The following is a 121,896-nucleotide window of genomic DNA, read 5'->3' as shown; positions in this document are numbered from 1 at the left end:
AAAAAAGTAATATTTTATTTATAAAAAGGATAGATATTAATTAAATAACTATTCTAAAAAAGAGCATATTAAATTATATAAATAATATAAAAAGTTAAGGGTAATAAATAGTAAAACTAACCCTCGTTAGTTTAGCTAATTTCTTATTATATATAAGGGTAGATTTAAGAATATAGAACTTAGTAATAATAGTTAAAATAGCGGCTTAGAATATTTATCCCCCCTAAGAAATTTAAAAAATAAAGAAAATCTCGCCCCCTATACTAACGAATTAGATTATAATAAAATTAATAATATTAATTATTTATTTTTCGTACTATTAGCTTCTAGAAAATATACGAGGCTAAATAAATAAAAAGTAATAAAAGCTCTTAATAAGTAGGCTTTTATTTATAAATAGTAAGAAAAGGTCTTTTAGATAATAGATATAGAGGTAAATAAAAAGACGAATTTAATAATATAAAATTCTATTTTTTTAATATTTAATAAGAAAATACTACTTTTATTAATATTAAAAAAAAAAAATACTAAGTAATTCTAAGGGTAATTAGAGGGGTCCTTTTTATATTACTTAAATTATTTAAATATAAAGCTTATATAAGTATTTTATATAAGTAAAAAGTACGGCCTAGATAATTTTTATAAAATTATCCTAAATACTAGGGTATTATAATAGTTAATAAAAAAAAAAGGTAATTCTAAGTATTATAAAAAATTGCGTTAATAATACTTAATATATTAATAATAGGTATTATAAAAATTAGCTTTAGCCTAGGTAAAGAAATCGTTACTCTAAGTATAATAGAAATAGAGATATATTTCGGAACAATAACTTTTTATATTTTACTTATTAATACCCTATTTCTTTTATATTTAAAAAATATATATTAACTAAGTATTATATTTAATAATATAAAAAATAAAATCTTTAGTAATAAGTATTTCGAAATAGTTAAACGATAATAGGGGTATATGTTTATAAAGCTTATTAATAATATAAAGTTAATTAATTACTTAATACAAAATAAGCTTAAATAACTATACTAAAGATTCGGGTACTTATTAGTTACGAGGCTATATAACTTCTTAAAGTAATTAGGTAATAATAATATTAAAATAGGGGTACTAAAGTAGTTAATAAAAGTATATTACTAATATTAAATAAATATATAGAGCCTATATAAATTTAAATTTAAATTACGTAATAAGCTTAACTTTAATTAAGAAATCGTTATTAATATTTTCTATTTAAATAGTCGACTGGTCCTATATATAATTAACGAGGCTATATTATTTTAAGTAAGGTAATTCTTTTAGGATCTATAAATAAAAATAGTATAAGTAACCCTATAAAAAAGCTAGATTAATATATACTAAGGACCGCTAAATAGTATTAAAACCGACGTTAATACGAGTTTTAAATTAATAAAATTTAAAAAAAATACGACGGCCTATAGTATATAGCTAAAAGTTATATTTATAAAAGCGTATTATAATATTAAAAAAGTAAAAAGGGTATATTAATAACTAAAAAGGGCGTTTAGAATTATTAAAGAAGAAAATCCCGATTTTATTAATAACGAATATTTCTAAATAGTACTTAAGTATTATAACGATATTATAGGGCTTAATAGGTTTATATTAATATTATTAATATTTAGAGTATATTTAAAAACGATTTTAGCTTTATTATTATTACTAAATATAAGCTAACGAGCCTAAGTAATTAAAAAAGTAATATAAATATTATATAAAATAAGTATAAAAAGGTAAGTTAACGAGGTAATTACTATATATAATAGGCCCGATATAGGGGCTAATTTAAATATATTCCTAAATTTAGATATACGAGTTTAATATAAAATTATTTAATAATAGGCTAAGCTATATAAATTAATTTTTATTAATAAGCGCTCTTACGTAGTTATAAAAAATTATAATTAGCTATTTAAAATATTAATTACCGTAATTAGATTATATTATATAGATCTAATTAAGGTAATTTATAGTTTATAAAAAAAAGAAAAGCTAGGGGAAACTATATAACTTATAATACAAATATAAGAAATTATCCTTAATAAAATCGTTATAATAGTACTAATAAATAATAAGAAAGAGGAAATTACTAAAAGGGTACTAATATTACTAGCGAAACGTTATAAAAGATTATAATAATAAGCCCTAACGTAGTAATTTATTATTAATAACAAGGTAATTAATACTTTTTATATAATAAAAAAGAAAGACGATTTCGAGCTAGTAGTTAAACTATATAAAAAAGGTATTATTATAATTATTAAAAAGTTATATAAGGGATTAGATCTTATTAAAATAGATACTTTACGTAATTAAGGGGTTTATTAATTTATTTACTATAACCCTAAGAAATATGAAATCTCTATATATTTAAATTATAAATAGTACGTAAAATTAAGGGAAAAGGAATACCCTAACTATATAAAAAATCTAAGTATATAATTTAGGGGTATAGTAACGTTAAAAAGGCGACGCTACTTATTTAATTACTTATAGTATAGTACTATAGTTAATAATTAATAATAGTACTAATAATACTATTATAAAAAAAGGGATATAAGATTTAGAGCTATAATATTACTTAGGCCTATACTTAATTAGTTATAGGGCTTATAAAAAAAATCCTAGCTTATTTATTAAAAGAAATAGTTAGTAAGTACTTAGAGAGGACGATTATTAAAGTGCTTAAACTACTATATAGGTTTATAAAATCGAGTACTTATTAATAGGCTATATACTACGATTTTTTTATTAATTAATTATTAATAATTATATTTACGTACGACCCGTATTTACTAGTTTTTAAATAAAAAAGCGAATAATTTTAAATTATTAAAATATAGACCGATAATATATTAAGCCTATTTAATATTAATTTTATAAAAAAGGAGGATAAAAAGCTTTAAAAAACGGGCTTTATAACGAAGCTAAAAAAGGTCTTTATAATAAATAACTTATTAATATTTAATAATAGGATTTTTATAATTAAAAAGGAAACCGTTATTTTTTAATAAAAGGGGTAGGGTAAGAAAATTACCCTTATTAACCCGAACGTAATTAATATTAAAAAGTAATATAAGGCTAAGTTTATATAAGGGATATATATTATAAGTATTTATTATAGCTAGCTTATTATAATAAGTATATTAATAAAAGTTAAGGCTATAAGTACTAAGTAAATAATATCGTAATTATAAATAGCTTCTTTAAAACTATATTTATAAGTTATAAAATAAGTAAAGCTATAGTAATTAATTATAATCTTATTAAAAAGGGTTTTTAATAAAAATAGTTAAAAATAATTATAAGATCTAATACTAAGTTAATTATTAAAGAAGTTATAAGAAGTCTATTTTTAAGCCCGGCTTAAGTTTATATTATATATAAATCTCGTTTTTAAATATATTTTTTATAATATTCTTATTTATTATTATTTAACTATTTACTAAATAGTTATCTATCCTACTTATTTATAATTATCCGTTTTACTTATTTATAAATATCCGTTTTTTATTTTATTATATAATCGTAGTTATATAACTTATTTATAGTTTTTTTATTTTAAAAAGAATTATTTTAAATCCGTATTTTTATATATATAGTATAGTAGCTATTATAGGTCTTATAAAGCGAGGCCCTAGCCTTATTATATATATTAAGTTATAATATTAGCTTCTTTTTTTAAAAGTTTAGTTTTCTAAACTTATAAATAGGTCGTTTATTTTTAAATTAGGGAATCGTTAAGTATTTTTTTAAAATATACTAATATAATATTAAGTCAAATTAAAAAATCGAAATTTTTAATAGCTACGTCTTATTATAAATTATTACATATTATTCGTTTTTTTAATAAAAGCGTAGAAATAATACTTTATTTAAATTATTATTTACGAGGGGTCCGTTACTTAGTTTTTTTTTTAATTTTAAGGTTTATAGAATATATTATTATTTAAATATTTTATATAATACTTTTACTAACGCTATTTATATTTATAAGTATTATGTTTTTATTTATTAAGTTTTAGCTAATTAAGTATAATTAGTTAGTTAGTAACGGAGTTTAATTATTTTAATTATAAAAAAAAAATAAAAAAGTTACGGTTTTAAAAAAGAGCTATGGAGTTATAAAAAAAAGCTACCCCCCGATAGAGTAATCCGCCAGGGCCGTACTATATATTACGTATTAAAGAAAACTAAGTATATTACGCTCTATACTTAATTATTAATTAAAACTCTTAACCTTCCCCCACTTCTAGCTATTTAAAGAGCGAGCTATACTTATTCTAACGTATATAAAACCTCTTAGTACTAGCTTGCGTAAATAGTTAGATCTCGTATTATATACTCTTTTTTATTAAAAGTTAAGGGGCCTTTTATATATTCCTTTATATCTATAATATAACCCGTATTAGAGGGATTTTTAACTTTATAAAGTATAATTTTTAAGCTAGCGTTAATATACCGAATTTTAACGTTCGTATTAACCTAGCTATTTATAGCGTTCGTACTATTACTTAGTTAAATTCCGTACTGTTAAAAAGTACTTTATTACTTTTTAAGCGTGCTTATATTAGTTATAATAGCTATAGTATTGAGCTAGCCGAGGGCGCCTAGCCCGAGAGGGGTAGACTTATTAATAAGTATTTTTAGAATAAGTTCTTATCGAGGTAGTATTTTAACTAACTAACCTCTTAACTAGTTATTTAACTAGCTATTTAAGTAGTAGTTTATATATTAATAAGTTTGTTTAGTAAATTTGTTTAGTAAATTTGTTTAGTTTAAATAGAGAGTAGCTTTAAGTAATATTAGAAGTAATAAGGATAAAAAGAACTTTTACGAGCTCTAGTATGAGTAATAAATATTAGCTTATTTAGCCCTTTTTTTAGAAACCTCTACGTTATTATTAAAATTTAGAACCTCTATAGTTAAGGAAGGCTATCTCTAATTATTACGGCCGATTATTATAGCTAATTATTATAGCTAACCTCTATTATTAACCTTTTTAATTAGCGCTATTACTAAAGAGGGTAGCTTACCTATCCCGAATTATATAGCGGTTTTTATATTAAAATTACTATATTACGTTAAGCGCGTATTTAGGATATATTATACGTATTATATAGTTAAAAAGTATACTATATCGTATAATTTCTTTTAAAAATATAATCCTATTAAGGTCGATCTTTTGCGCTTATAAAGCCGGAAAAAAACTACTATATAAAAAAAAGCTAAGGTTTATTAATAAGCCTAGGCTAAGTTAAATAAGTTATTATTTAAGTTAAAATATCTTCGTTTTTAAAAGCGAATAGTATTTAAAAAGAGTTAAATTATATTAGAAGAGTTTCCTAAGGGTTCTAAAAATACTTTTTTAATAGCCCGTAAAGTATAGGTTAATAGTACTCTTAGGATTATTAATTAGGATACTATAATAACTAAAAGTTATAATTTTAATTTTAATTTTAATACTTTTTAAAAAATTATTAAAAATTCCGGAGGTTTATAATAAGTTCTTATATATTTTTTTTATATCCGTAGTTTTTTTATTTAATAAAATATTCTTTTTTATTATCTTTTATTTTATAATTAATAATTCGTTTAATTTTATATTTTAATTAGTTTAGTTTAATAATAATATAATTTTTCGTATATAAACCTCTTAGTATAAGCTCGAATAATAAGACGTAAAAGACGGGGTAGTATTATATTATATTTAGTAATTTTAATTTATAATTAATTAATAAGACTTTTTTAATAATTTCGAAAGGTTTAAGTTTTTTATAGTTTAATTTGTTATTTAGTTATTTTATTTTAATATTGCGGTAAAGGAAATAGGCGCTATTCCCCTTTTTTAAAAATAGTTTTTTAATTTTTAATTTATCTACGTTTTTTTTTATATACTATTATACGAACTCGAGGTTTAGTAAGGCTTACTTATAGATCTTTTTAAGTTTATTTACGTTTATTATAGTTTTTACGGCTTATAGTTTTTATTATACTTTTTTATATATTATTAATTAGAATTTATAATTAAAATAGAACGGGGATTCTTTTATACTTTTACTAATTATATTATTATATACGAACTAGGCTATTAATAAAAATACTACTTAATTATCCTAGTTATAGTTTATATAATAACGAAAGTATATTTTAAAAATCTAGTTAATCTTTTTTATTTATTTATCGGTTTGCGGATGAAATAATATTAATAGTTTATAGTTTATACTAAGTTACGAAATTAGAGATTTTTAAAACTTTAAAATAAATAGTTTATTTTTATTAAAAATAATTTTTTTTAGTAAACCGTAGTTTAAAAGTATAACCTTAATAAATATATATACTAGGTCTTTTATAGTACTTAATCTTTTATAAAGAATAAAATGCGCGAACTTAGTAAGTTAGTTAATTATAATTAAAATATTATTATATTATATTTTAATAAATAGTTCTTTAGATTTTAATAGTTTAATAATAAAGTCCTATATAATTAATTACTATATTTTTATTAATAATTATAATAATTATAGCTCGCTATAAAGTTTATATAGGCTATTTTTATTTTTTTTATAAGTTACGTAGTTTTTAATTATTTTTATAATTTTAATACGTATAGTAGATTTATTATAATATTAATAAATCCGTTTTTACGTTTTAATAACTTTTTAATAACCGTATACTAGTATATTATAAATTTTTATAATAAGCTCGGGGGTTATTTTTTTAATTAGGCTAGTATTAATCTTCTTAGTTATTATAAAAAGTTTTATAGTTAATATAAGGCTACTATCCTTTTTTTACTTAAGAATAACTTATATTTTTTTAAGGACTACGATTTTATAATTAGGTCTTTTATTAAGAGCGTTTACTCTACTATTTTTTAAACCTTTTTAATAAATTATTTAGAAATTATATTTAAATAAGAACTTACTCTATTTAACTTATTATTTATTTAAATTCTTATTTATTATAAAGTTTACGAGATTTTTATAGTTTATATAGACTATAACTTCGTACTTAGTTCTAAATAATTATAGTTTTTATTTTCGAAATATTTCGATACTTATTATTAGTTCTTTATTATAGATTTATTAATTTAATTTTACTCCGTAAAATGCTTTAGAATAGAAGTAATATAAGTAAAGTTTTTTTTATTCGTCTTATTATCCTAGGACCGCTTTTATAATAAAATTTAAAGTATTAGTTTCGATTTTAAAGGGTTTTTAGGGATCTAAAATTATAATAACTAGTTTAAAAACGACTATATTTTTAATTTTAATAAATATTCCTTTAACTTAGAATCCTAAATAAATAGGGTATTATTTTATATTAAGTTATTAAGAGGTTTAACTATATTAATATAGTCCTTAAGGAATTATTAATAAAAGTTAACGAATTTTAAAAATCTTTATATATCCTTAACGTTTTATAATATAAGCTAGTCCTTAACTATTTTTATTTTTAATATTTATATATAGATTTATCTTAATATAATAATATATTTAAAAAAGTTTATTTTTTATATATAGAACTCGTATTTAGAAAGTTTAGTATATAATTTAGTATTTTAAGGCTTTTAAAATACTATATAAATATATTTCTTATATATTTTAAAGTTAGGAGAGAAGATAAGAATATTATTAATATAAATAATAATAAAAGTATTAACGTACTCTTAGAGTACGTAGTTAATTATTATTTAAAAAGTTATTAAAGTATTAATAAGTTTAAAGGGTATAATAAGGTATTTAAAAAGTCCTTTATAAGTTCGGAATACCGTTTTTTATTTATTTTTTTTTAATTTAAATCTAATTAAATACTTTTTTAAAATTTATAATAATAAACTAGTTAGCTCCGTAAAATAGATTTCTAAGCTTAGTAATAAGTAATAAGGGATAGTAAGTTTTTTTTATAATTTCGTTAAGTTTTTTATAGTTAATAATAGGTCTTAATTTTCTACTCTTTTTTAATATAAAGAATAAGGGGAATTTAGTATTTTAAAGCTTTTAAAATACTATATAAATATATTTCTTATATATTTTAAAATTAGGGGAGAAGATAAAAATATTATTAATATAAATAATAATAAAAATATCGACGTACTCTTAGAGTACGTAGTTAATTATTATTTAAAAAGTTATTAAAGTATTAATAAGTTTAAAAGGTATAATAAGGTATTTAAAAAGTCCTTTATAAGTTCGGAATACCGTTTTTTATTTATTTATTTTTTTAATTCGAATCTAATTAAATACTTTTTTAAAATTTATAATAATAAACTAGTTAGCTCCGTAAAATAGATTTTTAAGCTTAGTAATAAGTAATAAGGGATAGTAATTTTTTTATATAATTTCGTTAAGTTTTTTATAGTTAATAATAGGTCTTAATTTTCTATTTTTTTTTAATATAAAGAATAAAGGGAATTTTATAAGAGAATTTAATAATTAAATATATCCTTTTTCGAGCTTTTTATTAATATATTTATTAAAGTATTCTTATTTTCTTTAGTTTATTAAGTATATTAAATAGAACCCGGGTTACGCTCTTTTTTTAAGTTCGATTTTTATATCCTAATTACTATGTTTTAATAATCCTATTTCTTTAGGTTTTATAAATAGTTTTATATATATTTAGTACTCTTTAAATATAATTTAAAGTTATTACGATCCTTAATCGTTAGTACTATATACGAACTTTTTAAAGCTTTTTACTATTTTAATAAAAGTTATATATTATATTTATTTTCGTTTTTTAAGAGTTATTAGAAATTTATTTAAACCCTTTTTTTTTTTAAGTCGTTTAGTAATTAGATTTTCTTAGAAAACCTAGCTAGTAATCTAATTTATCCGTAAGTTATGTTTTTATAATTACGAAATTCTTAGGATAATATTAATATTTCTAATCTCTATAATATCGTATTATAGTTATTCTTATTAATTATTAATATATATTAAGAGGTATATAGTCCCCTGATTAATAGATCTATAGTTATAGTTAACTTATTCTCTTTTTACTATTTATAGTTAATATAAAATATTTTTTTATACTTATAGTAAATTAAGTTTATTTATTATCCTTAGTAAAATATAAATTTTTTATATATTATTATTAATAATAGTATTTAGTCCTCGTTTATAAATATTAAAGTTAACTCGTAAATATACGTCGTTACGTTATTTAGTTATACATAAGAACTTTTGTTTTATTTTTACCTCTTGTTATTTTTTTATAATTAGCTTTTTTAGTTTTTTAATATACGCTTTTTTTATTAAACGCCTTACTTATATAGTTTTTATTATTTTTTTTATACCCTAGCTTTTTTAATATAGTAAACTTAATATTAGTTATGTTTATAATCTTTTTATTTTATATACTTATTATTAAGGTATTTTATAAAAAAGCTAGGGTTTAGACTAAATATTACTTTATCGTTATTATCAAAACTTAGTAACGTTTAGCTAAGTAGTTAGTTTTTTATGTAAATATTTTTAATAAGTTTATTATTATATTTTTATAGATAGAAATAGCTATTTTATTTATATACGAAGTATTAAAAGTATTTATTATTTAGGTATTTTATTTAAAACAATTCTTTATAAAAAGGGTCCGTAGGGTTAAGTAGAGAATAGTTTTTATTTATATAAGGGGTTATTATAACTTTTTTACGTTTTTTAGTCCTATAGAATTAAATAGTTTAGTTATTTTTAAATAAATAAATATATTTATACTATAGTTCTGTATTATTTTTTTTAGAGCTAGTATTATTAACGCTAGGTAATACTTTATAATCGATTTTTATTTAAGTATATTATTAAGTAATATTATAAAGTTCGTCCGAATCGTAAAGTAATTTTATTTTATTAAAATAAAAAGAGCTAGGTCCTATTTTAATATCTTCTTTTTTAAAATTAAAGTTAATTTTTCTTTTTTTTATAATTTTAAAATTAAGAATTAGTTTCTTAATTATTTCGATTTTATTTTTATATAAGAGGTTTTTAAACTACTCCTTAACTTTATAAATAAATTTTCTATTACCGTTTATTTTTTATATTATATAAATAGACTTAGTTAGGATTTTATTTAAATCGAGTCTTTTTTTAAACTTAGTAAATTATTTTTAGTTTATATAGTTTCGTCGTACTATATAAACAAAGTTACTTATAATTTCTTTAGTATTAGGTCCTCTTTTTTTAAATTTAAAGAGTTATTTTTTTATATTAACTAGGAGTCTTTATTTAATTCGATTTTTAAAAAAGTAAAGTATATTTTTTATAATAAGGTCTATTCTAGTTTTTTTTTTATATTTTTATAAATCTAAGAGAGCGTAGTAATATACTTAATATTATTTTTTTTAAAAGTATAGGGTTAGTAAGTAAGTATTTTTTTTTATTACTATTATTAAAGTTTTAATAAGAGGTAGTATAATATCGTATTTAAATCGTCATATATTTTTAAGTTACTTTAAATACTATCCTATTTATTTTTTACTATTTTAGTAAACGAGATAGTTATTATTATAATAGGCTATTTATAAGAGTTATTTATAAAGGACTTTTTTATTTATAATATTAGCTCGTTTTTCTAAAATAGGTTAGTATTAGATATGCTTAGTTTATTAGTAGTTTCTAGCTATATATCCTAGTTTATTATAGTTATAATATTTAAAATCTTTTTTTTATTATAGTTTTAGTATTTTTTATTAAAGTTAGCTTAAGGGCGTCGTACCTCTTTTTTTCTTTATATTATTTATATAGTTAAGTATCGATTTTAATAATAAGCTCGACGTACTATAAAAATTTTATTAGTATTTTTATTTTACTAAGTTCGTCTTTAACTTTATTTTTTAGTTTTTAATAAAACGAAAAGATATAGGTTTCCTTAGTAAAATTAAGTTATACTACGAGTTTCCTAAACTTAGTAGCATAGTACGAGGTAGATTTAATTTATTAAAAGTTAGCTAAGTCTTTTTTAACTTATTATTTTTTATTAAGGTCCTAAAATAGGGATTTAAGAGCGTTTTAGAATCCTATTATACTATTAAAAATATTTATAGTTTTTTTTTTATAATATAGTAAATAACCGTTATTATTAAAAAATTCTTTTTAAAAGGGTTTAAACTATTTTAAAGCTCGTTCCCTAAAAAAGGTTATTATATAAATAACTTATTTAATTTTATTATAAAAGTTAGTAATATAGAACGTTTAATAAGTTCTAATCTAAATTAAAAATCCCTTAAAATATTTAGTAATTTTATTAAAAGTAATAAGTATATTAAGTTTAAGTTTTTTTTATTTATCTATAAAAGTTTTAATAATATTAGTAGTAGCTTAAAGAGTTCTAATTTTTTATTTTAAATCGTTTACTTTTTTTTTTTTAATTTTTAAGTTAGTTATAGCTTTATTAATTATATTTTAAAGAGCGGCGATATTTTTATTATTTTTAATTAAAGTTATAGCTATTTAAGCGGAGTTATTATTAAAGAGTTTTACGAGTTTTTTATTTTACTTATTACTTTTTTTAATAGTGCGCTATATTTTTTTATAGTTTACTTTTTTAAGAACTACGTTATTATTAAAGTTATAAATAATATTAAGTATTTTATTATCCTTAACCCTAGTTAGCTTACTAACTAAGTTAATAAGTTATTTAAAGTTAGATAAAGGGGTACTTAAGGTTTTAAAAAATATCGTCGTTCGTTTTACTATTTAATAAGTTTCGTAAGGTTAATTTATTAAATAAGAGTAATTAAAGTATTATAACTAGTTTATTATAATAAGTATATTAATAAAAATTAAGGTTACGAATACTAAGTAAATAATATCGTAGTTATAAATAGCTTTTTTAAAACTATATTTATAAATTATAAAATAAATAAAGCTATAGTAATTAATTATAGTTTTATTAAAAAGGGTTCTTAATAAAAATAGTTAAAAATAATTATAAAATCTAATACTAAGTTAATTATTAAAAAAGTTATAAAAAGTCTATTTTTAAGCCCGGCTTAAGTTTATACTATATATAAGTTTTATTCTTAAATATATTTTTTATAATATTTTTATTTATTTTTATTTAATTATTTACTAAACAATCGTCCGTCTTATTTATTTATAATCGTCCGTTTTATTTATTTATAAGCGTCCGTTTTTTATTTTATTATATAATCGTAGTTACGTAACTTATTTATAGTTTTTCTATTTTAAAAAGAGTTATTCTAAGTTTATACTTTTATATATATAGTATAGTAACTACCGCAGGTCCTATAGGGCAAGGCCCTGGCCTTATTATATATATTAAGTCGTAATAATATTTACTAACCCGAGGCGACTTTTAATTATACTAAAGTAGCGTAGGTTATAAAATTAAATAAATAAAACGTCGAGGTACTTAATAAGTAGCTTAAGTAATAATAAACGAATTTCGATCGAGGCCTTATTTATTACTTAATTAACCTCGCTATTAATAAGCTCTATATCTTTATTAATAAGTTATTTATAAATAATAACGACCTTATTTCGTAATTAGGGTATATTATTATCTTAATTAATAAGAGTATAAATAAGAGCGAATTTATTATATATAGTAATATAGTTTATTATTTATTAACTAAAAATAAGTAAGTAATAAGAAGTATATTAGTATTAAAAGGCTATAATATAGTTAATAATATTAACCTCGTATATATAATTTTAATAAAGCTAAGGAGGATTACTAATTAACTTAACTTTTTACTAATCTTAATAATTATTTATATTAATTCTTATTTATTATATAAATACTTTATTAAATTAAGAATAATAAAAAAAAAGAGGCTTATAATTAATATTATAGCCCTTAGGTAATTATATAAAAAGCGTAAAATCCTCGAGATTTATTAGATTAATAATAACGATAACCTTATTAACGCTTTTATAAAAGTAATACTTAATAAGGGGTTAAAGTAATTCGTAAATAATAAAAAAATTAATATATAAATAGAGGGATAGGTTATATAAAAAAAATAAAAAAAAGGGGGAAAAAGAAACGACTTAGTAAACGAGCCCGAGGTCGAATTATATTTTTAATTATAATAAGTAAATTAATAAAAAAAAAAGAAAGTTAATATTAAATTAGAAATCTAATTTAACTACGGTATATAGCTAACTATATAGGGGCTAATTAAGGGCCCTATTTATAATTATTATAACTAGCTTAACTTATAATTAGAACTTTTTTTTTATACTTATATAAATATTTATATAATTTAATTAATCTCTTTATTAACTTACGGTTCGAACTAACTACCCTGTAATAGGGATACTAACAGTTAGTATGGGCCATGTTTGTGTGAGAATAGCTCGTTTACGGCCTGGAGTGCCTTTTGCTTATCAAATACCCCTTGCCTAATTGCTTAGATAGCTAAGGTAGCTAGTTAATCTCCCCTTTACTAAACCTGCAGCTCGTAATCTCCATTTTCTGTGAAAGCGAGGGAACTTGAGAGCAATCATTACCATGCGAACGGCCTCACTCCCGTTGCAAACACCTTATCGCTCGAGCTGATTATCGATAAGCTCGAACCGAAATGACGTTGACGATAACCCCCCGGGCTTATCCCAAACGGGGCAAAGTCGTAATTACCTTAGTGATTGACCGGGTCACGTTGATCACATGATGGACAGAATTATTACCTAAGCCCAGATTTTTTTCTAAGATTTGGCCCCTTTTTACCCCTGTCACGTCAAACGACCGCCGCCACGGCTACCCGAACGAACCGTTAAGTTTTGCCGCTGACTTTTGCTGCCTTTTGCATGATCCTGCCTCACTCTGCGCCCCTCGCGTCCCGCGTCCCGCGTCCGTCTCGTATGGTCCTGGATAAAGCGTTCGTTCGTTCTCTCATCTGATGGCTGGGGAGGGGGGGGGGAGGCAAAAAAAAGAGGGATTGATTACGGAACACATCTTTGAACGCGTATCCATACTTTCATGACCTTGCTTATCTGAAATTGCCCATTTCTCTTTCTGTAGTTCACAACTTGTTTCATCCTTCTTCCCCGTCTCATCCCCGATTGCCGTTCTGTCTGCTTTTTGTTGCGCATCCTTTAACGGAGTAATTACCTCGTAATCAATTCTTCCCCATTCATTCCCCCCTCGAACCTGAGGTTGCAGCTGGTCTGACCCTCCGTCCATCCCTCCCTTCCGAAGTCCCGTCCCGTGTTCGCGCGTTGGTGTGCGTGGCCCGCAGGCTGCAGCAAGTTCATGCAACTCAACCCACACTCATTCACCCTTTGGGTCGTGTTTCACTGAAGCAGCAATGAGACTCACTGTCTCAGAGTGTCATTCCACACAGCGTGCCTGATACCTGATACGTACCAATCACTTTACCTACCGTCCACCACATTCACCAGTACCTACACCCCTTCCGTACATAGCCTTGTGTACCATGACGGAATCTCACGATACTCAGACTGGCGGCAGCAACAACAACTACAGTGTCGCCGTAATGGACGCCGCCGTCGCGAAACCCTCTCACGGCGCCAGGCGGCACAAGCCCTCCGCCTCCTTGGGCTCCTTGTACGAAGTCCTCGCCGACCTCGACGACACCCAGCTCCAGTACCTCATCCAGGAGATGAACCATACTGGTCACCAAAATGTTCCCGTGTCCCAGGCCGTCTCGACGTTCGAGGCCCTGAAATCATCCTCCTCCCCCGCTGACCCCTTTGCCGTCTCCGAAACGGGTCTCTACGCGCCCGCGCCCGACTCGCCGGCTCGGGAACCTCTGCGTAATCTATCAAAGTCGCGTCGGGGAAGGCTCTCTCTGCAGACGGCCTTTCAGAGGGCCCCGTCATTGAAGCATAGGCAGCAGCAGCAGCAGCAGCAGCAGCAGCAGTCAAATTTGGACAGCCCTAGAGATGGCTACCTCAACCGCAGCAGCACCTTCTCCCAAGGCCCCGAACCAGCTCAGAGTCACCGGCCCGCCAAAGGGTACGGTGAATTGCTCTCAAGTCCCGTCAGCAGCTGCTCTTCGCCAGCCGGCGGCCCCGTTGTCATGAACGGGCTGCCCGAACTGGCAACGGTTACGCGGCCCACGCGGTACCATGAGATCGAGGCACCTCAACCCGCTAGCCAACCACTTCCATCACCACCGCCATCAGCATCATCATTTCTTGAACAGCAACCAACACCGCCACCGCCACCGCAGCCTCAAATTCAACAGCGTCGGCCGTCTACCAACGGAGCCCGAATGGGACCACCCGCTTACCACCGAATCCCTCGGCCAGACTTCAACCTTCCCGAAGGTGTCACGGTCACTGACCTTCTCCACCTACTCGAAATTGAGTACATGTCCTCGAATCGGCAGGCATCCTCTTCCTCGCGCAGGTCTTCCTCTTCCTCCACTTCATCGTCCATCTCCCGGCCTTCCTTTTCTTCGCCCTCGCCGTCGTCGCCGGCATTGGCCACTCGCCTCTTCCCCCCACCATCGAGATCATTCTCACAGACGCCAAATTTGCATGGTCGCTCCCCTCTGCGGAGGTCCTCTTCAAGGCTAGACCTTGCCCTTGGTGCAGAGCGGTCGGCTTCTGGTGCCGCCGAGATCGGAATGGGTATGCTCGAACCCAGACAGCTGAGATCAGTCTCGCTCGGTTTCCCGGGCGGTGGTATGGCCACCACCATGTCCATGGACTCATTGAGCCGGAGTCTGAAGGGCGAGACACGGCCTCCCGCGCCAGCGCCAGTCTTTGAAGGAATCTTTGACGTTTTGGAGAATCAGTAGTCTGCATCTAGGCTACAAATGGAGACAAGAAGGCAACTCAGGTGGCCGTTCGTTTCTTGCCGCGCCCGGATAGCCCGGTTTCAGCAGGTGTCGGCAGCAATGCTGTAGGCAGAGTGAGGGACGATGCAACAGGGCCATCGTGAAGTATTACAGAGGCAGCACAATGAAAGATGAGTCATGGTCCGCATGGCACGAGGTGGCTAGTCCGAGTTGCTTGGTCAACCCATAGCCCGCAAGCCGCTGTTCTCTCCCGGGGCCATTACTATGAGCCACCAGTATTGGTTCGTTTGATTTCATCTGCACGATACCAGCTGATCACGGCCAATGCTTTTTGGAGCACTGCCGAGTGAAGGATTTGAGAACCATGTAATAAGCAAGCGCTACGATACCCAGAATGTACTGAAAGAATAATACATCGGTCGCTAATGCGGACTTTCAAACGAGCCATGTCGAAACCAACTTGACTGTGACAAAACACCCATCGTGATTGTTGTGAGGATAGTGGGAATTCCTCTGGAATCCTTAGCGGAATTCATCCTCATCACCTCGACAACTCAGTCGCTGGCACATGGAGTCCAGACACGCTTGCATGCAGAATGAGCATGGGGCCCATATATAGCTCGCAGAAGTATCAGGCTGGTGTTGCAGGTGGCTAACGAGGAGGGATCGCTGACCAGGATCCATTAGCAGTCAGCCAGCAGACAAGTACGATGCCACATCAGAAGGCTGTGTGTGATCAACTTACTGTCTGCATCATCCCACCGGCGGAATAGTCCAGCGATCTGGTCCCGAATCCGGACTCTGGGGAGCCTTCTTGGTCGGACTGTCAAGACATTGAGCCGGTTCCTGTATTGGAGATTACCGTGTTTGACACTCGACGGAGCCCGCTTCCACCATTCATCGGTAGCGGGTCGCGGGACATGTTTCCCAGCCCGACGGGCAGCCCAGCGGGCTTTCAAGGATGCCCATCGGTAACGAAGCCAGTATTCACGAAGGAGTTGAGGATAATAGGTTCTCATCCACACCTCGTCCACATTCCCGGCATTCCGGTCGTTCTCTCCTTCGTATTGAATACGTAAGATGACTCGGTTATGCTCGCCAATATGGTGCCCCAGGACATTGATGACCTTTGCTGTTGATTTATTCCAAGGAAGGATCTCTTGGCGATCAAAGAGATCAAAGTAACTGGCCCAGGCGTCGGGATCACCAAGCTGAACCATGTATTCGGGTGCCCAAATGTCTCGCAATTCGCCATCTGAACTCTCGGGCTTCTCCTAAAGTGTTCGAAGCTGAAGTCTGGTTGCATCTTTGGGATCGAGTCTGTGGGCAGTGACTCCAAGGTGTTGCCACTTCCGTTGAGTTCCGTGGGACACAAGCTTTACTTCTCCTCCACTATCGAAGAGTGACGGCTTGAAGGCAAGTACCTGTTCGGGGACGTAGTTAATCGGCGGTTGCGTGTAAGTCGGTGGGTCTAGATGATGCATTGTCTCAGCACAACTTGACTATAATGAGAAAGGAGAGAAAGAGCGAATGATGGCATACATGTGAGAATCATTCCAATTTCTGGCTTCTCGAGGTTCATGTGCCACCCGTCCAGCGGTCTGTCACTAGAGTGCGCAAGACGTGTTAGCGAGAGGGGGTAACGTGCGGAAAGCCGGCAAGACTAAAAACAATGAACTCACACAATGCGGGGCACTCCAACAGCAGTGAGCAGACGATCGGTCATGGTGGTGATGAAGTCCATGGCCAATGCTGTAGTCGCCCGAAGACTTAGTTGGCTCGTGGACAAGGTCAGTCGCCAGTGTGAGTAATCGTGACGGGAGCCGTGGCTGTCTGGCCTGCAGTACTCGGACGGGCAACCGAAAATTGGGGAATTGAGCGACTGAAAGTAATGCCTGAAACGCGTTGCTTCTTATCCGGGTTAATCAATTGCTGAAGTGCCAAAAGAGATGCGTGTATTGAAGACATGTAGCTGTTGATGAATGATGCCGAACTGTTCTGCCTTGACGACGGAGGTTGTGGAAGAAGAACCAGGAAAAAGCGCGAGGAAAGGAGAAAAGAGGAACAGCCAGCGAATCGCACGGAAGAGAACCTCCAATCATCGAAACGTCAATCCAACGCACCTTCCCTTGTGCGCTGGAGAGTGGCCATGAGGTGGTTGCCCCAAAACACATGAGAGAAATGTGGTAAGAGCAACCCAGCACCTGCAGGCACATGTACTTTACTCAAGGTAAGTCCAACCTGGGGTGGCTACCGGTGTTCATTCCCACCACGCACCATCTCTTAATTTCGATTTCGTTGCCTGCCTGAGATACCTCACGCCTAACCTCGTCTTCGTCATAATTGTTGTTCTCCTTCTACTAGACTGTGAGGCGACGAAGCGTAGATGTAGCCGCCATCAAGTGAGGCTTCCGGCTTTTGTGTCAAGTATTGACCTCGCATTGCAGGGAAATGAATATCAGATATAGGTAGCTAACCTAGAAGCGTCTGCAAAAAGCAATTTGCGGTAGTCGTTGAAGAAAGTCACAGCGCCTCTTAGTTCATCTGAGCTCAGCGTGTTCCACTCTCCATTCTCCCCCACGTTGAGCCTAGGCAGTCTTTCATTGGGCTCATCTGATCTATCTGTCTCATTTTGCCAGTTTTGGGGCATCTCATGGACCTCTCGAAAATCGCTGGACCTGAGAGTGACACAACCACCACCATCTCATACCGACAGAGAATAGAATTTAGTGCAAATGGTCCATGTACTGACTTTTACCTTTCATGTGCCATTGCGTAGTGTAACACACAATTAGCGAGCTTCAAGCTGGCCAAATGACTGTTCTGCTGGCATGTATCAGCACATAAGGTACTGAGCTAACATCTCTGCCATCCACCATTGCTTGACTGCCCTTCTCCGTTTTCCTCATGATTCTGCGAAGCATAAGACTCTCGTTTTGTCCATTCACAACCTAGAAAGGACCGGAGATCCGACAAAGAGGATGAGCATCCCTGATCCTTGCTTGCGGCGAGGTATACACGGACGTAGTAGCCGTACTGTGTAGATTGGCTGCACCCTACGGTCTACCTCGCCTGCTAGCTTTATCAGGCCCATAACCAAACAGAGGAAACGTGGTACTTAATGTCCATGATGCATCTGAACCAGTAACTTTAAACGAGGTCTCGGAGCTGGCTACGTCTTGATTGAATTGGACAACGTTCTCATGGAAATCAATGGCTGTTCCTTTGAGGGTCGAATAGCCATCAGTAGCTTGGCGTGGCCGGCGTTCGGCCACTGATGTTCCAACACCGACCGCGTGACTTGGACATGTCTTGTTGGTGGCGCCAGCGGCGCAGGCCAAAAGAGGAAGCAAACAATTGAAATTGCCACTAACGAGCGCGATTCCAATCACGACCCAATCGTTGGTCGACGTAGGGGCTGGGCTTATCGAAGCGCCCTGACTTTGCAGAGACTGGCGTAAACTTCGCTCCTCCATCTCCAGACCCACGAAGTCATCGTGGCTGAGGACACGGTAATCTTCATCCATTACAACAACTTTCTTGCTCCTATTCGCAACCCTTTATTTAATACCCGTTAGACCAGCTGGCAATTCTGCGGGCTATTACAATCATTCTGTCGTAAGCGTCGTAAGCGTCAAGCTCTATTGTCCTGCCCTTCGATATCACCGCACCACGGGAAGAAGGAAACTTGCAGAAAACTTGCAATCGAATGTCGGTGTCACTGAAGATGCTCCAAACGCCTTCTTATTCTTTCTGCCCATCGAGAGTCTAATGCGTGATTCTAATCTGTATTTTAAAGGACGTGTCTAATAATTTCGGTGTACGATAAATTACAAATTCATGATGACCGCCGAAACGCCAACGATAGAACCTGTTCCTCTAGCACACATAACGAGTGTCTCCATGATTCCTAGGGAGCGCCAAAGGGAATTTGTCGCAGAAATGGACACAAAAGGCGAAATATTTCGCTCGGAATACCGTCGAGTCAAGCTTCTGATCGAGATGCTGGAGTTCCGAGCGGAAAAGAACAGGTCAATATATCGCGATGTACCAGCCAGACTCCGCGAAGCTCGACAAAAAAAGCGCACCATGAAGAGGATGATGATCGAGGCTCTCCGAAAGCACAAAGAGGATGTACGAACTGGAAAGGCAATTTCTGTAGACAAAGAACCTGTCGTGCCAACAAATTCGGCACCAGGAACTGGACAGACGCGGGAATGACGGTGCTCTCCAGGTTGGTTCGACAAGGTGTTGCATCAAGCTCAGTTCGAAAGTGTTAATATTATTCCATCGATCAACGTGGTCCCGTAGACTGGCTAAGTGTCAAGTCTCCTGTGGTAGCAGGCAAGTCCGACCTCAAAAGCCATATTGCGTATAGGTTGGTACGTTTAACGTACTTGGTTCGAGACAAGTAGAGACCATCAGTCCATACTGGTGTCATAGACAATGAGATCGGGGAAAGAAACATGGGTAAGTATGTGGCTCGTAATTTTACTTCGACCTCGCGAATAAGAGATCCTCTTTCGGAGCCGGAACGGCGGAACCATGATAAGCAATGTACTTATGTACTGATACTTGATAGATAGTTTCTTGTATTGCTTACGGTCTTGGGCCACAATGAAATGACTACATGTGTATGACATGTCAAACAGCACAGTGTAAAAACTCGCTCGTAACCCAGGATTGGAATATATCGGTGAGCGGGCCAGAATTCTTTCTTAGATAGTCTGCTCCTAAGCCTATTAGTTTCTATCACTACCATTGCTTTGACTCTTAAGGTCTCTTAGAGTTGATGTATTCCATACACGACATGCGTTCAAAAGTCCAGAAACCGAATCACATAATGACAATAGTAGTAAGAGGAAAGGTAGTCACTTATCCCGATAAGTAGCAAATCATTGAGTTGCAAACTGGCTTAGGTTCTAGCTTCTATAATGAATAGGGCTCCTTTTCCAAAGCCCTTCTTACAAGCGTGGGGAAACGATAACTTTACTAGGAAATTGACTTGGAGACTCTAGAGGAATGAGACAACTCAAGGACTGATGATGTTGCTGCTGACTCGGGTGACAAGAACATGTACCAACGTGAGTGCCGAAGTCTTGGGTGTCACCCCCGCCTTGTCCATCGTCATGCCTAAACTCAAAATTGGAGTACAGTGGATTTCCTGGGGTCCCCGCGAAACGGAAAATGTCACCCGCATGGGGGTTTCTCGGGGTTTCGGCAGAGTCGGAGAACAAGTGTGCCTCAAGTTCCTACCTAAGGTACGACTGATTGATGAAATCCGGGGCTTGATAAGAGCGAACCCGTCCGACCCAGAACTTCCTCCGAACCGTTCTCTTTCAAGCCCGCGTGTCTATGGAACCCTCAAGCTTCACTTCAACTACCTGAAAAGCTGCCATTAAGTCGTGACTCCAAATCCCTTCGCCTAGACAACATGGCTGAGCCAACGATTCTCATCATAGGTGGTGGGACATTCGGCACTTCCACGGCCTATCACCTCTCTCGAACCTACACAGACCCCAGTCGCGTGACTGTAGTCGACCGGTGGGCACCGTCTGGCTCTGAAGCAAACGAGGCCGCCGCAATAGACGTTAATCGAATTATCCAAACAAATTACGTGAGACCCCTTTATTGCAACCTTGCTAGCGAAGCTATCCATCCGTGGTTTTGGGATCTCAATCTCGGCCACTTCTTTCACAAAACCGGGTGCGTGACAGTCGATGAAGAGAATAATCAATTTTCCGAAGCCGTGCGAAAGACACTCAAGCAAAGAGGATCTGACTATACCACCGATGCCGATGTTGAAGATATCGGAAAGCGATGGAAGCCTCTCAAGGGACTAGAGACAAGTGGGCTGGGAACGGCATTCTTCAATCCAGAAGCTGGATGGTGCGACGCAGCACTGGCAACCCAAAGTTTAATGACCGCGGCGAAACGAAACGGAGTAAGAACGATCACTGGTGAAGTCGAGCGGCTGTTGCTTGATTCGTTTCTTGGACGAGTCCTTGGTGTAAGGATGAAAGACGGCCAGCAATTGAAGGCAGACCGAATCGTCTTGTCAGCGGGTGCTTGGACAAGTAGCTTGCTTGCGCCAATAGAAGCTAAGTTGCGTCTCGCACCTCACGACCGGATCGAGCGGCAGATCACAGCAGTTGGCAGGGTCTCGGCTTATTACAAGCTCTCGGCCGAAGAAACCGAACACATGTGCGAAGCCGGGATGCCTATCATCATCTATAAATCTTGCGGGATTCTCACTCCGCCGTCACGAGAAAACCGAATTATGAAGATCAATGACCTTTAGACCGAGTTTGTCAATCGGGTTACCATATCCGCAGGGCATGTTGTATCTATCCCAGCTGAGAGAGCACAGGACGATGTGCCACAGAAGTTGAAAGATGAAAGTCAGAAGCTCTTGAACACCATGATGCCTGACTTTGCGCAAGAAAAGAGCCCAGATCGATGGCGAATATGCTGGGATGCAAAAACTCCTACAGAAGACTGGTTGCTCTGCCGGCATCCGAATCCAAAGCTTGAAAACCTCTTTCTGGCCGTCGGAGGTAACTTTGACACATATAAGTACGTGTAACGTAAATCTTCATATCAAAGGGCAATGCCTTGGTTTAAAAGCCACAGGGCAGATCTGACTGACAGATCAAATTCAGGTTCCTCCCGGTTGCTGGCAAATACATGTGTCAGATCTTGCAAGGGAAGAACAACGGCGGGGAAAAGGACGCCGCCTGGGGCTGGAAAGACGAAGCCACCTTAATGAACGCCGAGAAGAAGGAACTAGGTCCTAAGTCAAGTACTCTGTCATTACCCGAGTTTCGATCGTTTGAAGAAGGAAACCGGTCATCCAAACTTTAGTCGGGTCCGGATGTGTCAGGTATGTCATAGGCCAGTATGAAGTAACCCATCAAAGGCCTTGTTATCCTGAAGATCTCACACAGAAATAGAATGCGGATGCATGCAAAATATGAGATGTGTTTGGCAAACAAAGCGAGCTAGTATCTGACCTGAAAACTATCTGGATGCTGCAAAAGGGGGGCATCACTAGCCTCGTATGGATATTTTCTTCCTGCCTGCCTGACTAACTCCGCATGCTCCTTACTGCGAGGTATGACTCTCACTTTGAAGGCCGTGGGATATGTCAAGATCCCCGGCTTCGGTCTCACATCGACCTCAATTTCCTCGCCATTTTTATCCAATGCCTTAGCGATCGTGAAAGCGGCGAGTGTTTGGGCCATGTTAATAAAGAGGCTTGAGTCGGCAAAGAAACGTCCAGGACATATCCTGCGGCCGTACCCAAAGACCTCTGTCGTGGGATCAGCTTCATTCCGTGGGGGGAGAAAGCGGTCAGGATCGAATGATTCTGGGTTGATGTAAACATCTGGGTCGTGAAGAAACCACCAAACAGCCGGGAGAACAAAGGCGTCTTTAGGAATTCGATACCCTTCGTACTCAAATTCTTCCGTCGTTGTATGAGGAAAGCTCATGGGAACAATGGGCCACCACCTGGCAGTCTCCTTGACCAAAGCATCCACATACGGCAGTTTGTCGCGGTCTTCGAAGGTCGGTAGGCGGCCAGAGCCAATCACCCGATCAATTTCCGCCTGTGCTTTGCGCTGAACGTCAGGGAACTCTAGCATGGCAAACGCAAAAGTGCTGAGAGTGATGACAGTCGTATCCGCAGCTGCACCGTAAAGACTCGCCGCTGACCAGATGACAGCCTTTTCATCTTCTTTACTCAACTCGCCGTTCTTTTCTTGAGCCAGCTGTTGGGATAGTTTCGAAACATAAGATGGTCTATTTGAGAAACAGGACAGCTGTTGTTGAACGAACTCGTACGGGATATAGGCCGACGCTTGAATTGATTTGCGCCATTCCCTAGCAGTCTTTTTGAAAGAGACACCCGGGAAACTTTCAGGAAGGTGTTGGAGGACAGGAATGATATCTACGAGCCAAGCCATGGGACTTGCGGCGAGAGAGAATTCAGTCATCATCTTTTCAATGAGCTCTATGAGCGCGTCCGATTTATGGGGCTCGATGGTGTAGCCATAAGCCATCTGGAGAACGGTGGCAGCGGCAGTACTGGCATTGAATTGACAATTAGCTATGGACATATTTGCTAGATCTTTGTCCATACTCACGTCTTGTAATGCTCTAGGAGACTCTCGGGTCTCTCCAGGGACCGTATCAATTGTCGGCCTACTTCGCACTCCTGAACGTTACGGAACTGCGACGCAGAGACCTTGGTACCGAGCTCTTGGTGAAGAAACTTGCGATACCGTCGAAACATGGGCGTATAGCCTTGACAAAGAACGATTGATTCGTAGCCGCAAAGCTTGTTGGCCATGACCATCGAGGGTCGACCTGACGTCTTACTTGCATTTTGGTCTAGCAATTCATGCGCCATGTTCTTGTCGTGGACGATGATGAGAGTCATCCCCATAACCGTTACCGAACTGATTGGTCCATACAAATCCTTATGCTTGAGCCAGTGTAGATGCTCCGGTGTGCCCTCAGGAGGGAAATCTCGGATGTTACCCAGCAAAGGGAGTGGCTTTGGCCCCGGAGGAAGTTTTCGTTGGTTCGGTGTCCGCCTGCGGCTGTAAATAACAAAGCTTGCCAAAGCGAGTATGCTCCAAAATAACCACAACATATTAGTCATATTGGCAAACAGTTGAAGGCCTCGGCCGAAACAATGTTAAGCTCTGTCTCGAGTTTATGTGAGGAGAGCTTGGAAAAAAACAGAAGATGTTTGTTTTTATCTGGAAGTATGTACGTATGAAGCAGGTCTAGTCTATTCGCTTACCTGTTAACTTGCTTCCTGCGCAAAGCCAGTGCGAAGGGAAACCTGAACATCATAATCAGAAGACATCTCTACGGATGCCATGGATCCGAGGCCGGGGTGGCTGCGTATTGCTAAACTGGAGGGATCTTGTCAATGATGCAAGGGTGACACTCAACATGTTGTTTCCAACGACGAATTCCGGAAGCCACTGTTGGTTTGGATGAATACAGGGTCCGACATCAATTACCAACATGAGTGCAGACGTGTGGCATCATCTGGGGTACGTTATTGGCTTGGCTGCAGTGTGGTGAGGTCCAGCCCCTTCCTTCACCTGCAGCCGGTGAGCAGCCGATCCAATGATGGAACGCGCATTGCTGAAGATACGGGAGAGCGGGCGTGGCGGAGATTGAGGTTGTCCGTCGTTTGGTGGTCATTTTCTCCAAACGGGGCATACCGCACACGGAGTAACGGGCAAAACAGGGCCAATTCATGAGAAGCAGACCGATCACCGAAATAAGTAGCTGTATAGTATGGAGTGGATCATTTGGACATATCCGGGTGGGGTGAGATGCCAGGGTAGTGCTGTTGGCTACCTATATCACAAGCTTTCAACTGCTTTCCGTGATATGATCTGACCAGACTGCTTTGGCACGCTTGCATTATGGCTCGCCAGATCGCTCCATGTAAGTCAACCCGAGATTATGATACTTACGTGTGGCTGCCCAAGAGGGAATTGACGTTTGGATGAGCACTTGCACATCGTCAGAAGCACTCATCCACATCTTGCGAAAGGCGGTTTTTTTTTGTAATTGTTCTGTAGACTGTAGTTGAGCCCTGGATGAATGCAAGATCAGACACTCTTCAGGTTGCAGAATCGCAGAGTTCGTCCGGTCAGTGCCCTTGCACCATCCCTGCTAGCTCCCCTGCGGCCGCTAAGGGGGAAGCGGGCCGGCCTGTGAAGACGTTGCAATGGGGTCCCGATGTAGCTGCAGAGTATGTGGCAGGCATCGCCCGGTGTGATGTGATAGACTCTGTCATTTGTCCTGCAGGAGTCCTAAACCGTATGGAATAAGACGGAGCGCCACTTGAAGAATCTCGCTGTAGACAAAAGGTCAAAAGCTGGCGCGGCCTGAAACTAGCCAAACTGGATTCCGCCCACATCTCGACCCAAAGAGGCTTTTATCCGCCTTCGCGGCCATTGAGTCGGCTGATTCCTCGGACTTATTTGGCAAGGTCGAATCTTCATGCAGCGTAGCAGCCATTTCTGCCACTTGATTCCTTACGCATGGCGTTCCGAATTGGACTTTGCTTCAAGTTCCTGCCTGTAATTAGCGCCCCGTCTCCTTCACGCTCGGCTACCTGGGTGATGTGGAATCCGAATTTTCAATCTCATTCGTGCCGAAGATGGAACCCTAGATCTTGGGAAGGGAGAGAGAAGCATCATTCTCTTGCGTAGCTCTGTTAAACCCTTCCTCCCTGCCTCCCTGATGAGCTGAATAAATTGTTTTTAGACTTCTTTGCTTTGCCTTACTCTCGACCCATCGTCAGGCTGGTATGAGGGTACCGCTATAGACGAGTAGCCATGGGAAAGCTTCCAACCGAAGAGGACATCGCCTGGATGGTGGCACATATCAACGACTCGACGGTTCCCGACATCGTTGTTTGCTGCATCATCTGCAGTCTCGCCTCTGTCGTGATCCTGGCTCTACGCATCTGGGCGAGATCTCAAGCCGGACTCAAGCCCATTTTCAGTGACTGGCTGATCGTTGGTTCGGTGGTAATGCTATTTTTCCAGCAAGATGCAAGGTCCATCGCGCTTACGATAGCCAATAGTTCTTCTACGTCGTCTTCTGCACAGTTTTTGCTTTATCAACAAGGTATGGAGCTGGCAGACACATCATCCTCATAACGGATCCGGAGACGATGCGCATGTTGGCTATCGTAAGTTGGTCTCTTTTGTACTCCAAGTCCAAGACCTCTGATGACCAATGTCGACGCAAAGCTGATTCTTCGTACTACCTTACAGCTCAATATTTGCAATCCGATTCTATACGGCGTTTCCAGCGTCCTTGTCAAATGGAGCATCCTCGCATTATACCTTGCAATCTTTCCCCAAAGAAAGTTCCACTACTGGGTTCATTTCGTGAGCACCGTCAACTTGCTAAATGGACTCGCCATAGTTCTCGTGAGCTGCCTGCAATGCCGTCCCCTAGAGGCCTTATGGAATACATCAGTGGTGGGCACTTGCATCAACTTCAGTTATTTCAGCATCTTTAACAGTGTCTTCAACTTTTTATTGGACGTGGTCATCCTTCTGACCCCCCTACCGCTCGTCAAACAACTCAACTCGTCGACACGAAAGAAGATCTTACTGTCTATCAACTTTGCTTTAGGCGGAAGGTAGCACCAAGCCGGTTCAAGTTTCGGCGTCGTCTGACAGTGCTAATAATCTAACATAGTGCTTGCATCATCGCAGCTATCCGCGTTCCTTACGCAAGACGAGTGGGAGGCACGGTGAACCCAAGCTGTAAGGGCCGTTCTTATAATACTGTTCTCCAAGCCGCGAACCAGAAATGCTGACCGAACTTATTGCCTCTAGGGGACATGATACCGGGAGGACTACTCTGCGTTGTCGAAGTTGCCGTTGCCCTCTTGACAGCCTCTCTACCTATATACCGTCCACTGTTGAGGTTCTTAGGCATCACCATTACATCGAATTCCGCATCCAACTACAAACGAGGTAATTTACGCAGTTCGAATAACTTCTTGGGTAGCCAAGTGAGCACACACATCACAAGTGGCAGAGACATGTCGTCTCAGCAAGCAGGTATCAGTATCACAGACGATATAACGTTGACGACACATACATATGTAGGAGGAGAGTGGGTTCGTGTGGCAGACGAAGATGATGATGCTGCTGGTTTGGTTGTGCCAAATGGATCAGCGCCGTACGCACGAACCGTCAGCAGCACAATGAGTGATAAGCTTTATTGAAAAGTAGGCGCTTGTGCTCCAAAATAACCGTCCTCGACATAGAATTGAAGTAGTGTATCAACTCAGATACTATGCACAAATACGAGCGCTGCCATACATTGACTGTTTGGCCAGTCGTGACTACTGATAGACAGCTCCGTGAAGCTTGGGGCTCAATATCATAGCAGATTGGATATATTCTCTCAACGCCAGTGAAGCGCAGTTGCGGGTTTCTCTGACCGTTTCAAAGAGAAAACCCGACCCATCTCATCTAGACGCCTCTCATTCTCATGGCCGCTTTGAATATTTTCGCAAAGTCGGCCATATGTTCCTTGTTGAGCATTTTTGCATGAAAGCCCGGGCAATTGTGGAACTCTGCTCCTGTCCGCGTGAAGTCCACCCAGCGTTCAAGCTTGTTTTTCCTCCAGTCTTGTCGGTCATGAGCCGCGTAAGACGGCGGGTCCGCTACAAACACGTCTAGATTATTGACGTTGCCTTCAGGTTCATAGCTTTGTACATTGACACGGAAGTTCTCGGCAATGTCTGAGATCAACGCAAGCCTTTCAATGTCAATGGCGAGAGCACTGGCACGTTCAGCATCGCCGACTCCGAGGACGTGAGACAGCGCTTCGTCGCGGTTGAGTGTGTGCAAGTGGGGAGTGATGTCCTTCATGGTCTCCTCATCAACGAGCTCCAGGAAAAATGCAATGTGTAAAAGAACATCAATCCAATCCAAGCCGCGCACGTAATGCGCAATGTGTGGCGGGTAGTCGATACTAGCCAGGAACCTTACTTCTCGACCCTGCTTTTCGAGCACCTTTGCCACCTCGAAGGCGAGCGTGGAACCAAGTGAGTAGCCTGCAATGGCATAGGGTCCCTGCGGCTGTGCCTTGCAGATCCCTGCTGCGTAACGTTCCGCAGTCTCCTCGATAGAAGAGAAGAAGGATTCCCCAGGATTGTAACCCCGACTTCTGAGGGCATACACGGGACGGGTCGGGAAGTGTGCTGCAAGAGCAATGAACACGAGGATGTCTCCGCTGCCGGGATGGATACAAAACAAGGGTGTGCTAGAACCATTCTGCTGCAATGGCACAATCGGGGTGTAAACGATTGGATGCGATACGAGCCGGTCAATGGCGGATGCGATAGCGACGACGGTTGGCCTGAGCCGAGTCAAGGATTAGCAACTGTGCCTCGGCCAGACAGGAGTATGTAAGATAAGAAGGGTTCATAATAGAGGCTAGAAGAGCGTCACTTACTCTGTCAGCAAGACTGACATGGGGATGTCAACCTGGCCGCCAATCGCCCCCTGTATTCTGGATTTCAGAAGGATGAGATGCATCGAGTCGACGCCGTGGTCGAAGATGGACGTCTCCACGTCAATCTCCACAACAGGCATCTTCAAAAGGTCGGCTAATATGCCCTGCACAACCTTCTCGCTGTCAGTCTCGGCGCCCCGCCTTTTGTGCTGTCTGTCTTGGTCGAGGAGCTGTTGGTCTTCGCACTCAATCGGTCCGAATTGACCACTCTCGAGTGCAGCGCGGATTTTGGAGCGCGAGATCTTGCCTAGTGATGACTTTTCAATCATTGATTGGGGTAAGGGCACTATTCGTGCTGGCTTTTTGCCCGTTGTTAAGGAAATCACCCTTGTGATTGCCCTTACCGTCTCAGAGCGCGCACGGAGATCTTCGTCACGGAATCGCGGGGAGTAGGCGATGGCGATACTCTCAGTCGGTGACCCAGCCTTCCGGGTCGGGAAACAAACCGTGAAAGATGGAGTCATCCCTGGAATCCTCTCATCATCGAGTGCGCTTTCCAGCTCGGTTGCACTCCACTTAACGCCATTGACGATGATGGAGTCCTTGATACGGCCAGCCAAATGAAGATTGCTGGCATCATCAATCCATGCCAGGTCTCCCGTAATGAACCAGCCGTCTGAACTAAAAGAATCTTTCGTCGCTTTTTCGTCGTTGAAGTAGTGGCTAAATACCATTTTTCCAATGACCTGAAGCTGGCCGGTGTGGCCTTTGGGAGCTTCATCCTGGGGATCATGGAGGCTCATGACGCGCATTTTCATCCCTGGTATGCACGAACCCAGACTCGCGAATTCAACAGATCGCTCGATGTCGTATGAGGGGCAATGTATGGAATAGATGGAACCAGCGCATGTTTCCGTCATTCCAAATCCTGGGCGTATTACCTCACCCTTGCAGCCAAGACGGCGTAGTTCTCGCGTAAGCTCATGGCAAGTTGATGTAGGATTTGACTCGCCGCCTGATATCAGAGCCCTCAGATTGTAAAGATTTGCTGTACAAACTGGACTCAGAACCAGAGCGTCCAGAACCATGGCCAAGAAGAAGTTGGGCGCAAAGGTGTAAGTGACATTGTATGTGTCCAGAAGTCGAATAAATTGCATTGGGTCTTGAATGAGAGGCGGCGCAGGAACATGAATTTGACTGGCTCCAAGGCTCACTAGAAAGCTTGATTTAGTTCCTTGGCTGGCCAGACATCGGAAAGATTCAGCTGCAACTGGAGGGGCTCAGAGGTATTACTCACTTGCATGAAGATGGATTTCTACTAGACTTGCGACATGATCTAATCCGACCCAATTGAGAAAGATGTCGGCAGTTGTGGTCCTGTGATGTGCGCTTTTTCCAGTGACGGCATCGAGGACTTGGCCATGGCGGAGTGGAACTGCCTTGACATTGCCTGTGCTCCCGGATGTCAACATTAGCGCCGCGATGCTGCCGGCGTCTGCTTTTTGTCCGGCATCCTGACTCGCAAACTTCTCAACGCAATCAACGTATCGAAGGTCCTCGACAGTTCTAACTTTCAATTCGCACAGATCAAGAAACTCAGCTGCAAGTTTGTTGGTGGTGATTATGGTCGGCTCTTTCAGTAGGCCGTGCAGGTGGTGTAGATGCTTTTTGCGCTGCCCAATGTTATTGACCAGCGGAAGTGACATACATGGCAGAAATCCTGCCAACGTCGCCGCCCAGAACCAGACAATGCTGTCACGCTGTGAATCGAAGTGTGTCAACAAGACCGACTCCGGCGACTGAGCTTGGATGCTGTGGTTGATCAATCTTGCCTTATCGCGTGCCTCGGACAAGAGTTCGCGGTAGGATAGGGTGGAAAGACCGGGTTCCGCAACATTTTCAGAGTAAAAGTAGAGATGACCTTTTGTCTCTGCCGCTCTTTTGAGTAGCTGGGATAAGGTTCGGACAGATCCAGGAGCTTGAACAGAAGCCATCGAAGCTGGAAAGGCTCGGAGTATAGCAAGCGACGGTATCTTTGGCTGGGGACCAACCTCGACGTAGAGGCCTATTTGTATGCGTTGTACTGAATTGAGAAGCGAGGAATGTTGATTAACGGCAATGACAAAAACCAGATTTCAATGCTCCCACAGATACTGTAAGCTAGCACGGAATCATGATTTGGGTGAGATTTCAGGGAACTAGGGTAAGGAGCAAACAGACATGAAATCATGCCTGCATGAGCCAAGCTGCACTTTTCCGCTGCTCAAAGGAACAAACACAATGATTTAACAGTTCACCCCTTCGTGCGCAGGATTTGTTTGCTATCTAGGTTCCATTTTACTCGGCAAATTGACCCTTTTTGGGGGGAAACACTGAGCTGTGTGCAGCGTGGAAAGGGGCGTTCAAATGCATTGGCCGAACTCGCCCCATTTCCAGGTTGAGCCCAGCCAGACAGGCGCGTGGAACACAGCATAGCAAGTTGACTTTTCCGCCGTTTCCGACACTTTCCTAGTATCCAGCGGCAGCCCTGTCTCCGTGGCCCCTCTATCGACTGCAGAACAAAGTGCATGAAGATTGTGGCAGTGTTCCTCGTCTTCTCCACGCTTGCGTACCTGCGCGGTGCGGATGCCTGGCGCTGTGACACTCGCATGCGTCTTTGTGGCTAGATAGAATGTAGATTGGTCGCATCAATTTTAGCGTTCTTCACACCATAGCAGCCGATGGAATCCTTCTGGATATGTCATTTTTTGATCAGCCCAGACGTGTCCAAAGTATAAGTTCATGTGGTGTGAGGGTGGCTTACAATCAACCCGTCCAGGTAGCCGACGAAGCATTATCAGCTGGATCGCAACCCTTGCAATACTCGCGGCCAAAGTAGGTACTAAGTGTATCTTAGAAGAAAAGGATTTCTTACATTCTTATCCTGGGAAGGCACGGAAGTCGAGGCAAGGGTCAGGTCGACAAGAACCGCTATGGTGAGGAAGATATAGTAAATACCGAACAGCGCACTATGTATTGAATTGAGTCAATGACTTAAGCAGGTTTCTGATATTAAATAGCAAGACTGATAGAAAAGTTTTTGCACACGTAAAGCCAGAAGCCTAGTCGAGATACAATGCGTGGCCTTTTGTAGCCGCAAATCTACCAGCAGTGTGTATCTGAACATTTTTAGACCAAGTGGTCCCATATTAGCCTTTTAGGGTCACAGCAGGAAAGACGCCAATCCTCGGTGTAACACTCACTGCAGCTGAACTTATAGCAATAACTCAATAGCCCTGCTCATGTTGTTGGGCGTTCCGTAAGCACAGAGAATTGCTGGATAATTATGAATACCTATGTCATCGTTGAGCCTAGAGCACGATCTTTTGTGCGGAAAGATATTTACACTTGGCTCTTATTTTGTTCAATGAAAACTTTTGTTGACACGAGGTCCGCAGACTCTACACAATCGCGTGAATCTTATATGACAACAAGTAGCGGCTGCTTTATACTCTCATCTACCTAGGCTCATCGTTTACCGACGTCCCTTCTTTCACAACCTGTATCCCAGATACCCAGTCAAACTCGTCAAACGCGATATGATCAAGTTTGTTTCGTTCTAGAAAAGCTGAACGACATGGGTTACATGCCCTTTTATGAGCAGTCGGGTTAATACCATCTTGGCGCGGTTACGATGCCACGTCACTTTGACAGGTGCCAAGAAGCTTCTCAAGATATCGTTTCGCTGAGGGAGCAATATGAAAGGAGTTATGATATGCTTCATGGTACCGACGGCGGTCTTGGTTGGTGGCTTCAAGTCGTTTATGGATGGGCAGCTTGGCGATCTCCTGGATCCAGATAGTAATTAGTAAACATTCAACACGAAGTAGATTTTCATACCCCTCACATACTTCGTATGCCACGTATAATTCACTCTTTCTTTCACACCTTCACGATTGTGGCCCTCTCCTTCTCCACCTCATTGAATCACTAGACCCCGAGTCAAGACCTGTAACCCATGCGTTGAGACACGTCATTGCTAGATACACAACTTCATGGCTTCCCGTCTCATGTGTTCTCTTCCTGCCAGCTCTTCCATAACTCCTAATAGAATCTAGACCTGCGACGTTTGGACGGCCTGGCGATGATATGTTTCCGGTTATGAAAATGGATCATTACCGATATTTTCGCTGTAAGCTGATGAATAGAATGGGTAGAAAGCTAAATGATCGTCGAACTCCTTCTCGTATTGGCTTCCGAGATATCTAATGCTCGAAGCTCTCGTGGCTTGATCCACAGTATTCAATATAATCTTTACTTGAACGTATTGCTACTCTGAATGACCGATGAAGCCGGTAGAGCTTTCGTGCTACAACTTTGAACGTCTGGCTAGATTGACGTGAATCGCCTTAATGTTCGAGTAAGCAGCCAGTCCAGCCTCTCCCAGTTCTCTGCCGATCCCACTCTGTTTGACCCCACCGAATGGAATTCGCCAATCACTATCATTACTCGAGTTAATCCATACCATGCCTGCTTCGATTCTCTTTGCAACAGTATGGGCGCGGGCAAGGTCTGTGGAGAACAGAGCGCTTCCAAGACCGTACTCGGAATCATTGGCCAGGGCGATAGCCTCCTCCTCGGAACGGAAACGACATATGACGACAAAGGGACCAAATACTTCCTCTTTGAAGATCCTCATCTGAGGCGTGACCTCAGTAAAGACCGTGGGCTCGATAAAATAACCAGGGGCGTTAGCTTGGTGAGGCTGGCCTCCAAGCTCGAGCCGTGCGCCCTCCTTCTTGCCGATGTCGACGTAGGAGAGGATTCTATCGTACTGTGCCTTGGTGACTTGTGGTCCCTGAAAGGTGCTCTCTTCAAAAGGATCTCCGACCTTGGAGATCTTCATGACCTGATGTCGGAAAGCTGCCAGGAACTTGTCATAGACAGTGTCCTGCACTAGAATCCTCGAGGTCGCGGTACAGATCTGGCCTTGATTCGACATAATGCCAGCGTGAGCCCAGTGGACAGCCAAGTCCATGTCAGCGTCATCAAACACAATTAGTGGACTCTTGCCACCCGTCTCAAGCGTAATGTTCTTCAAGTTATTACTCGCCATCTTCATGATTCGTTTCGCCGTCTCGGTAGACCCTGTGAATGCAATCTTATCAACATCCATGTGGGATGCAAGAGCTGCGCCTGCGACAGCTCCAGAGCCATTGACGATATTGACCACACCAGGTGGAAATCCTGCCTCTACTACGAGATTTGCGAAATACAAGATGGATAGCGGTGTTTGCTCCGCCGGCTTGAGGACGACAGTGTTACCACAAGCCAAGGCGGGGCCGAGCTTCCAGGCAGCCATTGCCAGGGGATAATTCCAACTGTAGTCGTTGGAATTTGTTATTGAAGTTCTTGGTGTAGAGAAGCAAAAGTAAGAATGAGGGAGTTGGTGCGTCTTACGGGATGATCTGGCCGCAAACTCCCACTGGTTCGCGGGCTGTATAGGCAAATTTTTCAGGCGTAGTCTCGATTACCTGGCCGAATACCTTGTCTGCAAACCCGCTGTAGTACGTCAAGGTCTCAATAGCCTCGGTGAGATCCTCGTTGAGAGATACCGAGTATGGCTTGCCGTTGTCCCATGTCTCGATAGTTGCCAGTGTCTCGCGGTGTGCTTCCATCAATTCGGCAAGGCGCACCATGCATTTCCCGCGGTCCGAGGCAGGCAAGTCCCTCCAACTTGGGTGATGAAGGGCTTTCCGCGCAGCTTGGACTGCTCTATCGACATCATGAGCCGTCGCTGCGTACACTGAGATGATTTCCTTTTCGTTGCTGCGCAAGTTTATTAGCGACATGGCTTTAGGGCACCGTGAGGAGATGTGAGACCATACGTAGGATTGATGCTGACAATCTTACCGCCATCAGACGATTTTATCCACTGGTTGTTGATGAACAGCCCTGTAGGCTGGAGGTATGTTCGCCCATTTGGGGCGGTCAACTTCACAGAAGCCATTCTGTGGGAGTCGGGAAGTTCAATGCTCTTACGAAGTGCAAGAAGAAAGGGAAGTTTGCTAAGCTCTCTAAATGCAGTAAGTTCCGGTTCCCAGAACGATCACGTCTGATTAGGTACAGCTAGCGAGAAATGTTTCGAGAGACATTTAAGCCATCTGGGAAGGGCCAAAAGAGCTATCAATCACTGCCGTTGCTTGCCTTTATCTACTGACTAATGAGGCCATTGCCGAAACCCGTTGCCATTACCCACATTGCGGAGTCTTGTTTGTGAGAAATGCCCCGGCCCGGGACTGCTCTCTCCCACCGGGTGCCTCCAACGCAACGAACAAGCACTGTGCGGGAAACCAGCTACCAGCTTGCAAACTGCGACAAAACGAGGCTTAAAGCTGACCGATATCGCATATCTTTTTCAAGCCTATGGATGTGAGGGGAAACCACGTTTGGGATCACTGCGGAGAGTCTTCCCGACGGCTAGACGCGCTTGGAACGCGGTTGTTGGGTGATAGATATCTAATTCCCTGCCATAACACTACGGTAGGGCGCCATTGCACGCCAAATTAGGAAAGAAATTTGGCCAAGCTGCTTACCCCGGTGACACCACGTGCCAGGTACCAGCTCTAGCTCGCCGAAGGGCCGATGGCAAACCGGAACCAATGTGCCAGGGTGCTCCTTAGTCTCGCCGCACCGCTGGTATCAGATCAAGTTGATCAGATGGCTAAGAGCCAAGCTCAATCGGGAAAGAAACTAGGCCATGATCTAGACATTGACCAACCTCTATCAACGCTCGTAGAGATACAGTACCCCGTAGATGCCTTGTGCCTAAAGCTGACTTCGAACGCGTTCTGAGCGTCGGAATGGTTCAATGATAAGCGGCTAGCGGACCCCGTAGTAAGTTCATGTTTGGGGCTAATTATGATACCCCTTACTCGGGGTACAATGTCTCGACTCAAAGGAAAGCAATAAGCCCAAGTTGCGCGACTCCGCGAGGTGCTCACTTCACGGGTCACGGGTCATGGATATCCTTCGTAAAGAGGACGGAGCACGGATATTTCACTGAAAGAGACTTGATGTACAAGGTGGGGGACCCATCGATTAAGGATTGCTCCATGAATGGCAGACCAAGGGGCCATCTCATCCACTCCTCAAAGCGCACTTTCCGAGCTGCATTAGGTACGCAAATACAGGTACCAGTCGAGGAGCCAGAACTTTTCAAAGGCTATTTTAGGGTTGACCTCGTTTACACGATTGCCCGTGAGCTAGGACACCATACCTACACTGGGCAATCATCACTGACCTGCTGACATCTAGGGAGAGAGTGTTCTTGAATAAATTTGTATGTTGTTCCAGCTTCATAGCTAGAGATGATGAGATGACCGAACTCACAACATAGCAACTCTCATTCCGTTTGTGCCAGAAATCTTTTGTGGCCGAGCCAACAGATCCAACCCCATTCTTCTCTACACCCCTTTCCACCATGTAGCGCTGACCCAAGCTTTCCTGGTGGAGTGATTGCCGACACCCGCAATGACACTACCTATACAACAGATGTCTATGGACCGCGAGCGACATGGCGGATGGACATGTGTAGCAAGCTGCTTCACTTCCTTTCAGGGCAGGAGAAGCTGAAGAGTTCGAGAGACGACACTCTGGTCATGTTACATTTTCCCCGCGGCATCCGGCCACCTACCCAAGAGCCCACTAGGTAGAAATGGGTCTAGGATGGGGGGGTTCTTATCAGCTCGGTAATGCAATTAGCTTGGATTGGTCTTGGTCAACAGGTATTTGACTGGGGCCACCCATGACGTTGTGAACTCTTCTGATGGGGCACTGACTCGATCCACGCATACTGGGAACAACCCGCCGATACCAGCTCTGTGGGGCTCACCCCGCGATTCCAAGGTGTCAACTGTCTGAACTAGTACGTAATTCCTGCAGATAACGCGACCTTGATCTTGTGATAGCGGGAGTAAGTAACTCGTGATGGTTCGGGAACTTGGAGGCGAACAGTTGATGAAGGCATTTACTTCGATGGCCCAACGGCTGTCAAACCTTACCCAAGTACTCGTCGACCGGGCCGTGACTTTGACGGAATACAATGCCGGGCTACTTCGTTGTAATCAGCCTGGCATGGCGGGTGTAGACTGTTCACACCCACAGCCAAAACATACGCAGACACAGGGGCAATGTGTCCATACGCGCACTGCGCTCTTATTCGACCTTGCGGATCTTCATCACACCAATCTTGATACAACGTACTGTATCCGTATCCGAATCGAATATCGGGTGCTGCCAGCATATGAAAGAAGGGCATTAGGGAACGAGCGCGACATTGATCTACCCAGGCTGTTGCAACCTTGCTAGCAATCCGCCTCCTTATCAATTCCAGGGGAATATTTCGGGCGCTGACAGCCCATCCTTGCATCTCATACAAAAAGCACTTCGCACCTCTTGCAAGCGATCACCTCAACTCCGTACTCCCTCTCGAGTCCCATCACAGCCCAGACAACGCACCCGCGCGAAACGAAACCACACAAAATTTCAATAATCGGATTCGCCATTCAGCCAACTCAGATTTTCAGTCTATGTCCCGAGCTATGGAGAATGACCCGGAATCGAATCCACCACTCGACCATCTAAAGACCGCCGACCAGGTCGCTCAAGATGCGCAGGATCTCGCCTATCTCGGCCATGACCAGGCCCTTTCGCGAAAATTCAGCAGGATGAGCATGCTATTCCTCGCCATATCCGTACTGGGAACTTGGTCTACATTTGCGCAAGGACTTTCGAGCGGTATCACCAGCGGCGGACCAGTTGCTATTCTCTGGGGCCTTGTCCTCGTCCTGTTTTGCAATATCTGCGTGGCCGTCTCATTGGGGGAGCTCTGCAGTAGTATGCCAACAGCCTTGGGACAGGCGTACTGGATATTCCGTCTGTGGCCATCTGGCCGCTTTGTGTCCTACCTCTGCGCATGGATCAATACCTTTGGATGGTGGACGCTTTCTGCCTCACAGGTTGCTTTTATGGCCAACTTTATCTTGAGCATGAAGGTTCTCTTTGTGCCGGACTGGTCCGAGGTCAGTGTTGGATGGATCAACTTTCTTCTCTATCTTGCCGTCACCCTGGTGGTTACGGTCGCGAATCTCGTTGCCTGCCGGAAAGATGCTATCCTACCGGCATTCAACAACTTTGTCGGAATTTGCTTTATCGGACTCTTCTTCATCTTCAGCCTGGCCCTTCTCATCTCGGTTGGAGTCAGACCAAACTTGCAGTTCCAGCCAGCCTCATTCGTCTTTGGACAATGGATCAACCAGACTGGCTGGGGAGACGGGGTGACCTGGTTTACAGGCCTTCTTCAAGCTGCATATGGGTTGACGGCTTTTGACTCCGCTGTCCATTTGGCTGAAGAAATCCCGGCACCTCGCAAAAATATCCCGCGCGTTATCTGGCTTTCAGTCACACTGGGAGCTCTTACTGGGTTTATCTTCATGGTGGTGTGTTTGTTCTGTATCCAGAATCTTGACACCATCCTAAACCCTCCTACTGGTCTGCCTTTCATGGATCTAGTTCATGAGGCTGTCGGACTGCAGGGCGCAACTGTCCTGCTCTCCCTATTCATCTTCAATGGTCTTGGTCAAGCTATCAGTATTGTTACCACCGCCTCTCGTCTTACCTGGGGATTTGCGCGAGATGGCGGGATGCCCTGGAGCAGCTACTTCTCCAGGGTGAATGAGGCTTGGCGTGTGCCGGCTCGCGCATTATGGCTTCAGGGAGCCATTGTTGGCGTTGTTGGCGTGCTCTACATGTTTGCTAACACGGTGCTCGAGGCGATTCTCAGTGTCAGCACAATCGCCCTTACGATATCTTATGGGATGCCTATCCTGACTCTCCTACTCGTCGGGCGAGACAAGCTTCCGCCTGGAGAGTTCAGATTGGGACGCCTCGGCCCGGCAATCAACTGGATCTCCGTCATCTACTGCGCTATTACTACGGTGTTTTTCTTCTTTCCATCGGCACCCAATCCAGCACCAGCTGATATGAATTACGCAATCGCAGTCTTTGGAGTCATGATGGTGGTGACTCTGGGTTTCTGGTTCATCAAGGGGCAGTACACGTATCTCAAGACGGATGATGCGGCAGAGCGAATTATTGAGGCTCAGAATGCCGAGGTGACTATTGCTCCGGTTCCTCGTAAGAATTAGGCGCCATCCTCGAGCAGACAAATGCAACGTACACGCTATTATCTTTTACTCTTCAAGTCTTCCTACGCATAGCATTCAGTTCAATATCGTATGTTTCCGTAAACAAGACTTTGAGCCGGGACATGGTTCAGCCTTAATCAACCTTAGTTTTACATAGTACACTCGTTGATCTTGGTATCTTAAGGTGATCTTGAACTTCATGCCTGAATCCTTCAGGCTCAAGAATAGGGTCACTACTGCGTAGACGCAATCAACATAATCAACTAGCGCACGTGACGTGTGTGTGCCACATTCATTACCAGTGGAACCCGTTCCCAAGACAAAGTGGGTTGATGGAGATTTGAGCCCGCCGGCCTTGGCATGCCCGCCCGCCCACCGTTCCGTTGAGCGCGTCTCACCCCGAGATGAGTGCCGATTCAGCCGCCGCCGCCCCCTCGGTCCAGGGGCTGGGGATCCCTGGGGGGCTGCATGGTCGATTTTCCTTCCTAATTCAGTAAGTAACTTGCCCATGGCATCCCTTGGTCTTGACTAGACACCTCATGCACACCTGTCGTTATTCACACTTACTTTCACCTTGACACACTCAGATCTCAGAACCAATCTGAATCGCTCTTCTGTTGCTTCAAACCGCGCTTTTGATTGCAATCCCCTCTGCCTCGAGATCGAATCTGATTACTCAATTACGAAATCGCCCGGCAGCAATGCCGGTCCACTTGTCGCACCCCGGCCCGGTCTCTGCTCTCCCCAAAATCTCCGCCTTCCGCTGTTCCGCTACAGAATGGGGCTAAGCAGCGCCGAAATCGCCAAGCGCGAGTCGCTCGACAGGGACTCCCGGCGACAGGGTCTATGAAGACGCCAGAGTTGCTTGCACTGTGGTCTTGACATGATGGTGCACATTGCAATTTATCTTACGTTTGTCATTAGGAGAGCTCCGCAAGAAGCTGCAGTTGGCCCTCGTACGATTGTCACGTCCACAGACGCCCCAGCATCACTTTTCCAACTAAGGTATAAGAGGTAGACTTGTCCGCATTACGGTTTTGGCTTCTATCTGTTACCAGTCACATCTCTCTACCAGGAACCAAACCGAAGACTACTTCGCATCGTTTTCACACCAGCCCTCCATCCTGTTTGCCAGGTCTCTCACTTCATCACTTATCAACAATCGACCTTGGTCGAATCACAAATACCACCGTATGGAATATTTGCACAGCCCAGACAGCCCTCATCATGATTGCAGACACCTCTTCTATAGCCGGCTACACAATCTTCCGGGAAGAGCCCAGCGATACCGTTCCAAATCTGTCTACTCAGCATCGAGTACATCCTCTGGGTATGAACATCAACTCCCTCGTTTCTGCATCATCACGATATTTGAGCTACTTACTGACTCCTTCTTGAAGATCAGCTATCGATTGAAGAGATTCAGCTTGCTGCGAAACTCATCAAGAACTATGCTAGTCCCAAGGAGCTCAAATTCAACTGCCTGACTTTGCGCGAGCCCAAGAAGAACGAATACGCTGCCTTCAAGTCTGGTCTCGGCCCTCGCCCTGAACGCCGCGCCTTCGCCATTGTCATCACCAAGGGAACTTCCCAGGTGACTGAGGTTGTTGTCAACTTGGAAAGCACTCAGGTGGAACTGTGGAAGGATGTCGCGGATGTTGCCCCGACTCTCACCTTGGAGGATCTAGACATCTGCGAGACCGTCACTCGAGCTGACCCTCGCGTCATTCAAGCTTGCCGCGAAATCGGCATCTATGACATGTCAAAAGTCTTTATCGACGCGTGGGCCATTGGGTTCGATCATCGATGGGGTATCGATCGCCGCCTTCAGCAGGGCATTGTCTACTATCGCAATTCTCCCGACGACAACCAATACGCCCACCCGTTGGACTTCTCGGTCGTCGTCGACACTGAAAAGGCCGAAGTTCTCTCCGTCGACATCCGACTGGTCAACGGCGAGCGCACCAAGGTGTCTCTCCAGGAGCACAACTACTTGCCCGAGTTCATCAGCAATGGCTACCAGGACAGGCTCAAGCCCATCGACATTAGCCAGCCGCAGGGCGTTTCTTTCCGCATGGACGAGAACGAGATCTCATGGGCGGGATTGAAGATGCATATTGGCTTCAACTACCGTGAGGGCATTGTTCTGTCCGACGTCAGGATTGACGATGAGGGCCGTGAGCGAAGCCTCTTCAACCGCATCAGCGTGGTCGAGATGGTGGTACCCTATGGCAATCCGGACCCTCCGCACCAACGTAAGCACGCTTTCGACGTGGGCGAGTATGGCACTGGCTTCATGACCAATTCCCTCAAGCTCGGATGCGACTGCAAGGGAGCGATTCACTACATGGATGCCATCATGGCTGTTGGGAGCGGTGAAGCGGCTATCGTCAAGAATGCCATTTGCATTCACGAGGAAGACAATGGCCTGCTTTACAAACATACCGATTACCGCGACGGTACCGTCATCTCAGCCCGCGACCGCAAACTCATCATCTCGCAGATCATCACAGCTGCGAACTATGAGTACTGCTTCTACCACACATTCCTCCTGGATGGTACCTACAAGCTGGAAGTCAAGTTGACAGGTATGCTCAATACCTACTGTATGCACCCCAGTGAAACGGCGGCCCCATACGGTACAGAAGTCGCCCCGTTCATCAACGCCCACAACCACCAGCACATTTTCTCTCTGCGTGTGGACCCAGAAGTCGATGGGCCCAACAATTCAGTCCTGCAGAATGATGCGGCGCTTTCCGATGATCCTCTCGGGTCCCCTGGCAATCTCTATGGTAACGGCTTCTACTGTAAGAAGACACCCATCCGAAATGCAGGTGGCGCCGACTATTGCCATGAGACAGGCCGCTCTTGGGACATCATCAACCCCAACAGCATCAATCCCGTGGCTAAGAAGCCTGTCGCCTACAAGATTCTCAACAACAACTGCCCTACCATACTCGCTAAGCCTGGAAGCATGGTAGAGAAGAGAGCTGCCTTCACCCGCAAGGCGCTCTGGGTCACCCCGTATAAGGACTATGAACTGTTTCCAGCGGGTGATTATGTATGCCAATCGAGCGGCGATGAGGGCCACCCGCATAACTCAACCATTGTGGACTGGGTCAGCAAGAAGGAGCCGGTTGAGAATACCGACATCGTCTGTTACATCCAGTTCGGCCTGACTCACTTCCCGCGCACCGAGGATTTCCCGGTCATGCCGGCTGAGCCTGTTGGGGTCATGATCAGAGCCTCCAACTTCTTCAAGAAAAACCCAGCTCTGTGGGTGCCGCCTTCCATTGTTGCCGTGGACAAGACATCCAAGAACGCATTTCCCAAATCGGAGCCCGCCGAGTCGTGCTGTGGCACCAGAGACAGCAAATTGTGACGCCCCCAGCCTTTGACGACAGGCTCTGGAACGATAGCTGCGGGGGCAGGTATTGGTAGCAGCATTCAATCCTCCTAGTAGTACCTTATATGTAGTACAGTACAGTCATTCCCGCAAAATAATAAAACCGAACGCTGATCTTCATCACTATCAAGTCTTGTATTCCCTCCGGCCAGGAATTCGCATGTGAAGACCCCGTATTATGTTTACTACAGTTGAGAAAATGGCTCACCTCGAGATGAACTTGTGTATTCAGGACTTCATTGCCACGAATTTGGATCAATTACAAACACCTAAATGAAGTAGGATTGTTTATGGGCCACATGTTCGTTTTGACCGCTTTATGGCGTTGCAGATGTGCATAACACTTCCTTCACCGCTCACAGCCCAACCGCACGCTACCTCAGTTAACAAGTCATAGCACTAGGACGTGTGGGCTGAGATGGCTGAAGATTTCGAGCCAGGTCTTCTCTCCAGATCTGGACGGCCAAATGGTCTTGAAGAAAGATTTGACCGCGTCGATCGAAGCGAATCGCATATCATCGTATATCACGTCAGCCATGTCAAGAACGGCCTTTTGCTCTTCTGCCGATGAAACGTGGGCTCCGGCGATGAACAGCGGGAAGACGATGCAGTTAAGATTGTTTGCCTCCCGAGGAATCTCAAATATGCAAGCGAGGCAGGATCTGACATGCTGCTGCACAAGCGGGTGACGGGTCGGAAATCCACAAATGGCTCTATACAGGTACAGCAAGGCGGTGTGTTGGAAGATGCGGACGAGAGTGAATGCATGTACAGCCTCGGCTTCTGTTGCAGACGTGGAGCAGTCGGATACCTCGGAGGGGCTCTGGCCGTCAGCATCGGCGACAGTCAGTGGCGCATAGACTGGACGAAGGGACGCTTCGAATTCGCGGATGCGCTCGATAGACAGATCCTCAGCCATGCTTGTCGTCGCTTGTAGGTACAGGCCCATCTTGGCAATTTCGCGAAAGACGGACGCCAGGGAGCATCTACCCAACGGGTCACGACCCCACCAAACAGGGCCCTTATCGAGCCGGTGCCACACGTCAGGAGGGAATGCCGGAGGCTTACCCTGAATCATGGATGTTGTGAGATCCGTCGTCGCGAACTCTGAGAGCAGCATGTGCAGCGGCTCGGGGGCTGTCGACACTACGGCCTCGATGCCACCTAAATGCTCGAGGATAGCTAGGATGCCATTGTAATGACTAGAGGTCGAGGCTGACTTGAGGATGCAACCCATGTATCCGTCATCAAAGTACAAGAGGATGACGGCAAATAAGAGCCCGGTCGTGGGTCCATCCCTCTTGGGCTCAACGCAGCAGCGATCTATTTCGGTTCGAACGGCAGCCAGACATTCCAGCCGCTTCTTGCTGAGAGAATCGTGGTCATGCGTACCGTCTTGTAGGAGCCTGTGAGAGTCAGACAGCAAACAAGCAGCGAGCAAAACGACGCGGTGCTCCAGAGCCACCGAACTCGGAGGAGCACACGGTTCCTCTGCCGTGGAGAGAAGTGGCCAGACGCGAAGATGGAAATAGTCAAGAGCGCGCCGCTCGCACACCTCAAGGTAAACGGTCAAGTGCAAGTCGTTTCGTGGGATGCAGTAGGCTGGAGGAACATGAGGAGTTGGCCGTGTGCTCCATCTAATGAGTCGGCTATTGTAGTCGCACTTGGTGCCGGAGGCAGCGCATTGGCGGCAAGTCGGCTTAGAGAGACTGCATTTGATGCGTCGCTTCTTGCAGGACCAACAAGAGCCCTTGACAACTCTGACTCGGTTGGGAGGCATGTTCTCCGGGAGTTTCGAGGGTTGTGGATGCGAGGCTCAAATAGATTCAAGCGATGGACTTGTAAATTGGAATTTTCTCGGTGGGCGTTGACGAAGTAGGAGTCTCTGCAGCATGCCCAGTTTAGCGGCATTCAATCTAGGACTATAGAGAGACACGGAACTTGGAAGGCGACTCACATCCGGCATACTTGAGCTCCTGAGCACTCTTTGCCAATATAGGCAACAATATGTGTTGCCACCAAATTGATTCCGACTTGAACGATCCATGCGGCAGGTAAGGCGGGTTTTTGACGAAAAAGGTGAGGTAGAGAAGGAGGATGTCAAGAGTTGAGAAGCAAGCAGACGCCTGTGATGGGAAGGCCAACACAAGGAGAAAGTAAGACACGGGTTTGATGGGGCCTTACTGTTGACGGCAGCAAAGTGTATGAGTGACGGCGAAGGTGTCTTCCGACGTAAGTATATCCCGTGAATGAATCGAAAGAAAGGTTGCAGTTGGTTCAGCGGACGGGGGCGGGGAGAACTTTGTAGGAATCCAGACTTGTCCGGCCATGGGTTCGGGCAGGGAGCCAAGGAGGAGGGATCTTCCCAGCGAGTGTGTGCCGGGCCCGTGTGACTTGGATGCGTGGCTGCTTGGTTACGCCCATTGGGGGATGCGGTGGGTGGAGATGCGGGGCAGGCAGCCCGACACGCCGGCATTAACATTGGATGTATCAAGGATTACGTACTCTGGACTGCATCCTCCGTATCGGAGAGAGAGAGATAAGCATCACAATGATGATGTAAGCAAAGCATCCGTGCCCTGCCCGGAGATGGATTATGATCTCTTATCTAAGGTTTTGTTAGGTTGCTGAGCGCTCGATAACGCCCTGTTTAAACTTGTCCGAACGCGACCTGGTTATTTTCTGCTGTAATGCCATCGATTGCTCTTGGCATCATCGAGCTGCCGATATATAGATCACCCGCGAACGGTAAATACAACATAACGGCTCAATTGGTGTAGGTTGAAGCCTACGTGCAAAGGAGAATGTAATGAGATTTTGAGTATCGATACAATTCCTCATCCCGCGTGAAATAGGTTCCGTGTAAACACAAGCAAGGCCAGTTCTATGTTGTACTTGTAGGCTTCGGCCTTTCCGTTAACGTCTTCGCGGCTGAATGTCCCTCCTTCTGACCCCCTTTCTGGTCCTTGGCCGTCCCTCCACTGGTTTGCTTGCCTTTGGCTGTCTTTTCATCTCCGGCCGCTTCTTCATGCCAGCCCGGCACAAGCTCATTATCGGCCTCCCCTTCATTATCATCCCACCCTCTCAGAACTCTTCTTGCTGCTTCTCTACCGACAACGGGGAGTCTCTCAACGCCAATATTGCGCCCTGCTTCTGGCACAAGATTCGGGTCTAACAAGCCAACTTGCACCAACACGCTCGCTTGATCCCAATACACATGCTCGTGGTAGAGTTTGCCTCCTCTCAGCCCAACGATGCTAACAACAAGCACCTCGACCCGTTTACTTGTTGCTGGGACGCCTGGCAGAATCCATGGCATCTCTTCCGTGTGTTTGAAACGGACGTGAACCTCATCAACGACACGATCAGTCCCGATAGTGCGGGAAATAAGCGTAAGTTTCATTGACGGGGGGTTGTTGAAGAATTGCTTGTAAAAGGCTTCCAGCTCTTGCGCTCCGACTCCGCCGGTCAATGTCGGAATGTGAGTGACGTGAGGGGTCTTGTGTGTTGTATACGATGAAAGGGTTTGGTTTAGGTTGCGAGTGAAGAACTTGCCTGCAAATAGGTCAGCTTCGAGTCTTGGGCCATGATCCGCTTTGCCGAGATCATTGGGGACATCGCAAGCTCATCTGTCCACGCAGTTGAGAGCAATTGGCCCAGAAAGTAAGGGAAATGCTTACCCTGCACATTTTGCTCCAACACGAGCTCCAAGTCGGCATGATTATTGAACGCCTTCTTCGCCGCACCAAGGCTTCGGCTCCATGCCAATTCAGCCGAAATTGGATGGTACTCGTCCAAATCGTGCTCTGCAAAACCAGGCTCCGCATCGTAGGTGTAACTCGGATACGCTAGCTGCAGCATTCCTCCGATTCCCATGCCGTTTTCCACCCTTTTTCGGGTCGTGCGTCGCTTCCCTTGAATCCCCACCATCTGGCTCTGTTTTGTGACACCAATCTCCTCCCCCGCGGCGAGATGAACAAGAGCGGAAATGCTGCTAGGAAAGTGGCCCTTGGGATCGGGGATCGCCGTTGGGTAGTATGCAATGAGAAGACCCAGCTTGAACTCTGGATTGTTATCCATGACATGATAGTGTTCAAGACAGGCAGCTGCGGCATCTCCGTATGCTTTCGGATGGTTGGGTGAGCTTCCGTATCCTCTCATTGATTTTGTGATGGGACTTTACTAACCCACGATTCCAAATGTCTCACAAGGGCCCATATTGGTTTTGCTCAACGATCGGAGTTTGTCCCGGTACTCTCTCGCGTTACCCCCCATTGGGAGGTACTCTACGTCGAAGTCCTCATCGCGCCACTCGTCTAGTGTGAGTTGGTCAAACTCTTCACTTTCCGCACTGATGTACAGCTTTGGTCGACCTCTGGGGAAGTCCTTGGACAGGAAGTTAGGATCTCTATGGACGGGGCGATTCCAATTGTCCGAGACGACGCGCGCATTTCGTCCTTCGGAGTCCGGCACAGCGGCCTTGACCAGCTTTGGGATGTCGATATTCATGATTTATTGATCTCGCAGTCTCGGTACAAGATATGAAGATAGCGACTGGTCTGCAAAATATGAAGAAGAGTAGAAACGGCTCGCTCAAGTTTATAATACACAGTACATCACTTGAGAACTTGAAATTGCCTGGTTGTGACGTCATGCCTTTCCCCAAAGCTGTCGTCCACAGACCCGTTCGTCTGTGGAGTGAAGTCGCAACCAATCACATCACGCAAGACGTGAACAGACGATGTCTTGTTTATGAGCGTCACGGTTTCGTGTTTCCTTCCATTCGCATTTACCTTGAGGTGCTCCTATTCGCACAAAGATGACAGGTGCGCGTTCCTATGTGCTCATCTCAGATCCGGGATAATCTATGTTGGTGGAGAGTAAAGACTCAATCTTGGCATGCGCTAACATGTCACGGGATATGACGTGCGCTGCGCCAAATTTTAGACAGGTTGAACCACGACACGCTGGTGAAGAGGAGTCAATGTCGTGAGGACACAACTCTCCATATCATAATCCCACCTCAAATCTTCATCTCTCGGGCATCAATCAGTGAACTCAACTGCATGCTCACAAAAGCGTTGTATTATGCTCGAAGCAAAATCTTACTCACACTGTCCTACTCGCTGCCCAAGAGATGTTTGCTTCAACTTGGCAGCACAGCCTACGAGAGAAGACAGCCTGTGTGGCCAGGGTCTTCAAGATTAATTGGCATCTGGGCTTGACGGCGTTTGGAGGACCCCCAGTGCATTTCAAAATCGTAAACAGGATCACACTGTCTCCATGCCATCGATGCCAGCTGCTTACAAGGGGGCTGGTTTAGTTCCATGACCGATTCGTAAGACGACTGCAATGGATTGATGATCAAATGGTGCGGCTCCTACCTTAATTCGCGAACCATCGCTTTCATTTGCTAATACTATATGAACCTTAGTATCAGGAGCTGTTCAGCATCTCACAAGCTCTTTCGGGTCCGGCCAGCACCAAGATGCTTTATTGCATCAATCTCATCCAAAACGGCCTCCTCGGCGCCATACTGGCCTTCATGATTTGGAGGTACGTGCTCATATGATCCCTGAACAATCTTCGACATCGTAAACCCGCTACTCGACTAACAAGCAGATTTCAGCTTACCGGGAGCCTTGGGAATGTACGGCCTCTCTTTGGGCGTTTCTAACATAGGCTCAAGTCTCCCACGCGCAGTCTATGCTCTCCTTTCCGGCCTCAATGCTGCCACTGTCGGCATCATCGCCCATGCAGCCATGGAGCTCTCGGACAAGAGCATCAATGATAAGCTTACAAGGACACTCGTATTTCTCTCTGCCGCAGCGGGCATAATGTACAACGCGATATGGTTCTTCCCAGTGCTCATGTGTGCTGCAGGCTGCGCGGCTATCGTGCATGATTACCGCTGGATTCAGAAGCCAGCCATGCGGGCCAGAGGGATGATACAAGCGTTACTCGGCAAGAGACAAGAAGGGTCCTTTGTCCCAGCCCGCATGGGTGGAGATGTTGGCGGTGAGATTCAACTCCCTTCGAGTAGGCGAACGTCCACGCCGCGAGACGCAAACGCTGGCCACACAGGAATCTCACCTGCCATTCTCCGGCCTTCACCATCCGAGCATCAGGCCGCAAGTACCTCGCGCGCCGAACAGGGTCCGATTGCGCCGCCTATGGAAGCCGATGCACGCCGCTCTCTAGCTGGGTCCGAGCCGCGGATCATTCCAAGGGAATTCCAACTGCAATTTTCCTGGAAAGCCGGCACTGTCATCATAGCAACCTTCTTCGCCACTTTCGTCGCTGTCATGGTCATTCGAGGAATCATCCCAGAACCCCCAGTTCTCTATAAGCTTTTTTCCAATCTATACCTTGCCGGTACCATCATCTTCGGAGGCGGCCCTGTAGTCATTCCGTTACTTCGGGAGTACATTGTGGCCGAGGGCTGGGTATCTCCGAGGGATTTTCTTATCGGTCTTGCTATTGCGCAGTCCTTCCCTGGCCCCAACTTCAACTTTGCTGTTTTTCTCGGCGGCCTGACTGCGGTCAGCGCGGGTCATTCTGCTATCATAGGCGCCGCCATCGCCTTTGCTGGCATCTTCACCCCAGGGCTGGTTCTCGTTCACGGCACAATGGGTGTTTGGGGGGCGTTGCGGAGCAGGCCCTGGGTGAAGGCCATGGTGCGGGGTGTAAACGCCTCTGCTGTCGGGCTGATCTACACTGCAGTCTATCGGATTTGGCAAGTTGGGTTCCTTGACGAGGGCTTTCAGTCAGGGAGAAGCTTAGGTGACGACCCTTGGTGGGTCGTTGTCACCGCTACTGCGTATGTCGGGGGACGGTATTATAAGTTGGCAGCGCCGTTGGCGGTCTTACTCGGGGCGACGATGGGTTTGGTTAGGTATGGCGTTGTGTCTACGTAGATGTTAGCATCAGATCAAGAGGATGAGCTCGAAAAGGGCTTTGGGCTCGCCGCCTGACAGAGGAACTTAGCCCATTCACCACGCCTGTCTTACAGATAAAAGGCGGAGAGAACGCACATAAGCGTCGAATTCTTAATAGCTTCCTTGTTGACTTGAAGTCAAGGCCCGCTGAAATTCTAACTTTGAGCGATGATTTGTAATAATTGCGTAAACAAGCTTGGGATTTGTCTGAAAAGGTTGAATGAGGCCCAAGGTTCCTATCTGTTGCACGACGTATCAAAAGTGTGTTGGTCAGCCCAAGTGGCTTCAGTGTACTGAGTGGACGAGCATGGAAGAAATGCAGATATATTATGAGACCTCTTTGCTCAGTTTATATCAGCGATCTCTCATCGCCGCCCAGGAGATCATCCTACCCCCTTCATCGTTGGCCAATCCCCTACATTCTATCAATTCTTCATCTCACGACATAATGGTCTTGAATGTTCCTGTATTGATCAAAATTCACCGTCCGAGTGACAACACAGTTCCTAGTATCTTTGGCATCTTTATGTACGCTCAATCCATGGCGAACAATTGGGCAGAACTCACAAACGCGTTAAACCGCTCACTGCCCGGAGTAATTGGTAATCTTAATGCTGCTGCCATTGGTGATTGACCTTTTGGAGCACGATGGACTTCCAAGCTGACAGAATACGCCGTTCAATATTCTAGGGATGATGGACATCCGCTCGAGTGCTCATTGTGCATCCCGACTAATGCTCGATCAACTCAGCCGGCACAGCAACCACGGAGGGGAGGGAGAAAGCGAACAACAACATGTGACATGTTTGCATTCCAAATCAATGACTAGGTCATGTGGCGAAATTTGAGGATGATGCGGATGATAGTTCTTCTACCTTATCAACACATTCGGCCAGTTATCGTTGACGTTTCATAGGAAATCATAAAAAAGCTAAGAGCTGGACACCAACATAGTGGAGCAGTCACACGAGGAATCACATTTGCGTGATGAATTCATCTAAACGATGCTCCAGAACGAATGAGACGACATTTGTCTTGCACTATGCGAGGTGCTCGGAATCAGCTTGCGGAAGGGTTGAGACGGCAGTATTCAAACCTGTCTACAGACTTTCTTCGTACCCAACTATTTGCGGCAGCTTATTTCGCTTCAAATTCACAACTTGTCGAGGATTGCAGGCTCTGTACACAACGGTCAACTCGAGGTTGACTTTTTGACTCATAAAGCGTCCCGGCTTCACCCACGTACCTACTGAAAACTCTTGCTTTCTTTTGCACATGGGGAGCTGAACCCGGAACTCAACGAAAGCCGCACTATCACCGGCCATCTACAAGACGTCTTACTAAGCAGTCCCATGGTTTACCGCAGTACACGAGCCGACTTGTGACGTCAAGCGACTGACTCAACTCCTTTGGACACCTCCCCATCGAAGACTCCTTCTTTCAGCAAAGCCACCCCAACATCGATAACCTGAGAGCAAGCTCTCTGCAAACATGTCACGATCCCGTAGCGGGTGCCTGACTTGCAAACGGCGCCATTGCAAGTGCGACGAGACCAAACCCGAGTGTCTGCAATGTCTCGGTCAGGGTATCAAATGTGCAGGCTACAATGTCGTATTGCGTTGGGATGCCGGCATCGCTTCACGGCGCCGGTATACAGGAGCGCTGAAACCGTCAGAGACGCTCCATATCGAGCCTACAGAGACGACAAGGCCGAGGAGGCGCACGTCCAGAAAGCCATCTAGTGGAATAGTTTCGTCATTCGAATTGGCAATCCCACCAGAACGAAATTTCATAGGAAACACAAATGTCCCCTCAAAGCCGTTTCCAGTGGTTCGCTCTCCAGGTCCTGAGATGCCCAGTACATTGAACGAGGCCTTCCAGACGTCCCTGCAATCCCCCATGTCCTCACTAGAGGGATTTTCATGGGCGGGCTGGACAGAGCAGGATCGAGATCTTTACGAAAGATGTACGTCTTCGATCCAAATAATTGTCAACTCAAGGCCGCGGACGAATATTTTCCATGGGCTGAAAGAATTCTGGGCTAACAAAACTTGTCAGTTGATCAAAGCACCATCTTTCTTCTATATTCAACTCATCGAGAAGACTGGTTCCGAACAAGCCTTCGCCGCCTTGCGAGTGATTCGGAAGCCCTTTGCTCTATTCTCATAGCCACCCATCTCTATGTGTCAAGCCCAGACAATCCTTCATCACTGTTCGAGGAGTACTACGTTCGCGGGCTACATTTATTCCGTAAACAGCTTGAGAATCACGACGGCAGCATCAACGTTGGAGTGATGTACGCCGGGCTGTTCATTTGCACGCTTAATGTGAGCACCCCTGAAGGACCTGTATTTGATTGTCGTTCATATTCTAACAATTCCCTTCAACCAACACAGCTTTTCCAAGGCACACCGTGGTCGGTTCATTTGGAACTAATGATGACCGTCTATGGCCTAGGAGGGAGTTTGCACGCGTCTGCAGTCCTAGACAATCCTGAGACCCACTTTCCCCTTGAACTCATGGCAGTGATGGACATACCGACGTTCGTACGTGGCCGTTCCACCACGACACTATGCCTGTGGCAGAGATTGAGACAGGGCAAGAGATCCAACAATACGGAGCAGGATTATGGGATTGAAGGAGTTACTAGTTTGCCTAGGTCACTTCTCGATATCTTCTCGTCTATTCAGACTGAAGCTTCAGAAAGTGCCTTCATTTCATGGCCAGGAGAGGTTGGAGAAATACCTCAAATCCATTTATGGGAAGCTTATCGCTTTGCGGGGATCCTCACTGGTCGGCGACTGAGGAAAGACCCATGTCTTTCATCGCTAGCTCTATCCACGGAGGTCATCGTCGGTCGCCTTGTGGCAGCCATTGATGCCCTCTGCGACACGCGGAACCGACCCGAGTATAGCCACTTGCTCACATCTAACTCGCTCCTTTATCCATATGTCGCGGCACGGCTAGAAGTTGCCATCTTGCGACATCGGCCCTCCTGGATGGAGTCGCTGCGCCGAGCTTGCGGTATTTGTCAACCCTACGGCAAAACCGCGAACGCAGATAACATTGCACGCATGCTGGATGAGGCTTGGGAGGTGGGCGACGATGATTACGACATTGATGAGCAAGCCAAACGGAGAAATGTGGAGATTGCACTTTTTTGAGCGACCGTCTCCTATGCTCAAGGCACGGATTAGTAGATGGGATTTGAAGGTTCGACTACTCCATAGTTACACTGGCACGATCCGGTAATTATCGAAATTCTGTTTAGCTCGCTCCCCAGGGTAAAATGACAAGGGTTCGCCGGGTACGTTAAACCGCTTTGGGTATGTCTAAGAGCCAATGATGTGTCTGCTCTTTATCGCCCTTCTCGGAAGCGGGTCGTCGCTAGCTAATACCCCAGATTCGAGTTGGAGTGGAGTTAGTGCTTATCATTCAGCAGCCAAAAGTGGACGTCCAGTTAAAGCTCTAACGAGGAAAATGGATACTTGGGCTCCGAGTTCTGAGATATTCAAAAGAGTGCATTGCCGTGGACTGTGATTGTCGAACATGGCACATGTTGAGAAGGTTTCATTCTACGGCCCTCTCGTGCATAACCTCGACACAGAATCTCAAGCGGTTAGAAACTCGTCAACAAGCAGCACCATGGATGGGCCCCAAGGAGACACGTACCTTCCTCCTGGCAGTGCCAGACTTTTGTCAGGTCAGTTTTTGACCTTCCGCTGTCTCAACTTGCTGTACTGACATCGTTTGTCATAGAAGAAGAATCCACTCTAGTCCTAATTCCCACCCCAACCTCAGACCCTAATGACCCCTTGGTAAGTCGTTTGCGGCTGTCCTCTGTTAGTTTACGACTTTGTCAACTGACAAACTGACTATGTTCAAGAATTGGAACCTAACCCGAAAATGCGTCAACACTATGTTCGTGCTTGCTGTCACTGTGGCAGTCTTCGCTGCGTGAGACCCCTCTCCCCCATCTATGCCCCAAGAAATGGGGCATTTCAATCGATTGAGCGACTATTCCAATGACACTCGGCCTTTAGAATGACTATGCAGATGATATTCTGGCAGCAAATGACGGTCGAGCTGGATATGACCTACGACGAACTCAACGCAGGTGTTTCTTTCAATGTCGTCGGACTCGCCCTCGGATGCCTTTGCATCATTCCCTTCACAAAGAAGTACGGTCGACGATCCACATATATCTTATCGACCGCTATAATGGCTGCAACATCCTGGTGGAGCAGCCGATTGCGTACGGTTCCCGAGATGTATATCACGAACCTACTCTATGGCTTGGCTGGATCAACAAACGAGACCATAGCCGAGATGACGGTATGACTGACATATGCCCTCACTGACCACCAATGGTTATTGAAGTTCACTAACGCGCTATTTTTCTTGCCAGATTGCAGATCTCTTTTTCGTTCATCAGCGAGGCCTAGCAAACGGCTTTTACATCACCGCCGTCATGATCGGGAATTTTCTCGCCCCCACACTCGCCGGTCTCCAAGCAGCTTCGATGGGTTGGCGATGGGCCTACTACACTGTCGGGATCTTCCTGACGCTTTTGTGTCTCTTGTTTTTGTTTTTCTTCGAAGAGACGAAGTATGTGCCCATCTCTGTTGGATCCTCAACCACTGAAACTCCCGATTTGGAGGAAATAGCGAATAAACTACACGAAACGAAGTGTGGCTCAGCCGCAGCAAACTCTGCCAGCGATATTAAACCTTTCGAGACACATCCCATTCAAGACATCGAACGAGCCGAGCAGTCGACCTCGCTGCCCAATACGTACTGTCAACGTATGCGTTTGTCCACAACAACGGACGAACCACTGGTCTCCAGCTACATTGCGCCTTTCAAGATGGCCCTCTTTCCGCACGTACTCTTCTCAGCAATCCAATGTGCCAATGCGGTGGCATTTCTGGTCGCGCTGACAAGCTTAAACTCCATCGTTTTCGCTGCTCCACCATACAACTTCAACACAGCTGGAGTAGGTCTCATGCTCATCGGCCCATTCGTTGGCAACATGATCGGCAGTCTGTACGGCGGGATATTTGGTGACTACGTTGTTGTCAGGCTCGCGCGTAAGAATCGGGGTATCTTTGAGCCTGAAATGAGACTCTACGTACTCTTGCTACCTGCGTTGGTCATGGGCGCTGGAATGATAATATTTGGTGTTACGGCAGATTTGGTCAGTATGAATCGTATTGCGTGATCAAATAAGGATTGTGAATAAAGTGGCTAATCATAGAGTCTCTCAGGGGATGCACTGGATATATCCGAGTATCGGTGGTGCTTGTTTTGCTTTCGGCATGAGCTCCATGATGGACGTTAGTTTCACGATCATCATTGACACCTATAAAGCCGTGAGTCACTCTAAGTAAAGAAGGATGCCATGGAGCAGGGTTGAATTTATAGAGTAACTGACTGGCATAGGCTACCGCGGACTCCTTTGTGTTTATTACGTTCATCCGCAACGCGGGGACTATTGGAATACCCTTTGCCATAGTACCATGGCTTAGCTCAATGAGTCTCACTAGTATTTGTATCATTTGTGGCTGCATATCTAGTTCTGTTTGCTTGCTCTTCATCCCATTGCTCATCTGGGGACGACGCATTCGGATTGCATCGCACGTAAGATACCAAAAGATTGTGGCTGAAGGCGGGGGTATTCAGGGCTCTGGAAGAGCTTAGGAAAGAGAGTCAATGCCCCTTGTAGACTTGCATTACGCACTATGTTGGAGTTGAGAAGCCCATCTTTAAATACAATAAGTTCTGTAATCCTATTCCAAAGCTCTTTTCACCCTGATTCCGTAGCCTTGCCGACCGCGACTGAATGCGTCTTGCGAGACTGCTAAAGACGACAAAACCTCAAGGCAGAAGACCCGCTAAAAAATCGCTCAAATGACGAAGAGATCGCGAGAAACAGGCGGACGGGGAATTCAGATTGCGAGATGAGCCGTTGGACAGAACCGACGCAGCCGGGTAACGTTTTACGCCCACTTCAGATCAGTGACACATCCAAATTGACAAGCGAAATTTCAATAGGGCGATGGTAGCTACATCTCAGCCTCGAGATATCATTGACTACCGAATCAGGGTCACAAAAAATAACAGTATGGCACGAAGCGAGGAATCTAGCCGCTCAGTAAGTAAGAGAAGTACTTGAGCTGAGACGATAAGAAGGCCGTGTGTGATTGGCTCCTAAACTTGCCTAAAACAGTTTTGTGGCCCACAGTTTTAGTTCAGCGATGAGCAGGGATTCAACTAAGTACCTAGCACATTCGAGTTTCCAACTATGTGTCGCCACCTCGTGTAACCAAGTCACCTTGCTACGAGATCCCGAAGTCGGCGAGTCGGGAATAGAGAATAGAGAAGTTCATTTCAGATTTCGGTTATTGCCTCAGATGGGACAGGGTTTGTACCAGCCCCAACCAGGGCTAATAAATTCCTCACCTTCCCATCACCTCAATGGTCCGTAGAAACACTCACAAACTCCAGATCACGAGACTCGGGCGAAGCTGAAGTGGTAAGACCTTCCGAAGCTAAGCATCCTACTCAGTTACTGACAATGTTGTTTCTCAGTGCACGAGGTACCTCAATATGCGGACTCTCATCCAGAACGCCCGCATGATCACCACAGACGCTAAGGAAGCACGAGAACTGTGCTGTTTGGCAGTCAATGACCACACTATCCAACACATTGGCCACCTTGACGACGCTTCCATCCAGAACTTCTTACGCCATGGAGAAGAAGTTCAGATAGTCGACCTTCAACGGCGCGGTATCATGTCTTCGTTCATCGATGGGCATACCCACCTACTCCAATTCGGGATTTCCCTGTCCAAAATTTCTCTTGGAAATTGTGCCAACCTGGAGGAGATTCGACAGGTCATTCAATCAACTGCACAAGAGGAACCAGATGCACAACGCTTGATGTTTCAGGCCTGGAAGCAATCGGCCACTGGAAGTCTCGTTAATAGCGAAATGCTGAACGATCTCAGCGAACGCCCGATTTATATTGAGTCGCATGACTTACATGCAGTATGGTGTAACGCGGCCGCTGTGAGAGAATTGGAGATCCCCGACGAGGACATACCTGGCGGTCGAGTTCATCGCACTGCTGATCACTTGCCAACCGGCTTGTTCGAAGATGCTGCTGTCCTTGGCATTATTTGGCCGTTTTTGACACAATGCTTGACGCACGAAGAGAAGTTGGACCGACTCCGAGAAGCCATAGAAACATACAATCGCGCTGGTTATACTTCGGCCATTGACATGGCGGTCGATGAAGATTACTGGAATTTACTACGAGAGCTTTATGAGAAGGGAGAGCTCAACCTACGCTTGGCCGTCCACTTTTTGGTCTCACCGACGGGCTCGACAGAGTCTGATGTAGAGCAAGTGAGACGTGTCAGTCAGCTTCACGAAGCGTACAACATCTTGACGTCTCCAGATTTTCGGGTTGCGGGTATCAAGCTCATGTGCGATGGCGTCATTGACTCATGCACAGCTGCCATTTCTGAACCGTACAAGTCGACTGGACAGTCCGTACAGCCCTACTGGACCGCAGAAGCTCTGAGCAAGGTCCTGACTGCGGCAGATGATGGCATGCTGCAAGTCGCAATGCATGCAATTGGAGATGAGGCGGTGACTCTGGCAATCAACGGCTTGGAGGCGCTGGGTACGACGGGGAAACGGCATCGCATCGAACACTTGGAAGTCACCAAGCCCGAAGATGCCAAGCGACTTGGGCGCTTGGGCATCACTGCCTCTATACAGCCCGTTCATTGCGATCCCGTCCAGAACATTGACTGGACACCGCTCATCGGACAAAAACTATGCAGCCGAGCCTTTGCATATCGAGAGTTCGCGGACCACGGGGCTAGGATCGCTATTGGTAGCGATGCGCCTACAGCTCCTCACTCGCCGTGGAATAATCTCTTCAACGCAACAACTCGCAAATCTTATAATAGGCCGTATGGAGAGGAAACGATGAATGTGGAATTCAAGCTCACGCTCGTCCAAGCATTGGCGGCTACCAATATCGGCGCCGCCTACTCTTGTTTTGCGGAGGATATGGTCGGAAGCCTTGAAGTGGGAAAACGAGCTGATTTCATCGTCCTTGATCCGATAGGTGACTGGAAGGGGGAACCATTGTCACTTTTATCATGTAATGTAACGAGCACTTGGCTGGGCGGGCGAAAGGCTTGGTCCAAAGACTAAGATAGGTAGGAGACAGGAAAGGATGAATTCCGCTGCAAGAGAGCCCATTTATCGCGTCGATGCCCCAGCTGGCAGATCTGTAATGGGCACTGTTACCTTCCTTAACAGATCAACATTTACTTGTGCGATGAACAATTGCAGATAGCCTAGTAGTATAGATGGAGTCAACTCTCGTTGCGTGCGATTGCTGTGATTACAGAATCGATGTGGTCATATATACCGCCAGACATGCAGGGATCATTCGTGTCGGTGACCTATGCTGACAACGTGCAGTGCGACCTTCTTGATTTGGAATGATGGATTCTTCATCAACACCCTTATGAAGAATCTAGCTGATATCTGTAGCCAATCGAGTGCCCCAAATGGCATTGCTGCCTAAAGTGGTGTCGTCAAATACTGACTTTTGAGATGCCGAATCTTATGGCCATAGAACTTAAGTATCAATGGACTTCCCAATGCTTTTGTAAATGGGTAAAAAATAGTCAAGCCCATTACCTGCAAAGATGGAGGTCGAAATTTTTGACGTGATCATCGTCGGCGGTGGCACAGCCGGATGCGTGCTTGCCTCCCGACTCTCCGTTCGGCAAGACTTAAAAGTCCTCCTACTGGAGGCTGGAAGCAACAACATCAACGAAGAAAAGGTCACGACACCCTTGCTGAGTCGACGAATGTTTGGAGATCCGAACTATGATTGGTGCTCAGAATCCTCACCGCAGATTGGCATGAACGGACGTGTCTTCCAGCATACAAGAGGCAAGATGCTTGGAGGAAGCAGTGGAATCAACTCCCATAGTCTAGTGTTCCCAAACAAAGCTATGCATGAGGCATGGGCCGAAATATCGGGAGATGAGCGATGGAGCTGGGAGGAGATCAAAGACTACTGCCGCGCATTTCATACAGAGCAGGTTCAAGACATGTCAAATCAGGACCGTCAAAGCCAAGGGCCTATACAAGCATCTTATCCGAAAGAGCTGAATGCCCTACAGAATGCCTGGGAAGAGGTATTCGACGACTTGGGCGCAAGATCTGATCATGATGGCCCATCTGGCGAAGCGCTTGGGGGTTTCACAACCACCAATGCAATCGATAGCCGCCCTGGCCAAGGCGTGAGAAGCTTCGCAGGGAACGCTTACCTCCAACCGACTTTGGACCGGAAGAATCTTGTCGTCATCTCCGGAGCAGAGGTCGAGAAGATCGTATTTGAAGGTGATTCTCACACCGATGAAGGAAAGTTATGTGCGATTGGCGTAATCTATGAGAAGGCGCACAAATCATCGCTAGTCAGAGCAGATAAGGAAGTCATCATCTGCGCAGGCACCCTAGGTAGCCCCAAGATTCTTGAGCAGTCCGGAATCGGTGATCAACAGATTCTGGAGCCTTTGGGTATTCAATGTTTAGTGAACTTGCCTGGTGTTGGAGGTAAGTGCATGCATACATTGACAAGGAGCATTCAATGTTCTGTTGTCTCTCATGCTGACTGCAGCATCTCAGAAAATCTTCAAGACCATCTCAACTTTGGACCAAGTGTCGAGGTGAAGCCCGAAATTGAAACCATCGACGTCAACTTCAGAGACCCCAAAGTTCCTGCAGCTCATCGCGCAGAGTATGACAAGAAAAGAACTGGGCCTCTGGCGGAAGGGGCAGCGTACAGTTTCGCTCATTGGCCTCTGCAGCTCTTCAACTCGCAAAACGAAGAGAAAGAGCTAAGGGAGCTTCTCCAACTTTCACCTCACGTCGGCAATGAAGCTACCAAGATACATCACGAATTCATCAATCGGATGATCCTCGACGACCATGAGGCGAGCGCAACCGTTTTCATGATACGGGTGCAAAGATACACCAGCCGCGCCAACCCAGCCCCAGGTAACTACATGACCATAGTAGCTATGCTGGCTCACCCCTATAGTCGAGGATCTTGTCACGTCGAGACTGCGGATTGGCATGATCAGCCGAAAATAGACTGCGCTTATCTCTCAAATCCCCTCGACATTGAAATCCTCGCGCGTCATGTTCAGCAAATTGATAAATTGTTGGCTAGGGACGCGCTCAGTGGCTTGTTGAGAACGGATGGCAACCGTCTCCCAACAGCATCGGCACCTCAGACTTTGGCAGAGATCAAGGAGAATATTCGAAGTTTTGGTGCTACAAATTACCACCTCTGTGGCACATGCGCAATGATGAAGGAAGACTTTGAAGGCGGTGTTGTAGATGGGGAGCTTCTCTTACGTGGCACAACGAACGTTCGTGTGTGCGATGCTAGTATTTTCCCGATCATACCGCGAGGGAACATACTAAGCACAGTCTATGCAGTGGCAGAGAAAGCGGCGGCATTCCTTTTAGAAACTTATAGCTCTAAAAGCTGATGGCTACATTCTATTAAATTAGTTATAGAGGGATTACTTAGTCTGAATGTAGAAGTCTTCGTGACTGTTACTGGCCCTAGATATTTTCAATCATTTGCCTCTTCTATTTTATTATTTATAATATGAGTTTATTGATAGGTTTTAAGTTCCTTTGGAACAATAACTTCTTGACAGATCAACTGCAATATGCTCTATTATTCACAGATAAATTAATATTATTTCATTATTATTTACTTTAGTTAGAAAGCTATTATAGATAAGAGGATTAAACAAAACTTGATTTACCTTTTTAGCGTCGTAATTTATTCAGTATCTAAGATTTTAGTTTAGAAAGAAGTATCATATGATATAATGAGTACTTGTCCGGGCGGGCGAAAGGTTTAGTCCAAGAACTAACATATAGAAAATTTGGCTTGCCATCCCGTAGCCCTTTTGTTTATTTCTCAAGTGGAACGAAAATATTTGATTTATAAAGCGGCTAACAAGTCAATCACCGACGCCTAAGACCGAGCGGGAATGAGACGCATCCAACATGGCTATTCTCGAGGCGTCATTTATCCGCCTCACTACCAGTGATTTTCTCAGGATAGTTGTAGAGCGAAACTTTCAAGCTAAGCGGTACTTGGGGATGTCATCTGACGTGTTTCTATGGGTAACGCCATACTAAAGATCGTCCATTCCCCTTTGGAGCCTTCAAGTGAATCTCCAACTTCTGACCTACTCTGTTGGACGAAGGAATAGGTAGTCATGGCTCATCTCTGCGACCGAGGTTTGGATATTGCCGATGACGTAGGATTGGTGCTCAGCGATCTAGACTAGCGATGCGTTTCATTAAGGACTTGAAGGTTCCAGAACCTATCGGACAATTTTGACAGTTAATAAGATTCATATTCTAGCCTCTCGAATAGCCAACGCAAATGACCCCGCCGCCCCTGGCCCTAAGACTACAGTCGCCACAGTGAGATAAATCAGTTCCTGAAACTCGTTCGCAGACACCGTCCCTTCCACTTTCATTTTTTCAACATTTTAAACCCCATCCTTTCGCGAGAGAAGTAGATGCGCAAACACAATAGTGGTGAGACATTGAACAATCCAATCCCCCTGCGAGAACAGGTGAAGATTCTCCAGGGGCAGTGTACTCGACAGATGTAACCTCCTTTTTGATCATGGACTCGTATGAGTCTTCAAAGCCTCGCGCCGGAAGGAACAGCCTCAGGATCGATGCGTCGATATCTCGTGTGAGTAGCGAGCCGACCGAGGTATAGAAGTGCACGGCTGAAGCGACGACACCGGCAAGTATGAGGGATGCGACTACCCACTTTCTTGCCTCTTTCACAGATGACTGCGTTGTGCCTGTAAGTTTGCGAGGGAAAATTGACACAAGGCTGAGGGGGAACGCCATGGCAAATACGGGGGCCACCTGGGAGGGTGCAATGCATCCATGGTGCAGGCTACTGCCCCCGTTTCCACTCCACGCGGGTGCAAACACGAGAAGGGGTTGAAGCAAGATGACTAGTGGCGTCAGCGGGAATGCCGCCGCTTCGTGCCAGGGCATCGAGGCATCGCGGACGCGGGCCTTGCTGCTGTAGACTGCGTATCAATACAGCGGTAGGATGATCGCGGCGCCGTTTGCGCTGCAGAGCACCAAGGCCCAAGCCGGATATTTCAAAGGCAGGGAGCGAACGCTTCGACGCCTCGATTCAATGAGAACCCAGAGATTCGCGCATGTAATGGCGTAACTGATGTCGAACAAAAGGAGGCGCGGGCCGGATGTGCGGGCATTTGTGAGCACATCGTAAAAGGCGGCAAGGGTGCTAGTAACTGTTTCAAGGCGTGCAAATATGACGTTGAATAATGCGAAGCCCCAGAGACCCCATACTCGACTATCAATAAACCAAAGGCTGCTAACAACTTGCCTACAAAGCAATGGTAACCCAGTACAATGCCATCGTCATGGCATGGTCTCCCGTACCTGGTGTGGGTTTCTACGACATGGAAGTTACCTCAAGCGACAAGTCCTCTTTCCTGCTCCTGTGCCAGCCGAAGTGGATATAGATCATTGTACACAACAAGTTGCCCGAGGAACAGCACTGCACCTGGCCCACACGTCGGCGATTCACCCAATCTGATACGAAGGCTCTGGTCAGCAAGATCTCTTGGTACTCTGTCACGGAGACCGTTGTCTTTGGAGAGCTGTGAAAGAGGCGCCTCAAGGCACAAGTGATTTCCCTCGAGGAAGGCGTACTGGAGAACTGTTTTTTTGGGAGAATTGTCTTGGCTCGAGATGCTGTCCATAAGGTAAGATTGCCATCTGATGTGCATGATTGTATGTCTTTCGTACTCGGGGCTGATACGTCATGTTGTCATGACAAAGGTTACTTCAAACTCGGCTCTCGGTGGCAATACAGCAATGGAAGACGCCGTTACACTCGCAAATACAATTAATGCCCTTCTCGGCACGCATTCCCATAAAAACCCGAGTGATTTTGAGCTGCGCGATGCGATGCGGGATAAGCATCAAAACGCTCGTGTCGACCGTGCCTGGGTCATTGTGAAGGTCGGGGGTGATCTCATGAGGCAACAGGCTTATGACGGTTGGAAGGCCTACTTTGTGCAGCGATGGCTGAAGCCCATCGTGGGCCTTGACACTATTGTAAAGAATATTGCTGGATTGTGTGTTATGGCGCCAAAGCTTGCTTATGTGGACTTTGATGAGAAGAGGGGGATTCTAGAGTGGCAGGACACACTATCTGCTGTAAAGGAGAGGGAAGCTCGGGAAGAAGATGAAAGACTCAATAGTGGACCTTCGTGGGGTGACTTGAACGGGGGCTTTGCGTCTGTCTTCCCGCAGGGGCTAGCAGTTTTAGTTGCTTTGTAGTTGGCTATTCGTGTCCTTCATATTGTCTTCTCCAGACAGTCGATACCTGGTTTTGGTAGGGAAATATGGCAAATCGTTGGAATGGAGAATGGTACTTCGCAGCTATTTGAATTATCAAAATTTGATGATAGCATGAGTTTGCAACCGTTACATCCATGTTACAACCGAAAGTGACATCACTTGCTTGTATTCCCAGATCCGGTAAATGATGCTGATTTTATGAGTTTACTCAATCTAGGAATCAGTTCTCAAGCAGTGTGTATAGAAGGCTTAGATACTTGGGTTATAGAGCTCACATGTAGGGAGCCCGTTATTGAATGTATGCACGGCGTTAATATAAATGATGATGGTTTACATGTTGCGTTTGCATGTATCTTCATTTTGCATCTTGCACAAAAAGAGATCTTTCTCCAAGAGCTTGGGACCGTGAGCCTTCTGTCAATAAGTGTACGACACAGGGAAGAAGCTCACAGAGGCCAACTGCTGTTAGGGTCTAGAAGATGAATTGCTGAAATCTGCCCTTTCCTCGGGGTGTACTCCCAGCGCTCTATATATGCCTGAGCTGCTCCTTTGTTGCTTGGTCACCCTCCTCATGCCCCCTGAAGCTAACCCTTAACCGGCGAGGCCTGACACCTTCTTACAATCTCAACGTGATGATCCTTGGACCTTCAAAACTTCATCGCCTCTCCTAGGAGGCCAGCATTGTGATATGACTCTCTCCAAGCGCACCGTGATTCTGGCTTCATCCTACGCCGCTACCAGCGCTTCTGACTTCTTGCCACCGCGGAGCTTAGCTTTCTGCCGAATGTGTTAATATATGTTGCGCGATTCCAACTGGGCCATCTCGACTTACGAGCAGCGGAACGGAGCACACCACACTCAGTTGGAGGGGTGAGGGTCGACACTTGGAAAGAGGAGGAAGTAGGCTGGAGCGAATGCAGCGCCGACAGGCAGGTTAACGTAAAATCTCTGAATGTTGGCCAGTAAGCATGATTTACCGTCCCAGCAGGTGATCAAGATAATTTTCTTTCTTACCCAACTCCAAGAGGCACTGCTCGCTGCAAAGGCACCGCCTACCTAGGAAAGACAACAGATGTCAGCATTTGCTTGTGAAGGCAGTAACGGGCTTCACATGCTTACCACAGGACCGAGAACGCTACTGACACCCCAACTGACGGTACTTCCAGCAAGGTATGCAGGCTTCTCCAGTTCGTTGGACAGGACCGAGACGTAGGTCAGAGTACCCGAGTACATACTTGAGCCACCGACATCGGCGATGACACGATCAATGATGAGGGCCTCGCTATTAGGGGCAGCGCCGCAGAGCGCGCTGCCTGCCTCAAACAGAAAGATATTGAAGATGTAGACCTACTTGATGTTGAAGACTCCGTAGACCTTGCCCCAGAGCAGGACGAACATGGTACCCAGGACGAAGCCAGTGCCGATCCATGATAGAGGCTAGAGGTGGCCAAAGTCGTTGATGATGGCTGGCTGGATGTTGGGGACGATTTTGTTGTCGAGAGCAAACAGGAGAGTCGTGGAGAGCATGCCGGCGTAGGCAACGGCCCCCTGGGTGAGTAAAACCCGGACATAGTAGCTTGAGTGCAAGCACAGGATCGGTATCCCAGTTGTGATTGTCGTGGGGGCTTGCTTACCTTCCATCCATGAAGGTTACGAGGACTGGTCTTGTCAATTGAGGTGCCTTCATTGTTGCCGCTGCCAGAGTGTTCGGGGTATCCGTCGGTAAGGTACTCAAATTTGTTGCGCCTGCATCCTTCTCGGCATTTGCCCCGTTTGGAGCCGATAACGCGAGCTCGTTGTTCATATTGGGGAATGTTCGGAGGCCTTGTAACCCTAAGTGTGAAATCTGCGTCGTATTTTTCGATGGGTGTAGAGAAGCGGGCTGGCTTGATTGAATGCAAAGCGCACGAGGCCCAGCAAAATGGAGGGTGTGAATTTGCGGAGTTCGAGAAGAAGGACCCGCCCAATTATACGACACTCCCCCGAGACCTGGTGAACAACACGGAGGACGGACGCGGGACGGAGACGGACGCTTAAGGAGACCCACTTGATGCACTGGCCATAGAAAGGACTCAAGACTCGGGTCCGTTTTGATTGTTGGCGAGTTTTCATTCCCTGACACATTATAGCTCTGCTGCGCTAGTCCGTCTTCGACTGAGGAAGGTATCCGATTGGCTAAGTGGGCTAATCACCGTTTGTTTGTACCTAACGGTGATCATCTTAGTTAAAATTAATTGAGAAAGTACGGCGTAGTGTACTTGACCTCTCATTGACCTTGCCTTAGGAAGTAGACTTGGCATATGATCGATTCCGAAAGTTACTGGGAGGCGTGCACTGATACAAAATCATTGGCTTGGCTACTTTAGAAATATGAATCAAATCCATAACGTGGAAAGCTCTAATTAAGTAGCTGTACTTGACTACGAGAGTATTTATGATCCAAATTGGCATATAGAAAGCCATTATTTTCAATTCTATGTGATATAAGGTATCTTACCTTAGACGTCAAGTCTTAAGCTAATGTCCTTATCAAGCCGCTGTAGAGTGCTCGTTCACCTTTATAGTGCCAGTCGGGAGCCCTTTTGCGACCCCTTTCGCGAATCCATTCGTCTCTTCTCGTTCCACTCTCTCCTACCGAATTTTTCGGTACTCATCTAGGATGGTAGAACAATCTCTTAGCTTATATTTAACAAACTACTCCTCAAAGACACTGCTTTTGCGAAAGGGATTAAGAACCAAGTCCTTCATCACTATGTCGATATACTAAACACTCGATATTAGCCTAAGGTATTTGACAAGCTCTAGAAGAAATTGATAGCATACCGGGATATAGTCGTATATAAAATAAGGGTGTTTCTTGCCCTACTTGAGGTATCTCTTCCTCGCCCACGCATTAAAAGTCGCAGCTACAAACTCCGTTTCATCCCTGGACGGGAGATCTCGATACCCGAACATCCAAGAAACTCCCCAAAACGCTTAGAGTTCGGCCGCCAGTGGTATAAACGCTGAATAAATATACTCAAGAAAGAGTATTAATCGTTCGTCCCGTGCCGCCAACGCAGGTACGACCAGACGGCGAAAACGTCTATTAGACCCTTATTCCGCCATTCCAGTAGCTTTGACGTCGTTATATTATTCCGGGGCAGTTTTAAGATACGGAAGAAGCTCGTCAACGGCCCTTTCAGCCTTTTCGTCTAGCACTATCCACCGTGAGAACACCTTAGCGTCGTACTATAAACCGAGCTCCGTAAGGAGCTCGTGATCAAAAGTATCGTATCCCTTGCTTATCAAATCCGGTGCAATGAATCACAATATCAGTTGCTACAGAGTATCCGTTCTTCAAGTTAACAACGTCTTAATACGATAGACACTCAATTTCCGTCGAATAAATCGTAACATCGCCTCGATGAAAGACTTTCCAAAAATCAGGGGCGGTAGCAATACCAATACCGCCGCTTCCCCAGCATACTCTAAATGACGGGTTCGTCAGCTAAGTCTCAGATTTTAATACTACAATACTCGTCCATCGCTATATAGTCTCGGCCGAAACTTCTCAGCATTCGGCATCTTCCAATATTCTGCATATAATACGGACAGGTAGTTAAAGATTCTCTAATAAATATTTATCAACACACGTCCGAGGGCATTTCGTTAGAAAGAGCTATAAGGCATTCTAGATATTAACATAATACATAGACTAAAGCTTAAGGCGAACCGAGTTAAGATATAGTCGGCAATATTCCATAGCCCCAAGAACGTCGGGGCATAAAGGCTGGACGGGCCGGATAGCCCATTACGCATAACCTAGTTAACCTTCTTAACCTCGCATAGCAAGTAGTAAACAGCGTCGTATAATGACTCAGAACGACCAACGATAGTAGCTCTCTACACACTGCTCGAAATATACTCTTAGTACGATCCAAGCTCAAGCAAGTGGATTACGGGCTTCTAGAAGTTGTCTCTGGGCCATTTAGGACTAATAGGACTAGAATTAGCTCCTATAATAAGTCAAACTACTTACTTTTAGCCCACCCCCCCTTTTAGCCCACCCCAATTTCCTTCCTAGTTACTAATTAAAAACCCTACTTACGATTTTTAATTTAATATAATAATTATAAAAATTATCTAAATAAATTTCTTTTTTATATACTTATTAATCTATAGTTAATAATACTATATATTAAAAATAAGGTTTAATAGGCTCTTAAAGTTATTAAAAACGGTCTCTCTTTTAGGAGAGCCTCGATTATATTCGAGGTTCTTAAGTTAATACTTCGGAATTATAAAAAAGGCTACTAAATAAGAATAAGGGTATTTATAAACTTTTAAAAGCTTTTTTTATAATAAAAAGACTAGCTAGCTTAGTAAGTTCGAATTTAGTATACCCTAAGTATTATACTAACTTATTAATAAGTTAAAAAATTCGCTAAGCGAGTTTTAATATTTTAAAAAAATACTAAACTATTTAAAAAAAAATAGATTAACGCTTTTATTAAAAAGAATTTATTAATAAGGGTTTAGAAAAGTTATTTAATAAATTCGCGCTATATTAATAAAGTTATTACTAATATAATTAAATTATAGTTTAAATTACTTAATATACTAAAAATTAGTAGTATTAAATAGGCTAATAAGTATAATATAAATAAGACTAATATAATAGAGGGTAAAAGAGCTAATAGGCTAGTTTTAAATATAGTAAAAGCTATAATAATATAAAAAAAAGAGCTTAGTTTATATACTTAAATAATAATTATTAAGTATATTTTTATTAATAATAAATTTATTAAATTACTAATTATTTATAAAAAAAAGTTAGTATAATAGTAGTAATTTCCTTTTTAACTTAACCCTTATAATAGTTAGAAGTTTATAATAATAGATAATAACTAAATAACTAACGAGACTACCCTTTATTAGTTAAAAAAAGTATTTTTATTATAAACTAAGATCCCCCTTATTAAGGGGATTAGTAAGCTAAACTAGCCTCGATTATTAATATTAAATAAGTATAAGAGTTATATAATAATAGAATTTATATAAGAGTATTATAAAAATAATATTTATTTATTATTCTTATTATTATATACCTCTTATATCCTCTAGCTATTAAATATAACTATTTTTAAGCTTATTAAATCTTATTATAAAAAGGAGCTTAGTAAAGAGGATATAATAAATAATTCTATTATTATTAAAAAATAGTACTTCTTAAGCTACTACTAGCTTACTTATTTAGCTAGTTTAACGTCGTTAAATATATAAAATAAATAAAAAATAACTAAACTATAGCTACTTAATATAACTAAGCTACTTCTTAACCTAATAATCCTACTTATATAAATTATACTATTTAAAAAGGGTATAAAAGCTAAGTAAATAACTAATAATACTAATAAACTACTTAACTAAGTATTAATAACCTCTATTATTAATTAGTTAATTCCTAAAAAAGCTAGCGAGCTTAGTAACTACTTAAAGCTATTTATAAAGCTTAGTCTAAATAATACTACTTAATAACTACTATTTAAAAAAATAAAAAAGGTATTTAATAAGTAAGCCTACTACTTAGCTATATCTTAATACTAAATTCGATTTCTAAAGGTAAGGGTTAAGTATATAAAGCTTAAAAAAAAAAAGAGTATTTTAATAAACCTAAATACTAAGTTTATAAGTATTTAAAATATATAAAAAGCTTAGGAGGACTTTAATAACTATTTAATTAGTCCTAATTAACTTATAGGGGTTAAATTACCTAACGATAATTTTAATTATATTATTATAATAGTAGAAAGTAGTTAATTAATTAACTATAGTTAATACCGATGTTTTAAGACTATATTATTAGGGTAGGCCAAAAGGGGGGGTAGGCTAAAAGTGGGTGGTTTAACTTATAAATAAGCTTATCGCATATCAGGCATTTTCCACCTTTAATATCGAGGATCCATCCTTCCGAGGCGGCTGGCCGCCTTGCGACCCTAGTCACGCGAGTCCGGAGGCAGAGCCTAGGCAGTAGGTTATGATCTCTAGCGAAACTGTCAAAGTAATTGTATATCGTCTTTCCGGAGACGAAGCCATCAGGCGAGATATCATCTTTGGACATCGGGCAGAAGGAGTATTCGAACAATGGGTGGCTGATCTGAGCAAACAGGCTGGAATAAATTCGCTCCTTAGACCAGACCCCACTTATTGTGCTGCTGTCATCGACAATGGTGAGATTTGTCTCAGAAGCCAGCTCCAAGTATGTACGAGCCGCCATTAAACTATACTAACGTGTGTAAACTATCAGCAAGCTAACGGTAGAGAATAAATATCGGAAACCGTCCACTCACCAGCACCGACGACGATAACATCAAAGACCTCTACGCCTTACCCATTTGTTAGCATGTTGAGAAAGCTACTCCTGCACATATAGCTTAAATGAATTGAATAAAAGTAACTAAGATGTCAGATTGATCGAATACAGGAGATCATTGCCTTGTTTTGAGGCTCCCATTTCTGCCTTACCATTGGGAAGCCAAGTCATGATAGGTCAATAACGCCAAGTTCGATGCTAATGCAGAACCGGTGCTCTTCGGCTTACCCTCCCTCGAGCGAAGGATCCGTCCTCCAAAGGAACAGATCGGCCGTTCCAACGGCGCAGGATAGCCAACGGCGAAGGATTCCTATCATCTCCCGCGGAGACCCCGCTCAAATGTTCGAAAAGTTATGGGAGATGTTGAAGCGGCATCTAGAGCGCTTGCAGGAGTACACCGGTTCAAGCTTCTGCTCGACGCAGGAAACAGACGTAGCAGGATGGATGAAGGGTAGTCGGGCCGCGGACACAGCACTGCACAGCGCATGCGCATTTGGGCATATAAGAAAATAGATGGGTATCCACAGGCTCCAATTACCACGACTCCCCGTTAATAAATATAACATTATCGATGTGATCATGAGCTGCTAATATCTCCCGTAGTAAGTCGACCCACCCCCTTTTAGCCACCCCCCCCCTTTTAGCTACCCCATTTCTCTATCCTAGCTACCGTATTAAAACCCTACTTATAATTTTCAAATTACTATAATAATTATAAAAATTATCTAAATATAATTCTTTTTTATATACTTATTTATTAATATATAATAATTTTATATATTAAAAATAAAATTATTTAGGTTCTTAAAGCTATTAAAAGAGGTCTCTTAGTTAATTAAGCCTTAATTAAGTTCGGAGTTCTAAAGTTAACTTTTTATAACTATAAAAGAAGCTACTAAACGAGGGGAATAATATTTATAAACCTTTAAAAGCTTTTTTTATAATAAAAAGATTAATTAATTTAATAAGTTCGTATTTAATATAATTTAAGTATTATATTAATTTATAAATAGTTTAAAAAATTTACTAAGTAAGTTCTAAGATTTTAAAAGAATATAAATCTTTTTAAAAAGAGATAAATAGACGCTTTTTTAAAAAAGAACTTATTAATTAAAGTTTAGAAAAGTTATATTATTAATTCGAGGTATTTAAATAGAGCTATTATTAATATAATTAAGTTATAATTTAAATTATTTAATATATTAAAGATTAATAATATTAAATAGGTTAATAAATATAATATAAATAATACTAATATTTTAGAAAGTAAGGGATTTAATAGCTTAGTTTTAAATATAATAAAAATTATAATAATATAAAAAAAAGAGCTTAGTTCGTATATTTAGGTATTTATAATTAAATATATTTTTATTAATAATTAAGCTATTAAATTACTAATTATATATAAGAAAAAGTTAGTATAGTAGTAGTAGTTTTTTTTTAAACTTAACCCTTATATTAGTTAAGAGTTTATAATAATAAATAATAATTAGACGACTAATAAAACTACCCTTAAGTAATTAAAAATAGTATTCTTATTATAAACTAAGACCCCCCCCCTTAAGGGGCTTAGTATATTTAATAAGCCTTAATTATTAGTTCTAAATAACTATAAAAGTTATATAATAATAGAATTTATATAAAAATACTATAAAAATAACGTCTATTTACTATTTTTATTATTATATACTTCTTATATTCTCTAGCCGTTAAATATAACTATTTTTAAACTTATTAAATTTAAGTATAAAAAAGAGCTTAGTAAAAAGGATATAGTAAATAATTCTATTATTATTAAAAAATAGTACTTTTTAAACTATTATTAAAAAGCTCGTTTAGCTAGTTTAATATTATTAAATATACGAAGTAAGTAAAAAGTAACTAAACTATATCTCCCTAATATAGTTAGACTATTTATTAATTTAATAATTATATTTAACCTAGTTATACTAATTAAAAGGACTATAAATACTAAGTAAGTAATTAGTAATATTAAAAAAGCTATTAACTAAGTATTAATAATATTTATTATTAACTAATTAACTCCTAAAAAAGCTAGCGAGCTCTATAATTAATTAAAGTTATTTATAGAGCTTAGTTTAGATTATAATACTTAATAACTACTATTTAAAAAAATAAAAAAAGTATTTAATAAGTAGGCTTATTATTTAGTAATATTTTAGTATTATATTCGAGTTTTAAAAACTAAAGTTAACTAATTAAGGCTATAAAAAAAAAGAGTATATTAATAAATCTAAATACTAAGTTTATAAATATTTAAAATATATAAAAAGCTTAGGAAGACTTTAATAACTATTTAATTAGTCCTAGTTAATTTATAGGGGTCGAATTATTTAAAAAGAATAATAATTATATTATTATAGTAATAGAAAATAGTTAATTAATTAAGTATAATTAGTGGTAATGTTTTAATACTATATTTAATAGGGTGGCTAAAAGGGGGTGGGTCGACTTAAGTAGCATTATATGTATTGAGCGCTAGTGACATCTCCAAGCACGCACCTTGGCGCAGCGCGCCAGACCATTTTAGGGCTGTATTTACATTTCCAAAAAGAATTGTTGTGTTCGTATACTCTTCCAGGGTCATGAGTTGCGGAATCCAAAAGGCAAGCAATAAAATCTGTATCGTAACTAACGATTAATCTCATCTTGTAGGCATCATTTCAACCCGAACAGTCCTTTCGCACACCAACACTCACATATGAACACCGCGCATGTGTTGACCACGTGCCGAAAATGAAATTCTGCACTATGTACCTTGGTCTTCCCGACTTTCGGAAAGCATGTTTTAGAAGTTATAGCCAAGATTGAGGCGGCAGTCAAGGACTTTTCGACCAGTGCCTTTCTAGCAGGATATCACTTTGGTGACTAGGTGGAACTGGTGACCCTTAGATTTTAAAAAACTAGACTGTTGATAAGGCTCGAGTATGTCGTTCAGAACCTATTAATCTTTTCAAATCCGTAGGGGCAAAACAGCCAGAAGCCAAACTTTGGCACCGCCTAACAATCCTTTTCAACGGTCCACTATAGAGCGCAACTAAGATATCGGGTTTATTAACCAAGACAAAGACTCGTCAAGAATATCAAGTTGACTGAATCCAGACATTAGTGCTGGGAGGACTCGAATGCAACCAATCCGCCGATGTGGCCTCTCAAACGTGGCTCGGACATGAGCGATATCCACAGAAGTGCCCGCTGCACAGGATACTGGACCTTGTGTCTTGGGCTCCACGCTTTTTGGATGTCTCATGAGAAAATTTGCATTCGACCAGCTCTGTAGTATGGCACCCGAGCGATTCGATATCAATACATCTCAGAGGGGCTACAACTGCGTCTACGACAGTCAGGGTTGGCTATATGGACGGGCAAGCCCTAAAAGTCAGTCAAGAGATCATGACATTATTTGGCGGGGGTCTCATTCAATTCAAGGGGAAGGATTCTAATGAGAGAGTCATTTTTGACAGGGTCATCCTGCGGGCTCGCTATGTCGCTGCTACAATCACGACGTCCTGAGCCCATCTCCAGGGATACCTGAAAAACCACTGCATGTCAGAAATTCACAACAGCATTCTAAAAGCAATGAGGTCGGCATTTTGCGTGAAAATAAAAGAATTATGTAAATAATGCTAAGGAAAAGAATAATTCACCATAGAACTTATCACCTAGGCAGACACGCAGGCACGGCAGCGAAAGACTGCCGTGAGCAGTCATCTCCAAATCCGCTAAGAGATCGGCAACTCAGGGCAGAGGCTAGGTAGGTTATGTGAAATGGTTTTATGGAATAGAAGGCAGATGGAACTGGGATTTATGATACCTCCCACGCCTCATAGTAGATTGATCATCAGTAAGGAGAATGACGTTGTCACTATGTCATTCGGATTTATCGGTAAATAAGTGGGTGCGGCATCGTCTAAGCTCCTAGTTCCGTAAGCCTAGCTCGGCTGGGATCTAGCATTATGTGCCATAATCCACGTATTCGGCACGGGCCGGCGAAATACACGTATTCAATGTAGATCGGGCCGCCCATTACACGTATCCGTATTCAGATATCAAATTTGGACGAAGGAGTTTTGTAAACTTACTGCTATCGTCACCATAAGACCTTAAGTCAACTGGACCCATGTCATTCTACTATAAGTATGGATTCACCCGGATTCGTATTCTCTATTCACCGCGAAAACGAACCCGAGGTCGAGCAATTTTTTCCTGCTATCTAGCCTCATGTCGAGGACTCGCTAGAGTCGGGATAACTATCGAGGCTACTACAAGATCGCCCATTGCTTTATAGAAAAGATTTCAGAAGATCAAGACCCTAAGCTAATTTCATAACTGCCGATAAAACTATCTTGACTCTCGGTCGGGACTAAGAGGCTGTGCTTTCTGCCCGGATGCCGCGTCATCTATTATTTCCATGCTTGCGCATCCCCATCTCCGCGGGCCTTTACTGATGTTGTCGATTTTCTGCCGAAAGCGAAAAGCTGTTTTTAGTGGCAAACCCATCATTTCTGGCTATGAATCCCAAGGCGGGCCGGAGATACGAGCTTTGGAAACGCGCTTTCCGGTCCAGTCTCGTTTAAATGCGACCTCACCGCACCGTACCACTCCAAAGCGCAGGCTTCCTTGGACTTTATAATTAAACTGAAGCACCTTCGGCTTTGCCTTATTTGACTTCCTCTGTTGGTTTTCTCTGGCATTTATTGTCTTTCTTGTAACTTTCATGATGATAGGCAATCAATTCAGTCCGACTATAGCACTTGCTGTGTTGACGTCCTTGCCGTTAGTAGCAAGCTCGACAAACGGAAACACTACGTTAGTCTGCTCGATCCTACAACACAACTATCCGGAACAAATCGTTTTACCAAACAATGCACACTATTCACTCGTCAATGAGGGTAAATTGAAGGTCTTTGTTCATTATTTCGGAGACTGCAAGCATACTGACTGTCGCAGATTACTTTAGCGCCGAAGAGTGGCTGAGACCAGCGTGTATCTTTATGCCAGACACCTCGGAAGCAATGGGACATGCTGTGAAGGAATTATCGAAGCAAAATGTTCCTTTCGCGGTGCGCGGAGGCGGTTGGATGCCAGTTCCAGGTGCCGCAAACATCAATTCCAGCGGAGTACTGTTATCGACCCAAAACCTGACCGGCCTTGAACTCTCCGATAATGGGACTTCCGTTTCGGTCGCATCCGGCCATGATTGGTCAGATGTGTATGAATATCTATCCCCCCACGGGTTGACCGCGGTGGGTAGCCGCATTGGCGTTGTTGGTGTTCCTGGCTTTCTGCTAGGAGGGGGCATGTCCTTCTTGAGCAACGAACATGGCTGGGGTTCAGCAAATGTCATTGGCTATAAGGTAAGAAGTTTTTGGCTGGACACCTGGAAGTCGTTGCTAATGCAATCCTAGGTTGTCTTGGCATGCGGCTCTGTCGTGTATGTTACCGCTACTAACGACTATTCTGATCTCTTCTGGGCACTTCGTGGCGGCGGTAACAGCTTTGCTATTGTCACTAGATTCGACTTAAAGACCGTCGAGGCGGCAGAAGTTGCTGTCGGCAGTGTAGGCTATGGCGCTGGCCAAAGAGACTCCTTCATCAAGAACTTGTTCGATTTCAGTCAGAACGGTGTGCTCGATCAGCGAGCTTTTGTCCTCCCGACAATTTCTTTCGTGCCAGCTGCAAGTTCCAACATCACTTATTCGGCAAAGTTATTCTACAACGGTGCTAATGACACCACCCCTGGATCTCTTGCAGATTTCCTCCCTCCGAAAGCAACCTCTCAGATCTCTAGCACATTCTCTATTCGAACCATGGCCAACTGGACTGCGGAATCTGACGAGGGCTTTGATCGGGTTCACGGCCAGAACTTCCGCTTCCATGGCTTCACCATCCTGGCGAATCTAGACGCCATGTACGAAGCTCACGACACCTTTTTCAACTATGCAAAAGAGCATGGTACTGGAATCACCGGATTCATCGCTACACTCGCAATGAATCCCATTGCGAAGTCTTTTCTCGTCAATAACCGAGGCGAAGATCCTGCCGGGGACCCGATGGGCGTCAATGCCGACGCTGGGCCGTACTTCATGTGTGAACAAACCTTTTCTTGGTCTTTCAAGAACGAGACTGAGCTCATGACCAAGCTAATCGCTGGTGTCAATTCTGAGTTGGACGTCAAGTTGGCAGGTGTCTTGTGGCCTTTTGTGCCTCTTAATAATGCAGGTGATACTCAGGATGTTTTCTCGGGATACGACTCTACAAACGTTGAAAGGCTCAATCGGATAAACAAGAAGTACGATCCTCATGGCACTTATACCAGATTGATGATTGGCGGATTCAAACTCTGAAAACGAGCAGACACGATGATTGAAAATTGTTGATGCGAGCAGCAAGCCCAAGGCACTCATACGAAGGAAGGTGATATATAGTTTACGGTTCCTGCTTTTCAAGCTGGCTATTTAGGTTTCGCCTTATCAGCAGCGATGGTTCTCTTCTTTTGCTCCCACGTGAGGTCCAACATCGGGTGATAGCTGTTGAGTGTGGTCGTGCTTCACGTTTGCTCTACAAAACATGGACATTTCTATACGACTCTTGCAGCAAACCCTATCGTGATGTAGAGTATTAAACCTTCCAGTTTGTCACGTAGCAAGTTGATAGCTGTATTCTTACGGCAGCTGGACATGGAATCAACTTTGAAACCGAACCTGGCTGTGCTGACTTTCTTGGGTAAGCTTGTATGCCCCAGGTCTGTCTCAGACGGCAATCCAGCAGAAGTTGAAAATGTGTCGACGTTCTCGATATTCGTTATGCAAAGAGCCATAAATAGATGAGTCTCATATACAGCGACAATGCGAGCTCGCAGAAAACATGATAGAAGAATTTCTGTAATCGAGCATTTTGCCACTGCACTAATTTCTGCACGACAGGTACAAAAATTGCAACAGCTGGAAGCAACATGGAGTCTCGCTAACGTATTCGGATTCATCGGGTGGTTCCGGTGCCAGAGTCAGGTTTATCACTTGTCTCCAGAGTCTGAAAGTGCCCACGGCCGAGTAATCCGAACAGAAGGGAGCAAACGAAAAGGTGGGGACTCGGATTACTTACACGAATGCGAGCGAGAGCGATGGCGAGGAGCCAGTGAAAAACGAGAAAGACGACAAGCACTTTGCAGAAGCTCGGAAGGAAGACACCACAGGCAACCTCATTTGTGGAGTGTGGATATCTAGGAGACAGACAGGTAGATATATATTGGTTCAAGGTCTCGTTCTTCAAACCTCTTTCTGTACTTCAAGCACAATCTCAATAATAACTCGACAATGGCACACTTTAACCACTCGTTCATTCGTTGTTTCATCATTCTTCTCGGACTTCAAGCTTGCTCAGCGGCTGTTGCGCCATCTGGATGCTCCAAGCTTCCTACTGACGACGACTGGCCCACGGCTGAGGAGTGGCAAGCAAGGCTACCCGGAATCATCAACCAAACTTCAAGCGACGCCAACGGACCCCTTCCTAACTACCGTATCCGCGCCAAGAGCTACTCGGAGGTTCAAAACGCCGTCAAGTTCGCCGCCTCGAAGAACATTCGCCTCACTATCATCACAACCGGGCATGACGAACTCGGCCGCAGCGACGCCGGTTCTGGACTAATCATTGACTTGTCGCTTCTTAGAGGAGCCAGAGTCTTAAAGTCATTCACTGCAACCAAGGAGGGTGTTGAGAGCCCTGCGGCTGATGAGGAATTGAAGACGATCGAACCCGAAAGTGGTTCACAGGCGGCAGTCACGTTCAATCCGGCCATGGGAAGTCTGGCTATGAACTACGGTCTAGAATCCTCTGGCTTATTCATTGTGGGCGGCACAGCTGTATGAACTCCGTACTTTTGACACTTTCCCAAAACTAACTTGCAATAGCAAGGAGTGGCAATCGGGGGTGGATGGGGTCAAAATGGAGGATATGGGCCCCTCACTGCACAGTATGGCCTTGGTGTAGACCAGTGGCTTGAGGCTAAAGTTGTCACGCCGGACGGCGAACTCCGCGTCGCCAATGAAGTATCCAACTCTGATCTTTTCTGGGCTATCAGAGGTGGCGGAGGCGGTACGTTTGGCGTTGTCGTCGAAGCAACATGGAAAGTGTATCCTACTATCCCCATCCTCGGCTTCCATTGGTACATTAACTCCACCCTCGTGATTAACGACACCGATGCAGAGAGCGGCAAAACTCCTACCAGCGAAGCCCTGGCATACCTGTTTTCTGTGCTGCCGGAACTCCAGGAGAAGGGCATCTCCGCGTACTTGTTCGTCCTCAACGACAACATCAGGTGTCACGCCATCCACCCGGGACCATTGGCGAACGCGCAAGATGCGAACGAAGTCTGGGGTCCAATTCTCGAAAAGATGCAGACATATGAAGGCATGACTCCTTTTCAGAGCAAACATTTCCATTTCGATAGCTACAAGGAGTTCTTCCAGGAAACATACGGACAGCTCGAGGCTTTTAATTCTACCGACTTACCTCGCAATCATGGCGTCGTCCCCTTTGACAGTCGTCTCCTTGGCGACGAGCACCTGAAGAGCCCCAATCTTACACATGCGCTTCGAAAGACGGGAGGAAACTTTGGCGTCTTGATGACATCGCCCGGCATGGCGGTTGGAAATGGATCGAACACTGCCGTCAACCCCGGCTGGAGAAAGGCTACCGTCTTGCTAAACGGCTTCAAATCTAATACCACCAACGTTGATGAGCTCCGCGAGCTCGCGCCAGACATGGGCACATATATCTGCGAGGTTTGTTGATCGTGCCCTGAATAAGAGAACTACGCTGACAAGATGACCAGGCCAGCGCTGATGAGCCCGAATGGTCGACTTCTTTTTGGGGCTCAAATTACCGCCGTCTCTCTGCCCTCAAATCTGAGCTGGACCCGAATATGGTCTTCTGGACAACCCCTGGCATCAACGCCGACTACGTGAAAGCCGCTGATGGTCGAGCCTGCCTGGTCGACCCCAAGCCGGAAACGCCCTCGCAGTATCCGCCGCAGAATGAGAGGCGCGTTATTGCTGACCTCGAAAACGACCGCAACTTCCTCTTCAGTGAGCAGGAGATTAACGGCAAACAATTCCCCGCTCCGGGAACTCTTGTGGGCCTGCAGCCCGCATAAAGAGAAGCACAATGTATGCTCAAATGCTCTTGTGAATCAACCAGACGGTTAATCCCTGCTTTGCGCTGCTCTTGGTTATTTGTCTTGTTTCGTATATTGCTTCTGAAGATCAATCTTCGACACCCCAAATTGCTTAGACACGTATCAATCAAGTATTCACGCTTTTTCTTTTTCAGAAAAGTGCAGCCCAGAAGTTACCTGTGAATCTTAATGGTGTGGTAGCTGTGCTAAATGTTCCAATCTTTTCTCAACTTCAGTGCCGATCATTAAAAGTCCTTGGCCAAGGAGGAAGTTATCGACGATGCTATATGTCTTCTTTTGAGATCCCCTATACGGTGCGTATAGTGATGATTAGCAAGCTACTCTACCCGATATTCTGAATAGTTCATTACGTAAGGGGGATTATAGTCTTTTCAATATCTTACCATCTCCCTATAATCTCTTAAAGGTCTGGGGCTAATAGCTTTTATATTAATAGTCTTACGATACTTATAATAACAAAAATAGAGAAAGATTATAGAGACTAGAAAAAAAATGCTTGAGAAACGCCTGTTCTAATACCCGCGGCCATAAGCCCTAGTAAAAGAGAGTTCCTCGTCAAAATAATATTTAAAAATAGGGGGGTAAGTCTGGGTAGGTGTTATAAGAGTAACTATAATAATTGGGGTTTTTAATATAGGTTTACTAGGTTTATTACTAATTATAAACTATCTTCTATAAGAATAGTTCTAGGGAGGGTCATATATTAATATCGGCCTTTGTCACTAATATTTATCTTAGGTTTTCACCTATAATCCTATTTTAAGGTTTCTTTTTATAACTATTACTAGTTAGAAGAAAAAACAATAGTAAAAGGCTATAATATTAGGGGATAGCTATAATAATAGAGAATATTAAAGCCTAATGACCTAATCTTACTAGCCCACGAAAGGGAGTCAGGACGCAGGACTCTGGCAGCCTGGTCACTCCCGGTCAATGAGGAAGAATAAGTAGAGCAACTACAAGTGGCTGGCAGGGTGTTGCAGCAAGGGATGCGAGCTAGAGTCTACAAGTGCACCTTCTGTGTCTCTGCATGGACACTCTATGTTTTAGTGGGCCAAATCACCTTGGAGAGATGACGATAGAACCGATATATCTGCCCGTAATAGAGGAAGATTTGAAGCATAACCGTTCACAGGCATAGGATCTGTAGGAAAAGGTGAATGAGCATTTGCTCAATCAATAGCCCGATTCAATAGTATCTTCCCTCCCCCATCAAACAGGCCACTTTGACCACGATTTAAAATCCCTCTGAGACACATGTTTTGCGTACCACGAGATTGCCCATGCTCAAGATAGGACCGAACTAGTATTTTGGAAGCTAAGGAGTAAATCGGGTTCTGCTCAGTCACCGGAATCGAGCTTCTAACAGGGACAAATCACTAATAGAGCTTAGTAAATAAACTCAATTTCCTCTATTAAGCTTAAGAGGCTCAACAGTAACTCTCGCAAGCAGGTATGCCCATAACAGCAAGTCGTCAACGCTCCTATATATACCTTAATCTTTATTTAATTAGCATATAGAAACGATAAGCACACTTAGGATATAGCAAAATGCGTCATTATACTTCTCACAAGGTACTAGGAGCCTTTCCTCACGGCTTATTAGACTAAGTAGTGCTACGAGAACGGTAGTAAAAGTCACTTATAATTCTATATCCGATATCTAAGGCTTTCTTCCGCACCTATTGCGCATAAATCACGTATTATAAGATCCTACGTCTATTAATATAGCACTCCTATTATAGATAATCGCAAGTATAACAAAATCCACCTCGTTATAGAGCGAGTAGCTATTAGCATAACCATAACCTTACGTTCGGCCTCCCCACGTTACACTACAGTAACGCTAATAGACCTTCCAAAGCTGATAACGGAAACAGAGGATGAACATGACCTATGGACAAGTCGAAACTTCAATTCCTATGGCAAGCTCATAGGAGTCACTTACGTCCTGTACATAGATCTTTCTCTTTTGTCTATTTCCACTTCTATAGGTTAAGCCACTTTACCACACTCCGTATGCCCATTGCTGCGTGCTCTAACTCGTGACAAAATAGCAACCGTGAGTCTTCAACTTAAGACGTGATCCAGGTAGACCCATACACTACTTCTTCTGCATTAACTAATCAAGCTTGAATCCTCGGTTACCCAAAGTTGTTCTATAAACCTCGCGTCCATCAAGGTTAGTAGTAGACACATGGCGGCTCGTATGATCGCTCCAAGTCTTCCGTCCAAGTTTCTCCTGACCAAAGTAAAAAGCACCCAGTGCGTCGTCGTAAGAAGCAATAAGCTCGTCTTGCCTATCATCGTTCCAACGCTCACGATGGAGAACCTCTCCGATAGGTAAACGTGGCTTAATAGCAGGAGGGTTTGAAACAGGGTCAGGCTTTCCGACGGCAAGCCCAAAAACGGGAGCACAGCGCTCAGGGATGCGCAAAAGCTGTGCCAGTTGGGCCGCATTGTTTCGTGCCGCTCCTACGTAACATACGCCAAGCCCGAGAGATTCAGCCGCGATGGTGATGTTTTGAGCCGCGATAGCGGCATCCAGCGTGCCTTGCATGAACAGATCCAGTTTATCAAGTGCCTCGCCTGTCTGGTTGTATTTCTCGCAAAGGTGGCTCATGCGATGTAGATCGGTGCAGAAAATGAGAAAAAGAGGCGCTTGGCGGATGAAGTCCTGATCACCGCAGAGCGTAGCAACCGCATCTTTGTGTGCTAGGTCTTGGATGGCAATAAGACTCCAATTCTGCAGCATAGAAGAGGTTGATGCACTCTGACCAGCTGCGACAAACATTTCTAGTGCATTTGGAGGAAGGGCATCAGAAAGAAACTTGCGGACTGATTGGTGACGCAACAGTAACTCGATGGTTGGCGTGTGGGGGCCATCTTGGGCGTTTGCGGTGTGATTCTGGTAACGGGCCTCGACCAAGGAGGAGAATGTGGCGGGAGTCATGGTAAGCAACTGCTGTCTCGTATCTGCTTGGTAAATAAAGAGATATACGATTCTGAGATGGCTCAAAGGATATGGAAGCAAATGTATATATGGAATTGAGAGTATTTACCTTACTCAATGATCAAAAAACCAATATGTCGGGCAGGATTTATAAGGCCAAGGGACATTGCAGGGGATCTACATCAGCTTACAAATGGCAGTCCAAGAAGCTATCCCAAAAGAGTGAACGTTTCCGAGCTCATTCATTGGCTGGCCCAACAGCGAGAAACAAGGTCCGATATTACGGATATTGTCCGGACGCTTTGTTTAAGACTCGTTGTACCAATCAACAAGAATAGTGGAGATGAGAGACTTTCGGGGCCGAATGGGGTCTAATGACTAATTACCTTGTGCGTCCTAGGTCTTGTAAGTCCATAATGAGGTGTCTAGCATATCAATTTTTCGATACAATCATTAGTTACGTGAAACAGATCTGTAACGAGTTCTCACTGTCCCAGCTGGAATTAATTGCCTATTGCGACCAGCTGGCCCTGATGGGCTATAAATTCCAGCAACGCACCAGAGATAGGGCAATTTTTGGGATCGTAGAGGCCTAGCAGAGAGAAGGTAGCTTTTCATAGTTATGAGAGGTTGTCCAATAGGGTATTATGATCACAGCCTAGTAGGATAACAGCAACAGACGTATTGACACAATTGCATTCACTGCCTTCACAGGGAAATACTGCTTGCTTCAGCTACCTTAAGCAGAGGCAAATGATGTGACGCGTCCTAGAGAAGCATGCGTCCCTATGGAATCCCCACGTCAAAGGTAAAACCAAGAGACGTACCAGCTGGGGCAATCTACCAATAAGGGGATGGTCCCATAATGTGCTTACAAATACTACTCGCGTATTGGAAACAGAGAATCGCGCGACAATAACAACACTCTCTAACTCCAAGTAGCATACTTCGTGAAATCGATGGCAACAATGCAGGGCAAACTAACACTCATAGGTTTGCATACTTGAAGTAAGTTGAAACACTCCGTTTCCTCAACACCTTACCCCACTTAATGACGGGAAGCACCGACGCCGTCTGAAATGCACCTGCGACCGCGGCAAGGATGAAAGCATTCTGGAGCCCCATATTTGTGACCCAGGTCGTTAGCCCGTAGTTGACAGCAAAACTCATCGTGTTGCGAATCAGCATAATGGAAACCATGGCCTGGCCGCTGATTAGGTGGTAGCTTTCGATGCAGTACGTAGTCGAGCCTTGTACTGAAAGCGCGCTCGTGCCGGATACTATGAACATAGCGAAGAGCACGCCGAACCAGTGGACTTTCTGTGCCGCTCCCACGCCCCACAGCACCAACCCCAACGGTAGAAGCATTATCGGTGGCGTCAGGAGCCACAGGCGATGCTCGGCCTCGAGTATGCCGTTGTTCTTGCGTGCTTGATGCAGTGTCCATGGATTGCCGAAATATGCCGTGTACGCGGAGCCAGCAAACACACCAAGGAGGGGAGCCACAAAGGAGGCACCGATGGCAGTCGTCGAGAATCCATACTGGCCCTCCAGTATTAGTGCTGCGGTGCCGTTGAGTACGCTGTACCAGACTAAGCTCGAGCCGTAATAGAAGCCACAGAAAACGATCAAAGGAAGCCGCATGCATTTGAATGGGAGCCAAAGCATAGGTAGGAAGGCTCCGTTAGATCCCATTCGTGCCCGGTCGAAAAGCTTCAACTTGTCCAAGAAAGATCGTTGTTTTAGGTACGTGACCTGTGTCCCTTTCGACTCGATGCCAGGGTTCATATTACTTTGGACGGTACCGGTGTCTGGTTTTCTGTCTCCGGACAAAGTTGCCTCCAGCGAGATCGGGTTGTTGACTCCGCCTAGGACAACGGGTACATTTGACCGCTTGTAGTTTGTCTCCTCCAAGAAAAAGAAAAGCACGACGATTGTGACAGCACACAATATCGCGCACCAGAACTGGAGGCCGTCATCAGTTTCCAAAGTCCAATAACGGAACAGCTATCTCAAATTCCATATTTACAACTTACAAATACCCATTTCCAAGACTGTCCAGCTGCAATCAGACCAGCAAATATTGGCGCAGACATACTGCTCCCGGAGAGGGCAAGGGCATAGAAGGACATGTAGAAGCCACGCTCGTGGACAAAATACTAGACGATGAATCAGTTAAAGACTGCTGTAAAAGCCAGAAATATCAACTACTCACCAGGTCGGCAATAGTTATTTCACAGAGACTCTCCAACGGTGCGCTAAACAACCCCTGCAGAATTTTACTAGCGAACCATTCTCCTTTTGAGGTCGTATACGGTGCCCAAAGCATCATTCCAAGGTTCCCAAGTAAGCTCATCAAATAGACTGGTCGTTTTCCAAACTGAAGCGCGAGTGGCTGGAATGCTAAGCAGCCTATGCCTGCGAACAAGAACATGTAGCCGGTTCCTGCGTTGAGATCGGCCAGGGAAAGATCTGAATTCGCCGAAATATCGCCCAGAACGGAGTATAGAGCCGCCGAGCAAATACCAACCGTCGTACAGTAGGTGATGGAACAAAGAAGCCCAACCCGCTTGCGCACAGGGCTCCAGTTCAATGGATCATCGGGATCACTCTGAGCAGATTGGATGGTGAGCCAGCCATGGACCAAATGACGATCTGAGAATGTTTCTTACTGATGGGGTAGGAACAAGGACGATGTCGCTACGTCGGCTCTCATGACAAGCGTTCAGATGCCCGTCTAGATCAATAAGATAGACGGTCCCAGGCACCTGTGCCTGATCGTAATTGACGGTACCCACGTGAGGAGCGCTGTTTGGCAATGACATGGCTGTATCTCTGTGAGGGTCTTTGTATATCTCACCGAGTCAAGTCAATACAAAGTTTCTGTATGTTCTGAGTCCGCTGAAGCTTTACTTAAAGGTCTTGTGGATGATGAATCTGATCAGAGATGCTGGCTGGAGGTTAATCAATGCACGCTGGCGAATCGAGAGCCCTATCAAGTGTCCATCTAGCGCCGGAACATATGATACAGCTGGCTCTGTTCGCTTCTTCTGGGTTTAGAACACAGCCGGAAGATACTCATCAGTACCGGGGCAAGAGCCGTCATGTATCTCTAGCAGCGACTTATCTTAGATAAGAGAAGCATTGGTCAGTCCCAATTCGAATTAGCGCCAAGAATGCAGTAGGTGTCTGAGAGCGACAGTAGACCCAGCTTCCTGCCGACTGTGAGCCGATAAACCTTCTACAGGTGAGGGTTAATAACGATGACTACGGCATCAACGATGGTGATACTTGTTATTAGGCTGTGTTATCAACCACAGCCTACTCAGCTCTTATGTCACCAGCTGGACTGCACTACATTAGCCACCCACAAAATGTCCACCAGTACGGCCTCGCCGATCCGTGTTTGTATCAGACTTCTATCTTGACCTCTCCAGATACCTCGAAGACTAAAAATGGCGGTGCCGTGCTATGTCATACTACCGTACCCGTCTCTGCAGCACATGTCACGATTTGTAAGAATGAGTAGTGAAAGACAGGCTGTAAATCCAACACAAAGGCATAACACGTGTGGGTCGCGATTGGGAGAATTTGCGGACGAATATTCTAAATTCTTAATATCTTTCACTGAACAGCCGTGGATAAGTGACGGTCCGCACAGATAAGCGGAAGCGGGCCGGCGCCCTACTACCCATAGCAAGGTATGTTAGAACGGTAGTATTCCTCTTATCCAGCAGGCACTACTAGAGCGAAGGGAACTTACCCGACGGCAGAGCTGCTGGCCGGCATAAGTCTGGCCTCGTTGGCTGTTCAGCATTGTTGTGGTGTGACGCACCCCTAACTGCTTGCCCCGAACCTATCAGCCTTTTCTCCACCTTTCAGTGGAAACGAACTCCGGCAAATCTTGACGGCAGTGTTGATATCAATGTTACCGTTCAACACCTGAATCGCATGCATCGTTTCGGCTCCGCTAAGCTGGTCAGTTTTGAGTGCATGTGGGTAATTCTGTACATAGTTTTGTTAAGAGATAAGTTGGACAGATGGCTTTTCAACTCAAATTTTGTTACAAATGGCATCTCACAGCCTACCTTATTACACGATACGCAGTGTCCATGCCTCGATACGCTCTCGTTATCAAATGCTCAGCCCTCAATCCTTAGCCTTCCGCCCGGCCATAATACTGAAAGTGATTCGGATGTCGAGTCAATCGCCTGGGGAGCGAAGGCGTGTTCTGCCCCATCTGTTCAGCTTCCATTGCAGTTCGTAAGGGTGGTTCTAAGCCTAGCCCAGATTGCCTCAATCGTCCTTTGGAATCAGTAGAGCGCCCCTCTTCTGAGTTCGATGCGGGGTCAAACCCCCTTACCCACCGCAACTGCAACCTTTCTCACAGCACATGGGATTGATTGTAGTACGGTAGAGACTGTGTTATCAACGCTAGTAAGGTTTGTCTGTGATTCAATCAGCCACCCCAACTTGGATTAGTCCATGATACGTTTGGTGATCCAGCTGTTGATACAATTAGCACCACTCTTATCACCCTCACAACTGGATCTTGGGAGGTGTCGCATCGTCCTAACCGGCTAAGTTCTGTTGGCTTCCTGCCTTTGGTCAGTCACTACGGCTTTTTTTTTTTTTTTTTTTGCAGGGGTCGGCGCTTATCGCAGATCAACGAGGTGGTTCATAAAGTGTGCTTAGATCGTTCGCCTAATGGGAGCCCGCAAGGGCCGATGAAACCTGCACTTGTGTTTATATCTCGACCACTTGACATGAAGTTTCTCTTGTTGTCTTTTTTCTCTTCATTCCTTAACTTTGATCATTGCCAAATCTACGCGGTTGTCTAAAACTCTGTTTATCATGGTTATACCATACTCGACGGCCCACCTTCCTGGGCAGCTTTTTCTAAATAATGAGTACGTCGACGCAAAGAACACCAGAACACTTGCAACATACAACCCCAGAGATGGAGCTCTCCTATCAGATCAGATCCCTGTAGCAGGAGAAGAAGATGTCGATTTGGCAGTGGCATACGCTGAAGATGCTTTCAGGACTTGGAAGCATGTCCAAGCCAATCGGCGTCGGCAAATGCTGTTCAAGCTTGCGGATCTGATGGAAGAACATGCGGAAAGCTTGGCAAGCATCAGCCGTTTGGAGATTGGGGCTTCAATGACGTCTACTTCAGATGAAATCGCCGGCGCAATTGAAGGAATTCGTTACTATGCCGGCTGGATCGATAAGCTCGCTGGTGAGTCTTTCCCACAAGATGACGGCTTTCTCAAGATTGTGCGACACGAGCCTCTCGGAGTAACAGCGGCAATCATCCCTTGGAACGGTCCCTTGATCACAATAGGTCTCAAAGCAGCCCCAGCACTCGCCTCTGGAAATTGTTTCATTCTCAAGCCGTCAGAAAAGGCGTCCTTGTCTCCCCTAGCGTTCGGCTCACTTGTCAAAGCTGCTGGCTTCCCCCCCGGTGTTTTTCAGATCCTAAGTGGAGATGGAGAAACTGGCTCCTTGTTAGCTAGTCACATGCGTATTCGAAAGATCACATTCACCGGAAGCGGACCTACGGGTCGGAAGATTCAAGAGATGGCTGCTAAGTCCAACTTGAAACGAGTGACTCTGGAGCTAGGAGGCAAGTCACCTGCAGTAGTCTTCGATGACTGCAATCTTGAGAACGCGGTTAGGTGGACCGTTCAGGGAATCACGATGAATTCTGGGCAGGTCTGTTTTGCTGCTAGCCGCGTCTACGTCCAAGAGGGGATTTACGATCGCTTCCTTGAGGCTTATTTAGAAGCGCTAAAAGCCAAGTCGGAGGCTATGAAGAACCAGACGAATGGCTCGCTGGGCCCTTTGATCGACCAAGCACAGTTCAATCGTGTTATGGGGTTCATTGCCCGTGGCCAGAACGGGCAAGGAACTCTGGCGCTTGGAGGTGCGCGAATAGGGGACAAGGTTAGTATAATCCGGCTTCTGTATCATACCCTTCTGTACTGAATACTTTCCGTCAGGGATTCTTTCTGGAACCCACAGTCTTCACGGACGTTGATGTAGGGTCGGAGATCCATACGCATGAGATTTTTGGGCCCATTTCAGTTCTCCGCAGGTTCAAGACTGAAGAGGAGATAATGGCCCTGTCCAATGGTACAAGCTTTGGTCTTATGGCTGGTGTATTTTCCCAAGATATCAACAAAGCCTTGCGAGTCGCGTCTGACTTCGAATCCGGCATGGTTGGTGTCAATTGTATCAGTTTGAACTTCTTCAACGTACCATTCGGAGGGGTTAAGGAGAGCGGCATAGGAAGAGAGTGTGGCGCTTATGCGCTCAAGGCCTTCACTGAACCAAAGACAATCATGGTGAATATGACGTACTAGACAGGTCTTGCCGCCCCGTAAGAAGGTTTTTCGTTTGTGGCAGACAGAAAAGAAGGAAATGCTTGGTGGCATCTCAGCTGGCTAGAGCAGTGATACTCAAAGAATGACAACATTATAGTCAGAATATGTTTACCGAAGTGCTCTGGATCAAACATTGATTCCACCGTTGACAACACATGCCGTCGTATGATTCCCATTCTATACAGATAATAGCGTGTCTAGCTCTCTTAAAAGGGTCTCAGACTCATGAGTATGCTTGATACTTACCGCACCCCATCATGAGATCAATCGAACCTGACTAATGACTCAACATGTGCGACATCTATAAAGTTGAAACAAGTAGAGATATAAGAACCAAACACCGCCCCCGCCCCCATTTCGGGTAGGAGAATCAAGGGAAAAAGGGAGAAAACGCAAATATTAACACGCAGACCGTTGGTTGTGCTTGCGAAGCCGCAGGAGCGACTCCGAGAAATGGAGGTACCTTAGGGGAGCAATTTGCGAAGTGCTTTTTTGACGATGGCTCGGTGATGGCTGTTAGTTTTCAAAAGTAAATCATGAGACATATCAGTAGCCATTACCATGTCTAAGGAACGCTAACATTTCAAGAACAGGTGCTTCAACAATATAAAGCCAAAACTCAAAAATTCTTTTGAGTTCAGATGACTATCTTCATGCAATACAAATTCGCCGCCTTTCAACGTCCAAAGTTCTTTGATACCGAGTCATCAAACCACTGGCCGACTGTCATTGCAGGGCTATTGAAAATAAAGTCAGAATGTCCACTTGAAGACAGACACACATAAGTAAAGGTGGAAAACTAACTACTTCTTGAGCGGGCCTTGGAGTATGAAGCTTCTCCTGCCCTGATTGAAGTACGCAATTGAATAGCGAGAAGGAGATTCGCCCAAATCCTTGGCACGAACACGGTGGAAGTTGCTCTTGAGTCGGTCATCGGACCAGGCCACTGTTTGGAGGAAAAAAGAAGGTTATGAGATACTCTCCTTGCTCTCTTGAGGGATTTACTGGAAAAGTCTTACTCATCATGTCTCCAATATTGACCACGATAGGCCCTGTCTTGGCGGGGAGTGGTGTGAAGACATCACCCATACCGAAGCTAGTGTACGACTCCCGACCTGGGCAAATTTCTAGGCCGTCTTCGCCATCTCGTTGGAAGAGCAAAGTCAAGCACCCTATGTCTGTGTGCGTACCGGCTCGCCACATGCCCGCTGCATTCTCCATAGGCGGATAATGGATGAGCCGCAACTGGGTCATGCAGTCGGACTGCTTCACGTCATTGGCGCGAACGAAGTAGTCTTCGGGAAAGCCGAGAGCGACAGAGAAGCATGACACTGCGTGATGAAAGTGAGATCAAAATGCGTAATTAAGCCGCGATACGGTCATGTCAGTAAGGAGCAGCCAACTCACAGATTTTATACGATATGCCGGAACATTTTTCCATGAAACTTTCAGTCGTCTGGCTGAAAAGAGGAACGTCTGTATCGCTAGGCCATTGTGAACGAGGCATCAGCCATAACGACTCCTTCTGATCATACGATCCAGTGCTCTGACGTAGCTGAGCCTATTTCTCACGGAATATACTTCAGCTCAAATCAAAATTCAGCTTTGCGAATAGAAGTCTGAAGCCTCACCTTGTATTCCCATCCGTTATTTGTATTTGTGTCATGAGAAGTCTTTGCCTTGGTTACTGTCGGGAGGTCGAAAAATGCCTTGGAAATGGCGAATTGCGCTTCAATCTCATCTACAGTGATGCCATGATCGACTAATATGAAAAAACCTGCGAACTCAGCTGCTTGCACAAGCTCTTCAGTGATCGCCTTCTTGCGACTCTCGAAGTCTGCAGCGCATGTTAGGGATACAGTCGCCAAGGTTATCTCGTGCGTTACGTACCGTGGAGTGAAATGACGGGGACAAGTCTCTCGGCCATGATGATGAAGATTTTGAACAACAAAGTGACTGGAGCTTCTTGGGGTTTGTGGTATTTTGAATTGTTTCACAAGCTTGGCTTCGAATTATAGAGGATGGAATCGCTGCTGCCGATTATGTATAGCCATATCATCGCCCCGATTCATCACCAACTTCTCCACCCGCACAGGGATCCATACCTTGTTCTCAAGCGACGCAAGAGCTTCGCTAAGCTGCAGCTTCAGTTTCTTACGCCACTACCCAGCTCAATAGGGTAATGGTGCAAGCTTACCCCCGCACGGCTGTGTTCCCACACTCCTTTGTCCCACTCTGCACTCTGTCCCGATGCTTCTTCCGTATCTCATCGGCTAAACACTTGATTTGAAATTATTCCGGCTCCATTGAGCACATTGATCTGTTCAGTCACGACTTGAATCGTTTTGGCCAACAGAGTCAAGCTTGGCAAATGTGCGTCTGCGAGATGCTATCCTGCTCAAACTTTGTTACCAAATCAATTGGTAAGCAGCGTGAGACAGACATTGGAACATTCTTCATAGTCTTTCCGCAGTAGGAAAGTCAACTTTTGAATGGTGAGAAGAAAAAAGTTGATGTAAGTGAGGAATTTAGTTACGTGAGGATACCATGTCTATGTTTCCCATATCCTTTCACCCTCAGGAACACCAACAATTCCAGCGTTTAGTGTGACCCCGTGTAGGCAGTAATACGCAATAACTTGTATCAAGTGCAGCGTCTGTTCCTTGCCCAGGATCTCGTTGGCCTTCTCCCATATTTCCGTTTCCAGTGGCTGCCCCCCCTTCACTAATCTCATTGCCAATTCAAAAGCGATGTCTCCCTTCTCAGACAAGCCCTCGGGCTTGATGGATTGTGTGATTTTGAGCATTTGATCTTCCGAAAGTAAATTTTTACTCGCGATGATCCGAGAATGGGAGTAAATGAGGAATCCCCCAAACGAGCCAGTAAAATACCCCTGAACCGCCATGATGGCAACTTCCGTAGGCTCAGGCTCAAGTGCCCTAAGATTCAATACTTCTCTGTTGAGACGCATGGTGTGGGTCGAGTACCCGGGTGTATACATCATCATGGACAACGGGCCCAGCAAAGCACCGTCTTTGTCTTGCAGTGTGAAACTATACCATGATCAGCATCATCAACTATCTTGAGCTGGACAGGTTAGGTAAGCTCACGTTGAACCCATGCCATTGCGGATCCTGTCTTCCATTTCTATATGAAATACGTTCTGTTCGGGAGTGAGCTCATGAGGAGGAATTGCGGGATATCGCGGGCCTGACATAATGGGCGAGCAGAAGACTTTGAATGGACGATTGAAGCGGACGGGTAAGATTACTCCACGTATTATTGGTAGTCTTCTGGAAATCATTGTGAATTCTGCCTCATTTATACGCCGTCATCCGGAATTAACCCTGTGAAACTCGATCGGTTATCTCCCTAGCCGTAGTCATAGCCGGTAATCACCGGCCGGGTTTGTTTCGGGAGTTTGCGGATAAGGAAAAGACTGATTATCATGTACGGGTTGCTCTATTGCAAGTTCTGCCCTGTATTTGTGGAGACTTCTTTTGTCACAGATTCGGCACCGATAAGGGATACCCAAAGTCTTATCTCGCGTTCATGTTCTTGACATATGCAAGCAGCTAGTGGCGCATAGCTCGTTGTACATAGCCGAGTGACATCGGATCTTGTTCAACGTTGATTAACGGGCCATTGATCATTACTTGGTCCTTTCAAAAACAACTCCTTCTCACCTCCCGCTGTCAGCCACCCTAGGATGCCTATTTTTCAGTCAAGTTTTCATGATGTCACTCGATCTCCTTATAGCCATCGCCATTGGCACCATAATCTTGGGTTTCTTTCTAAAGCAACACAATAAGCCCAGACCGCTTTATCCCCCGGGCCCTAAAGGGTTACCCTTTCTGGGAAGCCTTCTCGACATTAACAATGAGCGACCGTGGATCACATACAGTAACTGGGCTCAGGAACATGGCGACATAGTCATGTTCTGGGTCATGGGTAAACCTACTGTCCTTCTGGGTAAGATGTCCCATGCACAGGCTCTTCTACAGAAACGCATGGTCAAGTATGGTGATAGGCCACAACTTATCATGGCGCAAGAGATGGTTACGCAGAACGGATGGTATATTGGGACCTCTCGCACTCACCACAACACGCACAAGAAGCAGCGCAGGATCCTCGCTGAACGACTCAGAGCCAAGACCCTGAAACATTGGGCTCATCCAGCCGTTCTGCCAGAGTCCAGGCTATTATTGCAGCGGCTGGTACGGGACCCAGACAGGTTTACCAGCATCATCAAGTGCTTTACAGTCAATGTCATGCTACGCACGACATTCTCCCGGGATTCGATACCAAGCCTGGACAACCCCTTGGTCCATCGTATCAATGATGTCACGGATCATCAATTTATTTCGCAGATCCAAGGTCGATTCTGGGTAGACTACTTGCCTGAATTGCAAAACCTCCCCGCATGGTTACCAGGAATGGGTTGGAAACGGCAGGGCCTTAAATGGCGCCATCAAGCTGACAGTCTCTTTCTTGAGCTCTGGAACGAAACTCGTCTCAGAAGCAAAGAAAAGACATATGGTTTCCCAAGCCTCGCACAAACACTAATGGAGACCCAAATGGATCAGATTAGTCTATATGAGGGTATGACCATCTCTGCTGCTATGGTAGACGCCGGCACGGAAACACTCACAGGAACGAGCATTGTCTTCATCATTATCTTCATGTATTTTCCCCATGTCTTAGCCAAGGCTCAATCAGTCATCGACGGAGCCATTGGACGAGACCGGCTTCCAACCTTCGATGATATATCTCGAATACCGTACATTACAGCAATGATTCGGGAAGCCTTCCGCTGGCGAACAGTTGCTCCTGTGGCAATTCCTCACTCTGTTGTCGAAGATGACTTTTACGAGGGCTACTTGATCCCAAAGGGAGCGACCGTATTCGCATTGTCGCATTACATACACCAGGACTCGAAGTTATATCCGGATCCAGATGACTTTAAACCCGAAAGGTTCTTGGACAGTGCAGGTCAATTAAACGATTTGCCGCATGCTGGTTTTGGCTTGTGAGACATTCATTCGATTGACCCACGCGACCTTACGCTAACAGGTACCGTAGTGGAAGCCGAAAGTGCCTTGGAGTGCATTTTGCAGAGCAGACATTATTTCTTTGTAAGTAAGTGCCATACTTCCCGAAACATACATGCTTATGCCAGCAGTGGTTGCAAGTATGGTTTGGGCTTTCGATATCAAAGCTCCTCGAGATCAAAAGGGTAACCCCGTTCTGCCGAGTCTGAACCCATTGGACTGGGGCGCTTTTCTTGCCTCGTAAGTTTTGTTAGCCAAAATGTCTCTTCTGAACTGTTCTAATGGTTTGCAGGCCGCCACCGACTGATTTTGACGCCATAATCACACCCCGCTTCAATGATGTAGCTGATATCATTGACCGTGCTGTACAAATGGATGTGTGAGAAAAACATGGCAACAATACATTGCCGTCTCAGCGCACGACTGCAATACGAAGATTACGCAGGAAGAGTAGCTCTGTGATAAATTCTATCAGAACATTAAAATCTAAACACACTGTTCGCTTATTCTAGACTTTTTGATCGCCTTTTGTTTTCCCGCCGGTAGCTCTATAAAGGAACTGAACCCAGGAGTCTTGCTCGTTAACGAAACTCGATGAGAGTTGGCGTCTATCGGACACCGCGCCTGTGCACGTAAGGGTGAAGGCATCGCGAACTACCGACATCAACGGAAGCAATAAACAACAATCTACAGACAGGGGCAAGCTTCAGAGGGATTGAAAAAGAGATAAATGAGGATATGTTATTATCTTCTAATGCACCGAGCTGGCTGGCTTCATAGGACATGAAAAATAATTCCTGTCTGCGCAGTAGCACGTTTGTCCTCGATCTAGGACGCCTGTGTCCACCTGACCCTCGTACAAGTATCAAAGTTATATCGCGATCTCCTGAAAGGGGATCAAACCTGAATTGATTACTACATAGACTACTCTTTGGCAAGATAAACTCATAAATGTAAGTTATCTAGACCCCAAACAGTCTTCCATGAACTCAAGTATCTTGTCAGCCTGAGCTGTGTCGTCCGTACCTATGGACAAAATGTTGCTGAAGGGTGTCAGTCGTTTTGCTAAAGATTGAGAGGGAATGATCTGGAACCTTAAATGGTTATGATTCTTGAGCACATGCAGGGTTGGGAGAGTAGCTATGGGTTGGCTCGCAGCCCTGTAAGCGTCGAGAAACATGACCATTGCATCAGCAGTTTCTGGACTAAGACAGCGGGCAGTTTTAGTTCCCATCGGCATGGAATATCACCGCACGTGGAGCATAGAATACGTACATCTCCCACTCCACGGAGCCTATGAAAATTGGTAACTTTCTTGAGTCCCTACAAAATGACATTTGAGCTCAAAGCTGTCTTCCGGACGGTAACGCCTTGATAGAAACTTACAAGACGGTAGAGTCGTTTGGAAGGCGCTGGAGTAACCCCAGAGCTGACTTTGGCTATGAAAGCCGTTAGTAACCTCAGCCATATAACGACGGATAGTGCAACGTACCCCCCATACGTCCTCATCGTCGGATCCATAGTAATGTCGGAGAACATTAGCACGAGCAGGCTTGTGCGCATTGTACCAGAACGGCACGTCAATGAGGAGTAGTCCTGCTACGGGTGGAGCAAGAGGCTCGATGAATGGCCGATTGGGGTCACCTATATCGGGATCGGTTGGACTTTGAGTTGTTCAGTCGTCAGGGCAGTGCCTACCAGCAGAAAAAAGATTCATGCATAAATGCGCGCCGCCGGACGAATGCCCCATAAGAAACACCTTTTGCGGCGATCCACAACCATATCTATCCGAAGATATATTGTCGTGAACCCATTGTCGTATGAGCTGCATGTCGTCGGCACCACCAGGGTATTGTATGTATGGCACAAGCTGATGGTTCGCTATTACAGTGACAATGCCCTGCTGCGCAAAGTGGTAGCCAACGTTCGAATAGACCTAAGGTATGTGAGGTGGATGAGACCAAACGATTCAGGACGTGATGCGAGTACTCATACCTTCTCGTTCCATTGCTTATCCCCAGAAAAGAAGCCGCCCCCATGAATATACACCAACACTGGGTTGGCGCGCACAATATCGGCGGGAACGAAGACGTCTAGCCGGTTCCTTTGTGCGGGGCCATAGGTTTCATTACGATGTACTGTGATGTCTCCAGGCGTAGGTGGGTAAAACGGTGTAAAGATATCACGCCATTTCTGTTTCTATCATTAGCGAGGCGTAATTGCCTTCACGAAGGCTTTCTCTCACAACGTCATCGTTTGGTCTAAAGGTGATCGTTTCCTTGGCGATCTGTGCATACACCCGATCCATAATCGTCGGAGCGATTTATTAAGAATGCTTTCGAGCTGTGGAACCTGTAGGACGCTTAGTTCTGGGCCTGTTTATCACGGCGTTCGCGTCCAGAAATACATCATCAGACGTACATTTTCTCTATTCTTTCCCTTCCATTTTCGAGTATGGGTGGGATCTGTCTCCATCGACGTGGAGCATGAGAGATCTGGTCCACTGATTCCCTTAGCCGAATGCAGGGCTCGGCTAATGCCCCTGTAGATAAGCCTTGCAGTAGCAGCATGGGTCAGTGTTATGAAGCCTCTCACATTGACTAGACAGGCACTAAGTAATTCGGCTTAACCGCTTTGTGCTCACTGGCAGACAAAGCTCGTTCGAGGGAATATTTGATTTCAACTATCGGGAAATGTGTGATCTGTCGAACCCCAGAAGAATCCTCAGTCGGAGAGTACGTTGATCCTAAAGGTCTCTTTCTTGATTTTTTTCAGCGGCCTGGTGGTCACAAATCGCTGCCCGTCTTGCTGTTCCTCTTCTTGGCTATTTCGCCAACATGGCGGTTAGGTAAGAACCACCTTTATCACTGCTTTTAGTAACCTTAGCATCGGAACCCATGATTGATTGATGTGTTCCTTCCTAGTATGTCCGAGGTTCGAAAACATGCTTCCCGCAACAGCTGCTGGATAGTCATCAACAAGATAGCTTACGATGTGACTCAATTTGTTGGCTCTCATCCTGGCGGTGAGGCAGTCTTGCTTTCGTACGCGGGCCGCGACGCAACTGATGCCTTTGTCCCACTGCATCCTCCAGGTACCCTGAAGGATTGCCTCAGCGCAGAGTAAGATGCTCGGTGCCATGCATTTATACCACGCTTACCAAACCATTGCAGGCAGAACCTTGGTCCAGTTACGGAGAACGAAGAAAGCTCGCGAGGGAATTCCGGTGTTGTGTGCAGCGATGAAAACCTGTCCACGAAGCGTCCATCACTTTCCGCAATTATCAACATTGCAGATTTCGAGAAGGCCGCCGAAACCATACTTTCGAAGCAATCCTATGCTTGTAAGTTGAAGATCTTCTGAAATCAAGATGTTGTAGCCTCACTTTCTTACCATTATCGACCAAGTTTTTGCCGCAGGCGCAGAGGATGAAATTGCATCAACATGGAATCGAAAAAGCTGGCGTATTGTACGTTTTCGCCCTCGTGTCCTTCGCCCGATATTGCATGTCGACACTTCATGCATTATATTCGGCAATCAGTTCTCAGCTCCGTTTTTTATCGCTCCGGCCGGTGGTGGCAAGCTCGCAAATAGTGAGGGAGAGGTTCTGCTTACTCGCGCTGCAGCTAGGCATGGAATTCTTCAGTGGGTGTGTAATAACGCCGGCTGCACCATGGACCAAATGGCGGCTGCTCGGAGCGGACGTCAAACTCTGTATTGGCAAATTTATGCCAAGTCAGATCTGAAGAAGTCAGAGAGAGAACTTCGACATGCCCTCGAGCTAGGGTATACAGGCTTTGCACTCACGGTCGATGCAGTTTGGCCAGGCCTCAGAGAGAGAGATGTGCGCAATAGCCTCGATGACGTGGCTGCAAAACATAACACCAGCGCTAGTATGGAAGAAGAAGAAGGAGGAGGAGGAGAGAGGGGCTCTGAGTTTTACTACGGAACTACAATCAAGAGACCGTAGGTTGTCTTAAACTGACTTCGTTTTCAAGAGGGAATGCTGACCGCAAAGCAAGGCCAGTCTACATCGAATTCGACTGGATATCGGCAGTCACATGGATTCGAAGCATAACGAATCTACCACTGGCCATCAAGGGAATTCAACGTTGGCAAGATGCTGCCCGATGCCTCGAATTCGACAATGTGCATCCGTGGCTATCTAATCACGGAGGAAGGCAGCTCGACAGCGCTCCATCATCCCTCGAAACACTGATTGACATTCGTAAATACTGTCCAACATTGCTCAGAAGCCGCGAAGTTATAATAGACGGTGGAGTCACACGCGGCGCAGATATTGTCAAGGCATTCTGCCTAGGCGCTAAAGGTGTAGGTCTAGGCCGGGGCTTTTTATTTTCGATGGTTTACGGGAAAGCTGGTGTTGGAAAGGCAATCCGCATCTTGAAGCATGAGATGGAGACGACGATGGCATTACTAGGAGTTTGCTCTCTCTCCGAGCTGGATTCGTCTTTTGTGAGTCTTCCGACATGCCTAGAGAACATCCCAGCCCTTTTTCCTGTAAGCACACAAGCAATACTGATGCAGCCAGGTCGAAATTTCCCAACTGGTGACAACTTTAAAGCTATGATATAACGTCTCAAACCCAAGAAGTGTGACGGGGAGACCATCAACGATAATCTCAAGAGGTGTAGAGAAAGTGAGAAATATAGAACAACAACAACCTATCATCGTGATTATCAAAACTTAGACAAGTCTTCGAGTGCGCATTTTCGAGCACGCTGCTTTGATTCATACCTCTTCCAACACAGGAGGGTAATTAGCAATGTACCAACAACAATAGATGCACATGAAGAAGCGAGGGTAAGGTTTTTGGGAACTGTTATCTACTTTGCCAGTTTCAAATATGCACTTGAACCGGAACCCCCCCCCCCCCCCCTTCCCTCTTTTTTTCCATTGCATAGCATGACCTGTGTGATAGAACTAGATACATCCTCTGGATAGGACTCGCTATGTAAAGTCATCGCTCATTTCACGACATCTATCGACCGGGATTGCCTTATATGTAATAACTACAGATCGATTACGACAGCCTCATAAATTGTTCGGAAGAATACTACTACAATTATTCCACGTTCGTCATACTGCTAGCGGCTATGATGATGATTTGTCACTTCCTGTATCATAAAATCGCCTCTTGTCTACTAGCCAAGTTCAGGGCGTGTAGTCCGGTGTCGACCAATACAATTCCCTGTTGAGAGAGGGGAAGCGGCACCCACACAGAGTGGCGGAGACAGGGTAGAGGGGGGAAGTGGAGGACGGCAAAGATTGATGGCAGTGAGATGACCAATCATAATACTTTCGCTTGTTGCTTATCTTTCCGCTCCGGCCCATTCCCCAAGGTCTCCTTCCATCTCAACATCGACGTACGTAGAAGAATAGCACCGTCAATAAACGGCGTCAAACCCTTTTTAAGATCCTCGACGCATGCACTACAACCGATGACGATAGGTGCGTTAGGATAAGGCTGACGACGGGGTTTTCAGAACTCAGCAGTAACAATCGCCCCGATACCAGCTACAAACAACACCTGCAATGCCTCGCCCCAAGGTCAGACCAGAAGATCGCCAGCGCATCGGCCAGGCATGTCTGCTTTGCAGAGCGTCCAAGATTCGATGCGACTCTGCCTTCCCATGCATTAGTTGCGTGAATCGTGGGAGGGCTACTCAATGCGAATATCCCAAAGTCGACCGCCGCCGACTGATAAAAGGCAGCAGCCGACGACAGCGGAAGGAGTCTCACGAGCCCTTGATACCTTCGCCCCAGACAGACAATCTTCCTGTGGAAACGGTGACACAGCCTGAGTCTCAAAGCTCCTTACATTTGGAGCCCCAGCCTACCCCCACACGGATGCTTTCCCCAACCTCAGACGCCGAAGCCAGCAGGTCTCCTGTGACGACCACAATGGCAGGTCTATCAACAGACAAAGGTAAGCTAGGAGGCCACATGAGATGAAGAAAATGCATGTGATCAGAACTAAATGATCTCGTCAATAGTTCGTGTCAGTCATGGATCGCCTTCCTTCCTACGTTTCTTGCGCACTACGTTACGTCCCTTCGTAGGACACGCCCGCTTCACAAACAACGACGGCCACGATTTCTCCTCACAGGAGGAACCGGAACCGAACTTCGATGCTGCGGGAAATCTCTCATCGCAGAAGATGTATTCCCTACTAGACTCATATTTTGAAGCGGTCAGAAACAGTCTCAAATGACTACTGTTTGATCATAGCTAACTGCTCTGTCAAAGACTAGTGGTTTGCTAGATGTGTTCTCAGCCGAGGAGATTGACAGCTTGATTGAGCGGCAAAGAGACGAGCTGTCAATCGAAACTGGCTCAGTAGATTGTTGCCAGGATCTAGCAGCACTCAATGTGGCTCTTGCTATAGGCGCCCAATACCTACCCCTGACAGAGTTAGATACGTCTCTAGCATCTTCCCTGTATTCACGTGGGCGCGAAGCTGCATTGTAAGAAAGACATTGGGAGTCATTTTTCACCCTTCGTGTTTGAGCGAGGAAGTTAATAATAGCTGCTAACATCACTGTAGCACTGGAATGTTGAAGACAACCTCGCTAAGCACGATCAGGTTATTTCTTCTCATGGCTTTCTACTCCTTAGGCACTTGTCAGCGAAGCACGGCAGCCATGGATCTCGCAATTGCCGCAAAGGCTGCAGGTATAGTCGGTTTGCAGATGGGCGCATCACAGCAAGTTGGACCGGACGGCTCAAGGTCAGCTTGTGAGAACACCTGTATTGATATGAACGCGAACTGACAGAATAGGTCTCGGCTCTGGGGGAGCTTACGAATCTTTGATATCCTTGCAAGCTTTGTCCTTGGACAAGGGTTGAGCTTGCCGACGTCGCTCGTGGATAACGGCCTTTCAGAAGCTATGACTAATGACATGGCCTGGTCTGGAAAGGTCGCAACCTCTGCGGTTTTTCAGGGTTGCAACCATATCGAGACTATTGTCACAGTCCTGCGGAATGGTGGTATCCTCCACGTACCTACAGCAGAGTCACTGTTAGATCAGCTTCGGCAATGGATCAGGAGCCAGCCAGATTCATTACGGACTTTCAGCTTTGGTGAAGACGTTTCTAACCAGCCGTCGCAGCGGCAGCAGCTAATTGGCCATATTCACGTATCATGCCTTTACTACTTCGCGGTCTTGTTAGTAACTCGTCCATACCTAGTCGCATATCTCATGTCGCGCTTGCGAGGGAGGGCTCCAGACCATCTTATCGATGATCCTGATGCCGCGTCGGATTTCCGCATCAAGAACAACAAGGTTTCAAAGCTTGCCCAAGTTTGCGTCAGCTCCGCTTGTTATATAGCTGAAACATTCCATACGCTCAAGATCAGAAGGTTTGATTTTGGCAACTTATGTCTCATTCAGTAGGTTTTCGGCCAACCATTCCTACCTTCTCGGTTCATAGTGGCTGATCTTAGAGGAAGGGCTTGGGCGTATGGCTCGGGCCTAGTACTTGGGTTTTCCATGTTCGCGGGCGAGCCTCGCCAAGACATAGTTGAAGCCTTTAGCTTTTGCAAAGGGGTTCTTCAGGTCATGGGCGAAAGATTCATCCAAGCCCAGACTTATCTTGATATTCTCAATAGCTTCCAGGAAGCTGTCAATCAATACCACCAGCAAGTCTCTACGCAGGTGCAAAACACCGTACACGACTACATGGATCACGTTCTGGTAATCGAGTCTCCGAACTACCAAGGGGATGTCCACTCGGAACTCCCAAACTTGGGACTAGATTCTACTTCCGACGCAAGCTGTCAACCACACTTGGACGATGTCGACAATGTTTTGTGGCAGGAATTGCAAATAAGGTACACGGAGCACGACTTTCAGATTGTTGATGATTACCTCAACTTGGATTTGGGCTCTCTTCAAGGATTCTTCTAAAATAGGTATACATAAGTCTAGCATGCCGAAATTCTGTTATTGTCAGTATCTGTTTTGAACAGTCCCTTTCCCCCCCAATTTTCCTTCTTTTTCCTATCTTTTCCCACTTCACTGTTCCTTATTTTGGTGTATCATGAAAGCATCAAGGCAGTGACTCCTACCGCCTTAGTTCGAACTTCAATAACAGCATCACCCGAAGATCCGATCTTTTAAGCATCTTAGCTATTACAGTCGAGAACGTGTAACATAATACTAGTATCAACCAAAACAGTTCAGTTAATGCCAAGAACCAAAAGCTAAGCAGCGAGCTTTGAAATCAAAGCTCGAAACTTTAACAGTGTGACTGTTAATTGATTAAAGTTGATATTCCTTTTTCGGCAAATATGTCCATCCATGAGATCAACTCGCCTCTGTCACGACGTTCCCAGACTTCTTCGAGTATCTTTAGAAGATTCGTAACGACAGCAATACCAGTTCGGCATCTAAGATTATTGAAGAGGGACTTAATCCACTCACGATCTACAGCTGTGCAGCATAGCTGGCCTGCTGTCAACAAAGGAAACGACCCTACATTAAACAGCCGACTGTTATATGGAATCGTCCTAAGAAGATATACAATGGTGTCTCTTAGACTGTTGATGAATAGGTCGGGCCTTGACTCTTCGGTGACGACAGTCAAACGTCGTCGGAGCACAGTAGGGAAACTTCTATAAACTTCCAGTAACCCTGCCAGCCTGTAGGCCTCTGCCATTGCAGAATAATGCTGGTCTTGTGGGTACTCCTGCGCTGAAGGATCGAGAGCTTCCTCTGATGAGTTGAGAGCTTTGTCGTTGCCCTGAATAATAGCCACATCGACTTCAGAACTCGAACCACTCTGCCATTCTAGCAGAAATGTTTCTATAGCTGTGATCTCTGTCGCAACGGCGGGGTTGTAACCTTCTACCTTCAGTCTTCTAAGAGCTTTGCCTAGGCTAGTAATGCTCGGCACGATAGATGCCCAAGTTCCCAGAAGTGGATTCGCATGAGATATATCTGGGACAGCATTGACCTCGAGGCAGAGGGATGTGGAGTCTTGAGCTTCAGGATCTGGGTCTGTGACCAGATTGGCCAGCATATTCACCCAAGAAATTACATCTTTAAAGCATCGGGGAACTTCGGACCGAAAGGCATCAAAGTGTCGTGATGCGAGTAGTCTAGCGCTTTGAAAATAGGTCTGTCCCCAATTGTCATGCTCATAATAGCTCTTCAATCGATCAATAACCGTCAGCGCTTGAAGTGAAGTAGTCTTGTGCTGAACGCTACTGAAGCCTCACCTCTGTCAGAGTTAAAAGGACGCTCGATATGAATGCGTCTTTTCCCCAAACTCCGGAACTCAGTGTGCTAGTAAGGAGATGCGCCGCTTTGGCCCGGGCGCGAAGTCCATACTGCAGCATCGCGATGTCCCCACGGCTATCAGCAAGATGAATTGCGGCGACTGAGGCAACAGTGTTAGCTATGATGCCGTCGGAATCTTTGTAGTGTAGAAATCGATCGCCGAATGGGCTTCCGGGCCCGTCAAAGATGGTGAATATTGAAGCGACATCCGAATGATAGTATCCAGCTAGGGCATCTTGAACTCCGAACAAATTATCCAGTTCATTGATTTGGTATGGGTAATGTAAACATCCGTCTTGATTGAAGATTGGCGGCGTGACGATATTTCGGCGTGCATCTTGGTCCGACAAGGCTACGCAGGGGGTGGTGATCAGCCTGCCCCGGTAGTACTTATGCCACTTCTGAGGCTTTTCATCGTCTTCTTTCAGCGGTGATGCTTTTAGATATTTTGCTTCGGCAGCCACCAAATCAATATTGCGCTCCCATTTCAATTCTGGGGGCTTATATCCCGGGCAGGTCAGACCGCTACGCCGACAACGAAGACACGCAGGCCGTGCGAGATCACATCGCACATGTCTCTGCTTACATGTCGAACATGCTGCCTCAAGATTGTGAGCTACGACGATTTGGAACTCTGCTGATGCATGCTAGTCGCACTGACCTAAACGGCTTTTCCCGGGTCGAGAAGGTAGCCTAATGTTGGATACACGCATGGCATAAAGACGAGCTGTACGGTAACGACTGATGTCGAACAAAAGTTGCTTGATCAATGGACCTATCTGGACCTGCTCCCATCTGAATCTTGATATGACATGAGGCAGATGTCGGTTTTGACGTAGCATAAGTTTCCGCTTCCCCTCATCTTTCCCCTCTTTCTCTCCACCCTGGCCCCCCACGTGCCGTCTACCTCCTCGGCCCAATGGTTGGTCATCTTAATTCACCACTTAGCCAATGTACACTTCTTCTAGCCGGGGATAAGACGGCTGTGAGCGCAGGTTGTTTCCCCTCCTATTGACCCCTGAGACTTTTACTGCAGCCTATCTGTCGTGACTTACCCGGTGCCAGAGCAACGATTACAGAGTCACCAGAATACTAAAGTTCGTAACAAAAGGATAGCCATGTCCACCGGGTAAGGTACCTCCGTCGAAAGAAGTCAGCCTCAGTTTGTAGAAGTAATAATCTTGCTTTCACAATCGAGCAACTGCTCAGTCATGCCGAGTCTCTTACTAGTCGAGATTGCGACAGCGGCCTTCGAGACCTGTAAATATATGGCTTTGACGTTCAAATTGACACCTTGAATTCACCGTCAATGTCCCATACCAAACGTCCCTCGAACCATGTCTTTTGCACAATGGCCCCCGAGAATTCTCCCTTGCTCAGGTCTTGATTGACCATTATGAAGTTGGCTTTCTTCCCGGTCTCAATGCTTCCCGTCTCCGTTCCTTTATCTAGGTTCTCTGCAGCACCCAGTGTGATAGCTCGGCAGATAACCCTCGCAGCAAACTCCTTTTGTGTTTTCAACTGTTTTGCCAGCGGCACAGGGTCGACAGTGACCTTGTCAAGAAGTGCTGCTAAAGGCTGGAGGAGATTTGGATTCTCCGTTACCGGCCAATCAGTCCCAAACGTACACAACCCTCCTGCCTTGTGGACCTGGTTGAACTCGAAACGGAGTACATCTGCTGCCAACTCGTCTACCTGATCAAACACAGAAGGAGACATCTCTGCAGTCACTCGAAGAGACGCCAATCGGGCGAAGTCATCTGACAACTCTAATCAGCGCCAGCACATAACAGAACCAAGTTCTACTTCGATGGATGGAAGAGGGAAGTGTGGTACATACCAGGATGTATTGCATTGGAATGAGCAACTTCGTGTCGAGGCCCGTTGGGATTTTCTTTCCTAACAGCCTCGTACACATTCAACGCTTGCCTTATGCTGCCTTCACCGGCTGCATGCATCTTCACGGTCATCCCTCTACCATCGTACTTCTTGACTGCAGCCAACAAAGTCTCATCGTCAAGGAGAAGCATGCGTCTGTCAGGTTCGCCGTCCAGCCCTAGGCAGGAGTGGGTAGAGCCAGGCTCAAGAGGAGACCCATCTAGCCAAAACTTGACATATCGCGTGTCAACATGCTTGCTCTTGAAAGCTTCGGAAACATCCAAAAGAGCCTCCAGGCTAGCGTTGCTTTCGCTCGGAAAAAATTCGTTCTTGCACACAATATGGGTGCAGATGTCGAGGTTGAGTTCGTTGTCGTCTTCCAGCTCCCGTAGCGCGTGAAGGTAAAGGGTATTGGCAGAAGCTTCCTGTACAGATGTGATTCCGTACATATGGCATGTCTTGATACTGTGAACCATGGCCTTCTTGACGGCAGACAGTGGAGGGACAGGCATGTTTAGCCATGCAACCCCTGTTGCCACTTCCTTCAACTCCCCCGTCATGGATCCATCGGGACGGCGAGAGTATACACCCCCTTCTGGTTCGACGGCGGTGTTTGGGTCTAGCCCGAGGTATCGAAGTCCAGCAGAATTCACCAGGACTTTGTGGCCGCTGATCTCACGGACAAGAACCGGTTTATCGGGATATGCAACGTCAAGGTATCTCCTATCTGCAAGACCGTCTGGGAAAAGGTTGGAGACGTAGTAGTTTCCAATGATCCATTCTCCCATTACATTGGTATACTTGCAGAGGCAGTGACTCTTCTCGAGCAGATTGGCGATAGTGTTCGCATTCGCGGTCCGACCAATTTCTGTATGGTAAAGGCTAGTGTAGCCGGCGAAAAGCAAGTGGGTATGACCATCGTGAATGCCCGGCATAACAAAACGGTCGCCCAAGGAGCAAATAATGAGGCCGCGCCTGCTTGCAATTGTCTTGATGTACTCTGTAGTGCCAACAGCTTCGAAAACGCCCGAGGGAGACACGATAAAAGCCTCCGCCCATGGGTGATGGTCATTCATAGTGAATACTCTGCCATCCACATATGCCAAGGCATTATTGTCCGTCTTGGATGAGTAGAAGGTAGCCATGACGTGAGAAGATGCCGAAGGCGGGGTGGGATTTCAATGTTGATTAGAACCTGGCGAGTTGGGACACTACTGTGATCTCTGGAAGCGTTGTTTTTTGTGTACATTTTACGTACAAGACGAAAATGTTGTTTATATGCCTCTTGATCTTTAAATAATGGTTTCAGGGGGGTTCGGCAATTCTCTCCCACTGGCCCGTAAGAAAGATTGTCAATCGGCCAGTAGGAGTCTGCCTGCAACTGGGCGGATTGGGCACCTCGGGATCTTCGTTCTGTGATTGTTTAGGCTTGAAAAATAAGAAAGACTCACCTTGAAGAAGTTCCCCTGACCACGAGCCAATGAAGCAGAACGGAAAGCATACCTTCATTCGGAAGAGGTTGTATATCTAGAACATGATCTCCGCATCTTTCGTAGAGATAACCTACGGCCCCGATGAAGATAAGCTCTGACCCCTCATCTTCTCAGAGACCAATAAGGCAGCACGCGTTCCCCTGCCGCATTTGACTAGTCGCCGGAGACAGAACACCGGGTGACGAGGAGCGTTGAGCTGGTGTTATTATTTTTGATTCAAATGAGTTCTGACGCAGCTATGCTATAAGGCGCACAGCTCTGCAGCATGTCGCACACAAAGGAACTGCCTCAACAAGATACTTCTGAACATCGATACAACAAAATAACACGATACCTGGAAATGCTTCATCTGCACCCTTTGGCCAATTTGACTGTGGATGAGGCTTGCGCCGTGCGCGACCTCATCAAGTCTGCCCACAGCAACGCAGTAATCGAATTCCGGGAAATTGGTATGCGAGAACCTTCGAAACAGGAACTCGTGCCGTTTCTCGAGCTTGAGAACAGTGGAAAACTGACCCAGAGTACACTGTACCCGCTCAGACTGGCGTACTGCCATTATGACACTGTAGGCCCTGACAAGATTCCTGTCTACCGAGAAGCGGTCGTCGACATCGCGGCACGCCAAGTCATCCAGAGCGAAATCGTCAGTAAGACGTTTCACGCCAGCCTAACCTTGTATGTCAAATTACTTTGCAAAATGGTTTCATTGTGGCCCTAGTTGATACTAATTCATTGCAAATCTGTCAGAGCCGAATTCGAGACCGCGATTCGTATCATTCATGAATCGACCATGTACAAGGAGGCCTTGGCTGAGCTGGAACTGCCGGTCTATATCGAGCCTATCGTTGAGCCCTGGCCTTATGGGGCTCTAGAAACAGATGATAAGCCTGGTAGATATTTCCAAGGTGTCATCTACGGCAAAGACACTCGAAGCGGCAATGCTGACACGAATTTCTACGCCTTCCCAATTCCTTTGCTGCCCATTGTCGACTACTACAGGCAAAAGGTTGTACGTGTCATCAAGCTTGCTACCGGCGGGATAGGCGACAGCCTCTCGGCTACTCCAATTGAGAAGAACGTGCTCGATCACTGTACTCCTGCGGAATATGCGCCAGAATTGATACCCAACGGTACCCGCAGAGATTTCAAGAGCTTGGACGTCACTCAGCCCAGCGGGCCATCCTTCAAGGTCACGGATGAGTCCCTTGTTGAGTGGCAGAAATGGCGGTTTAGGGTGGGCTGGACTTCTAGAGAGGGGGCAGTCATTCACGACGTTCGCTACGATGGCCGAAGCCTGTTTCACCGCCTTTCTATCAGCGAGATGGTCGGTCTACCAATATCATTGTTCTGATTGTACTATCAGCTGACGATTTTATGTGTAGACAGTTCCGTATGCTGATCCCCGGTCCCCTTACCACAGAAAGCAGGCCTTTGATTTTGGAGAAGGCGGCGCTGGTATGTGTGCTAATAATCTGTCTCTGGGCTGCGACTGTCTGGGCGTCATCAAGGTCTATCACTTCATCAAAAGGCCATTGGGGACATGACTAACACCGCACACAGTATTTCGATGCGTTTGTTGTAAAGCCCGACGGGCAAGTCGAGCGCCAACCGAACGTCATATGCTTGCACGAACAAGATAATGGCATTGGTTGGAAGCACACCAATTGGAGAACTGGACGTGCTGTAGTCACCCGGAATCGTGAGCTTGTCGTTCAATTCATTCTCACGCTGGCAAATTATGAGTATATCTTCGCCTACAAGTTCAATCTCGCCGGCGGCATTGACATCGAAGTCCGCGCAACTGGAATAGTCAGCTGCGTCAATATTGACGCGGGTAAGGCCAGCGAGTACGGTAACATTGTCAATCCGGGCGTTCTTGCCCAAAACCATCAGCATATTTTTGCTGTCCGCATTGATCCTGCTATCGATGGACACCGCAACACTCTTATTCAAGAGGAATCACTGCAAGTCATGATGAACGAGAAAACAAACCCGAGCGGTAATTTCTACCAGGTCGTTAACAAGGTCATCAAGCAGTCTTCATGGGCGGATGCTATGCCCATGAATAATCGCATTTTCAAAATTGTCAACCCGTCGAAGAAGAATCCTACGAGTGGCAAGCCAGTAGGATACAAGCTTATCACGCCGCCAACTCAACTCCTCCTTGCGGACCCTGACTCAAAACAAGCGAAGCGGGCCAAATTCGCGCAGCATCATGTCTGGGTAACCAAGTATAGGGATGGGGAGCTCTGGGCGGCTGGCAAGTATCCGTTCCAGAGCGACGCGGAAGTTGGCGGCGTTCACGAAATGGTGGCGCGCGGTGATGATATTGAGAACGAGGATATCGTAGTGTGGTCTGTTTTTTGCCTAACACACAACCCTCGAGTTGAGGACTGGCCGGTGATGTTCGTGTCCCTCCCAAAAGATGTTCAGTTGCAGCGCGAGGCTAATATCTGATTAGGCCGGTTGAGACTCATCACGTCCAGCTCAGGCCGAGTGATTTTTTCACTGGAAACCCCAGCATTGACGTGCCGAGTGTTGCGAACAACACCAGCCAACTCGTGGGTCCAATTACATGCTGTTAGTTTAAGTAGCAATTAGGGAACATTAATTCAATTGACTTAATGTTTGTCAAACTGCCCAAGCACATTTGAAGCCGTAATTTCCCACCCTGAGCGACCTAGCTTATGCGTTGCTTTAAGTAGAAGACATATTAGGTAGACCATCTTCATACCAGTGGAGCGTCCACTCACGTGTATCTTGATAAGAAAACCTATGGCTTTTTCTTTCGTCATATTCATCAACATACGCATGAGGACCCCGGCTTGTCCAACTGCCGCTCGATATCTCTGGAGTCACGTTGCTACCTGAGCGATTGCAAGTCGATGCGAAATTTACCAGCAGGCCTGTGCAATCAGCTGCACAAGACAAAAGACTTGGTATTATAGCCTCCGGTGTAATCGTTTTCTCATCATGGCTTAGGTGATCACACTGAAAATCGATGCAAATCAAGTCAATTGATCTTACAATACCTGAGAGAGGATACAATATAGTAGATTACTGTTATCTAGCATAGTGGTGTATCTCGCGGATTACAAGAATGAGTAGCTCAAGAAAGAATGTCCTTTCAAGACAAAGGTAAGAACTGTTACTGCCTCGTAAGAAGAAGACTAGTGTGGACACATGTTGCCTGCTCCTACCCTCATTTTCAAAATTCTCCCTGGCCTGGAAAGAAGGGAACTATTGTTGGTCCATGCGAGTAAGTGGCAATGAGCCAGCGCTGTACGGAAACTTCCCGTGAATCTGACCAGCCGTGAGTAGGACTTTGACCGGCAACGTTCCGCCGATGCCGCAGGCCCCACCAAGGCGAAGGGAACTTACCCGGCGGCAAAGCACCTGGTCGACTTATGAGCTTACACTATGGATCCCGACTGTACCGGTTAGAGACCAAACCTGATTCAGTCTATTAAGGTCTAAGCCCATTGAGGATATGCTATGCGGCATTTCCTATTGGATAATCAGCGGGAATTGTCTACTTTGTTATCTGCTATGATGACGATGAATTGGCCGGCAGCTGTAACTACAGACGATAGCAGAAGAAGACGCCATGGCCTACACTTCGAATGATTGTTGAGTATTCGGCTGGATTTGATGAGGTAGCGCCTCGCCTCTTGCTGAGCTCATGGCTGAAACCGACTGCCCGATTCGTTCCGTGCTCGAAAGCCCAATTTTCTATGGGAGCACCTTCGAGACAGAAGGAAAAAGATAGGCTACCCAGCCTTGTTAGTCGGCTTTGCATCGAAGTGATCTCACTTAGTGCCGGGATGCTTTCCTTCGCCCAAGAGAAGGTGAGAGGAAGCTAGGCCAGGACAGGTTCACAATCACATTCACAAATTAAGATAGAGCTTCCGTGTAGACCAAGCATTAGCAATAGTAGCATTTTAGTCTATGTCATAGCCAAGAGCGTTGCGAAGCTTTCAATGTTTGAGAAACGACACAGTCGCTAGTTCCGACCTCGCGACCACTTCCATAATACAGTGACATACAAAGCTGTATCGAGAAGTGGCGTGTTGGAGGGGCGGGGAAGGGAGGGGCAAGTGAGCCTTACTGTGACCGTTTACCTACACAGGTGGCTTTATAAGCAATAGAGGATCTGCAAGGGCGGCCAGGGGGTGATTCAAAAGAGGTTTTAGCAGACCAGCGTGTAGTTGCACCTTCCTTTGATTCTCATATTCTCATATTCTCATACCACCCGCATTAGAAATTGGGCTAGCCTCGACAACCGCAGTCACCCTGATCATGTTGACTTTTCAAAGACAGGTCGATGGCCGACCGAACCGGAACACTGATCAAGATATCTGGCCGCACGAACCTCCTCAAACCCAGCCTCCCGCAGAGGAATCATCACTGGAACATACTGGTCATTACGACTGGACATCCTGGCTCCAAGTAATCCCCGCATTTGTCGCATTTGCGATGACCTGGGGCTACGGTACATCATTCGCTGTTTATCAGCTGTACTACCAACAGATCTTTCACCTACCGAGTTTCCAAATTGCATGGATTGGCTCGGCTCAACTCTTCCTGTACTTTGTCACTGGCGTTATCACGGGCCCATTGGCCGACGCAGGATATACGACAGAGCTATTTTTAGGGGGTTCTTTAGCTTCATGCTTTGGCATGTTCGCGACAAGCCTCTCGACTAAGTATTGGCAGATTATGTTGGCGCAGGGCATATGCACAGGTCTTGGTGGTGGATTTATGTTTATGCCCGCCGTCGCCAACGTTGCCAAAAGTGTCAAGCAAAATCTTACGTTGGCTATGTCGTTGAGCGCATGTGGCTCGAGCGTCGGGGCTATTGTCTTTTCGGTCATACTTCAGAATCTGGTTCCCCGAGTTGGGTTTCCTTGGGCGGTTCGAGGATCTGCCTTTGTTGCTCTTTCCATGTGCATCGTTGGAAACTTGCTTCTTCGCCCCAAGAAACTACAACTCGAGAAAAGACCACTGATTGACTGGAAAGCGTTCAAGTCTCCCAATTTCTTGGTCTTTACTGCGGCTTCTTTCTTGATTTGGTTTGCAGTCTTTACGCTGCTTTTCTATGTAAGGAATTGCACTTGCCGACTGAAGTCCATAACAGATGTCCGGAGTCTCTAACCCCCAATGTAGATCAACTCCTTTGCCAGAATCCGAATTGGCTTATCGGAAATGGAGTCTAACAACTTTTTCTTAATCACCAATGCTCTAGCATTCGTTGCAAGGCCCATGTCCGGGATCATTGCCGATAGATATATCGGGGCGATCAATACATTCAGCTTTACCTCACTAGTTCTTGGTCTCGCGAGCTTCGGCTGGATTGGAGTTCAAAGCCGTGCCAGTATGTACGTGTTCTCTTGTGCCCTGGGATTCGTGAATGGCGCCGCTCAAGGCGTATTCCCGGCAGCCTCAAGCAGCCTAGCAGACGACGTTACGAAGACGGGGTCGTGGCTTGGAAGTAAGTCGTCCCGAAAGCACACGGGGAGCTATAAATTCAAGAGAGCAAATCTAATAAAAAGGCTGCTAGTATCTAACTATAAAGTTAATTACTAATGAGTACTTTATATAGATATTTACGCAGTTTGTGGTTTTGCTACCCTAGCGGGACCGCCCACGATGGGAGCTATAATTAATGCTTGCGGGGGTGATTATACTTGGGCTCAAGCCTGCTTTGGTCTTATTCTTATCTTTGGATCTCTTATTAGTCTACTAGCAGCCTTGATCGTTGGGAAAAGTAGAAGAGAAGTTACTAAGTGGACAAAGTTTTTTTATAGAGTATAGTACTATAAATTACGACTTAATATACACGGCTAAAAAAGGGACAAAGACCCACGATCGAAGAACCCTAAACACGTAGGTTATTTTCCTTAGACAGATTAGATTACTAGGGCAAGGTTAGAGCAAGACGATCCATTTCTTAAAGAATAATATTTACTAAAAATACTCCTAATAGCGTAACTCTAATAGGTAGTAGAGCGCTAGGAGGAGTTTATAAAAAAGATAAATATATTATTAAGCTTCGTAACGCCCTAGCGTATATAATTCTTAGGATTTTAACTAGTTCTAATTAAAGCGCGGGTTTTTATTAGTTATATATTAAGGCTATACGGACCTTTTTTACTTAAAAAAAGATATAATATTAAAAAACTAGTTATTATATAAAAAAACTAATTAACGCTCCTTATAAATTCAAATTAAATAACTTCTATTCTCTAAAATCGGTATATTATATTTTAACTACTTTTTTACTATAAAAACCGCTTTTCGTAATTTCGATACTATTTTTTTAAAAAAAGTTTTATATATTTTCTATTATTCTCCCTTAATATTATTCTTATTAATATATTCTTATTAAGTATATTTAGTTATTTCTTATCTAAATATCGTATACTTTTTTTATTTTATTAAAAAACTTATTACTAAGTAAATCTATCTTTTTAAATTTTTTATTTCTATCTAGTATAAATATATTTTATATCGCTCCCTTAATTATTCTTAATTAGTATATTTTTTAAGTACTTAATATATACTTTTTAAATATAAAAACTAGTTACTTATATAAAAACTAGTTACTTATATAAAACTAGTCTTTTATATAAAACTAGTTTTTTATATAAAAACTAATGCAGATATTAGCCTATTTAGCCCTTTCTCTAGAAACCTCTACGTTACTATTAAAGTTCAGAACCTCTACGGTTAAAGAAGGCCGCCTTCGACTATTATAACTAACTATTACGGCTAACCTCTACCGTCGACCTTTCTAACCGGCGCCGCCGCGTAAAGGGCAGCTTACCTATCCCGAATTAAATAGCAGTTTTTATATTAAAATTACTATATTACGTTAAGCGCGTACTTAAGATATATAGCGCGTATTATATACTTAAAAAGTATACTATATCGTATAATTTCTTTTAAAAGCATAATCCCGTTAAGGTCGATCTTTTATATTTATAAAGCTAGAAAAAAAACTACTATATATAAAAACTAATCTCTTATATAAAAACTAGTCTCCTATATAAAAACTAATTATTTATATAAAACTAGTCTCTTATATAAAAACTAGTTACTTATATAAAACTACTCTCTTATATAAAAACTAGTCTCTTATATAAAAACTAATTACTTATATAAAACTACTCTTTTATATAAAAACTACTCTCTTATATAAAAACTACTTTTTTATATAAAAACTATTTTTTTATATAAAAACTACTCTCCTATATAAAAACTATTCTTTTATATAAAAACTAATTTTTTATATAAAAACTAATCTCTTATATAAAAACTAGTTATTTATATAAAACTACTTTTTTATATAAAAACTACTTTTTTATATAAAAACTGCTCTCTTATATAAAAACTAGTCTCTTATATAAAAACTAATTACTTATATAAAACTAGTTTTTTATATAAAAACTAGTCTTTTATATAAAAACTAGTTTCTTATATAAAAACTAGTTATTTATATAAAACTACTTTCTTATATAAAAACTACTTTCTTATATAAAAACTAGTCTCTTATATAAAAACTAGTTATTTATATAAAGATCGGCTAGTTACTACTCCTCTAATAAATTTTTTAAAAACTTAACTTTTATATAAATACTTAACGTACCCCTAAGCTTTTATTTAAAGTCCTTTTTATTTATTCTACTCTTTATTTTATTATATTTTATATACTCTAACTTTTATAACTTTTTATATTATTTTTATAGTATTTTATATTTTTTTAATAACTATTACTTTTTTATTATACTTATTTAAGAGGTCTTATTTTTTATACCTTTTCTCTTTTATTTTTATTAACTACTTTTTATATTATAAATAAAGAAATAGATAATTAATTCTTTTTACTAAAACTACGTTAATAAACGTCCTTATAATTATAATATTCGCTTTATTTATACTTTTAGTATTAGTATTATTTAATAAACTTTATTAATTCTCTTAGTACTACGTAATCCTCTTATTAACTAACCTTAAGCTTTAATTAAAATAATATTTTAATATATTACTAGGTTATTTTTATTAGGGACGTTTAGTTTAATTATACTTAGCGATTTAATTAATAACTATAAAAAATTACTAAGTTTAACGAGGTATATTTAGTAAAAAAATCGGATCTTATTATTATTATTAAAGAAATAAAAAAAACTAAAGTTAGAGAGAACTATAAGAAGTATATTTTTAAGATCGCTTTAATATAACGATTTTTTATTAAGGTAAATTATCGATCTCTTTTTTTATTTTTAATTAAGAAGCGAAATCTTTTATTTAATTATTTTAGGCTTATTAACCTTATTTTATTTTATTTTATTATATTTATAATTATTTTATTATTTAACTCTAAACCCCCTTATATTTTAAAACGTAAATATTAATAATTATATACCTAAGCGTTTTAAATTTTAATACTTCCGTCCTCTCCTAAATATATAAAATATTATTTTTATAAACGGTTTAATAAATATATTTTTATTTATTTTCGTCCGGTTTTATTATAAATTTAAGATTTTTTATTATTTATTATTAATATATTATATAACCTAAATATAATTAATTATATAAAATTTTATAATTCTTATTATAATTTTATTTAAATAACCTCGTTAGAGTAGCTATTATTAAATACTTAGTCCCCTTCTTTTTTTATTATAACTTAGTTTTAATAAAATAACTATTCTAAGTACGCTTCTAGTTTTTCATTATCCTTAATATTACTTATATTCCGTTTTCTTTTTTTAAATCTAATATCCCCCTTAAACTTTTTATTAACTATTACCCTCTAATCTCTATTTTTAAAAAGCTTATTACTATCCTCTATCTTTTTTTTAACTCTATTTTAATTTTAATATATTACTAAGTCCTATTGAAAATTATTAAAATTAAACGATATTATCTTTATTATTAATTATAACGACCCGACCGTAGTATTTATAATATTACTATTTAATAGCTTATAACTTAAGGTATTTATTTTAAAGCTTATATTTTTTTACTCGTATTGAGAAAAATTCTTTTTAAGTTTGCTATATTTATTAATTAAAAATTATAATACCCTATACTTAACTACGTTTTTAAATACGAGCTTATACTCTAGTTTAAGATATTATTTTTAGTTATTTTTATTATTACCTCGCCCTAGCCCTAGGTTCTTATTAAATAAGACCGAATTTCTTTAATATCGTTTTAATAAGTATTTATTATTTAGTTTTTTAATATTTCTAAGCCTAGATATAACTATTTATAATAGACCTAAGGCTATAGGCTTATAAAACTCTCTTATTAACTCCTTATTATCTTAATCCCCTTTTTTTACTCCTTATATTTTAAATATATCCTTTATTTTTAATTTATATTATAATTATACTATTCCCGAGCTATATTATTTTTTAATCTTATCCTTATTAATTCTTTTTCTTACTTCGCCCCTACTTTTTATAATTTTTATTACTTAGCCCTCTATTTTAAATATTAATTATTATTTTTAAACTTAATCTATTGGACTTTTAATTACTAAGTACTTATTTTTTTACTTATACTAAGTAAATAATTATAGCTTTATTAAAAGTATTTAAGTTATTAATAATAAGTCCCTTTTTTATTATCTTCTTAATTTATTTTTATTAATATTTAGTACTCCTCTATTTTATTTACTTAAGTCTTTTTTTAGTTCGTCCTCTCGTTTATAACCTCTTAATATCCGACTTAGAAGCTATTTAAATAATATTTTATACTATTCCTCTTTTTTAAATCCCCTTTAATAAGGAAATCCGGCTTTATTTAACTTTATTATCCCCCCCTCTTTTCTATTTTAACTTATTACTATCTCTTTTTAGCTTTTTAAAAACCTAAGTTAGGATAAATATTATTATAAACGTCTTAATAGCCCTCTTTTTTTAACTTAATAAAAATCCGACTATTTTCTTTTTTTTAATAAGGTTTTATTTATTATTATTACTTAAGTTACTATATATTATTAATATAATATGCGTTTTAAAGTCTTTTTTATATAGCCCTTATATAATAATTTATTTACTATTTTAGTTAATTATATAATATACTTTTAAGTTTTTTAATTTTTTAAAGCATAGCTAATATTATTTTATAACTAAGAAATTCTTATAATATAAAATATTACTTCCCTCTAACGGAGTAATCTACCGGGGCCGTACTATATATTACATATTAGGGAAAACTAAGTATAATACGCTCTATACTTAATTATTAACTAAAATAGCTCCTAACTTTTTATTATATAAAGTCTTTTTAAGTTCTAGCTACTTATAGGGCGAGCTTTACTTATTTTAACGTATATAGGACCTCTTAATATTAGCTTATATAAATAACTAAGTCTAATATAATCTATTTTTTTATATAAGTATTATCGTTACTTAGGGGGTCTTATAAGAGCTATTTAAAGCGCTAACTTATTATTTTAACCCTATATATTTCTAGCCCGTTTATTATAATTATTATAGCTAGGCTAGCGTCGATATACCGGATCTTAATATTTATATTAGCCCGGCTATTTATAATATTTATAATATTACTTAATTAAATTTTATATTATTAAAAAGTACTTCGCTATTTTTTAAATATATTTACGTTAATTATAATAATTATAATATTGAGCTAGTTAAAAAGGGCGCTTAGCCTAAGAGGGGTAAACTTATTAAGGGGTATTTTTAAAGAGTTTTAGTTTATTAATTACTAACTATATACTAAGAGAGTAAGTTCTTATTAAAGTAGTAGTTTATATATTAATAAGTTTATTTAATAAATTTATTTAGTAAATTTATTTAGTTTAAATAAAAAGTAGCTTTAGGCAATATTAAAAGTAATAAAGATAAAAAGAATCTTTATAAGCTCTAATACGAGTAATAAATATTAACTTATTTAGCCCTTTTTTTAAAAACCTCTACGTCGCTATTAAAGTTTAAAACCTCTATAGTTAAGGGCCGCTTTTTACTATTATAACTAATTATTATAGCCGATTATTATAGTTAACTATTACGGCCGACCTTTGTTATTAACCTTTCTAACTAGTACTACTACGTAATAAAAAAGGTAGCTTACTTATCCCAAATTAAATAGCGGTTTTTATATTAAAATTATTATATTACGTTAAGTACGTACTTAGGATATATTGCGCGTATTATATAGTTAAAAAGTATACTATATTATATAATTTTTTTTAAAAGCGTAATCCCGTTAAGGTCGATCTTTTATACCTATAAAGCTAGAAAAAAAACCACTATATAAAATATTACTTATCTTTTTTTTTTTTTATATTATTTAGTAATAGTAAATTAACTTAAATTAAGAATACTATCCTCAATCTTAGATATTCGTTTATAATACCCTTATATTTTATTAATAACGTTTACTCTTATTAAAAGTTATTTTTATTTAATATTATTTTAAGAGCCTATTTTTCCTTATATTATTAATCGATATATCCTATTTATATTACCTATTTATAAACCGCTTTATAATTATAGTTTTACTTAGTATACTTTTTTTCTTTAGTATTATAATACCCTACTATATTTTTATTATTACTCTTTACGTCTTTTTAACTTTACTTGTTTATTTTTTAATATTACGTACTTATTATAATAATACCCTATTAAATATCTTCTTAGTTAAAAAGATACTTAACGTATTTTATTATAAATATATTCTACCCCTTAATATTTTTTATATACGTTTATTATATAATACTCGTTTATTTTTAGCTAGTTTATAAATATTTTATTTACCCTCTTACTTATTAATACCTAATAACTTATATTATAAGACCTTTTTATTATTTAGTTTTTTTTTCTTTTTTTTTATTATTAGTTTATAGCCTTATATAATACGGTCCTTATTTAACCTCGGCTTATACCCTCGTTACTACCTTCTTTTTTTTAATAAACTAGTTTTTATAATAATAGATTTCGTATTTAGGGACCCTTATATATTTTATTATTTTATATTTAGCTCTAAGGCTTTATATAGCTATGCTATACCTATCCTATTTTAAAAATATTCCTTTTTAAGCTCTATTATATAGATCTATTGTTATTTATTTCTTATATACTATACGAACTCCTCTCTTAATATTATAGAACTATATAAGGTTAATTTTATTATATTATTTTTATTATTAAGTAGGCTAAATGGGCTTAGGTTTAGGAAATTTTAAGAATTTTGTATACTTTTTATTTAAAAATAAGGCATATTTTAAAAAAACGAGAAATTAATAAAAGTATTATTATATTATAACTACTTAGTTATTACTTTTTAATATATTTAAATAAGTTATTTCTTTTAGTTATAAAATATAATATTACTTTACCCCCTTATTACGACTTAATATATATAACTAACCTAGAAGCTAGCTTACTAGCCGCGGTAGCTAAGCGTACTATATATATAAATAAAATAGGGATACGGCTACTCCTCGCGGAATAAAAGAATTATAAATAAGTTACGTATTAATAAAATAAAAATTATTTAGAATTAGAATAATTTAATACGATTTAGGGGCTGGGCGATTATTCTAAATTAGAATAATTAAGGATAACCTAAGGGATAAAAGATATATTTAAAAACGAGACTTATATATAGTATAAACTTAAACCGGGCTTAAAAATAGACTTCCTATAGCTTCTTTAGTAATTAACTTAATATTAAATTTTATAATTATTTTTAGCTACTTTTACTAAGAACCCCTTTTAATAAAACTACGATTAATTAATAAAGCTTTACTTATTTTATAATTTATAAATATAGTTTTAAAAAAGCTATTTATAATTATAATACTATTTACTTAGTACTCGTAGCTTTAACCTTTACTAATATACTTATTATAACTAGCTAGCTATAATATTTTAATTACTCCTATTTAATAAGTTAACCCTATAAAACTTATTAAGTAATAAAATAAACGATAATATTTTCTAAAACTCTAAGTACCTCTTTATCTAACTCTAAACGACTTATTAACTTAGTTAGCGAGCTAACTAAAGTTAAGGATAACGAGATACTTAATATTATATATAACTCTAATAGTAATATAGTTTTTAAAAAAGTAAACTATAAAAAAATATAACGTATTATTAAAAAAAGTAGTAAGCGGAATAAAGAACTTATAAAGCTCTTTAATAATAACTCTGCTTAAATAGCCGTAACTCTAATTAAGAATAACGAAAATATTACCGCTCTTTAGAATATAATTAACGAGGCTATAACTAACCTAAGAATTAAAAAAAAAGAAATAAACGACTTAAAATAAAAAATTAGAACCCTCCGAGCTATTATTAATTAAGTACTAAAGGGTTAAGCTTAAAAGGAAATTTTAGAATTTATAAATCTTAAATACCTACTACCTTAGCCAGCTTTTTACTTACTATTAGCGAGTTAAAGAATAATTTAAGATTTATAAACCCTAAATAACTACTACTTTTACTAACTTTTTACTTACTAATAGCGAGTGAAAGAATTTAAGTATTAAATACTCGAGCTAGCTTTTTACTTATTAATAGCGAGTAAAAGAATTTGTATATTAAATACTCGAGCTAACCTTTTATTTACTATTAATAAGTAAAAGAATTTATATATTAAATACTTAAGCTAACCTTTTACTTACTAATAGTAAGTAAAAGAATTTAAGTATTAAATACTCGAGCTAGCCTTTTACTCGCTAATAGTAAGTAAAAGAATTTATATATTAAATACTCGAGCTAGCTTTTTACTTACTAATAGTAAGTAAAAGAATTTATATATTAAATACTCGAACTAACTTTTTACTTACTATTAGTAAGTAAAAGAATTTATATATTAAATACTCGAGCTAACTTTTTACTCGCTATTAGTAAGTAAAAGAATTTATATATTAAATACTCGAGCTAGCTTTTTACTTACTAATAGCGAGTGAAAGAATTTGTATATTAAATACTTAAGCTAACTTTTTATTTGTTATTAGCGAGTAAAAGAATTTATGTGTTAAATGCTCGAGCTAACTTTTTATTTACTAATAGTAAGTAAAAGAATTTAAGTATTAAATACTTAAGCTAGCTTTTTACTCGCTAATAGTAAGTAAAAGAATTTGAGTGTTAAATACTTAAGCTAGCTTTTTACTCGCTAATAGTAAGTAAAAGAATTTGAGTGTTAAATACTCGAGCTAGCTTTTTATTTACTAATAGTGAGTAAAAGAATTTATATATTAAATACTCGAGCTAACTTTTTACTTATTATTAGTAAGTAAAAGAATTTATATATTAAATACTCGAGCTAACTTTTTACTCGCTATTAATAAATAAAAGAATTTGTATATTAAATACTCGAGCTAACTTTTTACTTACTAATAGCGAGTAAAAGAATTTAAGTATTAAATATTCGAGCTAGCTTTTTACTTGTTAATAGCGAGTAAAAGAATTTATATATTAAATACTCGAGCTAACTTTTTACTTATTATTAGCGAGTAAAAGAATTTAAGTATTAAATACTCGAGCTAACCTTTTACTAGCTAATAGTAAGTAAAAGAATTTAAATATTAAATACTCAAGCTAGCCTTTTACTTACTAATAGCGAGTAAAAGAATTTAAATATTAAATACTTAGTTAATTTTAATTATATTTCTTATTTTAATCCCCTTAATAAATAAAAATAATAGTAAATCTATTACCTTTTATTTTAACTTTTTTTTTTAAATTTATTATAGAGCCTTCGTTAGCTTAGGATTTTTTTTTATTAAAATCCTATTTACTATACTCGCTTTTATTATATTATATAGGTCCTATATAAACGGTACCCTCTTTACTAATAAATTATAAACTAACTTTATTTTTTTTTTTTTTAATAAACTAAGACCTCCCTATTCTTTTTTAGTTTTTAACTACTTATATTACGAGTCGATATTCTTTAGTAAAAATATTAAAATACTTAATCTTAGTATATTAACTAGAATCCTTAGCGTAGTAAATTAATAAATCGTATTTAAAAATCCTCGCTCCTTTTTTAGGCCTAGCTCTTTTATAAAATAGCTTATTAAGTAACTATTAATACCCTTTTTTTAACTAGTTATAAAACTATTTTTTTATAAAAAGCTTTATAACCGTAGTGCCTCGGGCCCGCCCTATAAATAAAGATTTTTTAAATCGATTTATAATTTTTAAAACTTATATTATTATATATATATCCGGATCTATATAAAAGCTATCTTTATTTTAATAAATATATTTATAATACTCCCCTACTACTTAATTAAAGAAGCTAATTTTAAATACTTTAATTTAATAAGCGTATTTATAAATCCTTTAATTTTTAGGATTACGTTACTTATTAAAAAGGAGACTACTTCGTATTTAGCTAATAAGTAATATAAACGATTTTTAGAGGCTTTTTTAAATATTTAATAAAAAAAAAGTTTACTAATATAATAATAATTATCCTTTTATAGTTTAAGGTTCCCCTCTCTTAGCTCTTTTTTTATATTTTAGAATACTATTTAGGACTCTAACGTTTTTTTTAATATATCCTTTTTTTTAATCTTTTTTTTTAATACTTTAAGTATCTTAGGTACTCGTATAGTTATCTTAGTTATATTAGGTATATTAGGTAATATAGCTACCTATTTATAAATATCTTTTCTTTTCCTTTTTTATAGAATAGTTATAAATGTTTTTTATACTTTTTTTTTAATTTCGTTACTTTTAGTTACTTTATTAATAGCTATATTTTCTTTTTTTTGTTTTATAGTAACTGCAGGTTTAGGAGATTTTATACTTTTATTATTATTAGGGCTATTATTTAGTTGCGCTTTCGAGGTCTTTTTTTTATACTATTTGATTATTTTTCTAACTTAGTTTTTTATTTTTAAGTATTAGGCTCACTTTTATATTAAAAGTTAGAAGTACTTATAAACGACGCCCTAATTATAGCCTAAATTATTTAAGATTACTACTAGCTTTGTAATATAAACTACGTACTTATTCGTTTTATTATATTAGTCTAGATCCTCTCTAAACTTAGAGATTAGTTTTTAGAACCGGTTGTTATTTTATAATAGCCTTGGAGATATCGACTTTAATAGTAAACGTACTAGTAAGCTAGACGATATTATACTTAAGTCTCTATTATTTTATAATATTAAATATCTCTATTCTATAGAGTTATTTAGTAATTTTTTAAAAATAATTTTATTAAAATATACTGTTTTTTATTTTAAAGGCCTTATTATAAAGCTGAGAGTATGTAAGAACGTAAATAAAAAAGTAAAAAAAGAGAGAGTAAAGTAGAGGGTAGAAGAGGGGAGGGGGAGTACTAAACTCCTTATTTATTATTAATTTATTTATAATATTTCTATCTTATTACTTATATTCTTTATTAATCTCGATATTACTATAAT

The 121,896-nt window shown here is 42.6% G+C and overlaps 35 protein-coding genes across 35 annotated transcripts; 20 read left to right on the top strand and 15 right to left on the bottom strand.

Moving 5' to 3' along the window:
- Nucleotides 1-6,284: 6,284 nt before the first annotated feature.
- On the bottom strand, nt 6,285-6,434 carry CCOS01_15449 (uncharacterized protein; the record flags this gene model as incomplete). Its single annotated transcript, XM_060463588.1, has 1 exon — nt 6,285-6,434. A coding segment is annotated over one exon (150 nt), but the record flags the coding sequence as incomplete, so codon positions are not given.
- A 1,443-nt stretch (nt 6,435-7,877) lies between these two features.
- On the bottom strand, nt 7,878-8,027 carry CCOS01_15448 (uncharacterized protein; the record flags this gene model as incomplete). The annotated part of the gene is made up of 1 exon (XM_060463587.1): nt 7,878-8,027. A coding segment is annotated over one exon (150 nt), but the record flags the coding sequence as incomplete, so codon positions are not given.
- A 6,416-nt stretch (nt 8,028-14,443) lies between these two features.
- On the top strand, nt 14,444-15,775 carry CCOS01_15447 (uncharacterized protein; the record flags this gene model as incomplete). The annotated part of the gene is made up of 1 exon (XM_060463586.1): nt 14,444-15,775. The coding sequence occupies one exon, from the start codon at nt 14,444-14,446 to the stop codon at nt 15,773-15,775; it is 1,332 nt and encodes a 443-aa protein (XP_060305730.1).
- Nucleotides 15,776-16,427: 652 nt separating this feature from the next.
- On the bottom strand, nt 16,428-17,519 carry CCOS01_15446 (uncharacterized protein; the record flags this gene model as incomplete). Its single annotated transcript, XM_060463585.1, has 5 exons — nt 16,428-16,444; nt 16,521-17,049; nt 17,158-17,246; nt 17,318-17,382; nt 17,458-17,519. 5 exons carry the CDS (start codon nt 17,517-17,519, stop codon nt 16,428-16,430), a joined length of 762 nt encoding a protein of 253 aa, XP_060305729.1.
- Nucleotides 17,520-19,618: 2,099 nt separating this feature from the next.
- On the top strand, nt 19,619-19,996 carry CCOS01_15445 (uncharacterized protein; the record flags this gene model as incomplete). Its single annotated transcript, XM_060463584.1, has 1 exon — nt 19,619-19,996. One exon carries the CDS (start codon nt 19,619-19,621, stop codon nt 19,994-19,996), a length of 378 nt encoding a protein of 125 aa, XP_060305728.1.
- Nucleotides 19,997-21,209: 1,213 nt separating this feature from the next.
- Nucleotides 21,210-22,639, top strand: CCOS01_15444 (fructosyl amino acid oxidase; the record flags this gene model as incomplete). Its single annotated transcript, XM_060463583.1, has 3 exons — nt 21,210-21,719; nt 22,146-22,351; nt 22,438-22,639. The coding sequence occupies 3 exons, from the start codon at nt 21,210-21,212 to the stop codon at nt 22,637-22,639; spliced, it is 918 nt and encodes a 305-aa protein (XP_060305727.1).
- A 137-nt stretch (nt 22,640-22,776) lies between these two features.
- CCOS01_15443 (O-methylsterigmatocystin oxidoreductase) lies at nt 22,777-24,443 on the bottom strand (the record flags this gene model as incomplete). Its single annotated transcript, XM_060463582.1, has 2 exons — nt 22,777-23,863; nt 23,923-24,443. 2 exons carry the CDS (start codon nt 24,441-24,443, stop codon nt 22,777-22,779), a joined length of 1,608 nt encoding a protein of 535 aa, XP_060305726.1.
- A 1,705-nt stretch (nt 24,444-26,148) lies between these two features.
- CCOS01_15442 (uncharacterized protein) lies at nt 26,149-27,560 on the top strand (the record flags this gene model as incomplete). The annotated part of the gene is made up of 5 exons (XM_060463581.1): nt 26,149-26,343; nt 26,400-26,507; nt 26,593-26,966; nt 27,026-27,093; nt 27,166-27,560. The coding sequence occupies 5 exons, from the start codon at nt 26,149-26,151 to the stop codon at nt 27,558-27,560; spliced, it is 1,140 nt and encodes a 379-aa protein (XP_060305725.1).
- A 250-nt stretch (nt 27,561-27,810) lies between these two features.
- CCOS01_15441 (uncharacterized protein) lies at nt 27,811-30,792 on the bottom strand (the record flags this gene model as incomplete). The annotated part of the gene is made up of 4 exons (XM_060463580.1): nt 27,811-28,702; nt 28,799-29,115; nt 29,203-29,960; nt 30,096-30,792. The coding sequence occupies 4 exons, from the start codon at nt 30,790-30,792 to the stop codon at nt 27,811-27,813; spliced, it is 2,664 nt and encodes an 887-aa protein (XP_060305724.1).
- A 2,354-nt stretch (nt 30,793-33,146) lies between these two features.
- CCOS01_15440 (aldehyde dehydrogenase (NAD+)) lies at nt 33,147-34,787 on the bottom strand (the record flags this gene model as incomplete). The annotated part of the gene is made up of 3 exons (XM_060463579.1): nt 33,147-34,158; nt 34,238-34,606; nt 34,666-34,787. 3 exons carry the CDS (start codon nt 34,785-34,787, stop codon nt 33,147-33,149), a joined length of 1,503 nt encoding a protein of 500 aa, XP_060305723.1.
- Nucleotides 34,788-37,368: 2,581 nt separating this feature from the next.
- On the top strand, nt 37,369-38,985 carry CCOS01_15439 (choline transport protein; the record flags this gene model as incomplete). The annotated part of the gene is made up of 1 exon (XM_060463578.1): nt 37,369-38,985. The coding sequence occupies one exon, from the start codon at nt 37,369-37,371 to the stop codon at nt 38,983-38,985; it is 1,617 nt and encodes a 538-aa protein (XP_060305722.1).
- A 304-nt stretch (nt 38,986-39,289) lies between these two features.
- Nucleotides 39,290-39,835, top strand: CCOS01_15438 (uncharacterized protein; the record flags this gene model as incomplete). The annotated part of the gene is made up of 2 exons (XM_060463577.1): nt 39,290-39,482; nt 39,573-39,835. Coding segments are annotated over 2 exons (456 nt in total), but the record flags the coding sequence as incomplete, so codon positions are not given.
- Nucleotides 39,836-40,212: 377 nt separating this feature from the next.
- Nucleotides 40,213-42,367, top strand: CCOS01_15437 (primary-amine oxidase; the record flags this gene model as incomplete). The annotated part of the gene is made up of 2 exons (XM_060463576.1): nt 40,213-40,315; nt 40,386-42,367. The coding sequence occupies 2 exons, from the start codon at nt 40,213-40,215 to the stop codon at nt 42,365-42,367; spliced, it is 2,085 nt and encodes a 694-aa protein (XP_060305720.1).
- Nucleotides 42,368-42,782: 415 nt separating this feature from the next.
- Nucleotides 42,783-44,171, bottom strand: CCOS01_15436 (uncharacterized protein; the record flags this gene model as incomplete). Its single annotated transcript, XM_060463575.1, has 1 exon — nt 42,783-44,171. One exon carries the CDS (start codon nt 44,169-44,171, stop codon nt 42,783-42,785), a length of 1,389 nt encoding a protein of 462 aa, XP_060305719.1.
- Nucleotides 44,172-45,275: 1,104 nt separating this feature from the next.
- Nucleotides 45,276-46,900, bottom strand: CCOS01_15435 (dienelactone hydrolase; the record flags this gene model as incomplete). Its single annotated transcript, XM_060463574.1, has 3 exons — nt 45,276-45,946; nt 46,072-46,515; nt 46,579-46,900. 3 exons carry the CDS (start codon nt 46,898-46,900, stop codon nt 45,276-45,278), a joined length of 1,437 nt encoding a protein of 478 aa, XP_060305718.1.
- Nucleotides 46,901-47,528: 628 nt separating this feature from the next.
- CCOS01_15434 (chromate transport protein ChrA) lies at nt 47,529-49,407 on the top strand (the record flags this gene model as incomplete). Its single annotated transcript, XM_060463573.1, has 4 exons — nt 47,529-47,651; nt 47,826-47,947; nt 48,021-49,211; nt 49,404-49,407. The coding sequence occupies 4 exons, from the start codon at nt 47,529-47,531 to the stop codon at nt 49,405-49,407; spliced, it is 1,440 nt and encodes a 479-aa protein (XP_060305717.1).
- A 1,413-nt stretch (nt 49,408-50,820) lies between these two features.
- On the top strand, nt 50,821-52,493 carry CCOS01_15433 (uncharacterized protein; the record flags this gene model as incomplete). The annotated part of the gene is made up of 3 exons (XM_060463572.1): nt 50,821-51,295; nt 51,499-51,656; nt 51,726-52,493. 3 exons carry the CDS (start codon nt 50,821-50,823, stop codon nt 52,491-52,493), a joined length of 1,401 nt encoding a protein of 466 aa, XP_060305716.1.
- A 385-nt stretch (nt 52,494-52,878) lies between these two features.
- CCOS01_15432 (amidohydrolase) lies at nt 52,879-57,561 on the top strand (the record flags this gene model as incomplete). The annotated part of the gene is made up of 7 exons (XM_060463571.1): nt 52,879-53,032; nt 53,089-53,147; nt 53,216-53,286; nt 53,373-53,664; nt 53,738-54,526; nt 54,597-54,701; nt 55,921-57,561. The coding sequence occupies 7 exons, from the start codon at nt 52,879-52,881 to the stop codon at nt 57,559-57,561; spliced, it is 3,111 nt and encodes a 1,036-aa protein (XP_060305715.1).
- Nucleotides 57,562-58,064: 503 nt separating this feature from the next.
- CCOS01_15431 (choline dehydrogenase) lies at nt 58,065-59,901 on the top strand (the record flags this gene model as incomplete). Its single annotated transcript, XM_060463570.1, has 3 exons — nt 58,065-58,980; nt 59,053-59,801; nt 59,872-59,901. 3 exons carry the CDS (start codon nt 58,065-58,067, stop codon nt 59,899-59,901), a joined length of 1,695 nt encoding a protein of 564 aa, XP_060305714.1.
- An 825-nt stretch (nt 59,902-60,726) lies between these two features.
- CCOS01_15430 (uncharacterized protein) lies at nt 60,727-61,479 on the bottom strand (the record flags this gene model as incomplete). Its single annotated transcript, XM_060463569.1, has 2 exons — nt 60,727-60,779; nt 61,014-61,479. 2 exons carry the CDS (start codon nt 61,477-61,479, stop codon nt 60,727-60,729), a joined length of 519 nt encoding a protein of 172 aa, XP_060305713.1.
- Nucleotides 61,480-62,289: 810 nt separating this feature from the next.
- Nucleotides 62,290-62,802, top strand: CCOS01_15429 (uncharacterized protein; the record flags this gene model as incomplete). The annotated part of the gene is made up of 1 exon (XM_060463568.1): nt 62,290-62,802. One exon carries the CDS (start codon nt 62,290-62,292, stop codon nt 62,800-62,802), a length of 513 nt encoding a protein of 170 aa, XP_060305712.1.
- A 747-nt stretch (nt 62,803-63,549) lies between these two features.
- On the bottom strand, nt 63,550-64,221 carry CCOS01_15428 (major facilitator superfamily transporter; the record flags this gene model as incomplete). The annotated part of the gene is made up of 4 exons (XM_060463567.1): nt 63,550-63,600; nt 63,838-63,879; nt 63,943-64,170; nt 64,216-64,221. The coding sequence occupies 4 exons, from the start codon at nt 64,219-64,221 to the stop codon at nt 63,550-63,552; spliced, it is 327 nt and encodes a 108-aa protein (XP_060305711.1).
- A 39-nt stretch (nt 64,222-64,260) lies between these two features.
- On the bottom strand, nt 64,261-64,627 carry CCOS01_15427 (major facilitator superfamily transporter; the record flags this gene model as incomplete). Its single annotated transcript, XM_060463566.1, has 2 exons — nt 64,261-64,399; nt 64,458-64,627. The coding sequence occupies 2 exons, from the start codon at nt 64,625-64,627 to the stop codon at nt 64,261-64,263; spliced, it is 309 nt and encodes a 102-aa protein (XP_060305710.1).
- A 9,437-nt stretch (nt 64,628-74,064) lies between these two features.
- On the top strand, nt 74,065-75,546 carry CCOS01_15426 (FAD binding domain-containing protein; the record flags this gene model as incomplete). The annotated part of the gene is made up of 3 exons (XM_060463565.1): nt 74,065-74,081; nt 74,160-74,556; nt 74,608-75,546. The coding sequence occupies 3 exons, from the start codon at nt 74,065-74,067 to the stop codon at nt 75,544-75,546; spliced, it is 1,353 nt and encodes a 450-aa protein (XP_060305709.1).
- A 969-nt stretch (nt 75,547-76,515) lies between these two features.
- Nucleotides 76,516-78,353, top strand: CCOS01_15425 (isoamyl alcohol oxidase; the record flags this gene model as incomplete). Its single annotated transcript, XM_060463564.1, has 3 exons — nt 76,516-77,061; nt 77,110-77,982; nt 78,033-78,353. The coding sequence occupies 3 exons, from the start codon at nt 76,516-76,518 to the stop codon at nt 78,351-78,353; spliced, it is 1,740 nt and encodes a 579-aa protein (XP_060305708.1).
- Nucleotides 78,354-80,517: 2,164 nt separating this feature from the next.
- Nucleotides 80,518-81,348, bottom strand: CCOS01_15424 (uncharacterized protein; the record flags this gene model as incomplete). Its single annotated transcript, XM_060463563.1, has 1 exon — nt 80,518-81,348. The coding sequence occupies one exon, from the start codon at nt 81,346-81,348 to the stop codon at nt 80,518-80,520; it is 831 nt and encodes a 276-aa protein (XP_060305707.1).
- A 987-nt stretch (nt 81,349-82,335) lies between these two features.
- Nucleotides 82,336-84,173, bottom strand: CCOS01_15423 (uncharacterized protein; the record flags this gene model as incomplete). Its single annotated transcript, XM_060463562.1, has 4 exons — nt 82,336-83,313; nt 83,385-83,507; nt 83,564-83,959; nt 84,021-84,173. 4 exons carry the CDS (start codon nt 84,171-84,173, stop codon nt 82,336-82,338), a joined length of 1,650 nt encoding a protein of 549 aa, XP_060305706.1.
- Nucleotides 84,174-86,202: 2,029 nt separating this feature from the next.
- CCOS01_15422 (aldehyde dehydrogenase) lies at nt 86,203-87,716 on the top strand (the record flags this gene model as incomplete). Its single annotated transcript, XM_060463561.1, has 2 exons — nt 86,203-87,297; nt 87,354-87,716. The coding sequence occupies 2 exons, from the start codon at nt 86,203-86,205 to the stop codon at nt 87,714-87,716; spliced, it is 1,458 nt and encodes a 485-aa protein (XP_060305705.1).
- An 824-nt stretch (nt 87,717-88,540) lies between these two features.
- CCOS01_15421 (2OG-Fe(II)oxygenase superfamily protein) lies at nt 88,541-89,664 on the bottom strand (the record flags this gene model as incomplete). Its single annotated transcript, XM_060463560.1, has 5 exons — nt 88,541-88,683; nt 88,757-89,068; nt 89,145-89,298; nt 89,369-89,574; nt 89,628-89,664. 5 exons carry the CDS (start codon nt 89,662-89,664, stop codon nt 88,541-88,543), a joined length of 852 nt encoding a protein of 283 aa, XP_060305704.1.
- Nucleotides 89,665-91,747: 2,083 nt separating this feature from the next.
- On the top strand, nt 91,748-92,770 carry CCOS01_15420 (uncharacterized protein; the record flags this gene model as incomplete). Its single annotated transcript, XM_060463559.1, has 1 exon — nt 91,748-92,770. The coding sequence occupies one exon, from the start codon at nt 91,748-91,750 to the stop codon at nt 92,768-92,770; it is 1,023 nt and encodes a 340-aa protein (XP_060305703.1).
- A 2,943-nt stretch (nt 92,771-95,713) lies between these two features.
- On the top strand, nt 95,714-95,914 carry CCOS01_15419 (cytochrome b2; the record flags this gene model as incomplete). Its single annotated transcript, XM_060463558.1, has 1 exon — nt 95,714-95,914. One exon carries the CDS (start codon nt 95,714-95,716, stop codon nt 95,912-95,914), a length of 201 nt encoding a protein of 66 aa, XP_060305702.1.
- A 283-nt stretch (nt 95,915-96,197) lies between these two features.
- CCOS01_15418 (FMN-dependent dehydrogenase) lies at nt 96,198-97,384 on the top strand (the record flags this gene model as incomplete). Its single annotated transcript, XM_060463557.1, has 2 exons — nt 96,198-96,708; nt 96,789-97,384. Coding segments are annotated over 2 exons (1,107 nt in total), but the record flags the coding sequence as incomplete, so codon positions are not given.
- Nucleotides 97,385-103,374: 5,990 nt separating this feature from the next.
- CCOS01_15417 (uncharacterized protein) lies at nt 103,375-105,116 on the bottom strand (the record flags this gene model as incomplete). The annotated part of the gene is made up of 2 exons (XM_060463556.1): nt 103,375-103,853; nt 103,934-105,116. 2 exons carry the CDS (start codon nt 105,114-105,116, stop codon nt 103,375-103,377), a joined length of 1,662 nt encoding a protein of 553 aa, XP_060305700.1.
- A 613-nt stretch (nt 105,117-105,729) lies between these two features.
- On the top strand, nt 105,730-108,049 carry CCOS01_15416 (copper amine oxidase; the record flags this gene model as incomplete). The annotated part of the gene is made up of 4 exons (XM_060463555.1): nt 105,730-106,139; nt 106,212-106,788; nt 107,025-107,869; nt 107,926-108,049. 4 exons carry the CDS (start codon nt 105,730-105,732, stop codon nt 108,047-108,049), a joined length of 1,956 nt encoding a protein of 651 aa, XP_060305699.1.
- A 1,891-nt stretch (nt 108,050-109,940) lies between these two features.
- On the top strand, nt 109,941-111,278 carry CCOS01_15415 (major facilitator superfamily transporter; the record flags this gene model as incomplete). The annotated part of the gene is made up of 3 exons (XM_060463554.1): nt 109,941-110,564; nt 110,631-110,955; nt 111,067-111,278. 3 exons carry the CDS (start codon nt 109,941-109,943, stop codon nt 111,276-111,278), a joined length of 1,161 nt encoding a protein of 386 aa, XP_060305698.1.
- Between the last annotated feature and the right edge of the window lie 10,618 nt (nt 111,279-121,896).

Source organism: Colletotrichum costaricense (genome assembly GCF_030867565.1).
Source record: "Colletotrichum costaricense strain IMI 309622 chromosome Unknown Scaffold_24.1, whole genome shotgun sequence".
Taxonomy (NCBI): Eukaryota; Fungi; Ascomycota; class Sordariomycetes; order Glomerellales; family Glomerellaceae; genus Colletotrichum; species Colletotrichum costaricense.
The sequence above is the reverse complement of the archived record's forward strand: the minus strand, read 5'-3'. Positions and strand labels throughout refer to the sequence as shown.